Below are 144,179 nucleotides of genomic sequence, written 5' to 3'. Positions count from 1 at the left end.
CTAGTGACAAGCTCCCAAGTACATTTTCATGTAGTACCTTGATCTCAGCATCCATGGCTTCGCTCCAATTTGAACTCCTAATCAAGGTTCAAAATATCGATATGATACACCCCGTATCGGGCATATCGTGTTGTATCTTTTGGGGTCTGAAACGCTTGTTTACAAGTATTTCGTGACTCCACTATTTTTTAATAAAAAATATGTTAAAATATCTTCCTAAAAACTAAATTTTGAAAAAAAAAACTAAAAAAAAGACCATTTCCGCTTGTATCTAAGTATTGATATGCCTTTACCGATACACAAAGGCGTATCGATACTCTGAACCATGCTCCTAATCGCTTGCTGGTAAGAACGAGGAATATTTGTTGAGGACAAAACAATAGAGAATGAACTATGGTTTGAATAAAAACCATAGCGGTAAGGAGGCCGAGAAAATATGAATAGAACGACGAAGAGGAATGAAAGAATTAGCATTGGAAGGAGTAGTATCTAAGGGAAAAGTACTTCTTATAGGAGGATTTAAAGAATGATGTTCTAGAATAAGTGATTTAAAAGGTGTGCCTAGGCGCACAGGCGAGGCACATTTTAGGGTAGGCGCCTCGCCCTGGTCCTAGGCACAGCCCATTCAAAAGGCACACGCCTAGTGTGCCTAGGCGTGCGCCTGGTGCGCCTTGTGCCTAAGCCCAGGCATGCACCTTTTGAAAATTTGACCCTTTTTCCTTTTGAGTCTAGCGGCTGGGCCAAGGGCTCCGCCCCCAGACTCCCGTTCGCTTGCTCATGGAAGCTTCAAGAACCCCCTATTTGGTAATGCTGTCCATTCATTCATCCTAATAAAATATCTTCTTAAAAGCAATTAAAACTATAATATCATTATTTTTTGTGTGAAAACTCAGAATTAAGACCCTAACATGGACTTGTTTGGGCTTGCCTCGAGGGGCATGGCACAAAGGCCGCTCGTAGAATTAGAAATGTAATATGCCACATTAGCTACTTGATTTAATTGAGAAAAAAGAGATCGTGGGTTTTATATGCTTGAAAATGTTTTGTATGTTTGATTTCATTTTTAAATTCTCATTTGAATATGCTTTAGATATTATGTTTATGTATTTTAATTTTAGATAATAGGTTTTTTAAAACATTTATTTCAAAATTTAAGTTTATATTTTTATTAATATTATGTTTTATAGTTTTTTTTTTATTTTTTTGGCATTTTTTTGACTTTTTGATTTTTAGCTTTTTTTTAATTGTGCGTCTTGCCTCAAAAAGGTGTGCGCCTCACCTTGCGCCTTGCACCTCGAGCACAAAATGGCTCTTTCGCCTTTCGCTTTTAAAACACTGTCTGAAATGGATAGAGGGGGGGCAGGCATAGGTTTTGGAGCATGTAGCCACTTACAAGTGAAGACAAGAGTTACTTTCACAGTAAATGAGGGAGGAACATCCTCTGGAACAAATTTCTTCAAAACAGAGACAAAGGGTGCAGACAATTGAGTAACTCCAACAAAAAAGGATATATGTTCAAAAATACAACATTTCATGAAATTCTAATACGATGAACAACAAGATTATAACACAAGAACCCTTTGTGGTTAGAACTATATATCCCACAAAGGCACATATGGCAAACTGAGCAGTTAGTTTAGAAAGTTCATGAGAAGGAAGATGTACGGAACATACATAACCAAAGACATGGATGTTAGATAAATCAAGAGAACAACCAAAAAGCTTCTCAAAGGGTGAGATATTAGCAAGAATAGAAGAAAAAAGGTAGTTGATAAAATACACAACTGTATGGGCTGCTTCTACCCAAAAGGAAGGTGGAGCATGGGATTCCTGTAGAAGTGTCCTTACAACACAGACATGCCCATTCTTGTGTTCTTCTGCACCATTTTGGTGAGGAGTATCTGGGCAACTATGTTGAGATTGAATTCCATAGCTCCTCAAATAGGCCTGAAAATCTCCATCTATATATTCTCCCCGTATGTCTGAGTGAAGAATGCTGATTTTTGCCTTGAAATAGCTTAAACATTGCAAAATCTTCTAATTTGTGTCACAAAAAGTAATCCATGTAATTTTGGTACAATTATCAATGAACAATACAAAGTATTTGTATCTTAATCTTGAGATAACAGAATCAAACCAAACATCACCATGTATAATATCAAATGGTGGTGTGGCATGCTCAGATTTGTGAGAGAAAGGAAAAATACAGCTTTTACTTAAACAACAAACAATACATGAAGCATCAAAAGCATGAATAGGAGGAATTTTGTTCATAACTAAACTAGAATCAAACAAAAACTTCAATTTGTCAAAACATGGATGACCCAATTGTTTATGCCACAAATCCCAAACATTATTTCTTTGACTCAAAAAAGCACTAGATGTAGAAGAACTAAGATAGGCTAAAGATGCTCCTATTTGAGATTCTCAAACTCCAACACAAACAGATAGCCCAGCCCATGCCCCTTCCCTTTCATTCTCCCAGTGTGTCACATAGTTGTCAAGGTGACGCCTAGGCGACAAGGCGCCCTTGGATGCCCACTTCGCCCAGTCGCCAAGTAATTTTGCGTACTATGTAATAAAATACTTTTATATTGTTATTTTTTTGAGATTATAATAATAAAATAGACATTATTAAAGAAAAATATTCATTTTTTGTGTTCATAAACTAATTTATTTTTATTATTTTCTTATTTTTTAGGGTTTAATCAACACAAACATTGCTAACTACTTATTGAACCCTCAATGACTTCAAAATCTGAACCAATAAGGGAAGAACTTAAAATTTTGTCTAATCAACACATTTCTTCTTCCACATCTTCTTCTTCTTTTCTTTTCTTCTTTTCTTATAACAAGAATAGAGGTTCAACCCCTATATTTTTTGAATTTTCTTTCCTTTCTTCTTTTTCTTCTCATAAATATGTTGATTTTCTAGACTTAAACATGAAGTTTATAATTTTCTTATGACAATTATGGATAGTTATTAAGGAAAGTTGGTTATGAAACCTAGGGAGTTACCCTAGGATATGTGATTTTTACTTAAAAATATCCATCGCCTAGGCAATTAGGTGACATGGCACCCCCTGTCGCCTAGCCTCGTCTTGGCACCTTGAAAACTATTGTGTGCCGATCCTAAATCAAGCAACCATCATGAGAAAATGTAAGAATATTTCCTTCATCAATTAGTTGGCCACAGAAATGAGATTGGTAGTCAAATTAGGATCAAAGAAATGAAAAAATGTTATAGGAAGAGAGAGGAACATGGTAGGTGAAAGTTTTAGGGATAGGTCACTATTACCCATGATACTTAGTTTTTTTCACCATTGGCAATAACAATGTGTTTGTCATGAGTTTTAGTGAGATGACTTGGTTTATTGGGGTAGGCTCCTGTCACGTGGTTTGTGGCACTAAAATCAATAATCCAAACATGTAAGGGGGAAGAAAAATAACTAGAGAACTTACCAGACGAGTCAATAGTAGAGAAGAGATAGCAGATGGTACCAATTGCCAAATCCTCTGCTCACCCACAGGAATTGTATTGTCACCTTTATCTGATAAATCCCCCTTAGTGGACAAAGTGTCAATTGCCTTCTCCTCTGTTGCTTGATAAGCACGGGGCTGAGTCTTCTTGTGAACACCCTTGATAGGATGAACAAGAAAGTAGAAGAGATAGCAGATAGTACCAATTGCCAAATCCTCTGCTCACCCATAGGAATTGTATTGTCACCTTTATCTGATAAATCCCCCTTTGTGAACAAAGTGTCAATTGCCTTCTCCTCTGTTGCTTGATAAGCATGGGGCTGAGTCTTCTTGTGAACACCCTTGATAGGATGAACAAGACAATCCAGAATGATGTAACCGTGCTGTTTGATTAGGGCCACACTTGCCAACATTCCAACCTACTTCCTTTTAGTGTTCAGGATTCCTGCAAGGGAGGCTAAGAAATTAGAGAAGGTAATGAAGGGCTTTCTGTGGCAATCAGGAGAGGTGAAAAAGGATCATCTGGTTAGATGGGAGATAGTTAATAAACCTAAGGAAGAAGAGGGTCTAGGGATAACGAACATAGTGCTGAAGAATGTAGCCCTCCTAGGGAAGTGGTTATGGAGATGGCTCCGAGAGAGAGAGAGAGAGAGAGAGAGAGGATTATGGCATGAGGTGGTGTCAAGCATTCATGGCTGCTCAGTAAATGGTTGGGATGCTGGGATATCTTCTCGAGCTACCCTTACAATACCTTGGAAGGCTATACATGGTATTCTCCCTTACTTCCTCAGGTTTATCAGGTATGACTCTAGTGATACTATTCAGTTCTGGGAGGATGTTTGGGTGGGCACTCAACCCCTCAAAGATTAATTCCCTTTGCTTTATTCTCTCTCCCTTCACAAAAATGATCCAATTGCAACTTTTCTCCCAAACCCATTATTTCCCATGTCTTTAAACTAAGATTTTGGATTTCGTAGGGGATTAAGGGGTGGTGAGTCAATTTGTGTCACTGAGCTATTTCAATTACTTGAGTCAGTTTGTTTGGACCCCACATCTTCTAATCAAAGAGTTTAGACTCCTCTTCCAAAATGTACCTTTACTTGTTCTTCTGTTCTAAAATCCCTCAGTTTCAACCACAATTCCCAAGGGTTCCCCTTCAAAGAAGTTTGGGCGTGACCTATTCCTCCAAATATTGTTGTATTTTGCTGGGAAGTCTACTATGGGAAAATTAATACTTTGGAAAACATACAGAAAAGGAAACTCTTTCTTTCTCTCCCCGAATTGGTGTTCTTTGTGTAAGGCCTAGAATGAGGATTGTTTCCATTTGTTGATCTCTTGTTCCTTTGCTACAGCCTTATGGAGTTGGAGCCTTAGTTTATTTGAAGGTAGGTGGTCTCTACCATCTGATTTGAGTTTGTTATTTAACCCATCTTTTTTTGTATGGCACACTAGAAGAGGCAAGTTCATGTGGAAATGTGTCAGGGCAGCCACCTTATGGACTCTTTAGGAGGAAATGAATGCAAGAGTCTTCTTAGAGAAGGAAAGAAGCTTAGATGAAGTGAAGGACTGTATCCTAACAAGAGCAATACATTGGCAGGAAACCTTGGATATATTTGCTGATTTCTCTTTTGATGACTTGTGGAGGAATTGGTTAATAATAGCTAATACTTCTACAAAGAAGAATAAAAGATTGTTAGATTGGGATCCACCTCCAGAAGGTGTCATCAAGTTAAATTTTGATGGAAGTAGCCAAGGTAACCCTAGGCCTTTAGGTATAGGGGGTGTCTTGAGGAATAAGGACAGCAACATCATCTCCTTATTCTTAGGACTGGTGGGAGTGGGAGACTCTACAAGGGTAGAAATACTAGTTGCAGTACAAGGAATTCAGATTGCTAACCAGCTTAGGGTGGAGCATCTCCTAGTTGAAAGGGATTCTTAGGTGGTAACAAGGTGGCTTCTAAACCAGATGCTACCATTTGGGGCTACAATGACCTCATCAAATAAGTAAAGTGGTTAACTAGTAATATGAGAGTTGAAGTAAAATGGGTAAGCAAATCAGCTAATTGTAACTTGTTATAGTATATTGGAAAGTTGTACTTAACTAGCTTGGAGAGGTTGCATCTCGTGCCTCTCCTCGGGGACATTGTACTATTTACCATTGCGATTAATAAATTTCTTTCAATTATCAAAAAAAAAAACATGTTGTTTGTAGTAGGTACAGATATTCTTCGTTTACAGTGAGAGGGCAATATGGCCAAAACCCTTACATCCAAAGCATTGGGTCTTGGAGAAGTCTTTGCAAGATGATTTCTTACTAGCATGAGCTATATAAACTATTTCAACCCTAGATTTTGCCAATTCCCCTTCAAGTCTGATTTCATTCAAGTGTCAAGAAGAGAAAAGAGGACAAGAAGAGAGGAGAAGAGAAGGAAGAGAAGAGAAGATGGAGATCGAATCAGCTGTTTTGGCGGCGCCAAACATTTTATTTTAAATTATAGGGAAACCACATAAGAGATAAAAATAACTAAAAAGACATAAATGCGCACCAAACATTTTATTTTAAATTATAGGGCAACCACATAAGAGATAAAAATAACTAAAAAGACATAAATGCCCTTAAGGCACATAACTAAGATTACATCACTCCCCCTCAAGTTGGGGCGTAGATATCAATCATCCCCAACTTGTCACAAAGATTATAGTGCCGCATGGAGTGTAATCCTTTGGTAAGAATGTATGCAAGTTGTTCCTCAAAGTTGATGTAGGGAGTGCAAACTTCTCATTTTTCCAATTTTTCCCCGATGAAGTGTTTATCAACCTATATATGTTTAGTTCTATCATGGAGAACAGGATTGGCTATAATGTTGATGGCTGCCTTATTGTCACAGTAGAGTGATGTAGGGTCACTGAAAGGAAAGCTCAATTCACCCAAGAGGTTCTTTATCCATAGGAGTTCTGCCAAACCATGAGACATGGCCCTGTATTCAGATTCTGCACTCAATTTGGCCACCACACTTTGTTTTTTATTCCCCCAAATAACAAAATTTCTCCAAACAAAAGCACAATAGCCACTAGTGGATTTTTTGTCATCCACAAAACCAGCCCAATCTGCCTCAGTGTAAATCTCAACTTTCATATATCCAAGTTTTTCAAATAGGAGTCCAGTTCCAGGGAATTTTTTTTAAATATCTAAGAACTCTGTATGCTGCCTCCAAGTGTGTGGTCCTAGGAGCATGCATAAACTTACTAAGGACACCCATTGCATACGCAGTGTCAGGTCTTGTCATAGATAGGTAGAGAAGTCTGCCCACCAATCTTTGATACTGCTTTGTGTTTGCTATGTGCTCATCACTGCAATCCCCAAGTCAGTGGTTAACATCTATAAAAGTGTCAGCAGGTTTTGCTCCAAGCTTCCCCGTATCTTTCAAGAGATCTAGAATATATTTCCTTTGGGAGATGAAGATACCCTGATTTGAGCGGGCAACTTCAATTCCAAGGAAATAACGTAAAGGCTCCAAATCCTTCACAGCTTCACTTCAAACTGAGTAGACAAGAATCTCTTCAATCTCTATATATCTGAGTCCCAGTCACCAGTAATAATATCGACATACACAATAAAAGCTGCCATTCTTCCTTGTTCTCTCTTCACAAAGAGTGTGTGATCAGACTGGCACTGCTTAAAGCCAATTTGTTGGATTGCCTTGTGGAACCTACTGAACCAGGCCCTTGGAGACTGTTCTAAGCCATATAGAGATTTCTTCAGTTTGCAGACTTTCTGCTCATATCCCTTAGCACAAAAACCTGGAGGTTGGGTCATGAGCACTTCTTCTTCTAAGTCACCATTCAAAAAGGCATTTTTAATGTCTAGTTGATGAAGCTCCCAATCTAGATTTGAAGCTAAAGAAAGGACTCGGATATAATTTATTTTTGCAACAGGTGCAAAGATTTCCGCATGATCAACTCCATATACTTGTGAAAAACCTTTTACAACTAGCCGGGCCTTATACCTTTCCACTATGCCATCTGCCTTATGTTTCATAGAGAATACCCATTTGCACCCCACAAGCTTCTTTCGCTCAGGAAGATCTACCAACTTCCACGTGCCATTTTTTTGAAGGGCATTGATCTCCTCCTTCATTGCATCTGTCCACTCAGGAATAAGTAAAGCTTCTACAACACTTTTGGGAATAGAAACATTGTCAATAGCAGAAAGAAAAGCATGGAAAGAGGGTGAAACATTCTCATAGAATAAGGAGTGAACAATTGGGTGGTGTGTGGTCCATGATCTTAAAGGGATGAGATCCATCATATGGATGGCCGAACCCTACATGAAGGTTGAGCGAAATTTCAACAATATCTCTCTCCCATCTGGGAATCGCATTCCCTATTTTAGAAAACTGCATTTTCAATGATCAATCTTGAACCAAATCAGACCAAATTTGAAATCAAAAGGGAGGAGAGGGATATACCTGATACGAAGTAGCAGTAACTCCCAATGAAGGTGTTCACGCACAAGGAGATAACCAAAACCCGCTTCCACTGAAGATGACACAATGTGTGGTGAAGTAGAATCAGCAGGACGACTCTTCAGCAAGAACCAAATTCTTCAGCAAGAATGGAGTAGAGGGCTGGTGAGCACGACTTCAGATTGCTTCTTTTACTAAGAAGCAATATCAAGAGCAATTCTTGATCACTCCCACAAGTGGAGATCGAACTGGGTAGGGGCGGCAAGAACAGGGAAGAACTCTGCAGTCTGTTGTGTCTTGTCTAGTATATTTTGCAAATCCGCCCTGCTCTCTTATTTATAGCCTTAAAGAGACAGCCTCCTAATCTAATTAGGAGTTTCTTGATCCAAATTATTATTTGGATCTAGATTCTTTAAGTGATAAGGATAATCCCTTATCTTATTTGCAGTTTAAGATCAGCTTAATCCTAATCAAATTAGGAGTTTCCTGATACAAATCTTTATTTGGATATGGACTCTTTAAGTGGATAAGACATATCCTCTTATCCTTATCTACTGATCCAAACCCAGATTTGCCCCTATTTAGTTAATCTATTTAACCCAGTTCGAATTGGGCTTTAGGCCCATTAAGTTTATGTGCTCACTTAACCTCCTAACCTGTTGCCCTGTTGGCTCTCTTTGTATGGCGTGGGACCCAAACATTGATCTACACATCAGCCACATGGGTTCAGCCCATCCTTTGTTACAAGGCCTAGCCGAATTCACTGTACGAGACAATGAACCCCTAAGTCCATCACCATGGGCTCTTAATGGACCCAACATTTACACTAAATGGTCATTGAGTCCAGCCACCTTATGAAAACCCAAGGACTGTGGGCAGATGCAAGATTAGCCCATCAGGTATTACCCTCAATGGTTTTACACTTAATCTCTCAGCCCATAACGATCAAACACTGCCCGACAAGAGATGACCTCTCCCTCGACTACAAGGAACAATGTTGCACTCTCTACTCACATGGATTCTGGGAATTAAAACTTTTTGCAAACATTTTGAATGTATGTATGTATGTATGTATGTATGTATGTATGTATGTATGTATGTATGTATGTATATCTTTATATAAATATATTTTGCAAAAACAAATTTCAACGGTTGAAATCAACTACAAGCAGTTTTAGGTTTCCATCAAAGAGAGTGCATCCCCAATCATTCACTTTGTCCGACAAAGGGGTTGATCCTGTCACTATTATCACCCACTCAGATGAATTGTCGGACTGTCCCAACATACCTAGGTTTTGACCCCCTTTAAGGATCTCACTGATTAGCATATCAAAGATAGCCCAACCTAACACCGGGTGCAGTACCATAGTCGAGTCTAGGGGTCAGGTGTAACATTCCAATTTTGCCCATTTATCTCCAAGGTCCAAGGAAATATTGGAATTTTGGTCCGCTTCAGGGCTTCAAGAAAACCCACACTGCATGTACCTCAAGTCTCACCCTGGCAGTTGAGATAAGCCACCCCAACCAACTTGGCGGTACATCAGTGTCAGCTTTGGCAGGATAAATCTCCCCAGATCTATCTAACGGCTGTGAAGATTCTAAACTAACACGAGTCTCATAAGTGTCCAGTTTAAGAGTATTACACAGAAACACACCACAATGACATGAATCAATTATGTACTTTATTCATTTACAATAAATGTTAAAAGGTACATCAATCTGATTAGAGCTAAGGGCATAACTGTCTAATAGCTTCCACTTACATTTAGGTCCAATTGGGTACAAGTCGGAGTTCCATACTTTCCACGTATTTCTCAAACACTTTTTGTGTTAATAGCTTAGTTAATGGGTCTGCTACATTTTCCGTTGATGCTACCTTTTGGATTAGGACATCCCCTCTTCCAACTATCTCCCGCAGTACATGGTACTTCCTTTCGATGTGCTTCGACTTCGAGTGGGTTCATGGCTCCTTAGCCTGAGCAATGGCTCCAGTGTTGTCACACAACAATGGAATATGTGATATGCTGGATGGAACTACTCTGAATTCCTGAATGAACTTCATCCAAACGGCTTCCTTGGCAGCTTCACTTGCGGCAATGTATTCGGCCTCGGTTGTGGAATCTGCGATGGACCCCTGTTTGCTGCTTTTCCAACTAATAGCACACGATCCTATCATGAAGATATAACCAAGTGTAGACTTTCTATCATCTGGATCTTATTGGAAATCGGCATCAGTATACCCCTGGATCTATAGTGAACTACCATGGAATACCAGACAAAACTCTTTTGTCCTTCGAATGTATTTTAGTATGTTTTTCACAGTGGTCCAATGCTCCTGCCCTGGGTTAGATTGATATCTGCTTACCACACTCACTGCTTGAGAAATGTCAGGACGAGGGCATAGCATGGCATACATTATGCTCTCTACGGCTGAGGCATAGAAAACCTCTTTCATGCCCTCAACCTCTTCGGGAGTCTTAGGAGACATACCCTTGGAGAGAGTAACTCCATGCCTGAAAGGAACATTTCCTTTCTTAGAGTTCTCCATGTTGTATCTCTTGACTATTTTGTCAATGTAAGCAGAATAGGACAATCCTATTATCCTTTAAGATCTATCTCTATAGAGTCGAAGACCCAGTATGTAGGAGGCTTCTCCAAGATCTTTCAAAGAGAATTGCTGTGAAAGCCACATGTTCACCGTAGTTAACATTCCTACATTCCAATGAGTAGAATGTCATCTACATACAAAACCAAGAACGTAACCTTATCCCCACTGGTCATCCTGTAAACACAGGGCTCATCTGGATTTTGCTCAAAGTCAAACTGTTTGACGGTAGAGTCAAATCGGATGTTCCAACTCCTAGAAGCTTGCTTAAGTCCATACATAGATCGGTTGAGTTTACATACCATGTGTTCCTGACCTGTAGCTATAAAACCTTGCGGTTGCTGCATATAAATATTTTCAGTAAGATCTCCATTCAGGAACGCGGTTTTGACATCCATTTGCCAAATCTCGTAGTCATGGTAAGCTACTACAGCTAGCAGGATCCTAATGGATTTAAGCATGGCCACAGGTGAAATGGTTTCCTCATAATCGATTCCCTCTTTCTGAGTGTACCCTTTCGCCACAAGACGAGCCTTGTAGGTCTCAAATTTACCATTGGGGCCCTTCTTTCTCTTATAGATCCATTTGCAACCAATTGCCTTTACCCCAAGGGGTGGATCTACTAGAGTCCAGACTCCATTGGTCTCCATTGACTCCATCTCAGCTCTCATGGTATCTATCCACTTCAAGTAATCTATATCCCACATAGCTTCCGAATAAGTCACGGGATCCTCCTCACTGGTCGTGGCTTCCACCAGGTAACTTTCTTGGTCATAGCCGTAACGAACTGGAGGTTTGGAAACCCAGGTAGATCTTCTAGGTTGGTTATTTTCTGGAGCTGGTGGGACATCTCCCACTACCCCTGGGCTCTCCTCATTAAGAATAACTTCCTAATGATGATTATTGAGGATGTAATCTTCTTGTAAGAAGTGGGCATTTCGATTGCAAAACACCTTTTGCTCTTTTGGATCATATAATAAGTAACCCACAAAGCCTTTGGGGTAGCCAATAAATAGGTAACGGCTGGTCTTGGATTCCAATTTGTCAGCACTAGTTCTTTTAACATGTGTCGAACAATCCCAAATTTTCAAGTGTCTCACACTTGGTTGGAACCCATTGGGGAGTCTTTGGAACGGATTTGGTTGGAACCCGTTTCAGCACGTATATCACAGTCTCTAATGCATTATCCCAAAAGGATGTGAATAGTTCCGAGTGTACAAGAAGTGATCGGACCATATCCAATAAAGTCCGGTTCCTCCTTTCTGACACACCATTTAACTGTGGTGTAGTAGGAGGAGCTAGTTGTGATACTATCCCATTTTCTTTTAAGTAGTCCCTGAATTCGTTGGAGATATATTCTCTTCCTCGATCTGATCGAAGGGCCCTAATGTGTCTCCCCAACTATTTCTCAACCTCTTGCCTGAACTCTTTGAACTTTTCAAATGATTCAGACTTGTGTCTCATTAGATACACGTAACCATACCGTGAGTGATCATCGGTAAATGTTATAAAATAAGCGTGCTGGTTACGAGTCCTAACATTCAGGGGACCACATACATCAGTATGTATAAGTTCAAGTGTGCCTGTAGATCTTTCAGGCTTACCGATAAATGGCCATTTTGTCATATTACTCTGAAGGCAAGGTTCATAGGTTGGAAGATCTTCTACAGTTAGAAAATTTAAAGGACCATCCTTTACCGACCTTGTGATACGATCTAGATTAATGTGGCCAAGTCGGTAGTGCCACAGGCACGTGGGATTAACTATATCATGAGTCCTCTTCTTGGGGATTATTTCCGACGTAGTTTCGGTAAGGTTTGTTTCCAGAGAAGGATGGAGAACATAGAGACTGCTCTCAAGTTCTCCGTATGTGAGGAATTTGTTATTCCATTCTCAAGTTCTCCATACCCAGGTTTTGACCCCATCTAAGGATCTCATTAATTGGCATATCAAAGACAGCATAATCCGACACCTAGTGCAGTACCATAATCGAGTTTAGGGGTTAGTTGTAACATTCCAATTTTGTCCATCTATCTCCAAGGTCTAGGGCAATACTAGAATTTCGGTCCGATTCAAGGCTTCAAAAAAACCCACACTGCATGTACCTCAGGTCTCACCCTGGCAGCTGAGACAAGCCACCCCAACCAACTTGGCGGTACATCAGTATTAGCCTTGGCAGGATAAATCTCCCCAGATCTATCCAACGACTGTGATGATTCTAAACTAACATGAGTATCATAAGTGTCCAGTTTAAGGGTATTACACATAAACACACCACAATGACATGAATCAATTATGTACTTTATTCATTTACAATAAATGTCAGGAGTTAAGGGCATAGTTGTCTAATAGATCGAACACCCTTCCTCTTAGCAATAGGAAGGTCCAGATCACAATTAGAAGTATCAATATCAATAGGTTCAGGGACATCAACTGGAACAATAGTACCTGGATGTGGTGATGGATTCAACCCCTGAGAGTCCGATGACATAGGTTGCATAGCTTCAGGATGCTCTATGTCTATAGAACTTTGTTGACCCTGGCCTTGACTTTTGTATCGTTGTCTATGAAAGACCCAGAATGGAGGAGGGTCAGGAGGAGAAGGTAACAAAACTTGTTTGGCTATCTCTGTTTCTCCTCACTTGGACTCTCCCCCTGGGGAGAAGCAAGGAAGAAAGAAACATCCATGGAAACAAAGTACTTTTTGGAAATAGGGTAAAAGCAACGATAACCCTTTTGGGAAAGGGGGTAGCCAAGGAAAACACAAACAATGGCTTTGGGATCTAGTTTTCCGCGAGTATGAGACAAATCATGGACGAAACATTTACACCCAAAGACACACATAGGGATAGGAAACAATGGAGCAATGGGGAAGATAAGTTGATGAGGGGACTTATATTCCAAGAGACGAGATGGCATCCGATTGATAAGATAAGTTGCAATCATAACAACATCCACCCAAAATTATGTAATTTTCATTTTCTTAGTTCTAGTAGCACTCGACTTGTGACCCTCTAATGTGCATATGAATATGTATAAATGTGCATGTGTATGACAATGGTGGCAAATGGGTTGGTTGGGTAAGGGTTGAATACCTACTCACCCATATTGACTCACCAACCCACCATGACCCATCATCAATCCTTGTTAAAGGTCATAACCCACCCTATCCCTAATCCACTCGGACCCACTTGACTCATCTATATTGACCCTTAATCACCCTCATCCATACTAATCCACCTATCCTCACCTATAAATATAAAAATGGGTCGGGACAACCCATATACCTGAAATAATAATTTTTGAGAAAATAATCTCTCTCAAGACTACCACGTGACAAAACCGAGTTAAGTCAACCCATATACTCAAAAGTGGAAAAATTGTAAAAAAATATAGAAAATAGTAGAAAAAATCACAAAAAATGCATAAAAAAAACAAAATTTGCAGAAAATTCAGAACTTTTTCAGAAAAATCAGAAAATATGCAAAAATATACTACAAAAAGGAAGGAAATGCATGAAAAACACCAGAAAATGCAAAAATTAAGCAGAAAAGCACCAAAAAATTGCAGAAAATGCAGAAAAACACCAAAATTTACAAAAAATAGAAGAAAAATTGTAGAAGATACAAATAAATGCATAACTTTTACAAAAGTGCTTTCGTAAAAGTACTTTCACAAAAGTACTTTTATAAAAGTGCTTTTGTAAGTGTTCACACAAAAGTACTTCTATAAAAGTACTACCATAAAAGTGCCTTCATAAAAGTACTTTCGTATTATGCTTTCATAAAAGTACTTTTATAAAAGTGCCTTTATGCTTTCATAAATCTTTTGTAAAAGTACTTTCATAAAAGTGCTTTTGTGTAAAAGTACTTTTGTAGAAGTGTTTTTATGCTTTCATAAAAGTATTTTCGTAAAAGCACTTTCATAAAGTGCTTTTGTAAAAGTACTTTCATAAAAGTGCTTTTATAAAATTCTTTTCGTGTAAAAATACTTTTGTAAAAGTGTTTTCTTGTAAAAGTACTTTTGTAATAGTGCTTTCATAAAAGTCCTTTTTATAAAATTTCTTTATAAAATTGCATGTGAACGCGAAAGTTAATAAAATCTATTTTATTTCACTTTTAATTCTAAAATAACATGAGACATGGTGGTTTGGAATTGTAATGAGATGTGAATGCGCTAAGAGGCTTAAGTTCGAGTCACTTCAACTATTGTTTTTTTTTATATTTAGCGAGTATAGATAGAGTTGACTTTGACTCAACCCATCCTGACCCGTGTGACCCAACCCATCCTGACCCTAATGGGTACCCTCGACCCATCCCACCCTGACCCTTGTCCATTGACCCTAATGGGTTACTCGACCAATATTGATGGGAATGAACCATATTGTGATGGGGCTATTTGTTGAGGCCTTGTGTGGCATTCGATTAGGTTAAAGTAAATCTATGAAATAAAGAAAAAAATATGACAATGGCAATATGGCATACGAATTAGTGAAAATGCACTTTACATTGCAATAATAATAAAGTAAGTATAGGTACAAGGTATGTATTAAGGAACCCATGCTTAATCATTACACCTCAATTCCCTTTTAATTACTTACCTCCCCATAAAGAAGATGCTTTGCTTTTAAGGATTTGATATAAGGATACATCAAAATATTGGGGAATCATATTGATGATTACATTATTGCCCTTGGCATTTCCCCCATATACAAAATGTATGTAATGCCCCATGCAAGACACAAGTGGTGAAACACTAACAGTTAATGAAATTGACTGTAACAGTCTCACCCGCTCAATTTAATCTACATCCTCAAAGATCTACTTCAACTTTGTTATTGGTTTCGCTAGTAAGAGAGGAAAATTCTCTAATTGCTCCACGAACATGTTCTTTTCCAAGGGTTGGGTAGAGCCTTGAGTGGTAGGTTGGAAGGTTCTAATGGCTATAGTTGGGTTACGTCCCTAGATAGTAACTTCAAGATAGGACATGCATGTCTTGGATTGGTTTGGTGTTACTGCTTTAGAAACAAACAACCAGTTTGAATTTGAGGGCTTTGGTTCTTGTTTAATAATCCCCAAGGGTGATTCCTCATAGGGCTACTATGAGTGTTGGGTCAAGGCCATGTAGGGGTGTGGTCTCTAATTGGTGTGGGTCTTCTCTTCGATCCACTAGTTCATGGAGGGTATGGTTTCCTCTATGGCATTAGTGGTGCTGGCTAGCAATGTCTTCTTCGTGATGACATCTTGCTCCCTTCTCGTCATGGTTGTTACTGCTACAATAGTAGTCCTCTCGACCAGTGTTTAGAAAATCGGACTGGATTGGCCAGTCATACCCCAATAACTGCACTTGATAAAAAATAAGTAAAAACTGAATGACTAGCTAGTTTAACCTGAAAACTAATGAACCGATCTTAAGAATAGAAATTTGAAAATGTATTCAGTAAGACTTGAACCCATCACTTCTAATTTCCATATATTGCTTAATTACCATTAGTCTACCTCTTTACTTGTATTAATTAATGACTATTTATTGTACATATTACTTTATTATACACCTATTTTAAGAAAATGTAAATTAAGAGGCTTGAACCCTAGTCATTTGCTTTAAAACTTAAGGAAATTGCCATCTAATAACCATATTTAAATATATTAGAAGTTATAAAATATAGGGTAAATTTCTTAAACTACCCTTATGGTTTAGCTAATTGACTAAGTGTACCCTTACTGTCTGAAAATTGACTAACACTACCCCTACTATTTCTGACAATTGACTAATTCTACCCTTACCATTAGGTTCTATTAATATTCTGTCAAAACTCATAGGCTCATGACATATACCCAATTTTACCCTCCAACTTCGACCTCTCCCTCTTTCATTTTACCCTCCACCTCCGACCTCCCCCTCTTTCTCTCTCCTTTCCCCATCGGCCTCCCCTCTTTCTCTCTCCCCCCCCCCTTTTCCCTCTTTCTCTCCTTTACCCTAAATAGGGGAGATCTGCTGCTATTCTTCGCTACTTGGTCTGGCTAAAACACAGGAAAAAAAGGAGAACAGGGGAGATCCATTGCTGCTCTCCACCGCTTAGTCCGGCTAAAACACACAGGAGAAAAGATGAGAGCAGGGGAGATCCGCTGCTACTCTCCGCCGCTTGGTCTAGCTAAAACACACAGGAAAAAAGGGAGAACAAGGGAGATCTGCCACTGCACTCTACCGGTGGTTTCCGTTATTACGGTTCCAACAGTTTTGGCGAAGAGAATGAGAGGGAGGGAGAGATCTGAGTAAGGAACCCAGATTTGAGTATCTCTCATATTCTCAAATCTACAAGGAACTTAGATTTGAGATTTGAGAGATACTCGGATCTGAGATCCGGTGATCATCCTTCGTTTTGGAAATTCCAGCGAAGAGAATGAGAAGGAGAGGGAGAGATCTAAGTAAGGAACCCAGATATGAGATCTAAGAGATACTCATATCTGAGATCCAATCATCATCTGCCGTTCCGGCAGTTCTGGCGAAGAGAATGAGAGGGAGAGGGAGAGATCCGAGTAAGGAACCCATATCTGAGTATCTCTTAGATTTGCAAGGAACCCAGATCTGGTCATCATTCGCCGTTTTGGCAATTTCGACGAAGAGAATGAGAGGGAGAGGAAGAGATCTGAGTAATCTATAGTGGAGGGTAAAATAGTCTTTTTCACACCTCCGTTGGCACACATTAATGATTAAGAAGGATTAGTCAATTGTCAAAAACAGTAGTGATAGTGTTAGTCAATTTTCAAATAGTAAGGGTACACTTAGTCAATTAGCTAAACCATAAGGGTAGTTTAAGAAATTTACCCTAAAATATATTATATATAGTATTTATATGACCCGTAACATATATGTATATGCCACATCATCATGGTTCGAACTCCAGTTTGACCCTAATTGAACCTTTGACCCGTGAACCTCTCCCTTTTCCAATTCTATGCTCGGTCTGGTTTTTTGAACATTGCTTCAACAACAATTCAATGTTGGGTTTCTTGTTATGATCATGGTAACCATGCAAAGTGATTGTTTATCTAGTATAAGTAAGGTGTTTAGGTATGGAGCCAATACTACCACCAATGCCATCCTAGGACAACATTAAAATCGTCCATATGAACAATAGAGAGATCAATCTCCTTATCCCAAGTGCCAATTTAGAGTCTTACTCTATGAGTCATGCCTTAAATGGGTTTGGAATAGATATGAAGTTGTGATGGCCCCTATGTCGACTAAAGCACATGTTGGCCTCCCGCTAAGGCATATGTCTATTACCTCAAAACTCATTTAACCTAGGTGAGTTGTTTAAATGTAACTCCTTTCATGAGCATGACATTGAATAGTTGAAGGGCGCCCACCCTTGGAGCTCGTGTACACCACTCCCCACATAGGCGTATATGATAGTGTAGGCAATTGCCTTTATTGAAATTTGAAAAAATTTTATATAGTAATGAAAATTTTTAAATTTTTTTCACATTTTTGCCCACATTCAAATAAAATAGTAACTAGAGGTTGATTTATTATTATATTTTTTTATAATTATTATTATTATTAGGAAAAATTTTTTAGACTACCCTTATGGTTTAGCTAATTGACTAATTCTACCCTTACTCTTTACATATTGTCTTAAAGTACCCTTAAGTTTCCTAATAATTGATATCACCATTAAATGCTAACAGAAAAATACAAAATATCAAATTTACCCTCTACTATTCTTCAAATTTTCAAAATAAAACCAACTGACAAAAAATTATAGAACTTTAATCTTTTCCCCCTTTGTCCTCTATGTAATTTGTCTCTCTCACTCCCTCTTCTTTTTTCTTCCCCCTCACTGCCACCTGTTTGGAAATGGGGTCATTGAGACTTGGAGGAGAAGATCTGAGCCACGTCTGAAGACACTGTCTTTAGAACGTTATTTTCCCCCACTCAGTTTCACTGAGTTTGTTGTTGGGTTACAAGAAAATCCATTTCCATGATACAACAGAGCCTTGGGCGAAAATCTACAACTAGCAAAGTTGAAGAGTCTTCGAAGAAACCTTCTGTGAGACAGTAGCAGACCGGACTGAGAGAGAGAGAAGACAAAGTGATTTTCGAAATTGTGTGTGCAAATGATTGATTCACACTCCTTAAAAAATTCAGAGGAAAGTGCCGGTTTAGAAAAAAACTCATTGAATAATCACAATTTCAAAAATTGTGACCGTTAAAAGGTAGTTAACAGTTAATGATTGTTAACTTTGAATGATGCCTCTTGATCACACCTAATCGAATTGTGACCGTTGATCACATCAACGGTCAGCCTCGCACCAAAAGCCAAAGCTGCCCTTCGCGAGCGAGCAAAGTGCGCCTCTAAAGCGCTTCATTGCACCGCACATATGCTTGCACACGTATGTGTGCACGTTCGTAGTAGAAAGCCTCATGTATTTTTTTCATGTAATTGACCAATCAAACCCTATTGGATTTAATCTCTAATGAGATTAAAATCCAACACCACCATTACCGGCGAAGGGGATGAAAACCTCAATAGAAAATGTGAGACGAGTTCGGAAGTGGTAGAGTTCTATCACTCCCTGATGTGAAGAGATTCAAGGAAGGAATCTACCGCCAATCTCTCCAATGTTTTGACGCCAACAAACGTGTTGAACGTGATCGGCGAAATCAAGAACCGATCTGCTACCGCCCTTTGTGAGCGAGCAAAGTGCGCCTCTAAAGCGCCTCATTGCACCACACACATGAATGCACACGTGTGCGTGCGCGTTCGCAGTAGCAAGCCTTGTGTATTTTTTTCATGTAATTGACCAATCAAACCCCATTGGATTTAATATCTACTTAGATTAAAATCCAATACCATCATTACCGACGAAGGGGATGAAAACCTCAACAGCAAATGTGAGACGAGGTCGGAAGTGGTAGAATTCTATCACTCCCTGATGTGAAGAGATTCAAGGAAGGAATCTGCTGCCGGCCTCTCCAATGTTCCGATGGCAACGAACGTGTTGAACGTGATCGGCGAAATCAAGAACCGATCTACTACCGCCCTTCGCAAGCGAGCAAAGTGCATCTCATTGCGCCGCACACATGCGTGCATTCGCATGCGTGCGCGTTCACAATAACAAGCATCGTACATTTTTTTCATGTAATTGATCAATCAAACCCCATGGAATTTAATCTCTGATGAGATTAAAATCCAACACCACCATTACCGGCGAAGGGGATGAAAACCTCAGCAGCAAATGTGAGACGGGTTCGGAAGTGGTAGAGTTATATCACTCCCAGATGTGAAGAGATTCAAGGAAGGAATCTGCCGCCGGCCTCTCCAATGTTCCGACGGCAACGAACGTGTTGAACGTGATCGGCGAAATCAAGAACCGATCTGCTTGCTTGCTCGCAGTAAGTTCTTGTACCATTCTGTTCCGTGTTGTCAGTTTCAAAATTAGGAAATTTTCACTGATGTATATGATAATAATCGAAATGACCATACTACCCTATGGTTTTGTGTTACGTTCCTGTGCGTAAAGGGGTGATAGTGTCATACATACATTGTTTGACTTCCTAGTCTCTATGCCTATTCACTTTTCAGCCTAGATTTTCTGGTCAAATTGCCCCCTTAGTGCTTTTTAGTGACGTCGGACCTGCTGTATGTTCAAGGATCTCGAGGGGAATTTAGCATTTTAGCCTCTGTTCAACTTTTTCCTTTTCTGAATTCTTTCTTCCTTTGAGGCAAACTGGTTCCAACTCTCTCTGGTCCCCCAATCCCATTTTATTTGAAAAAACAAAATCCCACACCAATTCCCAGAATGTGCTTTTACAATGTTGTAGCGTTTTTTCTCAAACAGGTGGATGAAAAAGGTAGTCCTGAAGCACTTCTATTGGCCGGAGCACAAGGCCGACGTATTGCAAGAGGCTGCGTTCGGCTACTGTGATCTCAAGAAGCTCGAAGACGAGTCAAAACCAGCAGCAACAGAAGCTCTCGTTTGCGTTTGCAAGTATACATCTTGCTAGCTTGCAGCAAACCAATCCTGTACACCAGTTTTTCCTGAAAAGATACGAACACCATGCTTGCTATATTCAGCATTTTTACCAAGAATACTGCAGAGCTAATGGCAATGGGGGTTTTCACTCAGAGTGGCCCCTCTGAAGCCTGTTCATGGCTAGCAAAATCACGTTTCGTCGCCAAATGCTCTCGACCTCAGTGCCCTGAGTTTTCTGTGACAAAAGGGTATTTTGGAGATTTTTAAAAAATATATCAGTCATGTGATGCCACATGTGAACAGTTTATAACGGAGAATTAACGGTAAAGGAGGTTTTAGACAATTGTCGGAAATAGTAGGGATACTTTAAGACAATATGTAAATAGTAAGGGTAGAGCTAGTCAAATAGCTAAACTATAAGGGTAGTTTAAGAAATTTACCCTTATTATTATTATTATTATTATTATTATTATTGTTGTTGTTGTTGTTGTTGTTGTTGTTGCTCGGATTGGTTGAGGTCAACACTATCAATTCACCCCAAGTCCAAGTAGACCCGAGGTACTGGAAGTCCGAAGACAGGCATGGCCGAGGAGTGGAGTCCGAGATGAGGGAGGTCCGTGGTCCGTGGTCCGATATCCGCTGTATCCGGTACCTGAGGTGGATGAGGATCCCGGTATCAGTTCTATAGGGAATGAGAATGTCAGAGGCCTCGGGTGAAAACCCGAGACAAGGAATCCAACGGTCAAGGTGCAAATAACCCGAGACGAGAATGTCACAGGAGAGCAAATAATCTCAAGAGTGAGGTAGAGAACTGGAGTATTCCTCCCTTTACCTGGAGGGGGTTGCCTCCTATTTATACTTGAGGTTGCCAGGGAGCAGGCGACCTCGGATGGCCTGGATGCAGTCCGTACTGAGGACGTGATCATCTGGGAGCGCTAGGTGAGGGCGCACGATTGGCTCCGCGAGGCCTGCCAAGCCCAGCCTAGTGTGCGCCCTGATTGGTCTAGCGTGAGGTGCTGACATCGGCTCTGCCCGCGACTCGATTAGTTCCGCTCTGTGCTTCGCCACCTAACGCGCGTAGGCTTGCCATTGGCCCAGCCGAATTATTATTATTATTATTATTATTATTATTATTATTATTATTATTATTATTATTATTATTATTATTATTATTATTATTATTATTATTATTATTATTATTATTATTATTATTATTATTAGTAAGGGCCTAAGGGGTCAAATAATGACACCCATATCATATGACCTACTTAAAATCTAAACTAAAATAATAAGAAGCGAAGTGGTCCTTATACCCTCGTATTTATCCTAATCTGATGACCGACAAACATTACCCCTGAAAAGCAAAACGGTCATTCAAATGACCAATTCTCTTTTAATGTTTAGAGTTGGAGGGTCATAGCATGTTGTTGGATAATAGGGGAGGAAATTGGGGAGATGAACCAAGGAAAGTCCTTTCCATCTCCATTCACTCTAATACTCTTGAAAAGAGTATGTCTCCCTTGGTGTTTTACAAATTATAGCCCCTAGTTTTTTATGCAAAATCATTCTAACTGTTGCTATGATAGGAATAATGTTTCCTTTCCTTTCTTTTTAGTTTTTAGATTCCTATATACTTAAGAATAATGTTTGTGAGATGTATCTATTTTTTCCTAAATTTTTAGTGAAAATATCTTAATCATATTTTTTTTTGTTTTAATTATTTAAACGTTATGACTAAGTTGATGTTATAATATACATGCCCCCATTGATCAAAGGTCATTGATTTACCATTAACTCTCCATCACTCTACTCAGTGATTTTCTTAGGTTTCTCATGCCTAATGGGATAATTTTCGAACCCGTTCATGCCGAGTAAAAATCTGACCTCTCAACAATAGAAAACATAAAATTAAAGTGGCCATAATGGACCTTATGTTAATTTCTAAGTTCAAGAAGGGTTATTTTGGGGTTTTTGGGTTCTTTTGGTCTATTTGGCTTGGCCTAATTAGTCTAATGGGTCAGTGGAGTTTAAGTGAAGGGATGACATCAGCCCCAACTCTCTTGAGGTCTTAGGTTGGGGCAGATGAAGGGGTGATTTAATTTGGCGTGTCAAAACAAAATCTTTCTAGTTTAATGGTCAAAATGATGAATTATGTCCTAAAATTTGTTGTACTGGAGTTTCTTAGGTCTTTGAACACAGTGGTGATGTTTGATTGGTCAAATAAGATTGGGTTGATTGAGATCTATGGTTGATAAGCTCTAATCAATGAGATTAATTGAAACAAGAATCTAGACTTGATGGTGGATCAAACAAAAGAATTTTGGAATGAAATTTGGTAGGTAGGAATTTCTAAACATCCTAAATTTAATGGAAAATTCGGATTGTTAATCTGAGGTGTGGATTGAAAGGTTTAATTCAGATCAAGATTTTAGTTTATAGTTTTCACTCAAATGGAAGAGTTTGGTCTTGAAATTTGAGATCTAGAGTTTGGGTTTCTGATCATGGTAGTGAGGTCTAATTGGTCAAATAAAACTTGGATGGTGGAGATCTACAACTCTAATCAATGGGATTTGCTGAAACTAAATCTAGGCTTATTGATGGGTCAAATAAGGGAATTTTGGATTGAAATATGACACGTGCGCATGGATTGGGATGAGGAGTCAGGTGGAAGGTTCAAATCTGAGAAGGAATTTGTTGATCTTGGTTGTTTAGTTCTATTCATCAAAGGCCGGTGAAATGGAATCTTAGTATTTTTATAGTTGATTGTCATATTGTGGTGGAATTTGTGGGTTGATCGTATCTTACTATCTCCAAGGCAATGGATGTGCTGGATTCAATTTCATGGAGTTATGGCTCTGACACTATGTAGATTGGAACTGTTGGAGGGAAAGTTGATGTGGTGAACAATGGATTTTTAAGGTTTGGACATGAAATTTAATGTATATCTAAGCCTATGGTTTCCTAAGTCTAAAGGTTGCGTATGACAGGAGTACTAAAGCCTATGTATTATCAAATGTTAATTTTGATGTTCTTCTTAATTTTTAAGCTTACTTGTGTGGTTTACACGTGATAGAGAATTTTTGGTTTCGACAAGCCTTAGATTGGTATGGTCTTGTTTTCAAATTTTGGAGTCTCAAAAGAGGGTATAAAGAGGTAAGGCGAAGGAACGAAGCAAAAAATTTGGTGCTAACAATAAATAATTAGGGGGCATTCTTTTTCTGGATTTTGAGAGGGGGAATGTTGGTCAATGGGATCTCGGTTCCCATTGACTAAGAATCTCATGTTCATTTTTCAGATTAATGTGGGGACCAGGGAAAGTTTCCCTAGTAAGTGATACCTAGGAAAATAAACTTTCCCTGGATATCACTTACCTGGGTAAGTGATACCCATTTCCTAGGTGGGTAAATAACTTTCCCACCTAGGAGGAAAGTTGTTAACACTTGAATGGGACAAAAATGCCCTTTTAATAATGGATTTTTATGACTAAAAAGGTTATTACCTTATTTACTTAAGAAATAAAAGAACATGGGTAAATGCACTTACCTGGGTAAGTGTTTCCTAGGAAAAACTTACCCAGGTAATTGCATTTACCCGGGTAAACAACTTACCAAAAAGCGAACGGGCCTTAATTCATAAGTACATATTTATATAATATTTATACATAAAAATATGAAGTTAAATCAGGTTCAGGTTTGGTTGGGTTAGTCAAGGATTTAACCTTAACCCAATCCAAAGTTAAGTTGGGTTCATACTTTTCAACCTTAACCCTAGCCCGACTTAACTTTGTTGGACAACCCAACCCTAACCCATCCCAAGTTGTAGTCTGAGTCAAAACCATCGATCTCTTTTTGTAGATGGTGTTGGAAGACAGAAGACAAATTCCATTCGACCTCATCTTTTTATTTTTATGGCGTTATTTTCTAGTAACTAATCACTGTGTTCTTTATTGTAGGAAGAAGCAAGGAGGCACATTTTGTGTTTGATTTAAGGTGAGGTACGCTCTCTAATTTGAAGTTGTTTTGATTTATTGTTGTTACACCTATTGCTATATATGCATGTTCTATGGTGTTTGATATCCATTTCAACAGTTTTTTTTTTTTTTATCAATGTTCAATAGAAGATGTACTAAATTTGGAGTCTACCAATGCAAGGATCCTTAAATGTTGTTTTTTAGGTTAAAGATGATAATCTGTTTGATCAGTGTTTGAACAATATTTGATGGAAGATGATACTTTATTTTCAATAGTGTTTTGTTTGATTTGGTATTAGATTAGAAATAATCTCTGATTGAAGATGAAATTCTGCTTTCACCATATAAATTGTATTGTAAAATGCTAGTATGAACTACCAACGTTATTTGAAACATAGGTTACCAAACAGATTTACTATATGGTGGTGTTTGGAACCAATGTCATTTTTTAAGAGGTGTTTTTTTTAGAAAACAGTGTTGTATTGGCATGTCGTTTTCTTAGAAAACTTTTTCTTTCTTTTTTCTATTTGATACCATTGCTGTTATTGCCACATAGGCCTTTTTCAATGCCATGTCAACATATTGTTGCTAGTAATAGTAAAAAAATAAGAAAACACCAAAAAGGACATTTTCTTAGACTACACCTTTGACCTTTCCCAATTTTCAAGGTGTGGTCTAAGAAACATTTTCGAAAAAAATGGATAACCAAACATCAACATATCGGTGCCGTTTTTTCAAAGAAACGATACTGGTTCCAAACAGTGGTTATAAAATGCTGGAAAATTTCTTAGCCAACTTATCAATTATAAACCAAACCAAACATAAAAAATGTAAAAATGAAGAAAAAAAATGATTTGCCATTGTGTAGTTGTTTCTGAAAGACATGCAAAACAAAATAAATGGCCATGGTACCAAATAGCATCTTAATCTTTCAAGAAGCAATTACAACCATCAACAACAATCAGTTCTTTACAAGATGCTCATTTAATCCTCAAAGGATTAGAACTGATCTAGGTCAGATTTCCTTTAATTTTCAATAGAACCGCCTAAAATTTTGCACCTTAGCTATTTTCATCTATTTTTGCCAAACCATTTCCAAGTCCTCCCATAACTTGGATGCCTCCCCTATATATCCTTACATCCTTTCGTCCTTCTAAACATCATCCTAACATTCCAACTAAAACCCTAGATTTCCTAGTTTTTGAGTTTTCTCCAAAAAGCTAAAGTTCTTTTGTCCCAAATGTACTCCAAACCTAACCATTCTTGGTCACTCTTTAAAGCTACCCAATATGGGTATGATTGTACCTATGAAATTTCACTAATAAAATTCTTATCCAAGACTTGTTTTCCAATTTCAAAGTTTTTTATAATTGTCAGATAATTTTACAACTTTTGTGCCAAGTCCCTAGACCTTTTCTATCCTAGTTCAATTTTTGTTTTTGTCCTAACTCACTGTTCACTTAAGGTTTTAATTATCAATACGTATCGGAGCATATGGTTAGGTATGCATCATTTTTTCAACCTAATGTTACTTTAAAAATTTTAAACTATTGATTTTATTTGTTTTATATGATAAAATAGGATTTGACATTTACACCGACAAAAAAATTATTCAAAAATGTAAAAAGTATTAAGGGTACATTTGGTTTATGAGAATAAGGGTTTGTAATTGGAATCATCAAACCCTTTGGTTAGTTGATTGGAATCAGAGTTCCTTTCCTATTCTCGGTGGAATCAGAATCCGATTTCATCTTTAACACTCAAGTTTTGACTTTTCTTATTACTTTTCCTTTTTTTTATTTATATATGTACTATTTATAAAAATGAGGATGATAATAATTGTTGCGTTAAAAAACCTGATTTTACTTTCCCTTTTTACCCTCTATATTTTTCATTTTTACAGTATTTAACTAGGAATTGGAAATGGTCTAAAACTCTGATATACAATTCCAATATTACCCTTGGAAATTGGAAATGAGAGTGGGGCTAAATAACAAATGCGTTTTTGTCCCATTCTCACCCTTGCAAAGTTGCAAATGTCGGGTTGTCCGATAGGGCGAACATCCTGATATTACCTAATATTAGCATTGGCGAACAGAAGTTCCTCTTCTTCATTGGACAATTTTTTTAATGCTGAAAATGAACAAGAGGAAAATAGCACTACTTTTCTATTCATCATAGTTGATGTGGTATGGACCTGGAAAAAAAACAAATAAGATAAAAATAACCTAAGAATTAGCACCTCAACTTTTCTATTTATCATAAAAGAGGAAAAGTTCTTTGAGCTACACTTAAAAGTATTCTATTTATCAGAGTTGAATAGATCAACTGCTTTGAGCTACACTTAAAAAAACACAAATATCTTGTTCACCACTCCAATGCAACATCTACTAACTCCAATTCAAGCAAACCGACCTTTTCTCAGAATTTAAAGGTAAACAAAATGAAGTGATTGAAACTGTTATGTAGAGATAACTGAAAGTTTTAGAAACATGAAGCATTTAGAGAACTATTTATTAAGATATGCAAGTAAGATTTAGAGGATTATTTCTACGATCCCCCAATAAAGATCCGATGCATCGCATGGGCCATTCTACTAGTATTATCAAAAGAACTGAAAAGAGATATAACATGCTCTTTCAAGTAGCTTGTCTCCCAGTGGTCTTCCATATTACTATTGATAGCTTCCACCAATCCTATATTGTCACAAAATACTTGTATAGATTTGATACTTAGGCTGACTGCTTTCTTCAATCCCTCGATCAACGCCCACCATTCAGACTGGGCTGGAGAAACGACGAGAATTCTTCTTCTTTCTGCAAAAATAGTTGTTAGATTCTTTGATAAAAGAACATATCCAATAGTAGCCTCCCCTGATGAGGCCATGAAGGCTCCATCAGTAAACATGATGTGAGTAGCTTGAAAGGAAGAGGCCCTTGGTTGGGCTTTAGCTACCAGAGATGGTTCTGGAACAGGAAGGATAAAATTATCTACCCTCTCAATTAGATGGACTGGATGAATTAATCGTTTCTCATGAATATTCTCATTTCCGGCATCCCAAATCAGCCTGAATCCTAGGGAAATTCATTGGGATAGCATAAAGATTGAATATACTCATGTAAACTCAATAACATAACAGGAACTAAAAATGACAAAACCCCAAATTCCTCAAAAACTTTAAATCCACTCGAATGATTGGTGAAGGCTGAATTCTTTGAACCGATTTTTTTTCCTAAAATGTAGTAAACTACTTTTACGACAATATGATTTTAGCCTGTCTTCAAAAGAAAAACTATTTGAAAAGAGAATTAATGGGCCAGAGGATCCATAATTCAGGTTGTATATTTTCAAACTATCACACATACATACATATATACATGTATACATATATTAAATTAGAAAAAAAAACCAATCAATTTTTAAAATACTAATTTTGTATTGATGCCAGAGAGATATTTTCTCTATTTTTCTTAGCCACAAAGTGGAATGACTATCACCACTAAATTTTTTTTTCCACTTGAAATGTAAATTTTGGACCTTTTAAGGTCAATGATCAATCCCATATATAATGTGATGTGACAACACATTTATAGTCTGTCAATTACATTTCAAAGACAACCTCATAGATAATCTGTCTATTACATTTCAATAATCTAACTATAATACCGAAAGATATGATACCTAATAAAAACTAACCGGTAGGTACAACATTAAGCACGTCAATGAATAATTAGAAAATTTTGTAAGCAAGTCCAATGAATACTTAAAAAAAGTTTACACCTGTCCCTTAAAATACCCCAACCTACCTGTATTAGATACATGTTTGGAATGTATTTCCAAATTCTAATCCATCCATCTGCCTAATTTCATAAATCAAAATGGTAAATCCCTTTGATCTACTTTTGAAGTTCTGCTCCTGCTACAGAATGAACCTATATTATGTTATATGGAAAATAACAAGTATATTATATATATATATGGAAAATAAAAATGACATGGAAGGAAGTGTCCCCAACTTCTGCATCCTATTTTGTTTAAAAGAGAGATGAAGGTAGTTGAAAGAGGTAGAGTCTCCAGCATTGTTGATTCTAGCATATAGAGAGCACCCCTCTTAATTTGAACCAACAATGGTGGATGTTCTACCACTAATTTTGCCTCTCTTAAACAAATAAAAAAGAGAAAAAAGGATATAGGAGAAGTTTAAAACTTGGATTTTAGAGATGCAATAGATGAGAGGACAAAATGGTCTTATAAAAGTTCAAAATCAAAGAAATGTCGACGACAAGAACAAGTATTAGAACCTAAAAGTACATGGTAGCTTTTTGTCACAAATGAAAGTTCAAGGACCTAAGTGCAAGGTTCAAAGTATATATCATTACAGTTCGATACGCTAGTAAGGTGTATCGGCCTGTATCGATGCTTTTTTTATTTTTATTTTTTTTAAATCTGGTTCAGAGGGGTTGTTTTAAGGCTGGCTACTCTCTGAACCATGGTTTAATCCAAAATATTCCATGTAGGAGCGTATTGGGAAGGCCACGATACGATACGTATTGGCCGATATGGTATGATACGTAACGATATTTTGAACCTTGCCTAAGTGTAACTACCCTTATAGGGTATGTCTATATATTTTACTCTTCCCCTCTAGAAAAATAAATAAATAAATAACATCATATTGGCATTATTCTACATTCCAATAAAAAGTTAATACATCTACATGATCTTGGGCCTATTTGGGCATGACTAGGTTAGTTGGATTCTGGGCATTTTGTGTGAAGAGTAAGAGAAGATGCAACATATTCAGGTCGAACTTAGGTTGGATTAAGTATTTAAGGCCTCAACCCAACCTAAGAATAAGATCATCCTATGTTATAGCCTTAAAATCTCAACCCATTAGCCCAACCCATTGTAATAGCTTTACATTAGGGGTGCAACTTGAACGCCTTGGGTCAGTTTGAAGATCAACCTAGGCCTACCCTAAAGGTATAAATTCTGGTTTGTGACTGACCCAACCCAAGGTTAAGCCCAAGGCTATCAACCCTAGGCCCAACCATAGCTTTAACCTGACACAACTTTGGCTAGGTTCGGGCTTAGGCTTGAGTTGAATCGAGATGAGTTTGGACAAGTTGGTTGGGTTTGAATGAATTTATGGCCCAAATTTAGAGTAAAGTTGATTATAAATAGGCAAAACCTATGGTGCATAAACTGCATTGTGAAGCAAAATGAAGAAAAAAAAAAGAACCAATGATAAAAACAACACTTGACAATTTAATCTATAACATTGTTAAAGTCTTTAATGGTAAATGCACCTCCTAGATGTGAAGGTACACCTTGTAAAACATGAATCAATGAGAAGGAAATAGGCCTTGCGGCTTTTTTAATGTGATTGATTGAAATTTCGATTTAGCATACAACAAATATTAAAAAATGCATGTAGTTGGACTCTTGAATATATATACCTTCTTTTTTTGCCTAGGCCCAAGCCACAGCCCAAAAACTTAGGCTCAATAATTGCAAAATCTCATGTTGGACTAGGTTGGAAGCACCCATGTTTCACTCCTACTTTACATGCTTTGGGTTGGGTCCTCTCCTAATTTAATACATCTATCCCTTTTTGTAGAGCCCGGATGTTTGACAAGCAAAAACGTTGCACACACATCATCTAACCCTACATCAGGAATATCTCCCACATGTATGCTAAATTCATGTGGAGATGTTCCCGATATTCAATTGCCATTCTTTAACTGTGTGCAGAGGTTTTACTTATAGGAGATCCAGGCTCATAATCCAGTTACAAATAGGTGATGGGATGTCCTCATGTTCATCGGCATCTAGCCATACATTAGAAATATCTCCTTTACATGTATGTATAATATATTTATATGGAAGTGTTTAGGGGTGCAAATAGATCAGATCATAATCTGATTTGATCTAATGTGATCCTATTTTGTCAGATTTGGATATCCCCATTTTGAATTTTCGGGTTGGATTGGATAATAGGATTCAATTAAAAAACCGGATTGATTAGGATCACCCCCATCCCATCCGATATATATGATATTTATATTGCATTTTTTGTAATTTTTTATATTATTTGTTTTTATAAAAAACATGTATATATATATGATGAAAACAGTTGAAAAACCTTATTTTTTTTCTTTATTTAAATAGTTATATTTTCTTATCCTTTTAATAATTTATTTTTTAAATTAAATCGGATTGGATCATATTTGGATATTTGATGTCCTTATCAAATTCGAATTCAAATATAAGATCAGATCAGATCTTCATATTGGATCAGATCAGATCTATAGTTTAATGGAGTGGATTTGAATATTCCCTACTTTGAATCTGATTGATCGATTTGCAACCCTAAAAGTGTTCCTAAAGGCTCATTTTGGAAGGAGTACAAATGCAAATATGTACAACGTAAATACATACAAAATAATACAAAATATAAGGTCTTTTACTCTACATATTTGTATTTGTACTCCTTCCAAATTAAGCCTATACATAATTTTGCACTCTATATATTTGTATTTGTACTCCTTCCAAACTGAGCCTAATGTTCATTTGAATGCCCATGGCTGCAAAATGTGCATAGAATTTTTTTTTGCAAGAGATCCTGTTGCATACACTCTTACCAAACAAACTCTTATTTTTGTCTTCAATAGAAAAGGGAAATTTGCTGAAGCCTCCCCCGAAGTTTGTGGTTGTTGTTGAAACTTGAAACATCTCCAAAAGTTTGGTAATTGCACTGACCTCCCTGATCTTCTTGACATAGTTTCAAGTAGACCCTCTTTATTAGAATCTTCTAAAAAGAGGCATGAAAATCTCCAAAATGCCCATGTAACTACTTTTGACCAAAATATTTATTTTCCAAACTTTCCTTTCATATGAATTGCACCATTCCAATTTCTTTTCTGATAGTGTTTTATTTTTCAAATTTGCCCTTCATATCAATCGCTTTAATATAAAATTGCAACTTTAAATTATTCTCTTTTTTATAAAATTTGTATAAACCATCATCAATAATTACTACATAGTTATTTTGAACATTTTTTACCTCTGGGGTGTGTCAACTGTCAACAAATTTATAGAAGAAGAGATCAAACTTCCAGGGGAGGTTTCAGGCTTTCAGCAACGGTTAAAAACTTAAAAGAAGGTTTGAACTATTTAATAAAAAAAAATCAGAATCAAATTTCATCCTTGCTCATAACAGAGCGCGTCTCATAACATCTTCGCGTTAAAAATTTACAAGTACGAGGCGTTACACGTGTACGGCTGATACGTTCTGTGGGGTCGGTGTGATGCGCGAAAAGTGAGGAGAAGATGAACTCTCAAATTCCATCTCTTGCTTAGCTTACAAGTAAGAAGATTCAAGACCCCGGAGTTTTACGATGACGTCTTCTTAAGATGACAACGTAGCTCCTCGCCTTACTACCGTTTGATTAGAACCTTTAGCACTCGGAAATTAATACTATGTATAGAGAATATGTAAGCAGGATTCTAACTGAGATAAAAGATTCCAATATAACGGTATAACCTACAATTCTACCCTACAAATCCTCCGCCTGATTAATTATAAACCGTTTGCTACGTTGACGGAAAAAAGTTCCGATACGATTGCTTTCTATGTCAAAAGTAGGAAAAACATTCATTTTTTTAATGATGAAAAAGCAATACGTGTGTAATACGCTGCGTAACGAACGATTACACTGCGACGAACGAAGAAATGATTTTCTCTTAAAAACCGAACGTTCGCTGAGACAGTTCTCTCTCTCTTTAACGTAGCTTAGGTTCTCCTCCCTCCCTCTCTTTCTCTCTCTCTGAGAAGGAAGAAAGATCGTAGGAGAAACGAGAAAGCTCTGTCTAGAATCCATACTGGCTTAATGCAGATAAATCTGAAGCAGATCCCTTAATTTTCTATGTTCTTGAATGATTTATAGGCTTATTTTGTCATCTTATCTGGATTAAAAATGGGGGATGATTGTTGTTCTACGCAACTAATCGACGGCGATGGCGAATTCAATGCCACTGGCCTCGAAAATTTTAGCAAAACTGTAAAGCTCGTTGAATGCGGACTCTCCTATGCGGTGGTGGCGATCATGGGCCCGCAGAGCAGCGGTATGTTTTCTAATAGGAAATTTCAATTTCTGTTTAACGGGCTTGATAGAGTCTGATCAATTGAGGTCATGGTGATTCGCAAAAACTTTAATTTGTAATTTGTCTACGTAAGTTTTGCTCTCTTTGGAACATTTCAATTATAATAATCATTTAGGGTCCCAGTAGAAACGAAGGTTATTAAAGTTAGCTGGATTTTATTTTACTTTCCTCGCATTTATATGCTTTAAGATGGAATTTTTAAGATATGAGTTGGAAATTAGTATTGACAATGCTAAGGTGGTGAAGTTTACTGTTGTAGTTAAAGCATTTCTTTGAATTTATGGGGGGAAATATATCCGGCCATTATCAGCATTTCTTATTGGTAATGCGATTATTATGTTTTGCATATACTGCATTTAATAATTTAAATCAGTAACAGTTCAAGAAGCCTTATATGTTATTTTGCTTTCTCAGGGCGGGTTTGAGGGGGAGGGGGGGGGGATGGATATGCTTAAATTCAAATCATTTCCTTACCTGAATAGGCAACTTCTTCCATATTTTAAAATCATCTCCCCTTGTGAAAGGGACATGGTAAAAACTAAACATTCACGTTTTATCGGAGGCTTCAAATGTTTTATTGGATAACCACAGGCATGGACATTAAAATTCAATGGGTGCAAAGGACGACTAACAGCATGACTGATTCTTTGGCTAAAGAAGGGGTTGGGAGGATTCAAATGTTTTGGGCTCGGTTTCAATGTTTTTGGCTTGGAGATAAGATGCTTTATCTCCATCTGCCCTCTGTTCACATTGTAACTTTCTTTTAATATTTTAATTGAATTTACAGTTATTGATAAAAAACAAGCTAAACATTCATGTATAGAGTCTGGGAATGCTTATATCTTGTTCCCCGTTACGAGTTATCTCATGTAGTAGGGGTCGTCGTTATCTTAGCAAAACTCTTTTGGTCGTTATTACTGGCAAAATATATGCAAAATCTACAACTTGCTTTCCATGATTAACCATGAAAAGAAAGCCTGGTAATATAAAATATGGGAATTCCAAGCCAAACAATATCCTTATTTTAGCTACCATGGGTAGACAAAAATACTAGCTGTTTATTTCATTCCCTAGGAGTAGTTAGACTCTGGTACCAACCAATTCAACCTCAACTCCATTAATCCTTAGCCCTATTTTCCTTTCTAATACATACATAATACAATCACAATCACTTTTACTAATAAAGAATTAATAGATTCAGCTAGTAAAACCTGCTTTACCATTCTCCTCTGGCTAGGACTGTCACCAGAGGCTGATTTCTGGTATCCTATTCATCCATGTATTGGCCTCAGCCAAAAAGGAAATTCGTACATGAGAATATTGTATGGGGTTCCCACAACACTCAGGTTGTTATGAATTTTCCTCTTTACCATCCTGTTTCACTGTGGGTGAAAGGACATGATATTTGAGACAAAATACCATGATTTTCCAAGTATTATTTGAGCCTCCTATCTACTTTTCTCCTTATTTTGACATTCTTTCTGTTTTTGATTCTAGTTAGTTTATGTTGCTGACTTTCCATTTGCTTAATTAGTTTTAGTCTTTATTAGACTGTTCGATTTAGTGGGCTTATGGGGCTTATTTTTATTTCTTATTTCTGGCTGCTTAATCAGGGCCATGATTGTAATTTCCCTTTACATTTAATCTTAGTTTACATAAAAAGTAGACAGCAACACAACAACCATGATTTGGAGTGGTTTCTTCTCCAATCTCTCTTCTCTTCTTCCTTTCTTCTTTATTCCCTTCTGCTATTTGTCCTCAATTTCATCATTTATTATAGTCAGACTTATATTAGTATACAAAACAAGTTGGTGATAGAGCAGCCAATCTTAGTAGTTTCTTTTCTCCTGGGAGAAACTCATACAATCTTAGGGATCAACTAGCTGCAATGCTGCATGAGGGGTTGAAGAAGTTGATCATTACAACATTAATGATTAATCTGAAGAATGGCCACCATCCAATGGTGCTGGGAGGGAGAATGCCAATTCAAAATTTTGTGACATGCTGAAAACAATTCCAGCACATTGGTTTAGGTTTTTCAAAACCAAAATTCACCCAAGATTGAAGAATTGACCTTCAGATTTTCAATAAGATTTTTCAGACCTAAAAAAGAGAATCTAAATTCCTAGACCTATGTTTTGATGCTCCACTAGTGCAGATTGGCTAAATGGTAGTTCACGTTGGAATACCCAATCACAATCCCACTGGTACAATGCTGGAGATGAAGATGGCACACCTCCAAGTTTGCTCCTTGATCTCTGATGTACTAGAAACGATTTTCTTCTCAAATAACTCTAAGAGATGGTCATGCCTTGATCCTCTCCAAGAACAGGTCTGAATGTTGTCCAAGATTGGGAGATAAAACCCTAATGGCGATCTTGGGTTTTCTCTATCTCTCACTAGTGCTGAATTATTTTCTCAAAATTTCTCTCAATAGAGTAGTAGCAAGAAGATGCAAGCTTGGTCAACCCAAGGGTTTATATAAGCCTTAGAGTCCAGAAAATCTTTCCCAAATCCTCTTTTAATCTGATTAGGAAAGTCCCAATCCCATTGGAGTTTCTATTTCAGCTAGGACTTTGACTAATCAAACTAGTTAGTTATGATTCAATCATAGTTTTCAAGGTGTCTAGGTGATTTTGGGTGACATTGGTGCGCCTAGTTGCCTAATTGCCTAGGTGGGTGCATAGGCATCGATGCCTAGGTGATAAGAATGTTATAATATAAAGAACTAACTTTTTGGCTAGTTCCCTAGTATTATATACCATTCAACACGTATATAAATTGAAAAAATAGAAAATTTCTTTATTAAGAAAATTAAATTTCCTCTAAAAATGTGGCAAGTCATCACATCTAAAAGATTAAAATCTTTTACATATACGAATTTCATTATTTTCAAAAATAATACTACTATAATAAGTATTTAATAGAGAAATTTCATATCAATTGGCAGCTAAAGAAGGTTATTAACTTTATATGATAAATATTCAAGATGGAAAGTAGAACAGAAAAAACAAAGATGGAATTTCTATTTTATTTAATCAGAGGGAGAATAGAGAAAAAAGAACCTCTTTATTCTTCTATTCTTCCTTTCCTCTTTCTTTCTTTTTCTCTTCTCAAAACCCTTTGGACAGGCTGAGGGAGGTTGTGGAAGGGGTTTTAGATCTTAGATATTAGGATTTGAGAGAGAGGGAGAGAGAGAGAGAGAGTCTCAATTGAGAAAGGAAGATCTGAAGCAGGAAAGGAAGTTCTCAATCTGGAGTAGTGATGTACATGTGGATCCTCTTAGGGAACCGTTATTTATAGATTTTTCTTACAAAGTTTCATTTTCTAGAAAATTTCCCTTTAGAGTTTGTTATAGCATTATCTGATTTGTGACACTTGGATAATTGGGGCCTTGCCACATGTCCATGCAGTTACCTCGGTGTTTGGGCTTCTCCCCTTGCATGTGAGGATGTGGGTAGCTATGACCCTTCCTAGGTCTTCAAGGAAATTTTGACGAGAGGTTGAGTGTGATGAGAGACAAAATGTGATGGGTTTTAATTATTCTCGGGTGTTTGTGTATGATATCTTGAACTCTTGAGAGCTTTAAAACATAAAATCATAAGCAGGAAAGAACTTACAATTTTGTCCAATCAACAAATTCTTCTTCTTCTCATTTTTCCGCCTTAAGATTAAAGCCATTGTTGATTGGCTAACACCTAAGAAAGCACATGAGTCCAATCTTTTCATGTTCTTGCTAGTTTCCATAGGTGTTTTGTATGGGATTTCAACACTATCATGGATCCTATTATAGATCTTCTCAAATGAAACACTTTTACTTGGATTTCACATGCCCAAAAAGCCTTTGAAACTATTAAGGTATGCCTTACTAGCGTTCCTTGTTTACTGCTTTCCGATTTTAATAAATTATTTGTACTTGAATGTGATGCTTCATTGCTTCTAAGGTAGGTATTGAGGCTGTCCTTAGCCAATCTAATGAATTTATGAGATTCTTCAACAAAAAATTGAGTGGTACAACCATCAATTGTCTCAAATATGACCTTGAACTTTATGCTCAGACTAATGGACAAATAGAGGTTGTTTGTTCAGTAGCTTCAACAGTTCAAACCAGAAGAGAGTGAAGAAGAAGAAGAAGAAGAAGAAGAAGAAGAAGAAGAAGAAGAAGAAATCAGTTGAACTTGGTAGCCTAAACCCTACCAGTCGACCATAATATGGATTAGGGGTTTTAATTAAGTACAATGACTAAATTGCCCCCACTTAAGTATGGGACATGAAGTCTAATTGGAATTGCCGCATAAGCACATAACTTAAACTGATTGAAAAGACTAATCTACCCCTCATTCAGCTAACTCTAACACTCCCCCTCAAGTTGGAGAATATATGTCATATAATCCCAGCTTGTTACATATATAGTTCACTCTTTCCGAGTTTAAACCTTTTGTAAACAAATCTGTCCACTGATCACCTGAGCCCACATGTTTCGTGCTTATCTCTCCAGTAAGGACCTTCTCTCTCACAAAGTGGCAATCAATCTCTATGTGCTTTGTTCTTTCATGAAAAAACATGATTAGATGAGATGTGAATTGCAGCTTGATTATCATAGTACAATCTCATAGGTCTATCCATTGAGAATTCAATTTCTTGTAGGAGGTTTCTCAACCATAGTAATTCAGATGTAGTGTGTTCCATGGCTTTGTATTCGACTTCAGCACTATTCCTTGCCACAATGGTCTGCTTCTTGCTCTTCCATGTCACTAGATTGCCTCCAAGGAATATGCAGTAACCTGTAGTAGATCTTCTATCCGACACTGAGCCTGCCCAATCTGCATCTATATACCCAACTACCTCAAGTCCTCCTCCTGGTTTGTACAATAATCCATGGCCTGGAGCTCCCTTCAGGTACCTTACAATTCTAAGAACTACATCTCAGTGAGGTATCTAAAGATTTTGCATAAATTGGCTCACCACACTGACTGCAAAGGAGATGTCTGGTCTTGTGATAGTCAGATAGTTTAGCTTCCCCACTAACCGTCTGTATCTTTCAGAATCATCAAATATTTCACCTGTATCACTGCTCAACTTAGCATTTGGTTCCATGGGAGTTTCGGCCGGTTTTGCACATAATAGTCCTGTTTCATCCAGCAGATCAAGGACATATTTTCTTTGGCATAGATTTACCTTGTTTTGATCTGGCAACTTCTATACCCAAGAAGTACTTCAACTTCCTAAGGTTTTTTGTTTGAAAATGTTCTTGTAGGAAGGCCTTTAGTTTATCAATCCCCAATTTGTCACTGTCAATTATAACAATGTCATCCACATAGACTACTAATAAAATCTTTTCGGCTTCTGAACCATAGTTGAACACTCAGTGGTCAACCCGACATTGTTTCATACCAAAATTCTTCACCACTTCACTAAATTTCCCAAACCAAGCACGAGGAGATTGTTTCAACCCATAAATTGCTTTTTTCAGTCTACACACTTTACCATCCTCCCCCTAAGCAACAAATCCAGGTGGTTGCTCCATATATACCTCCTCCATGAGGTCACCATGAAGGAAGGCATTTTTAATGTCAAGTTGAAACAAGGGCCAATCATATATAATTGCTAGGGAAATTAAGACAAGGACTGAGCCAATCTTTGCCACTGGAGAGAAGGTCTCCATATAGTCCACCCCATACAACTAAGAATAACCTTTAGCAATAAGTTGGGCCTTCAAACGCTTCACACTGCCATCTGGAAAGTATTTAACAGTATACACCCATTTACAATCCACAACATGCTTACCTGGAGGAAGAGTAGTGAGTTCTCATGTGTGAGTATGCTGAAGAGTGGAGAGTTCCTCCTCCATTGCTTGATGCCACCCGGGTGAAATAAGGGCCTCCTAGACCTCTTTAGGTAAAGAGATAAATGACAATAGAGAAACAAACTAGTAATGTGAAGCGGAAAGGTGAGAGTCTGAAACAAAATTAGAAATGGGATGTAGGGTACAACTATGTTTACCTTTCCACAAAGCAATGGGAAGATCAAGCTGGAAGATTTTGGGATAGGAGAAACAATAGGATCCATAGACAAGGTAGAAGCCGGAGGAGGTGTCGGTGTCTATCGATGAGTACACGTGCTAGATTGGTGGTTGTTCAGTAGGAATCTGCACTGGAATGGTGAAAGTTCAGCCCCAACTGGAACAACCGGAACAAGATCACGGACTGGAAGAGGGAGTGGAAGAAAGGTGGAGATAACGATACTTCAGGTCCCGAGAAGAATGGAACGGACTCAAAAAAAGTGACATCAGGACAGACATAGAACTTCCGAGTAATGGGATTGTAACACTTATACCCTTTCTGGGTCCAAGAGTAGCCAAGAAAGATACACTTAATAGAGAGTGTATCTAGCTTGTCTAACCCAGGACTTAGATTGTGAACAAAGCACACACAGCCAAAGATCCAAGGTGTTAATGGAAAGGGAGACAAGGTGGGGAAAAAAATAGAAAAGGGAGACTGACCATGAAGGACGAAGGAGGGCATCCGATTAATAAGGAAACAAGCAGTAAGCACAACGTCACTCCAAAATCGTTTAGGAACACTCATATGATGAAGAATAAACCGAGCAGTTTTAAGGAGATGACGGTTCTTTCGTTCAACCACCCCATTTTGCTGAGGGGTGGATGCACATGAAGTTTGATGAATGATGCCATGTTGTTCTAAATACTGTTGAAAAGAAGTGAGGAAGTATTCACGACCATTATCTGAACGAAGAACTTTGATTGGAACACCAAATTGCGTATGTATTTCAGCATGGAATTTTTGAAAAATGGAAAATAATTCACTCATTTCTTTCATTAAAAAATCTATGTCGTCCTTGAACAATCATTAATAAAAGTGACAAAACACTTGTAACCATTATAAGACTCTATTTTAATCGGACCCTAAACATCTGAATGAACTAAAGCAAAAGGATTCAACATATGACTATCAACTCTAGGACTGAATGAAACCCGATTGGTATTTCCCATATTGACACGACTCACACTGTAAAGACGACAAATGATTCAAAAACGGAACCAATTTCTTGAGTGCCTTAAGGGATGGATTTCCCAGCCGACAATGCCATTGTAGAGGAGTGAGGGAAGTCTGAAATGCAACTGACGATCCACCACTGTCAAGATAATACAATCCACTGGCTTCATGCCCTCTACCAATCTTCTTCCCAGTCTTGAGATCATGAAAAACACAAAATGAAAGGAAAAATGTAATAGAGCAATTAAGGGTCTTAGTTAATTTACTAACTGACATAAGATGGAATGAGAATTTAGGTACATATAGAATAAATGATAATGAAAGAGAAGTCGTGTCAACATTACCAACACCACAGATTGAGAAGAAGAACCATTGGCAAGGGAAATAGTTTGAGATGTGGAAGTTTCAGAGAGGGAAGAGAACACACCTGGAGTCTCGGTCATGTGATCAGAGGCTCCAGAGTCAATAATCCAGGGAGAGGGTTTGGATGCCAGACAAGCTATACCTGAGTGAGCAAGGGTGGCTGTAGTATGTTGTGAAGTAGCCTGAAGGAACCTCTCATATTCATCGCGTGGTACACTCATCATCTCCTTCCCGGAAATAGATGAAGATGTGGAAGGTGTGAGATTTGGTTGTTGGTTATCACTGACATCAACCCCACCAGCTACTGCATGATTAGCCCATGTAGAAGGTGGGCCATGGAGATCATAACAAAAATTCACCGAATGTCCTTCCCTGCCACAATGCGTACACTTCCTAGTAGAGTTACATTTTCCTTTACCATGGCCTCCCCCTGAGTCACGACCACCACCATGGCCAAATATAGAACCACCACGACCTCCTCGAGATCCATGTTCTCCCCCTCTAGTACCACGTCCACCTCCTCTGGCTGCCACAAATCCTGATCTGTTAGATGGTGTGGTACTCTTTGTAGAACCCAAAGAGATCCTGCGAAACCTTGCAAATACTTCCTCAAGTGTAGGAAGAGTAGAGCCTCCCAATATTTGGGCTCTAACTGGTTCGTACTCTGATTTCAGCCCCACTAAGAACCTAGTGACATCCAGTTGCTCCCTCTGTTGTTGTTGAACCTTAACATCCAGAGTTGGGGGATGATAGACATTTAGTTAATTTATGTGGTTTTTCATACTGGCATAGTACTCTTCTAGGGTTTTATTCCCTTGCTACAGATCAAAATACTCCTTGTGAATAAACCCTAGTTGATTCTAAGTCAAAGTAGAGAAGAAGAAAGAAGAAAGAAAAGAGAAAGAAGAGGAAAGAGAGGAGAAGAGTGTTCAGCCAGACTAGAAGAGAGAATGTTCTTAATTACTTTCCTAGCCGACCCACTTGACTTTTATTCATAAAACTTGAGTTACGAGAAAGACAATTTTGTCCCTCATATAAGATGGGACACATAACTTAAACTCAGATACAATAGACCTTTCACATTCAAGAAGATACACCGGAATGATCAAAATACCCCTGACTCGAACATTCTAACACTCCCCCTCAAGCTGGAGAGTATATATCATATAGTCTCAGCTTGTTACAAATGTAATCTATTCTTCCCCGAGACAATCCTTTTATGAAAAGATCTGCCCACTGATTTCCTGAGCTCACATGAGATGTAGTTATTACCGCACTTATCACTTTCTTTCTCACAAAGTGACAATCCACCTCAATATGTTTAGTTCTTTCATGGAAGACAGGATTGGATGAGATGTGAACAACAGCTTGGTTATCACAGTATAGTTTCATGGGTTTGTCAATTGAGAAACCCATCTCCTGTAGTAAGTTCTTCAGCCATACTAGTTCACATGTGGTATGGGCCATAGCTCTGTACTCTGCTTCCGCACTACTTCTTGCCACCACTGTTTGCTTCTTGCTCTTCCAAGTTACAAGATTGCCACCCAGGAAGGTACAATACCCTATGGTTGACCTCCTGTCTGATATAGAGGCAGCCCAATCAGCATCTGTGTACCCTACTATCTCAAGAGTTCCTCCCTTTTGGTATAACAAATCACGACCTGGAGCACCCTTTAGGTACCTAACAATTCTCAGAACAGCTTCCCAGTGAGGAACCTGGGGATGTTGCATAAACTGACTCACCACACTCACAGCAAATGATATATTTGGTCGGGTAATGGTCAGGTAATTCAACTTTCCCACCAACCTTCTGTATCTTCCAGGATCATCAAACTCTTCACCTGCATCCACACTTAACTTGGCATTGAGTTCCATAGGAGTCTCTGCTGGTTTAGCACCTAACAACCCTGTTTCTTCAAGTAGATCAAGGACATATTTTCTCTGACATAGGTTGATCCCTTGTTTTGACCTTGCAACTTCTATTCCTAGGAAATACTTTAGCTTCCCCAAATCTTTCGTATTAAAGTGGTCCTGTAAGAATTTTTTTAGCCTGTCAATTCCATTGCTGTCACTTGCAGTTATGACAATATCATCCACATACATGACTAGCAAGATTTTCCCATCTTTTGAGTTATAGCTGAACATAGAGTGATCAACCTGACACTGTTTCATCCCAAAGGCCTTCACCACTTCACTGAACCTGCCAAACCATGCACGTGGAGACTGTTTCAGTCTATAGATTGCCTTTTTGAGCTTGCACACCTTACCAGCCTCCCCCTGAGCAACGCAACAAACCCTGGTGGTTGCTCCATATACACCTCCTCAACAAGATCACAATGTAGGAAGGCATTTTTGATGTCAAGTTGTACGAGAGGCCAATTATACATAGCAGCTAATGAGATCAACACCCGAACTGAACCAATTTTAGCCACAGGAGAGAATGTCTCCATATAGTCCACACCATATAACTGAGAATAGCCCTTGGCCACTAACCGTGCCTTCAATCGTTCTACACTCCCATCAGGAAGATGCTTCACTGTATAGACCCATTTACACCCAACAGTGTGCTTACCAGGAGGAAGAGTGGTGAGTTCCCACGTGTGATTATGTTGTAGAGTAGAGAGTTCTTCTTCCATGGCTTGCCGCCACCTTGGGGAGGTAAGGGCTTCCTGTACAGTCTTGGGAATGGGAACCGATGAGAATAATGATATAAACTTGCAGTGAGAAGCATAAAAGTGAGCAGTGGAAACATAGTCGAAAATGGGATGAGAAGTACAAGTACGTTTACCTTTCCGCAAAGCAATAGGGAGATTAAGATCTGAGGAAGAAGGAGCAATAGTAGGATCTGTTGACAGGTGCTGAAGTGGAGGAGGGGCCGAAGCACTTCTGCGGGTATACACTTGAGTAATTGGCGGCCTCTCTGTAGTAACAGGCATATGATGTGCATCTGCAGTAGGAATGGGAGTTATGGGAAGGGGGTCCACAACCGGAACAGGAAGAGGAACCACAGAGGGAGAAGAAGAGACCCCGACATCTGAGAAAAAAGGAACTGATTCAAAGAAGGTGACATCAGGGCACACAAACGATTTATGAAACTTTGGGTTATAACACTTGTACCCTTTCTGAGTCCTTGAGTAGCCAAGAAAAATACACTTCGTAGCTCGAGCATCTAGCTTATTGCTGAAATGGTGAGGAGATGTATTCTTTGGCATTTTCGGAGTGAAGTATTTTCATATGAACACCAAATTGAGTGCGTATTTCAGCATGAAATTTTTGAAAAATAGAGAGAACAATTCACTACGGTCTTTCATAAGATAGATCCATGTCATCCTTGAAATCATATGAACACCAAATTGAGTGCGTATTTCAGCATGAAATTTTTGAAAAATAGAGAGAACAATTCACTACGGTCTTTCATAAGATAGATCCATGTCATCCTTGAAAAGTCATCAACAAAGATTACAAAATACTTAAACCCATTGTATGGCACCACTTTAACTGGACCCCATACATCAGAATGAACTAAAGCAAAAGGACTTGAGACACGACTATCAATTCTTGGACTAAATGAGACTCGATGATGTTTTCCCAACTGACATGACTCACAATCTAATGATGAAAGATGACTCAAGGAAGGAACTAGCAGCTTCAAAGCCTTGAGAGAGGGATGACCAAGTCTGCAGTGCCATTGGAGAGGAGTAAGAGATGACTGAAAAGCCACTGGGGGGCCACCACCATCAAGGTAATACAAACCACCTGCTTCATGCCCTCCACCAATCTTCTTCCCCGTCTTGAGATCTTGAAACACACAAGAAGAAGGATAGAAGGTTACAGAACAATCAAGGGACTTGGTTAATATGCTAACAGACATAAGGTTAAAAGGGAACTTAGGAACATATAAAACAGATGCTAAAGACAATGAGGAGAGATCAACATCACCAACACCACAAATAGGAGATGTAGAACCATTAGCAAGTGTAACTGTCTGAGATGTGGAGGAGTGAGAAAGGGAAGAAAATACATCAAGAGTCCCAGACATATGGTTCGAGGCTCCAGAATCAATGATCCAGGGTGAGGTTTTGGAAGCTAAACAAGTCATACCTGAATGGGCAAGTGTAGCTGTGTTCTGCTGAGATGTTTGAAGGAACTGCTCATATGTTGCCCGTGGTGCACTCACCATTTCCTGCTTGGAAGCACAAGTGGGTGTGGAGGGGGTTGGTGCAGTTTGCTGGCTTTCAGTAATTGTGCTACTACTCTTAGATGTAACATGGTTAGCCCAAGTGTTGGGTGGACCACGCAAATCATAGTAGAAATTAACTATGTGCCCCTCGAAGCCACAATGTGTACATTTTCTCTGAGCATTACCCCTTCCTTTTCCACGGCCTCCCCCTGACTCTCGGCCTCCAGTCCGGCCACTAGCCCGGGTAAACATGTGTCCACTACGGTTGCTTGGAGGGCCACTGCTGCCACCACCACTTCTACTTCCACGACCACTCCCTTTAGTCACTACCAAACCAGATCTATCAGAGAAGGAAGAATGTTCCACCAGCTCAATGGATGTCTTCTTAAGATGGATAAAAACTTCTTCAAGTGAGGGGAGAGCTGATCCCCCCAATGTCTGTGCTCTGACAGGCTCCTACTCAGCCTTCAAGCCCACAAGAAACCTAGTCACATCAAGCTGTTCACGTTGCTGTTGTTGGATCTGGACATCTGATGTTAGAGGGTGATACACATTTAGCTCATTGCGGATGTTCCTCAAACCTGCATAATACTCTTCTAAGCTTTGACTTCCTTGCTTCAAATTGAAGTACTCTTGGTATAACTGATATACCCTAGTTGTGTTATCTTGTCCAGAGTACAACTTTTTAGCATGATCCCAGATCTCTTTGGCTATATCTAGGAACATGAAGTTCACACTAATCTTTGGTTCCATGTTGTTCCAAAGCCATGTCATTATCTGTGCATCATCTTGTTCCCAATCACTGAACCCAGGAGAATCAGAGGAAGGTTTCTCCTCCCTCACATGTTTTACTTTCCTCTCGGCCTTCAAGAACACCTCCACAGATTTTGCCCATGGTACATAGTTTTCACCATTCAACTTGATGGATGTCATTTGAACACTTAGATAATCTGAAGAAAGCATGATGTCGATTTTGTTGTCATTCCCAACTACAGTTGAAGCCATCTCAATTATTTCACCTTTGAATATACACCACAATCTCACACTCGTCACAAGACTTATCTCACTTATGATACCACCAACCCCACTTTCTTCAACTGCACATTACAGACTACACTCTAAAGCTGAAATCATTCAGTCAACACATCAAACACTTGGACTGCACACTGCAGAACCATTTACCATCAACATACCACTGCTGAAATTACTCAGTCATTTCATCGAAAACTTGTTCTTCATACTGCAGAACTGATTACACACAAGGTCTAGGGGTTCACTTTTAAGCATTTAGAATCATGGATATGTCAGTCACCACAACACAACCAACACCACACCATTGCTGTCGTGGACCTCAGCAGTCTACTACTCTTCTTTCAGCACACATGCGAGCAAGAAAACAAAAGAATATGACTGATATGTGTATCAGTTTCACCCACCATTCGGTCACTGTAAACACAGCCTGTCCTTGGACTTTTTGCCAAGAACCAAGGCTACAAACAACCTAGTTCTTTAGATTCTGATCAGTCCGAGCAGATTTTGAAGGTTTTCAACCTAGAAATACCAACAGCACAGAAAAAAAAATAACCAACCTCGATGGAGAGCTTCAGTCGACCATCATCTTAATTCTGAAGTTATTTTCTTGAAAAACAATCAAGTTCTGAGCAGAGGAAGAAGGACCGAAGTGTTCTCAGACCTAGGTCGAGTCTGTGTTCTCCATTTTCAATCCAGAAAAAAAATAGAAGAGTCAGATCAGAGAGGAGCAGACTTAGAGAGCAACGTCCTGCTCTGATACCATGTTTGTTCAGTAGCTTCAACAGTTCGAACCAGAAGAGACTGAAGGAGAAAGAGCAGAACAAGAAGAAGAAGAAGAAATCAGTCAAACTTGGTAGCCTAAACCTTACCAGTCGACCATAATATGGATTAGGGGTTTTAATTAAGTACAATGACTAAACTGCCCCCACTTAAGTATGGGATAGGAAGTCTAATTAGAACTGCCACATAAGCACATAACTTAAACTGACTGAAAAGACTAATCTACCCCTCACCCGGCTAATTCTAACAGAGGTGATAACATTGGGACATATCTACAAGAAACTGGGATCTGGTGTTGCCTATGATAGAGTTTGAATTTAATAGTTCTACAAATAGAACAATTGGATTTTCTCCCTTCCAAGTGCTACATTGTTGAAATCCTCTACAAGCACTTGATATTGTTCTTATTCCAGTTGTTGGAAAAAGATAAGAAGACAAAAGAATTGAGCATTCAAAAGCAGGTTCGTGTCAATATTGAAGCTAGTTTTTCAAAATATGAGGCACAAGTTGATTGACATTGTCACTAGCTTGTCTATGAAGCTGGTGGTGAAGTGTGGGTATATCTTCCAAATGAAAGATACCCAAGTGGCGAGTATCATAAGATAAGTCTAAAGAAGATTGGACCTTGCAAGATTATTGCTTAGATTAATGATAATACTTACAAAGTGTAGCTGGCCTCTAACATGAACTGATTGAAAAATAGCAACACTTTTAATGCACATTATCTTTCACCCTATTATGGCAAGCATGGTTCATTGAACTCAAGAACGAGTTCTTTTCAAGAGGGGGTGACTGATGCAGAGCATCAACCTGTGACACCCAAAATAACCAGTTGCAGCCCATCCACCTCCATCAGACCCCAAATAGGCCACAAGTCTGTTCTTTAAACAACAGGACCATCCCTAAGGCATCCCTGTTAGTTAAACCAAGTGGGTCCCATGATATCTTTGTTTTTTTTTATTTTATTTTTTATTTTTGAACAATCCCTTTTGGGTGCCAATTTAGGATTCTTGTTATAAGATTTATTTGTCAGTATAGGTTTCTTCTTATTGGATTTATTTGTCAGTTTAGGGTTCTTATCATTAGAGTTTTTTTTCAGCAATTTATGAGTCTTCCTAATATTGATTTCGTAGTAGTTTTCCAAGTCAAAATATGTAAGGTCTATCTAAGATAGCTAGAAAAGATTGTAAGGCAGAATTTTTTTTTTTGGAAGGAATAAAGATAGTTTAGTTATTTTCCTGCTCTTCTCTTCTCTGTTTTCTTGCACAAGAACCAGAAGATATCAGCTCTGGTTTCTGTCAGATTCTTCAGATCCTAGTGGTTTTGATACTGCTAGAACTCAACCCCCTCTTCCATGAACAAGTAGTTTAGGGACTGCTTGGTGGACTGTACAGTAGGGCTACTCATCAACTTTGTTTGTTACACCTTAACAGTAGCTACATCTTAGTAACTGCATTAGACAAGGTAAAGAACTAGGTTCTAATTGAATTAATTTGAATTACATGAATCAGGCAAGTTGTATTCAAAAAGGAACAGTAGGATTTCTTTTTATTAGAAAAGGATTCAGTCATAATTTTTGAATTGGAACACCTTGCATTCATGATTTGAATTGTGAATCTTATTGTAATGTAAATTGTAAGATTTTAACAACTATGAGTGGGAGACTAACAGGTAATTGTAGGCTGGTTTACAGATGTGGTGGATGGACTGTGGACATTCAGTCATCACATTAGAGAGGCTTTAGATCTTATATTTACAGTGAACTCATTCCATTAGGTTAAGAGATCAGTGAACACTGGTTAATACACTGGAATGGGGTGGTGTTGGACGATCTGAGATGTATTGAGGGCCCAGCTTCCCTACTTAGCTGTTCTTTATACCTTTGGTGTATTAGCATGTTACTATATTTTTGGGTTGCCCTGCTAAATAGGATCAGGCACCACTTACTTGGATCTTGATGATTGTACTACCTTTATATTTTTTTCTTGGTATCAATGAATGCATTATTTATTACCTATCTAATAAAATGAAAAAAAAGGAAGGAGAAAAACTATACAATATTCCAAGACTAAGGGTATGTTTGGCAAATAAGTAGTTTGAGAAATAAGTACTTATTAGTTTTTGGGAGGACCTTTCCCAAACCACTTACACTTATTTTAAGTACTTATTTGGATACAGTGTTTGGTGAGCCACTTAGTCAATAAGTACTTATTTTGCAGAAATGACAATTATAACCCTAAATTAACATACATATGTTATTTTATGAGTATTATATTGAACCATTTCGATGAAAATGACAATTCTAACCCTCCCAACACACATGGGCCCATGTGTCACACATGTTGCACTATTAAATAATTGATTTTATATAAGAAAGTACAATAAATAACTGAAAAACTGATTTCTTGTAATAATAATAATCATAATAGTAATAGAAATAACAACTGAATTTTAACATTTTTGTCCAAAATCATTGCTGGGAATAGCATAGAGTCAATTTTATATATATATATATATATATATATATATATATATATATATATATATAAACAAAAAGGAAAAAATAAGAAAAAAATAGCATAGAACTCACCACCGAAGAACCACCGCTGGCTAACTGAGTAACTGTATTTGCCTCTTTCCCAAACTCAAGTCTAGGAGAAAATGGCAGAAAAATGGGTAAGAACCCACCACACCAGAGTTTCATCCCCAAAACGGTGAGAAATTAAAGAAGTGGGGGATTTCACTTACAAGAACTGTGAAATTCTCCCTGGTTGCTCGTAGCCTCCGCCTGGGTTCACCGCTGCCACCTTTGGTTCGCAGGAATGGAGAAGACAATATAGAGGGGGTAATGTGGGTATTTCAAATTTTTTGGGGGACAGTTTTGTCCCACCAAAAAAGAAGCACTCATTCTATATGCAATTAAAATAACCTGGCCTAGGGCTGCTTTTTTTTAAGCATTTATTTTCAAACTAAGTACTTATTCTGGGATTTTCTATGGATAAGTACTTATTTTCTACTTATTGTGGGGTCCCACCACTTATTTTAAGTACTAATTTTAATAAGTGCTTATTTTGAGTGATACCAAACAGGGACTAAAACCTATTATCCATGTAAAAAGTCTGCCACTGTTACTAAGACATTTATTTTTCTTGGTTCCACCACTACTAAGACTTATTTGAACATTAAATAACAGCCAAATATTAATGCATCCACCAGTGATCAGGTTACACCAAGTAGACATGTCAATGATCACATGTTGATGTGCACATTGTGGCATGTCTCCAGAAGGTCTATCATTGGTGTAGCACCTGAGGTGATTAAAACTGAGTCATTTTTCATTGGTGGTAGTTTGGCTTTTCCTTAGGTTGATTGGGTCAGTTTGGGGCTGACGTTAGTTGATACTGGTTAGGCTAGGTTGATTATACTATGTGAGGTTTAAGGTCTGAACTTTGCAATATCAAGGTGCATTGTGCTTCCCTAAATCAGTTGTTAAAATGGGTAAACTAGGGTTGTAGAAAGTTCTGTTTGATGAATTTTATGGAAGGAAGAAAGGGCCCTACTAGTTGTTGGCTAATTGCTGATGGTCAGTTAGGATTTGAAGTGAACTCTTTTACTCTCGAAGATATAAAAAGACAACAGCTGGAAATTCTAAACCAAAGATGATACAATAAAAGGTAGAAAAGAGAAAATAGAGTAGACAGCCTGCTGGAATCATCACTGATGAATAGCTATATAGCATTGGCTTGAATTCATCAACCCCCTGCCACAATGATGTCAACCCCAGCAGATTCATAGGAGACAATGGGAGAAAAGAACTTGGATTTTACTAACTTCAAAGCTGGTGAATACACATATAAAGCATGGGACATTTATCCCTACTGAACAGTCCTAATCTTATTAAATTGAGATTAAAGAATTTCCTACTTTGATCAAATCTAGGACCCATACAATCATATATATTCTCTTCTTTTTCTGTTTCTGATCATATGGACATTATGAACAATGTCAAATACAAAAGTATCCAGTTTCAATGGCCCAACTACCTCAAACAATCTGAAAATTAACATAAATCATAGAAAAATAGAAACTTTCTGTTCAAGAAAATGCAGCGTAGGTCTGGGATGATGGTATTAGTGGTTTCCACTGGTTTCATGTGGGAGCCACCATGGTTTTCCCTATGGTATTTTCTTGTTCAACCTGTCTTTAAAACTGCAGCTCTGATCCCTGTCAAACATTAGGAACATTGTTTCTTTATAAGCAGGGTATCATTGTTTTTTGTCATTTTTGTCTTGATGCTACTTTTTCACCCGTTTTCTCAGGTAAAAGCACTCTAATGAACCATCTTTTCCATACCAATTTCAGGGAGATGGACGCTTTCAAGGGAAGGTAGGACTTGTACTTTTTCAGTGTTTGAAAATGTAGATCTACTTTTTGATTTCAATGGCCATTGACTGGAAACATGAGACATGCAATATAATGTCATTTTCTTGCAGGAGTCAGACTACTAAGGGCATATGGATGGCAAAGTGTATCGGTATTGAACCTTGCACAATTGCCATGGATTTGGAGGGTACTGATGGTAGAGAAAGAGGGGAGGTGATGTATCTCATTACTTGTCGAAGTGGTGGTTGTTTAGTTTTACCTTAAATATGATGTCAGCTCTATTACTGCTGTATCTTCTGACAGGTAAAATGCTGTTTATATGCTTCATCCTTGAAATGAAAACATTAAACCAAGTATCTATTATTGACACCATTTCATTCAAATTCCATAAAAACAGTAACTGTTAAAGAGAAACTTCATAATGTAGATCTTGTTCACTGCATGTTTGTGGTACATGAGGTAGGATCAATGATGATCAAAAGAGTGTTATTTGTTCTAAAATCCCTGCTGCAAAAGTGTCGTTTACTGAGGACAAAGCAGAAATAATATGATGTCAATACAAAACAGCAATAGCTGACATCTCTTAAATAAACTAATGGTCTAGGCCCTAATGAAGTACCTCTCATTCTGGTGCTTCCCTGGGAAGTAAATTCTTCCTACAACAGCTTTAGTGCGGGAGTCTGGTCAAGCGTTTCCTCACCTTATGGTCAACCTAAGCAAGCAGTTCAAGAGAGTAGCCAAAACGTTGACCTTCTGTAGTAGAAATTTGAGGTTCCAAGGGCCTCCCTCAATTGAAGATGAGGTAGGCTGATGTGGCTTGTTTTTATCAGAAGTATGGTTGCTTGATATTTTTATGGGAGAAGGCAACATGTAGGTATAATATATTGAAAACCAGAGAGTACATGAGGGGATAAACACTGATGCACAAGATATGGATGATCAGCTCTCCCCAAAACAACAACTATGTCAGAGTGTAGTTGACGCTATACGAAAAAAATCCCTAGTCCAGAATTTCAAGACCATCTGCTACAGTCTTTCTCTCCTTTCAAACAAATCTGAAGTGCCAAGAGTACCACGGTTTCTTGAGTCTTGTTTAGTAAGTTTTCTGATCTAAAGTATGAATTTTCAATGGAAAAAAGGAAGAGAGGTAAATAGGGAGCTTCCTTGCAAACTCCACCTGTTTTTGCTATGTGGAGGGATCTTGTGGCTGATCCAAACCATCTACCAAATGGGGGATCCACTGGTAGATGGTTTGGACCAGCCACAAGATCAACATGTCAAAATTCATTTGTCTTGGTAACTGTATTAAACTTCCCATTGAATACCTCCTAACAAAAAGCGCTAACTTTAGGGGGGATAGGTTTCTACCAAGTTTCCTTGGAATGAGAACTGGTAGAAAGGAGAATAGCACAAAGAAGAGAAAAAGGAAGCGCAAGTGAAATGGAAGGGTCCAACCACTATTTATCAAGGATTTTCAAGAGACTGGTCAATAAGTCAAATTCATTCTCTCTTAAATCTCTTTTGCCAATATACAGTAGATTAGACTTAATTTATAGTGGTCCCATATTATTTAATTGTTGTTTTCCTATTATTACTGTTGTTTTCTTTATTCTTTAGGCAGCAGGTATTGTGGTCATTGTATCTTGTTTTATTTAGTTGTAAGATGTAAAAGTGAGGGAGGAAGAAGGGAGAGAAGAAGAGAAGAAGAGGAAGAGGGTTTTAAGAGAAAGGGTGAGTTACTATTCACACCCCACAAAAACCTTTTATATAAAGATGAAATTTACATAAAAGCCCTTGAATGGGTGCCCAAATACAAATAATATAGAATAACTGAAATAACCTTGCCCACAATATATATTCTCAACACTCACCCACAAGCTGAGCATAGATTTCTATGATGCCTAGCTTACCTAGGTGAAGCAATCAACAAGTTGATCTTATGACTTAACAAAAGAGACATATTTCTCCATTGGCTATTCTCTCTCTCTGATGAAGTGTCTGTCAACCTCAATATGCTTTGTGTGGTTGTTAATGGTTTGATTACACTAGTTCAGTGCTAGGTTTGACGTAAGAAATAAAAAGAGAAGAAGAAGAAGAAGAGAAAGAAAGGATTTGGCCAGAGAGTAGAATCTCACACTCTTAGCCGACCCACCTTTTATTTATAGTCTATGCATTAGAACGCAAAAGACAACTTTGTCTCTCATTAAGTATGGAACACACAACTTAAACAAAGACAAAATAGACAACTCACCTTTAATTAAATGAAAAATGACTAAACTACCCTTATATTGTCAACTCTAACATTCCCCCTCAAGTTGGAGAGTATATATCATATAATCCTAGCCTGGTACATATGTAATACACTCTCCCCTGACTCAACCCTTTTGTAAACAAATCTGTCCACTGGTTTCCTGACCTTACAAGTGTTGTACTTATCACTCCATTGATCACCTTTTCTCTTACAAAGTGGTAATCAACTTCAATATGTTTTGTTCTCTCATGAAAAACTGGGTTAGAAGAGATGTGGACTGTGTCTTGGTTATAATAGTACAACTTCATAGGCTTGTCAATTGAAAACCCCATCTCCTGCAAAAGGTTTTTCAGCCACACTAGTTCACATGTAGTATGTGCCATGGCCCCTGTATTCAGCTTCAGCACTACTTCTTGCTACTATAGTTTGTTTCTTGCTCTTCCAAGTCACCAGATTTCTCCCAAGGAAGGTACAATACCCTGTAGTGGATCTCCTATTAGAAACAGATCCAGCCCAATCAGCATTTGTATACCCCTCTATCTCAAGTGTTCCCCTATTCTTGTATAACAGTCCACGACCTGGAACTCCATTCAAGTATCTAATAATCCTTAAAACTGCATCCCAATGTGGAACCTGAGGATGCTACATAAATTGACTCACCATATTACAAATGATAAATCTAGCCGAGTAATAGTCAGGTAGTTCAACTTACCCACCAATCTCCTGTACCTCCTAGGATCTTCAAACTTTTCACTTGCATTAGTACTCAACTTGACATTTGATTCCATAGGTGTTTCAGCCGCTGTAGCACCTAACAACCCTGTTTCTTCGAGCAAATCAAGGACATACTTTCTTTGGCACAAGTTAATACCATGTCTTGATCTTGCAACTTCTATTTCCAAAAAATATTTCAGCTTACCCGTGTCTATTGTTTGAAAGTGATCATGCAGAAAAGTCTTCAACCTATCAATCCCATTTTTAGAACTACTAGTTAATGACAATGTCATCTACATACACCACTAACAAAATCTTTCTAGCCTTCGATTCATAGCAGAACACAGAATGGTCTACCTTGCACTATTTCATGCTAAACTCCCTTACTACACTAAATTTGCCAAACCACATGTGGAGACTGTTTCAACCCAAAGATTTCCTTCTTAAGTTTGCAAACCTTACCATCCTCCCCCTAAGCAACAAACCCTGGTGGTTTCTCCATATATACCTCCTCAAGGATATCACCATGAAAGAAGGCATTTTTAATGTCAAGCTGAAAGAGGGGCCAATCATACATTGTTGCTAGAGAGATCAACATCCGATCTAAACCAATCTTAGCCATGGGAGAAAAAGTTTCCGTGTAATCAACACCATACAACTGAGAGTAGCCTTTTTACTAACCAAACCTTCAATTGTTCCACACTACTGTCTAGGAGATATTTCATTGTATACACCCACTTACATCCTACAACATGTTTACTAGGAGGGAGAGTGGTAAGCTCCCACGTGTGATTGTGTGCCAGTGTAGACAATTCGTTTTCCATTGCTTGGCGCCACCCTGGAGAGGTAATGGCTTCTTGGACATTCTTAGGAATGGAAACAAAAGATAATAGAGATATAAACTATTGATGGGAAGTGGAAAGGTAAGCAATAAAAACATAATGGGAAATAGGATGAGAAGTACAACTACGTTTATCTTTTCACAATGCAATGGGAAGATCAAGATCAAAAGGAGGGGTCACAACTACTAATTCTGTTGATGAGGAATGAATTGGAGGACCTAGTGCCATTCTATGAGTATACACTTGCGTGATTGGTGGCCTTTTTGTATTAACTTGCATTGGAGAAGACGACAATTGAGACACAACATGAACTGTAGGAATGGGGTCTTCAATTGGAACCGGAAGAGGAAGCACAGGAGGAGGAGGAGGAACATCAGAATTGGTAAGGAATGGGAAAGATTCAAAGAACGATGGGAGCTAGGGTTGTAACATTTATACCTTTTTTGGGTTCTGGAATAGCCAAGAAAGATGCATTTTGTAGCACGTGTGTCTAACTTATCTAGTCCAAGTCCTAAATTATCAACAAAATAGACACAACTAAAAACTCTGGGAGTAAGAAGGAATGGAGATAAGAGTAGGAAACAAGACTGAGAAAGGTAACTGACTTCCAAGGATAGACATGGGCATGTTGTAGGACGTAAGTGGGTGTACATTGTGAAGTACTTACCAGATGGCAGAATAGAAAGGTTGAAGGCCCGATTGGTTTCTAATGGTTACTCACAGTTGTTTACAGTCGACTATACAAAAACTTTCTCTCCAGTTGCCAAGATTGATCTAGTTGGGTTCTGATATCTTTAGCAATAATGTATAATTGGTCCCTATTTTGTCTTGACATAAAAAACACCTTCTTACATGGTGATCTTCTTGAGGAGGTGTATATGGAGCAACCACCAGGGTTTGTTGCTCCAGGGGGGATGGTAAGGTGTGTAAGAAGGCAATCTACGGGCTGGAACAATCTCAATGTGCTTGGTTTTGTAGGTTCGGTGAAGTAGTAAAAGACTTTGGTATGAAGTAGTGTCAAGTTGACCACTCAATATTCAACTATGAGTCTGAAGCTAGGAAGATTTTGTTGGTGGTTTATATTGATGATATTGCCATAATTGGTAGTGATAGTATGGGGATTGACAAACTGAAGGCTTTTTTACATTATCATTTTCAAACAAAAGATCTTGGTAAGCTAAAGTATTTCTTGGGATTAGAAATTGCAAGGTCGAAGCATGGTATTAACTTGTGCCAAAGAAAGCATGTTCTTGAGTTGCTAGAGGAGATAGGACTGTTGGGTGCCAAACTAGTTGAAACACCCATGGAACCAAATGTCAAATTAGGTATTGATGTAGGTGAAGAGTTTGAAGATCCTGGGAGGTGCAAAAGGTTAGTAGGTAAGTAAATGTACCTGGCGATTACTCAGCCAAGTATATAATTTGTGGTTAGCGTGGTAAGCCGATTTGTGGAGAATCCTCATATCCCACACTGGGGTGTAGTTCTAAAGTTTGTGCAATATTTGAAGGGAACCCTAGGTCGTGGTTTGTTATACAAGACTGGAGGTGGTCTTGAGATAGAAGGTTACATAGATGCTGATTGGCTGGCTCAGTCTCTAATAGAAAGAGTGATTTGTTTACAAAAGGATTGAATCGAGAAAGAGTGGATTATATATGTAACAAGTTAGGATTATATGATATATACTCACCAGCTTGAGGGGGAGTGTTAGAGTCAGCAGCCAAGAGAATATTTTAGGCTTTCTACTCTGTTATTAGAAGTTGCATTGTTCTTCTATCTTAGTTTAAGTTATGTGTCCCATACTTAATTAGGGACATAAGAGTCTTTCTACATCAAAGTCCCAAACATATAAGTACTTGTCTTTGCTAACAATCTCAGGGTTGTCAAGATTGCTTCCAATCTAGTTTGCCATGAGTGCACAAATCATATTGATGTGGATTACCACTTTATAAGAGATTTATCTCGTATGGGTCATATTACACTTCCTCGTGTGTTTTCAGGAATTTAGGTAGCAGACTTGTTCACCAAAGCTATGACAAGATCCAGACATACTTTTCTCCTAAAAAAACTGATGCTTGTTCCTTGGCATTAGTTTGAGGGGGAGTGTCAAGAATATACTAGAGATGAGGGAAACTACTGTTTTTTACTTTTATTTGTAACTTGGAAACACCATTGTATCATACTTTGTATAGATCATCTGTATAATATTTGTGCTTAATTCTTTTATGAGTGGACAGAATGGCCTGTTCATTCACTTAATATAAATATTCTTTTTCTGGTTTATGTCATTCATTCTAGAGAAACCTGTATAGGTGATCCTCCCTTCCTCTCCTTTCTCTATCTCTCTCTTGCTGCTTCTGACAGTACTTTCTTATATTTTGTAAATATATACCAACATAATTGTTTTTTCCTATCAAATACATGTCATCCCATCTTGAGTGAAGGATGATTCTAGTTGTTTCTTTTGAATTATGTTTTGCTTTTTATTTGTTCTAGTTACGTAATTCATTTAAAATGTTTTTCTTGATAACCCAATCATTTAAAAGGATTTATATGCTTTTGCAAACTTTTGAGTGAACAATATATTATTCTTTTCAATTTCAGGATGATACTGCCTTTGAAAAACAGAGTTCCCTATTTGCTTTGGCAATTTCAGATATTGTACTGATAAACATGTAAGTTCACATCCCCCACATGTTTTTCTATTTATTCTTCTGAACTGGTTTTTCAGTCGGTTTACATAAGTTATACTCTTCTAGGTGGTGTCATGATATTGGTCGGGAGCAGGCTGCCAATAAACCACTTCTTAAAACAGTTTTTCAGGTGCTCATATATTGTTTCTCTGTTATGGATCAATAGTCCATTATGCGCTGGTTATCTATAACAATCTTGCTTTCTTTTTATTCCTTTTCTTGTATTATAGGTCATGATGCGCTTATTTAGTCCTCGCAAAACAACACTGCTGTTCATTATTCGTGATAAAACAAGGGTCTGTAACCCAATAGAGTAGCCTCTCTTCCAGCTTGTATTTTAAGTATGAAATGAAGATTATGGTCTCCATTTCAATGTTTAACCTGTTCATTTTTATCCTGTAGACTCCACTTGAGAATTTAGAGCCAGTCCTAAGAGAAGATATTCAGAAGGTGGTTTTTGTAATATTTCCTTATGTTAATATTTGTTTATCTGCAACTTTTATAACTTATTTCACGTTGTTGTGGTAATCATGTATGCAGATATGGGATAATGTCTCTAAGCCTCAATCTCACAAGGATACTCCTCTCAGTGAATTTTTTAATGTGAGTCATTAGTAGAATCTGTATTGTGAAAGTCCTTTTTTGTGGATGTGTGTTTATTCTTATGATGAGTAATCAAATTATTTATTCAATGGTATGTGGAGCACATAAAGCCACCAGCATCAAAGGCCAAGATAGGATAACACCTCAGACCAAGGAGGGATAAGATTAATGAGAGTATAAAAGAGAGAGGAAAAAACTTAACAGGGATTGAAGTCTGTTGGCAAAAAGAAATAATTTTTCTGACTGCTTTGAACTTAAACATTTGTTCCAGCTTTCAGTACTATAAAATTTAATTGATTAACCATATGGACCTTGTCATTGGAAAATAAACCACATGAATTCCTTAATATTAAAATGGTCTTAATAATAGATTGGAAATCTATTCCAAATGCAATCATTTTTTATGTCAATTATTCTTCTAGCAAGAACACAGAAAAGATCTTTTCTTTCGTTTTTTATGATTCTTAACTGTTTAATTTTATTAAATATGCGTAAAAGAATGAATATAATTACAAAGAGGAAGTATTTAGGACAGCATTGCCACCTAATCCTTCCTGTTTTACACTCAAGAAATCCTGCTTTCTAGGTTGACAAGTCCCAATACAACTGATTTCTGCTCAACCCTTGCCTAGGGATCCAAGGATGCATTGAGTCCCCTAGCTAGACTTCTCACTTCCCTTATGACATGTCTTAATTGCCAAGGATCTGAATGAATATTTTCTGTTTAAGCTAATTCACCCCTTTCTTCCAGAAAAATAGGAATAGGAATATTGCCAAGCTTTTGGAGAAGTCATTCATTAATCTCCTGATGTCCCAGAAATGTGACACGCAGTTCACAGACTCACAGCAGAATCCAAACCACTAGTACTTCAGCAGGGAACTGATATTCATTCAGAGGAAAAGAGGATCACTTACAGTAGGTCGGTTCTTCGAGAGACCGCCGGCTCTCCCAAGCACTCTCAGAGTTCTGTACTCAGCAAAAGTCTCTCTTCTCCCCCTCCCAAAGCCCCTTCTTATACACATCTTATAGCAAAACTGCCTTCCATAATAAATGCCTAGCTGGCCGAAATATAAATGCCCCACTCTTCTTATTCCCACTAACAAGCTATAAACGCTAAATGCCCTATACTCTTCCTATTCTCAACTGACAAGCTATAAATGCCATAAAAACTCTCCTTATTCCCTCCAGCCATAAATTCCCCCATGTTCAGTTATTTCCCCCCCTGGCCGCCAACTGACCTTTCCCCTTCCTAGTGTATGTAAAATTAATTGGGGGCCTATCATTACCCGCCGCCCAAAGTCTAACCTTGTCCTCAAGGTTGAAATGAGGAAATTGGTCACGAAGTAAGTCAAAAGGCTCCCATGAATCTTCAAAATCAGGCAGGTCCTGCCAATGGATAAGCACTTCTGAACCAGTAACTCTAGGCAAAGTGGATGGGCGCACCCCCCGAATGGCTGCAGGTTCCACCAGCATTTCCATATCAGCTGACAGAGTGGAAGGAATCACGGGAGAAGAGATATGATTGCCAATTGCCTTCTTGAGTTGCGGGACATGAAAAACAAGGTGAATCCTTGCCTCTGGAGGAAGTTGAAGTTTATAAGCGACAGCACCAATTCTTTCCACAATAGAAAATGGTCCATAAAATCGAGGGGCAAGCTTTTCATTGGCTCGGCGAGCTAGAGACTGCTGGCGATAAGGTCGCACTCGTACATACACCGAATCCCCAACCTCAAAATTAACATCACAGCGGTTCACATCAGTCGAGTCTTTCATCTTTTGTTGTGCCCGGTGTAGATGAGCACACAACTCCCTAAGTATAGCATCTCGCTGAAGGAGAACAATTTCAACATCAGCATTAGCCGTAGAGCCAAGCTCATAGCGGATTAATGGAGGAGGATCATGCCCATAGACCACCTTGAAAGGTGTCATGCCCGCAGCAGTGTGAAAAGAGGTATTATAGCTGTTTTTTGCCCACGATATCCAAGAAGACCAGCGGGAGGGGGAATCAGCCGCAAAGCACCTCAAATAAGTCTCCAAACAGCGATTAACCACCTCCGACTGTCCATCTGTCTGAGGATGGTATGTTGAGCTATGACGCAATTCTGAACTCTGCAGGGTAAAAAGCTCGCGCCAGAAGAAGCTCATAAAGACCTTATCATGATCAGATACAATCGAGTGGGGAATGCCATGTAAACGGACTATGTTGTGCAGGAAGGCCTGAGCAACCGTGAGAGCTGAGAAGGGATGACTGAGAGGGATAAAATGGGCATACTTGGAGAGACGATCGACCACCACCATAATTGTATCAAACCCCTTTGATTTAGGAAGAGCCTCAATAAAGTCCATGACAATATCTTCCCAGATCTGTTCAGGTACGGGTAAAGGTTGTAAAAGGCTAGTAGGGGACATGGCTTCATATTTACTGTGTTGACACACATCGCAGGCCTGCACAAACTCTTGGACAGAACGCCTTATCCCCCGCCAATAAAATTCAGCTGCTATGCGCCTATATGTCCGGCGGATACCCGCGTGCCCTCCTACAACTCCCGAATGAAACTCCTTAAGCAAGAGGGGGATAAATGGGGAAGAAGTTGGCAGAACCAATTTACCATGATAACGTAGGTGTTCTCCAACTAAAGAATAGGTGGGATAGGCAACTGGATTCTGCTGTATGGTATGCTTGATGTTGGCCAGAAAAGGATCATCATCAACTTGCTCCTTAAGGTCATCAAAATCAAGAAAAACAGGTATTGTAAGTGAGTTTAAGTGCATTTCGGCAGGAACTCTGGATAGGGCGTCAGCCACGGTATTATCGGCACCCGGTTTGTACTGAATCTCGAAATCATAATTCATAAGCTTAAGAAGCCACTTATGATGCTCACCTTCGACAATCCGCTGCTCCAATAGATACTCGAGACTTCGCTGGTCGGTCCGAACAATAAAGCGTCTTCCAAGAAGATAGGGACGCCACTTTTTAATAGCGAAGACAATGGCCATCAATTCCCTCTCGTAGATAGATTTTGACTGTGCCTTCGGGCTAAGCTTGTGGCTATAAAAAGCTATAGGCTGATTATTCTGCATTAATACCACCCCAAGTCCTACCCCGGATGCATCTGTCTCGATCAAGAAGGCTGGGAAAAATCTGGAAGGGCCAACACTGGTATGGTCGTCATAGCCCGTTTCAACTCCTGAAATACATTCTCAGCCTCTGCATTCCATGAGAAAGCATCCTTTTTAAGTTGTTGCGTCAATGGCCATGCTTTTTTACTATAGTTACGCACAAAACGGCGATAATAGCCTGTAAGTCCCAAAAAACCGCGAAGAGCTTTAAGTGAAGATGGTTGAGGCCAGTCAACCATGGTTTGGATTTTAGAAGGATTGGCAGAAACACCAGCCACGCTAATAATATGACCCAGGTACTCAATGCTAGGCTGAGCAAAGATACATTTCTTTGAGTTGGCAAAGAGACGGTGGGCGCACAACATAGAGAAGACCTGTCGGAGGTGATCCGAATGGGCAGCTTCGGAAGTATTGTAAACCAAAATATCATAAAAAAATACTAGCACAAAGCGACGGAGGAAATCATGGAATACAGTATTCATTAATGACTGGAAGGTCGAGGGTGCATTGGTGAGACCGAAGGGCATGACAAGGAATTCGTAATGGCCCTCGTGGGTGCGAAATGCAGTCTTGGGAATGTCCTCACTGCGGACTTGAATTTGGTGGTAGCCCGAATTAAGATCAATTTTGCTGAAAATAGAAGCACCATGGAGCTCATCGAGAAGTTCTTCGGTGACTGGAATGGGGAACTTATCCGGAACCGTAGCACGGTTAAGGGCTCTGTAATCCACACAAAAATGCCAACTTCCGTCTTTCTTTTTGACTAAAAGGACCGGGCTCAAGTAGGGGCTTGTACTTGGCTGAATAATACCTGCAGCCAGCATCTCAGAGACAAGACGTTCAATCTCATCTTTTTGGAATTGAGGATATCTATAAGGACGAACAGAGATAGGAGAAGTGCCTTCCTGTAAGACAATAGCATGTTCCGTAGCCCGTGTAGGGGGTAAGCCCATAGGTATGCCAAAAATATCTTTGAACTCATCTAATAAGGCGGAGGTTGGCGGGGATGTAGGCAAAACAGAGTTCAGCGGAGGATCCACTATCTGCAATTGTTTTAATTCTATCAAAACCCCTTGTCCCTCATGTTGTAAGTTGTGCATCATGGCATGCAAGGATACCTGAGATGAACAGAGAGAAGGGTCGCCCTGCAACTTTACCCGGACACTTCCCAAATTGAGCTTCATAGACATGTTGCCCCAATTCATCACTGAGTCCCCGAGGGATGCTAACCAAGGAAAACCGAGAATGACATCCGTAGAACCCAACTTTAAGGGAAAGAAATCAGCAATGACATCCAATTCGGGTAAGTTGAGGCAAACTTGACGGTAGACTCCGGAAGTTCTCACCTCATCACCATTTCCCATATGAACTCCAAATTCGTGTGTAGGGGTGCGGGGTAATTTTAATTCTTCCACTAAAGTTGCGGAGATAAAGTTGTGGGATGCACCCGAGTCTACCAATATGACCACCTCACGTGACAAAATGCGTCCACGCACCTTAAGGGAATTTGCCGCACACAACCCAACAAGAGACGAGACACAAAGTGCGGCTGATTCTGGAGCCGGAGCAATTTCAGTGTCCTTGGAAGTGCAGTCCAAATCAGAATCAAGTTCCTCCACGTCATCTTGAACCCATAAAACCTGAAGTGATTTCTGAGCACAACGATGTCCTGGGCTGTATTTCTCGTTGCAACAGAAGCATAGACCCTTCGCTCGTTTCTGCTGCATCTCTTTGTCGGTCATCTTTTTGAAAGCAGGAGGTGGGGCCTTAACAATAGGGGCTGGTGCAGGAGAAGGAGGGATTGCGGCTCGTGTAGGTCGGGTGACAGCAGAAGTAGTCACTTGTGAAACCTATGAGTTAAAGTGGGTTCCAGAGAGGGACGTCGCGGGCCCACGAGGATATGAACTGGATTGATAGGCCCATAAGGCCTGATTCTTTTCCTCAATTTTCTGGGCTGCAACCATTTTTCTAATCAGCCCAACGGGTTCCATCTGTTGGAGTTTGGCCTGGATATCTGGGTGCAACCCATTCACAAAGGCTGCTTCAAGGACTGATTCTAGTAGGTCACGTAAGGGGGCAGAAAGCACCTCGAAATGGCGACGATATTCCTTGAAAGTAGTGGATTGACGTAATGATAGAAGCTGCTCCTGCAAGTTTCCCTCCTGAGTTGATCGGAAATGTTCAAGGAGGAGTTCCTTGAATTCTGCCCAGCTATGAAAGGGTTGCCGACCATCCTCCCAATAATACCACGCCAGTGCATCACCCTCTAAATAGACCACCGCTGCTCGCAGACGTTCCGCCGGAAGCAAGCCATTAATCTCAAAATAGCGCTCTGCGCGAAAAAGCCAGCCGTCTGGATTTTCCCCATAAAAAATAGGCAGCTCCAACTTCCGAGGAAGTGAATCAGAAGTATGTTCCGGGACTGTCGAAAGCTGCACCCTTCCCTTTGTCAGCCGCACGACTTGATGCGGATATAGGAGGAACATTGTCAATTGTAGACAAAGGAGCTGACAAGGACTGTTGCTGCAGCAACAGATCAAAACGCCTTACCAAGTTTTGAACACCTCCTTCCAGGGATGTGATCTTCGACAGTCCAGCTGTCATCTCATCACGCAAGCCATCCACTTCAGAATGCAGAGAAGTCAAGCGTTCTTCGAAACCCTCCACCTGCGATGCCACTTCCTTAGCTGTCACCATGGCCGAGGAAAGACGTGCTCTGATACCAGTGATATGTCCCAGAAATGTGACACGCAGTTCACAGACTCACAGTAGAATCCAAACCACTAGTACTTCAGCAGGGAACTGATATTCATTCAGAGGAAAAGAGGATCACTTACAGTAGGTCAGTTCTACGAGAGACCGCCGGTTCTCCCAAGCACTCTCAGAGTTCTGTACTCAGCAAAAGTCTCTCTTCTCCCCCTCCCAAAGCCCCTTCTTATACACATCTTATAGCAAAACTGCCTTCCATAATAAATGCCTTGCTGGCCGAAATATAAATGCCCCACTCTTCTTATTCCCACTAACAAGCTATAAATGCTAAATGCTCTATACTCTTCCTATTCTCAACTGACAAGCTATAAATGCCATAAAAACTCTCCTTATTCCCTCCAGCCATAAATTCCCCCATGTTCAATTATTTCCCCCCCTGGCCGCCAGCTGACCTTTCCCCTTCCTGGTGTATGTAAAATTAATTGGGGGTCTATCATCTCCATACTCAAGTACAACCAACAAAAACATGGGTTCCAAACCACCAAATAATCATGTATGATGTAGTCATTTTGGGTGAGAGACAATGAAGAATATGCTTGATACATATTTATATCTTGGTAGGGTAAATCTATGATGCTGGAAAGGCATGATACCGGAAGAGCTTTGACTAATCAAAACCCCTGATTGTTTACTACTTTTATGATGCCGGTTGATTGGTTATAAGCTTTCTGGTATCATAGTCAAATTGGAAATTGTTCGGTTCTCATGTTTAAATCTTGACTTACAGGTGGAAGTGACAGCTTTAGCCAGTTTTGAAGAGAAGGAAGAGCTATTCAAAGAGCAGGTAGCTCTTTAAATACAATGATTGATTTACATACTTTGCAGTTTTTTTCACCATTTGTGCCTTTTGTGTATGGGATTTGCATTGTAGATGATAATTTTGCTCACGTAACTCAACTTTTATGCATATATGGTCTTTGTATACATTAATATCAGTGTTATTAATCCAGTGCCTCACTGACTAGTTTTTAGGCATGTCTAGTTGATTTGATAACTAAACCCAAAAATGATATGTCCTATACAAAATCAAATAAAAATTAATTATGTTGTTGACTATGTCGACTAGTTTCTTATGAACTGATCAGTCTAGCTGTTAGTAAACCCTAGAAGATTCTAGGTTAAAGTAGAGAAGAAGAAAGAAAAGAGAAAAGAAGAAGAAGAAGAAGAAGAAGAAGAAGAAGAAGAGAGAAAGGTTCGGCAAGACTAGAAGTGAGTCAAAATTACACTCCCCTAGCTGACCCACTTGTATTTATTCAAAAACATAGAGTTATAGGAAAGACCATTTTGTCCCTCATAGAAGATGGGACACAACTTAAACTCAGATACAATAGACCTTTCACTCTCAAGCAGATAATCCAGAATGACCAAAATACCTCTGACTCGAGCATTCTAACACTCCCCCTCAAGCTGGAGAGTATATATCATATAGTCCCAGCTTGTTACAAATGTAATTTATTCTTCCCCGAGACAATCCCTTTGTGAAGAGATCTGCCCACTGATTTCCTGAGCTCACATGAGATGTGGTTGTCACCCCACTTATCACTTTCTCTCTTACAAAGTGACAATCAACCTCAATATGCTTTGTTCTCTCATGAAAGACGGGATTGGAAGAGATGTGTACAGCAGCTTGGTTATCACAGTATAATTTCATGGGTTTGTCAATTGAGAATCCCATCTCTTGAAGCAAGTTCTTCAGCCATATACTAGCTCACATGTGGTATGGGCCATTGCCCTGTACTCTGCTTTTGTACTACTTCTTGCCACCACTGTTTGTTTCTTGCTCTTCCAAGTTACAAGATTGCCACCGAGGAAGGTACAATACCTTGTAGTTGATCTCCTGTCTGATATAGAACCAGCCCAGTCAGCATCTGTGTACCCTACTATCTCAAGAGTTCCTCTACTTTGGTATAACAAACCATGACCTGGAGCACCTTTTAGGTACCTAACAATTCTCAGAACAGCTTCCCAGTGAGGAACCCGAGGATGTTGCATAAACTGGCTCACCACACTCACAGCAAATGATATATCTGGTCGGGTAATGGTCAGGTAGGTCAATTTGCCCACCAACCTTCTGTAGTCCCATGTTCATCTCTACTCTAAACAGTCAAGGGTGCCAAACCTCCAAGAAATAGAAAGATATAAAAGAAGAAATGAGAGGGAAGAAATTGGAAACATACTTTACCCTAAGTTAAAGCATCCTTACCTTGTATAGGCTTACATCAAGGTGAATCACACCCTCCCAGCAATTTTAACTAACTTCTCGCTTGCCATATGCCACTTGACATCATGGTCCCTGGTTGTAGAACTTTCTGAAGTGCAGGAACCAAAATGTCTTGGAAGATGGGCCTGGGCTGCGACTGTGGCCTTAACAATAGCCTCTTGCCTGCAGATCAACTGTCCTCACATCCTCCAGCAGCAAATTGGACCACAAAACTAGTGCAGGTCAATGATTTTATGGATCAGTACTTGCAACTTTTGTCCTCTATGATGTCTAGAAGGGTGGAACTGCACATCATGTCCCTCAGAACTAACTTCTTGAGCACTAAGACATGATTCAATTTTGAGGATGAAGAGAGCTCTAGTTTGTAGGCCACTGTTCTGCTCTGCCAAGGATGCAAATAGGGCCTAACTATCATGGTTCAATTTATGCCAAGCCTGTCTTACCACTGTTTATTGCCTCTAAGGCTGGAGGCAGAGAAAAACAAGATCCTCAACTTGAAAACTTTCCCTTGTGGAATGCAATGGGAAGATCAAGATCAGCTGTTACATGAGTGTTAGGTAAGGAAACATCATCAATGGGATCAGACATCAAAGGCAATAATAGGCTCAAGAGAAATACCTGGAACTGTATTTGTCGAACCTTGGATCAAGTTCTTCCGTTGGAGCATGTGTGGAGTCAAACCTTTTGTGATGACACTAAAAGAACTGTGAGGCAGGCTATAGTGGATCAGGTAGTGGGATAGGAGCTGATGGTGGAGCAACAGGTGGAACTGATGGAGCTAATGGACCAGATGAAGGAACAAGAAGAGGAATAGACTGTGAGCTCTCCTCCCCAAAGAACTCCCCCTAAGGAGAGCCACCAAAGAAAAAGAACGTAGACTCATAAAAGGTAACATCCATATTGACAAACTTGTTCCCTGATGTTAGTGTTGACTAAATAAGGGTAGAGTGGTCATTTAATTTTTATCAGTATGGTGATATGTCTTTGAGTTAGATGATGTGTCCCATACTTAAGTAGGGGCATAAGAGTCATTTGCATGTAAATTAGAAAGGCTAATACACCCTGGCCGAATGTAGAGAACAGATTTTTCTCTTCAGTTCGAACCAGGTTCTCTCCTCACTCTTCTTTCTTTCCTCTCTTTTCTTTTCTTCCTTCTTTTTCTTTTTCTTCCCTGATTAATCTGGAGGCGACAGGTTTACAGATCTGAACTTTATCATGGTATCAGAGCTTTATTAGATTGGTTCGGATCTGTACAGTCTCTGTGCGCCCTAGTTGAGGTTTTTGCTGATTTCTCTTAGGGTTTTTGGAGTTTGTCAAAAAGGCTGAAAAGGAGTGGTTGTTTTCTCCTTCTAGAGGTTCTAATGCCTCTAGCTGAGTGTGGTGTGGTCGTTTCAGGTGGCTGGTAGGGCACCCTCTGATGGACTGACGAGGGTTGCTACAGTAAACTCGTGATCTATGTTCAGGCATGTGGTTCAGACAGGTGGCCGGAGGTATATGGAGTGCTGTGTGATGTTCTTGTGTGTGGTGGTCTCTTGTGAGGTGCTGAAAGAGGAGACTGTTTAGCTACCATTGCTGAAATCTGTAACAGTGGATGTTTCAGCAATGGTCAGCCGCAAGTGTTGTGGGATAATGGTGATTGCTCAACTATAGGAGTGTAGTGTGGTGGGTGTTGGTGAGTTTGGGTAACATATTAGTGTGAATAAAAGAAAAATTAATATTTTTTTCGGCAGCCATGGGAGACAGCAGTGAATACAAATCTGTTATGGTCCCTCCTGACTACTTGAATGTGCAAATGACCTCCATCAAACTGAATGGAGAAAATTATGTCCCTTGGGCCAAATCTGTTGAAGTGTTTCTTAGAGCTAAGAAGAAAGCGAAACATGTGAGAGAAGAAAAACCTCTAGTTGAATTCGAAGAATACAATGATTGGGAACAAGCAGATGTACAAATTATGACTTGGTTATGGAACAGCGTGGAACCCAAGATTAGTGTGAACTTTATGTTCTTAGACAGCCAAGGAGATTTGGGATCATGCAAAGAAACTTTACTCAGGGCTGGACAATTCCACTAGGGTATACCAACTCTATCAAGAGTACTTTAATCTGCAGCAGGGTAATCAGAGTCTTGAGGATATGCTAGTCTGAGGAATCTTAGGAATGAGCTAAATGTGTATCACCCTCTTACATCAGATGTCAAAGTTCAGAAACAGCAGAGAGAACAGCTTGATGTTACTAGATTTTGGTGGGTTTGAAATCTGAATATGAACCGGTGAGAGCTCAAATTCTGGGTGGGTCTTCCCTCCCCTCTCTTGAAGAGGTGTTTGCCCGTCTCCGGAGGATTTCCATTGGACATCCGGAAAACCCTACCATATCGGACAGGTCTGCTTTTGTAGTGACAAGGGAGGGAGGTTGTGATGGTAGAGGTGTTGCTCATCAGAGTCGGTCAGGTCCATAGTTTTCAAGGCGTCAAGGCGAGGCTAGGTGGCTGGGGGGCGCCTAGTCGCCTAGTCGCCTAGGCGATGGATTTTTTATGTTAAAAACTTAGATCCTAGGGTAGTTCCTAGGTACCATAACCATATTTCTTTAATAATTATTCATGATTTTCATAAGAAAAGTATAAATTTCTTATTGAAGTATAGAAAATCAACATATTCATGAGAAGAAAATGAAGAAGGAAAATAGTATTAGAAAAATATAGGGGCTGAACCCTTAGTTTTGTTATAGGAAAAGAAGAAAATAAAAAGTATTGGTAGCAGTAGTAGAAGAAGAATATATGGAAGAGGAAAATGTGCTGATTTGATAAAATTTTTAGTTCTTCCTTACTTATTGGTTCAGGTTTTTAAGTCTTTGAGGGTTCAATACAGCATTTAGCAATGTTCGTGTTGATTAAACCCTAATAAATAAGAAAATAATAAAAAGAAATTAGTATATAAACACACAAAATGATTATTTTAGTTTAATGTTTATTTTATAATTATAATCCTAAAAAAGAGTGGCTAAAAAAGTATTTTATAGTTGGAAGTAGAAAACTGTTAGGTGATTAGGCGAGGCGAGCCTCAAAGGGTGCCTTGTCACCTAGGTGTCACCTTGACAACTATGGCCAGGCTGTAGTAGTAGAGGTGGACACATGTACATTCATGGTGGTGGGCGTGTTGGAGGCCGAGATTTAGGGGGAGCTCGTGGTAGAGGATGTAATAATGGTCGGAGGAGGTGTACGCATTGTGGTATGGATGGACACACTGTTAATTTTTGCTATGATCTGCATGGTCCAACTTCATCTTGGGCAAATCATGCAGTGGCTAGTGGTGGTATGGAACAAGGGAATCAATAGACTAGTCAGACACCTACATCTATAGATGCCTCTGGACAAGAGATGATGAGTATTTCACGTACTGAATATGAGCGATTAATCTAGACAACTTCTCAGTCGAGTACAACTATGCTTGCCCACTCAGGTATGGCTTGTTTGGCATCCAAACCCTCCCATTGGATCATTGATTTTGGAGCTTCCGATCATATGAGTGGGACTCCAGGTGTGTTTTCTTCACTTTCTTCATCTTCTACTACCCATACTGTCACCCTTGCTAATGATTCGACTTCCCCCATAAGTGGTATTGGTGATGTTAACATTGGTTCACTATCTTTGTCTTCAGTTCTATATGTTCCCAAATTTCCTTTTAACCTTATGTCTTCTAGTAAATTAACCAAGTCTTTTAATTGCTCTATCACTTTTTATCCTTCATCTTGTGTATTTTAGGATCTCAAGATGGGGATGAAGATTGGTGGAGGGCATGAAGCCGATGGACTGCATTACCTTGATGGTGGTGGTGGTTCATCAACTGCTCTCCAGTCATCCGTCTCCAGTGGTGGTGGTTCATCTCTCTCCCCTCTCCAGTGGCATTGCAAACTTGGTCATCTGTCTCTTAAAGCTCTGAAGCAACTTGTTCCATCATTGAGTTGTCTTTTTACTTTAGATTGTGAGTCGTGTCAGTATGGGAAACATCACCAGGTTTCCTTTAGTCCTGGAGTTGAGAGTCGTTTGTCAAGTCATTTTTCTTTGGTCCATTCGGACATTTGGGGTTCAAATAAAATAGTGTCACACAATGGATACAAATACTTTGCTATTTTTGTTGATGATTATTCAAGGATGACATGGCTTTATCTTATGAAAGAAAGAAGTAAATTTATTCTATTTTCCAAAAGTTTCATGCTGAAATCTGCACTCAATTTGGTGTCCATCTTAAAATTCTACGTTCAGATAATGGCTGAGAATATTTTTATACACCATTATTTATCAAAAAAAAATATTTTTATACACCATTTCAGTAATATTTAGAACAACACGGTATTATTCATCAAACCTCTTGCACTTATACCCCTCAACAAAACGGGGTAGCTGAAAGGAAAAATTGCCATCTCTTAGAAACCACTCGGTCCCTGTTGCACCAAATGAATGTTCCCAAACGGTTTTGGAGTGATGTTGTGCTTATATCCTGCTTTCTTATAAACCGAATGCCTACGTCCATCCTTAATGGTCAGTCTCCCTTCTTGGTTTTGTTTCCTACATTATCCCATTTTCCTCTTACCCCTCGGTTTTTTGGATGTGTTTGCTTTGTTCATAACCTTGGCCCTGGACTAGACAAGTTGGATGCACGATCTACAAAGTGTCTTGCTTGGCTACTCTAGGACCCAGAAAGGGTACGAATGTTATAGTCCTAGTTCTCGACGTTGTTTTGTGTCTCGATATAACCCTCTTTGAATTGGTTCCTTTCTTTTCTGGGTTGGATGTCTCTTCTCCTTCCACTCTCCTTTCGCTTCTAGTTCCTATTTCGGACCCCATTCCTCTTGTTCCAACTGCAACTAAGTCTTCGCCTCTGGTGCCACTTCCTCTTGCACGACTACCTATCCATCAAGTGTATACGCATTGACATGCATTGGCCCTTCCAGCTTCTTCACCATCGACGAATTCAACAGTAGTTTCCGCAACACCCTCACACCCAGTGTCTAATCTTGACCTTCCCATTGCCCTACGAAAAGGTAAGCGCAGTTGTATCCTTCATCCTATCTCCAATTATGTTTCTGTTTCTCACCTCTTTCCTTCCCATCGACAGTTCATTTTGGTGTTATGTTCTAGCTCTGTTCCTAAGGATGTCCAGGAAGCCCTTATCTCTCTGGGGTGGCATCAGGCAATGAAAGAAGAACTCTCTGCTTTGGCTCATAATCGTACGTGGGATCTCACCACTCTTCTCCCTGGTAAGCATGTTGTAGGATGTAAGTGGGTTTACACAATCAAGTATTTTCCTAATGGTAGTGTTGAGAGGTTGAAAACTCGGTTGGCTGCCAAGGGTTATTCACAGTTATGTGGTATTGACTACACAGAGACCTTCTCTCCTGTTGCCAAGATTGGTTCTGTTTGCGTTTTGATCTCCCTTTCTGCTATGTATGACTAGCCGTTGTTTCAGTTTGATATCAAGAATGCTTTCTTGCATGGTGATCTTCTTGAGGAGGTATATATGGAGCAACCACCTGGGTTTGTTGCTCAGGGGGAGGATGGTAAAGTGTGTAAGCTCAAGAAAGCTATTTATGGACTTAAACAGTCTCCTCGTGCATGGTTTGGAAGGTTCAGTGAAGTACTGAAAAAGTTTGGCATGAAGCAGTGTCATATTGACCATTCTGTATTTAATTATGATTCTGATGATGGGAAGATTTTGTTGGTGGTATATGTGGATGATATTGTTATTAATGGTAGTGACAGGTTCGAGATTGATAGGTTGAAGATCCTTTTGCATGATCACTTTCAGACAGAGGATCTTGGAAAACTAAAATATTTCTTAGGGATAGAGGTAGCAAGGTCCAAACATGGTATTAATTTGTGCTAGAGGAATTATGTCCTTGATCTACTGGAGGAAATAGGGTTGTTGGGTGTCAAACCAGCTGAAAAACCTATGGAAATGAATGTTAAGTTGAGTAGTGATACGGGTGGGGAGTTTGAAGATCCAGGACGGTACAAAAGGTTAGTGGGTAAGCTAAACTACTTAACTATCACTCGACCATATATTTCATTTGTAGTTGGTGTGGTGAGTCAGTTTATGCAGAATCTTCGGATCCCTCATTGGGATGCAATTCTAAGGATGGTAAGGTACTTGAAAGGTGTTCTGTGTCATGGTTTGCTATACAAGAGTGGAGGAAAACTTGAGATAGAAGGGTACCCCGATACGGGTGAGGAGTTTGAAGATCCAGGATGGTACAAAAGGTTAGTGGGTAAGCTAAACTACCTAACTATCACTCGACCAAATATTTCATTTGTAGTTGGTGTGGTGAGTCAGTTTATGCAGAATCTTCGGATCCCTCATTGGGGTGCAATTCTAAAGATTGTAAGGTACTTGAAAGGTGTTCTATGTCATGGTTTGCTATACAAGAGTGGAGGAAAACTTGAGATAGAAGGGTACATCGATGCTGATTGGGCTGGTTCTGTATCTGACAGGAGGTCGACTACAGGTTATTGTACTTTTCTTGGGGGTAACTTGGTGACATGGAAGAGTAAGAAACAAACAATGGTGGCAAGAAGCAATGCAGAAGCTGGATACAAAACCATGGCACATACAACCTATGAACTGGTATGGTTAAAGAACTTTCTACAGGAGATGGGGGTACTCAATTGGCACACTGATGAAGCTTTATTGTGACAATCAAGCTGCTGTCCACATTTCCTCCAATCTAGTCTTTCATGAGAGAACAAAACATATAGAAGTTGATTATCACTTTGTGAGAGAGAAGGTTTTTAGTGGAGTAATATGTATAGCTTGTGTTAACACAGGAAGCCAATGGGCAGATTTGTTCACCAAAGGGTTGAGTCGGGCAAGAGTGGATTACATATGTAACAAGCTGGGACTATATGATATATACTCTCCAACTTGAGGGGGAGTGTTAGTGTCGACTAAGTAAGGGTAGAATGGTCATTTAAGTTTTATTAGTATGTTGATATATGCCTTTGAGTTAGATGATGTGTCCCATACTTAAGTAGGGGCACAAGAGTCATTTGTATGTAAATTAGAAAGGCTAATACACCTTGGCCGAATGTAGAGAACTGATTTTTCTCTTCAGTTCAAACCAGGTTTTCTCTCCTCACTCTTCTTTCTTTCCTCTCTTTCCTCTTCTTCCTTCTTTTTATTTTTCTTTCCTGATTAATCTGAAGACAACAGATTTACAAATCTGAACTTTATCACCCGACAGTAGATCATAACAACAATACCCCATCTGCTTTGAGGATACTCAAGAAAAACACATTTCTTGGCCTTAGGATCCAACTTCCTACAATGACGACCAAGAATGTGAACAAAACAAACACACCCAAAGACTCTCAAAGGTATATGAAATATTTCCCCATCTGGAAAAAGAAGATTGAATGACACCTTAAACCCTAAGATTGGTGAGGGTACACGGTTAATCAAGTACATAGCCGTGAGAATTGCATCCCCCCAAAAACAAATAGAAACTCAAGCGCACACCATAAGACTTGTTGACACCTCCACAATGTGTCTATTTTTCCTCTATACTACCTCATGCTCCAAAAAATATATGGCCAAATCCTTCTTAAAATATTCTCTGGCATTGCCTGATATAAAAATCTTAGTCCTCACCCCCAACTATGTGAGAACCATCTAGTAGAACTGTCGCACCAAAATAGGTACCTCATGACATGACCTCATCAAATATATCTAAGAATACCGAGTGTAATCATCTATAGAAAAAAGAAAATAATGGTATCCACCCATGGAAGAAATATGATAAAGTCCCCATACATCAGTGTAAACAATATCAAAAGCAAAAGAACCTCTTTTATTACTTGGTTTAGAAACATCTCTACAATTTTTTCCCAATAGACAACTTTCACACTCTAGACTAGATAAATGAACAAGCTCAATCAACTTTGGAAACAAACATCTCAATGAACTAAAAAAAAGATGACGCAACTGATTATGCTAGAGCACAATTTGAATCACCAACTCTGACCCACTACTACTGCTACTAACACGGTGGCTCTGATGTCTCAGAATCTGATCTAGAATGTAGATTCCATTCACCATAGGACCACTCCCAATTGTCTCTTTAACTCTAGATCCTAGAAAACCCAATTACCAAGAAGGAAAGTCATTGAATAGTTCAAATTTTTTGTCAGACTACTCACAAAAAAAGATTAGTATGAGTCTGGGAACATGTAAGACAAAGGACAAAGTAATGTCATCAGTCACCCTAACTGTCCCTTTCCTAGGAACAAAAATGAGAACCATCTGTTGTAGAGACTCTATCATTACTAGATCACAACTGGTAAGAACTAAAAAGGGTAGACATTATTGGTCATGTGCTCAGATGCTCTTGAGTCTATAATACAAGGAGGTCCCTCCTTACTTGAGGTGGATGCATAATTTGCAACGGTATATCATATATGAACTACCTATATGAGCAAAGGATGTAGTGTGACTGGCGCCTGTGGCTAGACGAATCCTTCTTACTCATAATCTGTCCTTATTTTTCCAATTAAATTTTGACTGTTGCCATTGCAATGGGCTCCAAGTTGGCTTGGGTAAGAGGTCCTGAAGAGTCTCCAATGGTTGCCACACTTGCATTTCCCTTATTGTTCTTGACCCAAACTGGTATGAAATTTGGATGGAGCTTCCAACAAGTTTCTCTTGTATGCTTAGGCTTCTTGCAGTAGTCACACACCAAGTTTTTCTTATCCTCCCTCCTGATCTCACTACTCCCCCTATATCCATTTGGCTTAGGTCTGACTATACTAACCACAACCGACTAGTCAACCCTTGTCTGTCTCAACATGACATTCCTCCTACTCACCTCTCCAAACATAAAGGCATAAGCTTGAGAAAGAGTTACACTTTCTCTAGAAAGGATGTGTTGCCTAGCAATATCGAATTCAAGGTTTAGTCCAAACAAGAACTCAAAGACCCTATACTTTTCCGCCAACTTCTAATAGGTTGATGCATCCTTCATACTCTCCCAAACCATAGTCTCTAAGTGATTTATTTCCTGCCAAAGTGTTTTCAGCATGGAGAAATACATAGCAAGTGGTTTATCTCTCTGTTTTGTATTAATCACCTAATTCCTTAATTGGTAGGCTCTAGCTAAATTTTGTTTCTGGGAATTGGTCTCAATCAATTATTCCAAATCTCCTTTGTAGTGTTAGCCCACAAAAAATTACATAGCTAAGACATCACCATGTAATTCTCCTGTACCCACTACGAGGAATCTTTATCAAGTTTCTTCTCCTCCCCAGTGATGTACCCCAATTTCCCACAAGCACCAATAGCCATCTTAGCTGATTGTTCCCATTCTAAATAATTTGTACCATCCAAATTTACTGTGGTAATAATCCCTAACTGAAAAGAGTCATCGTACTTCTTCTACCCAGACCGAGGTCATCGGTGGACTTCTACTCAATACTCCAACCCTCCATTTCGACTTCAATCAGGTCAAAAACAAGAAATAATAAGGTAGAAAGCTTCTAAAAATAGATCAATCTCACACACAAGGGTATAAGGACTTTCTAAAGGAAGAAAAACCTACCCACCCAAAGAGAAATCTCTCTCCTCCCACCTTCTCCCACTAGAAAGAAAAGTGAGTTGATCTCTCTAGAGGGCTCTAAAATTGCCAGAAACTGAACCTCCCCCTATAGAAAACCTAGAGGAGTCTAGAAGAGTCTGATCGCCCAATATCAGGTCAAGAATGAATAGTCTAACTTCACTAGGACTCTTCCCCACAGTTCAGTTCTTCTTGGTTTGATGCCAAAACACAGATCACCCTCTTGATGACTGAAACCCACCAAAAACTCCATGAACTGGGAAATCTGAAATAGATCGATCAGCCCTTTATCTCCTCATGCAATCAATTGATCTAGAACTGTATGGACGAACTCCAAGAAACCCTAGTCTTGCTCTAATACCAAGTAGAAATCTGCTGAATTAAAAACTGCAAAGAAAATAATAGTTCCTTGTGGAAGAAGAGAAAGAGAATAGAAGAAGTTGAGAAAGAAAGAGAGAGCAATCCGATCTGGCCACCCTCTCCCAGTGGTATTTATACTTTAAATAAAAAAATAAGTACAATGACTAATATGCCCTTATAGGGCGGCTAACACATAAAACTGCATAATAGAGCCACATATTCTCAAATGTAAAAGGGGTAGAACCTCCATCACTAAGCGTTTCCTTGGCAATGGAAATAGGCCAATGGTCTGAAATCACCCTAGGCAAGGCTCTTGAGACAAAACCTCCCCAATGTGGTTTAGTTCGGAGATTGGACCGAGAGAACTTATAGTATAAAGATGGAAATTCCTTTAGCTCGAAGTCATTAATAAATTGATTGAACTTCCTCATACTTGTGTTGCTTGTCTGTCTTATAACATTGTCGCTTCAGCAAATCAGATGACAATAAAATCACCCCCAAGAACCAAGGTCCATCCCAAAGCCCTCTAATATCACCCAGTTCCTCTCACAGTTCATTTCTCTCTATATATCCATTTGGGCCATAAATATTTGTTAGAATCCATTCAAGCCCATCATTTACTTATCGAAACTTAATGGAGACTATAAACTTACCCACCAATTCTTCCACTCCTATCACAGTCCCCATTCCATAGGGTAACAATGCCACCTGAAGATCTCCAAGATGGAGCAAAAGCCCAGCTAATTCCCCTCCAAATACTTCTGGCCCACTTCCTATCAAATCCCATCAATTTAGATTCTTGAAGCAACACAATATCCAGCTTTTCCTTAGTATTTCCTTAATAGTAGCTCTTTTACTCGGTTTTCCCAAACTAATGTTCCAACTTATAATTTTCATCTCCATTCAACAAATTACTTTCCCCCATCACAGGATCCTTCCTATTTGCACACTCTCTCTCTCTCTCTCTCTACCTTTTCTCCCACTGAGATCCTTGTCCCCTTCAACATCCATTTTTAATCTGAGCACTTCATTCTTTTCCTCTCTTTCCCATTAATCTTATTCTTACTCAAGAAAACTGTCATTAGGATTCTTAACCTTACACCCCAGTTTCTCAACAAGTTCAGACACTGGCTCATCAATCTTGCATCCCCTGTCTTCTTTGCCCCCTCACCCCCCCACTAATAATACCATTAATTGCCACCATACCATTTCCATCACTCCCATCCTTTCTGGCTTCATATAAGTTTTCCTTCGCACTATCCATTTTCAGAATGGTTCTCAATTGACCACCCACTTCTTATGCCTTCAATACCTTCATCTGTTCTCCCTTCCTTTTCCTTCCCTTCCCTTTTTTCACTGTTATCCCTACCTATTACATTCATGGCTTGCAGATTCGTGGGAAATGTAGGACCTAGAAAAGCATAAACCACAACAGGACAACTATCAGTACCCAAAATCGAAATGACAGTCACACCTGGAGGTCCTGGACCAGTAGGAGGGATGGTTGGAGACAGTGTTTTAGACGGAACATCTAACTTGTCCAGTTCTTAAGGCTGGGACTCATACCTCCTCCCCTCTGGTGTTATTGGGAAGCACACCGATACTTGAACCAACATTCTGACTGCTTCCATTATTCTGTTGCCTTCCCTTAATTAGAGCTTTCCCGTTTGGCCTCTGATATCCTCCTCTACTACATTATGAACTTCCTGCCCAGTCAGGTTGTTTGGTTCTGATTCTCTTTCATTCAGACATGGATTCCCCACCCCAACATCCTTCTGCACTTCGGCCTTGTCATGATTACTAGCCTCTGTAACTGGATTTGAAGAATGGAAATACTTTGTTGACGTATTCTCTTCAGTGAAGAGCCTATCAATATTAAGATCGTCATCCATCTCCCCATCCCTACCACCCTCCTTACCAATATTATTGAAGGACTCGACCTCTGAGTCCTTATCCAGTAAACTTCATTCAGCCCATCCATCATTGCCTTCTTCGTTTTCCTCCATGTGGAATCTTTCATACCTCGGATTACATCAATCATCTTCAGATTTTCATATGTTCTCTGTCACTGTCGCTGTCCTGTGACCCACTGTAGCTTCACCTTCGATCCCTTATCAGAATCAATGGTATCCATTGTATCAGCTTGGAAAGATGACAGACCTTTTTTATTGTGCCCTATCAAAGATGTAGGAACTCGACTCACATGACATTTTGAAAATTTAAGCCAAAACCGATGGACCCCAATAAACTAAGTAGAATGTAATTTTCCCTTGTCATTTTTATCTACTTCTCCAATACCAGAAACACCTTGGTTGCCTAAGCTGTATCCATGATAATTTTGAGTTCTTGTTCTGCTACACTCCATTCTATTGTTCTTTGTTATTTTAACAAAGTGTCTTGCAACATTGTTCCACCATTCTGTTTTACTCAAGGCTTAAATTATCTATAATCATTGATACAACATTAGTATTTATAAAAGCACATATAAAGATATGTTATTAGAAATTAAAAGCAGTGTTATTCTTAGATGCTTTATCATGCAGGTTGCACAGTTACGGCAGCGCTTTTTCCATTCTATTGCTCCAGGAGGGCTTGCTGGGGACAGACGTGGTGTTGTCCCTGCTTCAGGGTTTGCTTTCAGTGCACAGCAAATATGGAAAATTATAAAGGAGAACAAGGACCTTGATCTTCCTGCACATAAGGTATTTATTTGTACTTGGTACATGGGAATTTCTATGTTTTTTATACATAATTATACCATTTTATTCTGTGTTTTAGGTAATGGTTGCAACAGTTCGATGTGAAGAGATTGCCAGTGAAAGTCTCAGCCATTTGACTTTAGATGAGGTAGTGAAAGCATCTATGCACTATTTTCCTGCTACTTGAGCTCTGGAAAATTTTTTCTGAGGCACTTGTGCTGATGTTCTTTAGGGTTGGATAGAGCTAGAAGCAGCTGTTCAGGCTGGGCCAGTGCCAGGCTTTGGGAAAAATCTCAGTTCAATTTTAGAAAAATATCTATCAGAGTAAGAGAATTTCTGTTCTGGGTCACATAAATTCAATTACTTCTACTTTCACATTAGTTCTATGCTTCTCAGTTTCTTTTGATAGCTAATAAAAAATTGTTAAGAGAAAAAGAAAATGTATATAAGTCTCAACTCCAATCAATTCAATCCTACTTCCAACTATTTTGGCATACCTGATCAACATGATAAGTTTGTTCATTTGGCATACCTCAGCAAGCTGAACCTTCTTGACCCACCATCCTTCTTTGTAGCCATCCCTTCATCTACCAACCTGTCTGCCTCATTAAAACCTTCACTCTTCTAAACCGCATATTACCATTCATTTTCTTATCTGAACTTGGAGAGGCAATCCTTCTGGTTCCTTTGTTAACTTAGATATACCCTAATATGACTAAGAAAAGCCAGCCTCTCCTCTAAATACTTAATTAATTCAGAAGGATCCACATCCATGCGTTGGTGGGCCCATTCGTGTGTTTGATGTAACCAAGGGATTGTCCCCATGCTGGGCGACCTCCTCTCTCTTTTTCAATAGATCTTCCTTGACCTATATAATGGTCTTATTTCTATCTGTTGACATTCATGGAAGATATGGATTTTGGAGCTTTAGTTCTCTGGTTAAATGTGCAAATAATGAGGGTTTTTACATTTTGGAGGTTTAATTTCATTCTTGTGCGTTTATTTCAGATACAACTGGACACAAAACAAAATCATGGTTTTCAATCAAAAATAAATATCTAATTTAGTTTCCTATGTCAAGTAAAAAATCCACCCAAAGGCTTTTTAGACTTTCCAGGATAGTAGGTCCTTAATTTAGTTTCCTTCTCTCTTCTTCTTTTGTTATTTCTTTTTGTTTTTCCTGCTGAAGCTACATCAGAATTCTGATCTACTGAGAACAGCACCTGCCATCTGTTTTTAAAGGTGGGCATTGAGCACGAGGAGGATGACCTTCATTCCTACTGAAGAGGGGTTTTTGTGACAAATTGAGTCCTGTCAAAATGTGAAATTAAGTCTTTTGAAAATGTGGAACTTTCACATCGGCCATTTGTCTTTTGGATCAATAAAACTTTTGTTTCCTAACTTTTTTTATTCAGTTTCAAATTTGAGTCCTCAATATGAAGTCCGTCACTTGTCAAAGTAATGTAGAACCACATCTTTTGCCAATAATAGAAGAATTAATATTGCTTTTTATTTGATACATACTATGTTTGGGGCCCATATACTACTGCTTACATAAGATGGAATAATGTGAAATAGTACTTTAAAAAGCATCTAAAGTTTTTTCTTGAAAAGAAAGGAGTAATTCATTAAAGCTCATGTACTTATGCTCCACAATAAAATGGAGTTTCTAAGAGGAAGAACAGACATGTCATAGAAGCTTCTAGAGGGTTATTGTTCTAGATGCATGTTCCCACTCGTTTCTAGGGAGATACTATTGAAACAATTGTTTATCTCATTAATAGGCTTCAATCTAGAACTCTTAGTCTTCTTCAGTCCCCTCATCAGCTCCTTTTCCCTGATGAACCAATTTTTAATTTAACTCTTGGGGTCTTTGGTTGTATTTATTTTGTTCTTGATATGAGTCCTTCAAGGCATAAGTTTGATCATAAGTCTATAAAGTGTTTCTTTCTTGGTTTATTCCCCTATCTAGAAGGGATACAAATGCTTTAATCCTCATTCTAGAAGGAGAAATGTATCTAAAGATGTCACCTTTCTTAAGTTCTCTTCTTTCTTTCAGTCATTCGTCCTCTTCAAGAGGAATGTGTCAATGAAGATCAGACTCCCTTGTCTTCCTTTTCTTATACCTGTAAGTCCTAGTCCATCTTCTTCTTATCCTATTTGTAATATTCCTTCACATCCTTTTCCTCCTTCAATTGGCCCTGGTCTTAGTAGCAATTCTTCATTAGGACAAGTAAAAGGGTGACTCCTAAAGTTGAACATTCAACAATTTGATTATCCGGTGGACTAATATCGAACTTGCAATCCTTGTTCATTCTAAGCTTGTAGGTACCTCTGTTACAAAACCTAATCCCTTAAATTCTGACCTTGATTTCCCCTCTACTATCTAGAAGGGAAAAAGGAGATGCACCAACTATCCCATTACTAACTATGTATCTTATGGTGCTCTCTGACCATCCTATTGTGCCTATATTTATGTTATTTCTTCCATTTCCATTTGTCATAATGTTGCAGAATCAGTGCAGTCACCTCAATAGGAGGCTACAAACTAGAATCAGTGCAGCCCTCATAAAGAACCAGACTCGGGAAATTGTTCCTCTTCCTAAGGATAAGGTTCTAGTTGGATGCGAGTGGGTGTACACTATTAAACACAAGGCCGATTGATTCAATAAAGAGATACAAGGCTCATTTAGTGGCCAAAGGGTATACTCAGACCTATGGCATTCATTGGTTACCATGAGACATTTTCTCTTGTGGCTAAAATGAATTTTATCCAGTTGATTATGTCCTTTGCTGCCCACTGTTGTTGGCCTCGATATTAGATGAATGTGAAGAATGCTTTCCTTAATAGGGACCTACCTCGAACAAGAATTATACATGCACTTACCTCCAAGAGTGAGCTTTCCTAATAGTAAAAAATCACCTAGAGCTTGATTTGATAAACTCAAAAAGGCAGTGTTAAAAATTGGATTTTCTCAATCTTAGGATGATCACACTCAGAAGGATGGCTGATAACTGAGTGATTATGTTGATAATGTATGTTGATGAGATTTTGTCATTTTGAATGACCCTTCAAGAATTATCCAATTGAAGTCCTTTCTTGCTTTTCAGTTTGAGATTAAGGACCTAGGTTATCTTAAATACTTCCTATGAATTGAATTTGCAAGATCAAAGAAAGGAATTTCTATTTCATAGAGAAAATATGTTCTTGACTTTCTCCAAGAAGTTGGGAAATTGGGGTACAAGCCAGCAGAGAGCCAAAGACCCCAATTGACCTCAATCAGAGATTGGTTGATTTCTTTCTTTACAAGTGCTATAGATGGAGATTTTCTTCTAGACAGAGGGATTCATCAGAGATTGGTTGATTTCTTTCTTTACTTGTGCTTGACTAGGCTAAGCCAATTATATCCTATGTGACTATGTCTTCGTAAGGGAATGCTATACTCCAATCAAAAGGGATGAACTAGGCCAATTATATCCTGTCTTTCAGTCCAAGTTGGGAAATTGGTCTTCTCACATTGCAAGCAATCAACAAGATTCTTGCCTATCAAAAGGGATGTCTTGGTAAGGGAATGGTATACTCCAATCATGGGCATCTGAACTTACACAGATGCAAACTAGGTAGGATCTATTGTTGATAGGAGATCTACATTTGACTATTGTGCTCTAGTAGGGGGCAAGGTGGTATCCTGGAGAAGAAAAAACAATAAATTGTTGCTCATTCTAGTGAAAAGGAAAATATCGAGCAATGGACCATGGAGTATCTAAATTGTTATGGTTAAAAACCTTATTAACAAAGATGTCTATTCATACTTAATACTGATGAGACTCTATTGTAACAACCAAGCATCTATAAACATTGCCCATAATGCTGTCCAACATGACCCTTAAAACACATTGAAGTGGACAGTCACTTTATCAGAGAATAGATAGATAGTGGAGAAATATGCTTACCTTTTGTGAGATCAAAAGACCAAATTTCTTATTGTCTTACTAGGGGAGTTCCAAAGTCAAAATTTGACAGTAATTTGGGCAAGCTGAGCATGATAGAAATCTATGCTCCGCTTGAGGGGGAGTATTGTAAATTTTTATTTGAATGGGTATTATTGTCTTTTACATATTTTTGTATTGGAGTGCCCAAGTACGGACATATTTGTAAATTTTCAATAAGATAAATTTAAAGATTTGTGGATGTGAACAGTAACACACCACTTTTGACACTCTCTCTTCCCACCTTCCCACCTTTTCTACTTATTTTTGACTACTTAACCCTTTTTCTTTTTGGCCTGCAAGCCTGCTTTTTTCTTCATTTTATTCTTGGTTTACATCCCGAACAGTGTTATTTGGATGGCCAAAATTTGTGCTATTATTAGGCCCTAAAATTTGTGTTAATTTGATTTTGAACAAGTTTTCCATTGTTTCTCAAGTGATCATGTACATATAAACAACTACTTGTATAGAAGTTCAGAAGTTCCTTAGATTTAGTTTTCTTTGAATTCAGATAATATTCCTTAATTTGTTTGATTTGGAAGTTACTTTCTTGCTAATGTTTTCTATCCTTCTCTACAGGTATGACATGGAAGCAATTTTCTTTGACGAAGGTGTTAGAAATGCAAAACGAAAAGAGTTGGAGTCGAAGGCATTACATGTGAGGCTGTTCACTCTTTTATGATTGAAATTATATTGTTCTTTACATCCTTATCCTGTTGGTTAATGACACTTATTTGTTTAGTTGGAAACTTTCTATATGCTTTCTACTTGAACATAGGCATCTCCAAGGCTATGGATTTTTTAAAATAGAAAACCTAAATCCCGGGGCAGTTGCCTAGGTTCATAGCAACCAGCAATCATCTTTCACTAATAATTACTAATAACCTTCATCACGTAAGTATAAAATTCATATCAAAATATTGAAAATCAACATATTACTGATATTATTATTAGTAGTGGTTATTGCTATTTGTGAGCTGAATGCTGTATTCGAAGTAGAGAAGTGAAGAAGAAAACCACTGGTATGCTGGAAAATGTCGAACTGAACTGCCCAGTCGACCAGCTATTATTTATATTTGAATGTAGTACAATGATACAAGAATTTACTGGAATGCCCCTGATTAGTGATGGGACACCCAGTTAACTTAAAAACATTAAACAGGCTTAGGCCCATTAACCCAGGCCCAGTTACAGGATAACTTAACTTAAGTATGGGCTAATAAGACTCTTATCAGCCGAACACTCATACAAAGAGACCTAGTTCTAACATTCTAACACTCTAACACTATTGTTATAACAATAACAACAACAACAACAATAATAATACCTGCTCATCCACGGATGAAGATAGTGATTTGGATGAGAGTTCCATAGGAAGCATCGATGTTGATTGCAGGAGAGAGGAGACCAATGAGTCACTCAATATGGAAAGGACTTTTCAGGAAGAAGGGATAGAAAGTGTTAATTTGATGAGTCATTCCCTGTTTGAACAATTACAGAACCTCAATCAATGTTACAAATAGCTGGAAGATCATCAAAACTCAACCCTAGACGAGAAGGATTCACTTTTAAATCAAGAACAGATGCAGACTTTACGTACCATGGTTGAAGAATCAGAATTGATGCTAAGCAAGGAAAACTAGCTATGGATAGACAGAAGGGAAACCATTCGCAGAACAGTATTGAGCCTAAGAAGGATATCCTTTGCACAATTGCCCCAGAAACTAGAAAACGTTAAGTTCCCTTAGGTTCATATGGAGGTTTTTAGTCTTAGTTCTACTTCAGCTCCTTTCCTGGCCTCAAACCAAGGTATGGCATATGCAAATTCTCTTTTGGATACTGACACTATTTTAGTGTCTTTCACAAAAAAAGAAAGGCTCAGCCTCTTGTCATTTGGTAGATTAGTGTAGAGGCAATAGTGGATGGAGAAAGGGGAAAGAAGTAAATATGAATCATGAGTACAGAAATAATGGAGAGGAGGTATGGAGGTAGTTGAGTAACCTATTTGAGAATATGAGGATTGAAGACACAAATGTTAAAATGAATAGAAGTGGGGGGAATAATTGAGAAAATGCAATCATCAAAGTATTATCAAAGGTTATGGAGATTGAAAATAATGAAACAAAAAGTGGGGTAGAAATGGAAAAAAAATACATTTCAATAGTTGATTTGGGGGAAAGTAAAAAATTACATAATAAGTAGAAGATGAAAGAAGTAGGGTAGTGATGCAGTACGTCAATGTAGAGGAGGAAGAGAATACCAAAGAGAGGCAACCTCAGGAGAGAGGAGAAGATGGGTGAAAGAAAGAAAACCTCAAGTAATAGGTACATAAGAAAACCCGGGACAGACAAATAGAGGGGAAAAAGGAAGGAATCATGGAGTGCAGATGGAGAGTAATGAAGGGAAAACGAAGCAGAAGAGGAAGAAAGGATGGGGAGAGGAGAGATGAAGACAATTTGAACCATTTTGTAGAAAAGATCGGAATTAAGGTAGAGTGTCAAAAAAGGTTAAAGGTTATGATAGGAGAGTAGGGAAGGGAAAGAAGAGGAAGAGAAAGATGAATGAAGTAGGAAGGATGAAGGTGGATGTGGGTGGTGACTAGGAAAATAAGGAGAAGTGAGGATGAAAAAAGAGTATAAGAGAGAGGAGATGAAGATAATGAGTTGAATAGTAAGACCATTGGGTAGTTCTAGGAAGGGGAAGGTGATAAATGAGGTACTAAGAAAATTATTGAAATGTATGCCCTCAAGGGGCATTTTAGCCTATTATGGATGCATTCGTGGGAAGGACATACCGCCACCGGCAGCAGCAGTGAGGGGGGCCCACACGGCAGCTTATCTTGCCGCATCAGCTCATCTGCTCGCCAATAGTTTATCTTGCCAGCTCGCCAATAGTTTACTTATTCCAGTTCTGTTCTTACTTATCTATTAGAGATAGGAGCTAAGTTCTATTAGAAGTCTGTTAGAAGTAGGAGTTTGATTTAAAGTTGGATTGTCCTAGCTTAGTTGAATGGAATAAGGAGTCTCCTCTTGTAATCTCCTATTTAAGGAGCTGTGATTTGGGAATAAAGCATTTAGTTTTCCAGTTAAGAGAAGAGTGAGGAGAGTTCGGGTGGTCTCTTGGACAAATCACCCATTCGGTTGCCACAATAGGGTCTGCACGCAAGGGAAGGCGCAAGGGGAAGCAAGAGGTTCTCCCCGTGGACCGACTTGTGACGAGATCCTATGCCCGGGCCCATAACATTCTGGTATCAGACCCTTGTCCATGCGATCTCCCAGCATTGGATCAGCAAACTACTGGGTTTCGATTTTCGGGTAGACTACAAGGCGGGAACCTTGAACCGTGCAGCAAATGCCTTGTCTCGCCGAGCAGAAGAAGACAATATGCTCCTCCATGCGATCTCCCAGCCTTGATCCACCCTGTTGGAAGACATCCGAAACACGTTGCCACAATCACCAGAGTGGAATGATCTAGTCCAGAAGATACAGTCCGGCATGACCAACCCAAACTGGTCCATGCACGACGGGCTAGAACTCTACAAGGGACGAGTATATCTTCCAGTCGACTGTCCCTTAATCCCCTTCGTCATCTCCAGCATACACAACTCCACGCATGAAGCTGTCTAGAAAACATTGCACCGCATCCACGCCAATTTCCACTGGCAGGGCATGAGGGCTTCGGTCTGGGACTTCATTCAAAGTTGCTCTATGTGCCAACAACAAAAGTGGGAAAACTTGCAACCAACAGGCCTTCTCCAACCACTTTAACTCCCAACTCAGATCTGGGCCGATATTTCCATGGATTTCATTGAGGGCCTACCCAAGGTTGGTGGGAAATCGGTCTTATTCGTGGTGGTGGACCGTTTTTCCAAGTATGCTCATTTCCTTCCCTTATCTCACCCATATAACGCAGTCTCAGTCGCCCACGCCTTCTTCACCCATATTTTCCGATTGCATGGGCTACCCGAATCCATCATCAGTGACAGGGACCCGATTTTTACTAGCGCTTTCTGGAAGGAGCTATTTCGACTGAAGGGAACAGCCCTAGCCTTCTCCTTCGCCTACCATCCGCAGACTGACCGCCAAACGGAGGTGGTAAACCGAACAATAGAGATGTACCTCCATTGTTTTGTGGGAGCCACGGCATTGGGTGGAGTACCTTCCGTGGGCCAAATACTGTTACAACACATCTTATCACTCCTCTCTTGGCATGACTCCCTTCCGGGTTGTTTATGGTCGGGACCCTCCCCGTCTATTTTCTTACGAACCAGGTTCAACACGGTTGGAAGAAGTGGATCGAGGCCTGCAGGACCGCGATGCCCTCCTCGCCGAAGTCTCCCTACGCTTACAGCAGGCTCAGGCACGCATGAAGAACGCCTACGATCAGCACCACAGGGAATTAACCTTTGAACCCGGACAGTTCGTATGGCTGAAGCTCCAACCCTATCGACAGCACTCCCTCAGGCGCAGAGCTTTCCCTAAACTGGCCCCCAAATTCTACGGGCCCTTCAAGATTTTACGGCGAATCGGGAAGGTTGCATATCAACTCGAGCTACCAGACCACAACAGACTCCATGATACCTTCCATGTTTCCTTACTCAAGCCATTTACAGGGACTCCTCCGGAGAAGATACCTCCCCTGCCACCCTTAAAGGACGGCAGACCCATTCTCCAACCTCGGGCTCTTGTCCGGTCCCGCGTCAATCGGGGGACCTTAGAAGTGCTAGTGGAGTGGGACGAACTACCATCAACTGAGGCCACCTAGATTCCCTGGTCTGATCTTCACAACGCCTATCCAGATCTCGAGCTTGAGGACAAGCTCGTTGCCCAGGAGGGGTGATGTTATGGATGCATTCGTGGGAAGGACATACCGCCGCCGGCAGCAGCAGTGAGGGGGGCCCACACAGCAGCTTATCTTGCCACATCAGCTCATCTGCTCGCCAATAGTTTATCTTGCCAGCTCGCCAATAGTTTACTTATTCCAGTTCTGTTCTTACTTATCTATTAGAGATAGGAGCTAAGTTCTGTTAGAAGTCTGTTAGAAGTAGGAGTTTGATTTAAAGTTGGATTGTCCTAGCTTAGTCGAATGGAATAAGGAGTCTCCTCTTGTAATCTCCTATTTAAGGAGAGTTCGGGTGGTCTCTTGGACAAATCACCCATTCGGTTGCCACAATAGGGTCTGCACGCAAGGGAAGGCGCAAGGGGAAGCAAGAGGTTCTCCCCGTGGACCGACCCGTGACGAGATCCTACGCTCGGGCCCATAACATAGCCTCTTGATATAGCACTGTATTTACCCTATTAAGAATCACTTAACATGGGCATTTTTGTACTTTTGCATACTCTAAGTGAATAACAGTGCATGTCAAAAGGAGAAGAGAAAAGTTTGTATCTTCTTCCTTTTGACCCTTTTTCTCTCTCATTTAGCTTTCTTCCTGTTTAAAATTTGGGAATAGTATGGAAAACATGAGATTGACATCAGACTATGACTGCCTTATGGAACAATATGGAAAACAACATCGGTGCTAATCTTATGTTTTTGAACACTACCAAGGAAATTTGGTAACATACAAAACAGTTGTAATCATGGTAGCACAGTGTGATAAGAGTGTAGTGGAGTATTATGCTACTTTAAAAAGTCTATGGAATGAGTTGAATGTTTAACAACCTCTCTCCCTGATTTGAAGGTACAACAAGCTCAAAGGGAACATTTAGATGTTACCAGATTCGTGTTAGGATTGAGGTCTAAATTTGAGCCTGTAATAGATCAGATTTTGATAAGTAGTGATCTTCTTTCCCTTTCTGAGGTGCTTTCTCATATCCATAGGACATGTCAACCCCAAAATGACCATCCTATCACTTTAGAGAAGTCTGCCTTAATAGCAACCAGAGGTGGTAGCGGTAGAGGTGTTAGAGGTGCTAGCCACAAGATTAGAGGTGGTCGTGGTGGAAGTAGGGAAGGAAACGGTGGTGGAAGAAATAGTGATGGTCATGGTACTATCAGAAAGTTAACGCATTGTGGTCATACCGTCATAAGGGATATGCAGTTGTTTTCTGTTATGACTTGCATGGTCCACCATCATCCTAGGACAATCATGTTGTAGCTGAGGATGACATTAGTATTAATGATCTTACTGATGAGTTGCCTGCAATAGGAGTTGGTAACAGTAATGAGTTGACCTCCATCACTTGTGATGAATATGAGAGGTCCGTCAAGTTTCTTCCTTGCCTTCTAAGTACACTGTTACCCTTGCTAACTCAGGTGCAAATTGTTTAGTTTCCAATTCTAAATTTCTAACCATCCACCATGGTATTTAATTCTAAAGCTTCAGATCATATGACTAGATCTTCAGATCTTTTTGAGTCCTCTCCACCCTCCACTATACGAATAGTTACCTTAACTGATGCCACTTCTCCTCCCATTAATGATACTCGTAATGTTTCCCTTGATTCAGATATTAGTCTTCATTTGTTACATTCCAAAGTTTCCCTTTAGTCTCTTATCTTTAAGTAAATTCACTAAGTCATTAAACTGTCGATTCCTTTCTTTCCTTCCTATTGTGTTTTTTAAGATCTTACAACGGGGAACATGATTGGTGGAAGTCGTGAAGTTGGAGGGTTGTGCTACTTAGATGTCAATGATCCTTCGAGAGCACTTCACTCATCCCTTAATCCTCATCGATGGAATTTCCATTTGGGTCATCCTTCACTCCATATTTTCCCGACCCTTCTCCATTTCGGCTCTTTCTTTGCTGCCATAAGAGCCAGCAAAGTTCAAGAGCCGTGGAACTTGAAACTATGCAACTAATATCATCAGACTGTCCAGAGGTAGATCAGTGATTTAAAAGGCGCACTTAAGTGCTCAGGCGAGGCGCATTTTAGGGTAGGCGCCTCACCCAGGTCCTGGACGCAGCCCATTCAAAAGGTGCACGCCTGGTGCGCCTTATTTGGTAATGTTGTCCATTCATTCATCTTAATAAAACATCTTCTTAAAAGCAATTTAAACTATAAAATTATTATTTTGTGTGAAATCTAAGAATTTAAGACCCTAACATGGACTTGTTTGGGCTGATTGGGCAGGGGCAATCGATGACAGAAAATCTACCAGTGGGCATTGTACCTTTGTGGAAGGAAGCCTAGTCACCTAGAGAAGTAAGAAGCAAAGTGTGGTGGCTTGATCTAGTGTTGAGGCAGAATACAGAGCCATGTCTCATGGAGTCGCTGAAATGATGTGGATAAAAAATTTGTTAAGAGAGTTGGGTTTTGCAGTTAACAAACCTATGTCACTCTACTGTGACAACAAGACTGCTATCAACATTGTTGCTAACCCAGTCCTCCATTATAGAACAAAACATATTGAAGTGGACAAGCATTTTATTAAAGAAAAACTTGTGAGTGGAAAAGTGTGCACTCCTTATGTTAGTTCAGAGGAACAACTTGTAGACATCTTCACCAAGGGCCTTCAACACGTGCAACATAATAATTTGTGTGGCAAGTTGGGCATGATTGACATCCATGTCCCAACTTGAGGGGGAGTGTTGGAATGTTAGCTTTATTTATTATGTTTGTATTCTGTTGAGTTAGGGTCTGTTTGGACAAATTAAAGAAGTTTTTTCTTTTGTTTTTTATGTTGTAACTTAAGTAGGGGCATAAGGGTCCTTTCCCTTCTATTTATGGTCACCCTATATATATTAATATAAGCTGGCGCCGCCAGACTATAGCAACACTGTAGCAGACTCCAAATCTCTCTTCTCTTCTCTCCTCTCTCCTCTCTTCTCTTCCTCTTCTCTTCTCCTACCTCTCTTCTCCTCTGTTCGGCTGTTAATAGTCTCTAGTTTGGCATCGGTGTCTCAATTGGATTGTATCAACTCAGCAAGCATCATAGAGACACTCTTGTTCCCAAGGAAAATAATAGTCCTGAATGCTTTTGATCTCATCCATTCAAATGTTTAGGGACCAAGTTGTGTGTCATCTTATAATGGATTTCAATATTTTGTAACTGTGAAAACCTTATTTAGTCCTAGGTTACAATAGAGAAGAAGGAGGAGAAGAAGAAGAAGAAGAAGAAGAAGAAGAAGAAGAAGGGTTCGGCCAGTAGAGGAAAATCAGTCATCTCTCTAGTCGACCCACTTGTATTTATCTCCAATAACATAGTTACAAGAAAGACCATATTGTCCCTCATAAGTTATGGGACACATAATTTAAACTTAAACAAAACAGACCTTTCACTCTCAAATAGATAAACCCAAATGACCAAAATACCCCTCAAGCTGGAGAGATATGTCATATAGTCTCAGCTTGTCACAAATATAATCTACTCTGCCCCGAGACAATCCCTTTGTAAAGAGATCTGCCCACTGATTACCTGGGCTCACTTGAGATGTGATTATCACTCCACTTATCACTTTCTCTCTCACAAAGTGACAATCGACCTGAATATGCTTGGTTCTCTCATGGAAGACTAGGTTAGAAGAGATGTGAACAGCAGTTTGATTATCACAGTATAGTCTCATGGGTTTGTCAACCGAGAACCCCATCTCTTGTAGCAAGTTCTTCAACCATACTAGTTCACATGTAGTATGAGCCATAGCTCTGTACTTAGCTTCTGCACTACTCCTTGCCACCACTATTTGTTTTTTGCTCTTCCAAGTTACAAGATTGACACGAAGGAAGGTACAATACCCTGTAGTTGATCTCCTGTCTGATATAGAACTAGCCCAATCAGCATCTGTATACCCTACTATTTCAAGAGTCCCTCCACTTTGGTATAGAAAACAACGACTTGGAGCACCCTTCAGGTACCTAACAATCCTTAGAACTGCTTCCCAATGAGGAATCCGAGGATGTTGCATAAACATTCAACCTGACATTAAGTTCTATAGGAGTCTCTGCTGGTTTATCACCTAACAGTCCTGTTTCTTCAAGTAGGTCAAGAACATATTTTCTTTGACATCAGTTAATTCCATGCCTTGACCTTGCAACTTCTATTCCCAGGAAGTACTTCAGCTTACCCAAATCCTTCGTATTGAAGTGGTCCTGTAGGAATTTCTTCAACCTGTCAATCCCATTACTGTCACTCCCAGTTATGACAATATCATCCACATACACCACTAGCAAGATTTTCCCATCTTTTGAGTCATGGCTGAACACAGAATGGTCTACTTTACACTGTTTCATCCCAAAGTCTTTCACTACTTCACTGAACCTGCCAAACCATGCGCGTGGAGATTGTTTCAGTCCATAAGTTGCCTTTTTGAGTCTACAAACATTATCGTCCTCCCCCTGAGCAACAAACCCTGGCGGTTGTTCCATATACACTTCCTCCATGAGATCACCATGTAAGAAAGCATTTTTTATGTCAAGTTGCACAAGAGGCCAATCATACATAGCAGCTAATGAAATCAACACCCGAACTGAACCAATTTTCGCCACAGGAGAAAATGTCTCCATATACTCCACGCCATACAGTTGATAATAGCCCTTGGCCACTAACCTGGCCTTCAATCGCTCCACACTGCCATCTAGAAAATACTTCACTGTGTAGACCCACTTACACCCAACAACATGCTTACCAGGAAGAAGAGCAGTGAGTTCCCACGTGTGATTGTGTTGTAGAGCAAAGAGTTCCTCTTCCATGGCTTGTCACCACCCTGGGGAGGTAAGGGCTTCCTGGACAGTCTTAGGAATGGAAACAGATGATAGCAATGATATAAAGTTGCGATGAGAAGCAGAAAGGTGAGTAGCTGAAACATAGTGTGAAATAGGATGAGAAGTACAAGTGTGTTTACTTTTCCATTGGGCAATATGAAGATCAAGGTCCAAGGGAGAAGAAGCAGTGACAGGATCTATCGACAAGGGCTGAATTGGAGAAGGGGCCGGTGCTCTTCTGTGATTATACACTTGTCTGATTGGTGGCCTCTCAGTAGTAACTGGCACGAGAGGTGAATCTGCAATTGGAATGGGAACCACGGGAAGGGGATCTGCAACAGGGACGGGAAGAGGAACTACGGGGGAAGGAGTACTTATACCCTTTCTGAGTCCTTGAGTAGCCAAGGAAGATGCACTTAGTAGCTCGTGCATCTAACTTGTCTAAACCAGGCACCAAGTTTTGAAAAAAACAAACACATCCAAGGAACTTGTCACATCAAGTTGCTCACGTTGTTGTTGCTGAATCTGTACATCCTGTGTCAGAGGATGATACACATTGAGCTCATTTCGGATATTCCTCAGACTTGCCTAGTATTCCTCCTAGTTTTGACTACCTTGCTTCAGATTAAAGTACTCTTGGTACAACTGGTACACCCTAATTGTATTGTCTTTCCCGGAATACAGTTTGTTAGCATGATCCCAGATTTCTTTAGTTGTATCTAGGAACATAAAGTTCATGCTAACTTTTGGTTCCATGCTATTCCACAGCCATGTCATTATTTGTGCATCTTCCTGTTCCTAGTCACTAAACCCTAGAGAATCAGAGGGTTTGTCCTCTCACACATGTTTTACTTTTTTCTTGGCTTTTGAAAACACCTCCACAGATTTTGCCCATGGCACATAATTCTCACCATTCAACTTAATAGATATCATTTAAACATTTAGGTAATCTGGAGAAATCATAACGCCTGTTTTATTGTCATTCCCATCTCGAATCGATGCCATCTTAACTAATTCACCTTACCTCACAAAGAAATTACTGCTATATGTAGAGTATTCACCTTCAAATATTCAGCACAACCTCACACACTTCCACAAAACTTATCTCACTTTCAGCACCACCAACTTCTTCAAATACACATTACACATCAAATACAAAAGCTGAAATCACTCAGTCATTAAATCAAACACCTGTACTGCACACTGCAGAACCACTCACACCCCAAATACAAGAGCTGAAATCGCTCAATCATTAAATCAAACACCTATACTGCACACTGCAGAACCATTCACACACAAAATACAAGGGCTGAAATCACTCAGCCATTAAACCAAACACTTACACTGCACTCTGCGGAACCAACTTGTACTCAGCTGAACACTGTTCACCCGAACCTGCTCTCTTCATACCATCGAATAGAGAGCTTCCTACCAATCACCACAAACAGCCACTGCACCACAAACCAGAGGCATGAAGGCCTCCTACGGAGAAAAACGACCACGCTTTTTCAACCTTTCCCTTAATCTCCCAGTGGTTCTTGAGAAATCTGCAAAACCCTAGAGAGGAGGGTGATAAAAAAAACTGGGTAAACCAGAAATCTGCAAAACCCTTGAGAAATCTTGTTTAACTTGTTGTTATAGCAAAAGTCATGTTTTGCCTTTTCCATCTTCTACCGAACATGCTTGTACAACTTTTTACCTTATTCACAGTGATGTGTGGGCGTCTCCAGTTATTTCACGTTTGGGTTATAAATATTTTGTATTGTTTATTGATGATTGTATTCGATATACATGGGTTTACTTCCTTCGAAAGAAATCAAAGGGGTCTTTCCCTTTTTAAGAACTTTCATGCTGTGATTATGACCCAATTTAAAAGCATTGTAAACATTTTGAGGTCAGATTTAGGGGAAGAGTACTTTGATGATGAGAATGGTGAGTTTCATACATACCTCAAACACCATGGTATTCAGTCCTAGAGATCTTGCCCAGGTACACCTCAACAGAATGGGGTATCTGAGTGCAAGAATCATCATATTGCTAGTATGCTGAGATCCTTGTTACAAGACTCCCATGTACCCATTACCTTCTAGGTGGAGGCAACCTGCATTGTTTTTCATCTCATCAACATTCTTCCTACTACTATCCTTGAAAATCCTTCTCCCCATCAATCCTTGTTTCATCATCCACCTAATCTATCCATGTTTTGTGTCTTTGGTTGTGTCTGTTTTGTCCATTTCCTCATAAATGCACTAAGCTAACAATTCAATCAGCTATGTGCACCTTCATGGGATATAGTATGGAACACAGGGGATTTCTCTGTTGTGATCCCAAAATCTGAAGACTGTGCATTTCTTCTAATGTCATTTTTCTTGAGAACCTTTCATTCTTTGAACATATTAGTAAATTGTCTGCACCATCCTTTTTTGTTTTGCAATATTTTGGCTCTGTAGGTGATCCTCCTCCCACATCTCTGCCACCTCAAGTTTATTTTAGGAAGCATCCAGCTCACCCATTGCCTATGCCTCCACCTCCAGCACTAGTGACTAGTCATTCCTCTCCATCCATCACTATTGTAAGTTCCTATTCCTATCCTATTGATTTGCCTTCATTTGTTCCTTTGCGTTGGTCTTCTCATGTTTCTCGTCCACCGGACCACTATGGCTTCTTTTCTAGCCATAGCTCCTTCTCAATTGTTCTGTCGTCCACAGATTTTCCTAAGTCTTATAACCAGGCTATAGCAGTTAAGCATTGGAGAGATGCTATAGACTTAGAGGTTCAGGCTTTATTAGAAAATGATACTTAGGAGCTTGTCACTCCTCCCCTAGATGCCTCCATCATTGGTAGCCGATCAATTTAAATAGTTAAACTTAAATCAAACGACACTCTAGACAGATATAAGGCCCGGTTGGTTGCTCAAGGATACAAGCAAGAATATGGAATTGACTATGATGAGACCTTTGCTCCATTGACTAAAATGACAATAGTCCATTTACTCTCGGCCATTACAGCTCTTAGACAATGGACAGTTCATTAGATGGATGTCAAGAATGCCTTTCTCCATGGGCATTTATAAGAAATAGTTTACATGAAACCACCTCCTGGCTACTATGACGATCCCCTTATGGTGTGTAAACTAAAGAAATATGTATATGGTTTTAAACAAGCTCCATGAGCTTGGTTTAACTGCTTCCATACAATGGTATTGGAGGTTGGCTTTCATCAAAGTGCTTCAGATTACTCTCTTTTCATTCTCAAGCGAGCACAGGGGTTGACTTTTCTCTTGGTATATGTTGATGATAACTTATCACCGGAGATGATGTGAATGGTATTAACAATTTAAAGCTCCTTCTCAGTAACTCCTTCAAAATGAAAGATCTTGGGCCTGTCACCTTTTTTCTTGGGCTTGAATACAACGATGTCCTCAAGGTTATTTTGTCAACCAACAAAAATATGCCTCTAATTTGGTAACACTTGCTCGCTTGGCTGATTCTAAACAAATGGATACACCTCTGGAGCTTAACCTTAAGCTAAGCAAGGATGAGGGTGATCTTCTCCCTGATGCTACTTTATATCAGCAGCTTGTAGGTAGTCTTATCTACCTAACTATGACTAGATCGGACATTTCCTATGCAATCCAGTTTGTGAGTCAATTTGTATATTCTCCACGTCAACCCCACTACTCTACAGTTCTTTGAATCATCCATTATGTCAAGGGCACTCTATCTCATGGCTTGTTTTTCTCATCTTCATCATCCACCCAGCTTTGAGCTTATGTAGATGCCAGATTGGGCAGCTTGTCCTGATACTCGTTGTTCCACTACTGGCTGGTGTATATTTCTTAGTGATTCTTTGATTTCTTGGAAATGCAAGAAATAACAAACCATTTCCAAGTCATCTACAGAAGCATAGTATAGAGCAATGCCCTCAGTGTGCAGTGAAATAGTCTGGTTCAAGGCTCTACTTCATGACTTGGACATTGATCACTCATCTGCCATCCCCCTATTTGCAGACAACATGAGTGCAATCAAGATTGCATCCAACCCAGTATTTCATGAGCGCACTAAACATATTGAGGTGGATTTCCACTTCATTCGTGATCTTCTCCTTACGGGCATCTCTCTCCCACATATCTCCTTGGGCCTACAACCTACAGACCTCTTCAAAGCCTAACATAATTTTCTTATGGACAAACTGATGCTTATCCCCCAACATCAATTTGAGGGGAAGTGTAGAGAAGATGGAGGGTAGTTATGTAATTTTATCTTTCTTGTACTTTAGTAGGCGTGTACATTAGTGTACAGCTTCTTTAATTCTTTTGTAAGGACAAACTTGTCCATTCATATTTCTTTAATATAAATACTCTCTTTTTGGGTTGGTTCGATTAGAGTGGTCAACCCTAACAGATCTGGACTATTGGCTTTGCTCTTGTCTCTTCACTTTCTCACGAACTAACAACAATTCAGCAGAGCAGATGTGATACTGGGCATCCCTCCCATTTAGCTAGGCCTCTTTATATAGCTTTTTTATAACTGAGAAAATTGCAAAATTACCCCCTGTTTATGAAATTATTGTGATACCTAAACTACACCTACATTCTCAAGGATCTTTTAAGCTTAATTATATTAAGCTTTAATTTGATCATTGCTCACTTGAGGACCTGCGGCTTTTTGGGATTGATGGAGCATTTCAAGATCAAGGCTGAAGCATTATCATGGTATATTTGGGCCCTATAGGGAATGGAGACTGTTCTTGAGCAGAGACCTAGATCTCTCATTGGCCTCAGGCTCCTATTCCATTTAAGATCTGAAAAACTTGAAGTTGAGGGTGATTCTTAGGTGATTGTCAAGTGGATGCTTGGCATATCCTTGGTCTCTGTTGTCATCACATTACTGATTTACTAGGCTACAGCCTACAGCCTTGGTGTCCATAGCGAACACCTTGCTCAGATGGATTGCAATGGTGTCTAGGGGTGATCATGGTTTGGTTAACTGAACCATTGGCACATGTTTGAAATCGAACCCTATCAATCGGTTAACCTGTTGACCTGTTCACTTCTTTGGTTTTTGGTTTTTTATATTTATAATATATATCATAAATAAATATATAAATATATAATATAAATACAACAAATCTATAATATAATATTATAAATATATAGATATTTATATATAATGCATATATATACCATCAGTTCGGTTAACCGCCAGTTTTTCATATTGATTAACCAAAACCAAACCAGTACCTTCAGTTTTTCAAAAATACCTAACTGATCGGTTCAATTAACCAGATTTTTCAGTTCAGTTTTTCAATTTTTTGTGAGCATCCCTAATGGCCAATTCATTGGCTGAAAGTTTGGATAGGAGTGGTGTTGAAAGAAGCAAGTTGTACCAAACTTCCTCTATTTAGCATAGCTTGATTGTGTCAAGTGCTTTTTCTCGTAAGTAAATGTTTAATTATTGTTAAATGGGACTTATTCCAGACTAAGGCTTCTTGAAGACTCTGGACTTTTCTGATGATAAACATTATTAATAGAAAGGCATTGGTTGTATATATTTTATATCTGAGAAGGTACAAATGTACTGTTGAAGTTATAATACCAAAATTGTTTCCTTCTGACTCTTCAGATTAATTCCCTAAAACTGAAGCTTTGTTTATTCATTATGTTTCTTTTATTTCCTGTGTATGTTGGAACTTTATCTAATGAGATTTCTCTTATAATATCACAGTTAATGAATCCTGCTTACCAAACAATGCTAGGACATCTGCGTTCTCTGTCCCTTGATAATTTCAAGAACAGATTGGAAGGATTAATAAATAGAGGAGAAGGATTTGCCACATCTGTTCGTACCTGTACTCAGTCTTCCTTACTTGACTTTGATCATGGTTGTGAAGGTATGTATGAATTATCTTTTTCCCCTTTTCTTTACTTAAATTCCTTCGCTCATTTTTAGTGGACATGGTATTTTGTAAAGCCATACATGTTTCCTGAATTCATTCTGGTTATTTAGATTGGTGGTAAGTTTATTCCAAAATATTAATGTTAGTTTTTATGTTTCATCTCTTGTGAATTTTATTACGAGGTTTATAGGAAAATCTTACTCAGAAAATCCGGCTTAAAAACTATTGTTCTTGCAAGAATTTGTTGAGCACTATTGTGTATGTCATAAGCATTGCAGGATGTTTTAGAGGTAGTTTTTGAAAGAAACATTGATGGTACTTATCAAAATTTCCATCTTTGCTTGTTGCCAAGAGGAACAGAACAATGTTGTATGGAACATTTTACTCTAAGATTGTCATGGACTTGATTATGCATTTGTGATCCATGTGGTAGTAGGGATGAGATCAGTAATCTGTAGGTTATATTGCACCAAGGTGAGAGCAGTGTTGCATGAACTCCCTCATAGAATCAACATATCTGTGTTGAACACATGTCAGAGTTTGACACTCCATGGGTTCTTGAAGACATATTTATAACATTTCCTTTTTATTTCCTACCTTGACATAAACGAAAGTTAATATTGCAAGACTATTAACATTTTTCATATCAAATGTTACTCAATACATGTCTGTCTGCACCCAATGATCCACCTTTTCCATCTATAACAAAACTACATCCAATAGTATCTCTTCCAAGACAGACAAGTCCACCCTGTCATAGATGTTGGGAAATTGATATCATTATCTTCTATTTCTTGTTAGGCCTTTTTATTCTGTTGGGATGTAGCTTGTTTTGCTTGGGTCATGGCCCTGATTCTTTCTTTTATTTTTGTTTATATCTATCCTATACAACTTATAAAGAGCAGAATTTTCTTTGTATCTTATCAACTATTGGCCTTAATATAAAAGTTAGTGGGTTATCACATTAGGATCCACGATTGAGTGCTTCCTCTCTTCTTCTATTCTTCTCTTCTTCCTATCATTGCCTCATTCCTCTCTTTCACTCACCTTTTCCAGTTGATTTATTTATTTATTTATTTATTTGTTGCTGAAATCACAAGTTGGTATTTCTCCCATCTCTGCATGGTAGACCCATGTATGTAACCCTAGGATCAACAGAGTACATGGGTGTTTGAGGTAGAACTCGGGATGGCCCAAGTTAGCATTTTACACTGCTTCAGTCTCAGGCCTTGGGGCTAGGCCCATTAAAAATTTGACAAAAGACCAACCCGAGTCCACCCAAGTTGCACCCCTAGTTTGAGGTTCTAATCATCTTTCTTTCATGTCTGCTGCCTTCTAGAGATTTTTGGAGAAAATCGAACTGCTGCCTAGAAGGTGTTCCTAGTGTGCAGCCCAAAAATCAGAAAAATGTCAGAGATATCATACCTGAGGTGAGTTAAGGTCATTTAGGAACTATTAGGACTGGCGTTTGGTGTTTGCTTAGTCTCTTTTTCATCTTAGAAGAGATCAATCTCTATTTGGAAAGGTTCTGGAGTCCCTAGAAAGATTAATCCTTGTTTTGCCTTTGCCCCAATTGTGCCAAGGTTAGATAATGCTGAGAAGTATAATGTTCCTGCAACCCTGAGTAGGAGATTGTGTTTTGTGTAATCCTCCATCTATGGAAATGTTTTTTATGTGCTTGAAATGGAAGAAGCTATTGGAAGTGGTTAAAATAATCATTGGAGTTTGGGACTTTGTTGGAGGCACTAGGAAGCCCAAAACACTAGGATTATCATTATAGTTAAGCGGGATGGTTCCAAGCACTTTGAATGAGCCCAATCGATGAGAACTGGCATTGCTAGAAGAGGAACATTGTATTATAGGGGAGGTAGCTGAACTTGATTCCTCAAATCCTCAACATGCTCAATGGCTTCAGGGAAACTACATGATAATGTCATGGATATTACTTGCAAGAAAAATTGAAGAGATTAAGTCGAAAACAAGGAAGAAGAATGTCCGTGCATTCTTCAATATATGCAAACAATGTCAATGCATTCAAGGTAGCCTCTTATCTACTAATATTTCATAAATGCACCAAACACATCAAGGTTGATTGCCACTTTATCAAGGATTAGTACCTTGTGGGCAATATTACTCTTCCATATATCTCTTCTGGACTTCAGCTGGTTGATTTCTTCACTGAGGCTATAACTCATGTTTGACACCAATTTTTAGTTGACAAGCTGATGCTTGTACCACCGTGTTTAGGATTAAAAATATATAATATATATGATGTAAATATATATATATATAAGGCTTTAGGGACCAGATTTGACAGCTGCCAACTTCACATAAACTTAAATTTTAAATTATTCCGGTTATGGTGGGAGTTAAGCAACCACCCCACGTATGGAGAGTGGGGAGGTTGCCCTAACCTTCCTACCCATAACTGCCTCCTCTATATAAGGAAGAGAGGAGAGGAAAAAGGGGCGGCAGATAGAGAAAAGAGAGAAGAGAAGGAGATAAAAGAGAGAAAAAAAGGAGAGAAGAGAGAAAATAGAGGAGGGAACTCGTAGTTCTGCTAATTGAAGTGGTTAAGGATAAGTATACTCAGGTACATATCTTACTTTTTTTCTCTTGTCTTCTTTCCCTTTAAATTTTATCTACTTTCAATCCTTATCTTTCTTCTTTCTCTCTCTCTAGAGTTCTGTTAGAACTCAAAATCTTATTTCAATTTATATATATATATATAGCGGATTCTATCCACCACAAAAGAATGTGATAAAACAGATAAAAAAAGAGACTAGTACTTGGGAACCATTGTTCGTTCGGTGGATCCTATCTGTAGAGAAAGTTAATAGTGTTTGTGGTTCCAACCCCACACTTATTTGTCTTATTATGTTTTTATTTTCTTTTATAATTTGGCCGGCTAGGCCTTTTTTGTTTATCTCTTTTAATTTGTGTTTTAGTCTAAGTAGGGGTATTAGAGTAACTCCTACTCTTGTAAGGAGATTAGTGTTTATAAATAGCAAATAATGGGGCGGCAGTAATTTACACAACCAAACCCCTTCTTTCTTTCTCTCTTCTTTTTTCTCTCTTTCTTCTCTATCAAACCTGTGTTTCTTTTCTTAAATTACATCAACCACTGCAGCATTCTTTTTGTTTTGTTCAAGTTGGTATCAGAGCACGATCTAGGGCTTCTCATGCGAGTCTAACCCAGCCAACCACATGAAAATTACCTAGGGCTGGAAGATTAGAAAGGAGCTTTTTTTGGCCTGATTCTTGGAGGTTACCTGAGATCTTTAGCAGCTGTCCGAAGATTGGAGAGTGTCTTTTGGTAATCAGGAAGAGTCAGAGAAGGTTGAAGGAATCAAGATTGAAGGTGGCAATCAGAGTTTTATAAAGAATCAGAGTTCTCTGGGTAAGTTTTTCATCTATTCTTGAGGCCAGCAGCAGTAAGAGATAAGTTAGATTTATCTAGAAGGTGCGGCTGAAAAAAAAAACTAAATTTTCTAGGGTTTATTTTCAACCCTACGAACTATTTTTGGACTAAGATCTTTTCTTGTGAGAAAAAAACTGAGTTTTCTAGGGTTTATTCTTAACCCTAAGAACTGTTTTTGGCCTGAGAGCTTTTCTTGGAGGGTGCGGCTGGAAAAGATCTGCCTTGAACCTTTCTTTTGGAGGGTGCGGCTAAAAAACCTGATTGTGATTATTGGACTGATTATAGTCCAGGTTTGTCTACTAGGGAGTTGACTTTTTTTACTGTGTTTGCTCTCTTGGAAGGGATCTATTTGCTAAGATTAAATTCTGGGTTGTCTTCTCTAATTTTAGTGTTGCAGAAAAAAAATATATATCCTTTTTAGGTCTTCTTCTTGGATTTTTTAGCTTATTAGTGCTCTCTTGGAATGGAGAAGTTTGGAAGTGAGTTAAAAACACAAGGGGAAGGACTTTTTGGGACTGGTAACATGACTGAAAACTCTTTTCAGATTACCATTGTTAGATTTGATGGAACCAATTACTTGGAGTTGGCCCAATCAGCAATGATGACTATTGGAGGAAGAGGTAAATTAGGTTATGTGACTGGGGATACAAAGAGCCAGCAGAGGAAGATAAATCACATCCGAAATGGGTTCAAGAGAATTACTTAGTAATGACTTGGCTATGTAATTCTATGCAGCCCCACATCAGCCAAAACTCTCTGGGTAAAAACAGCCAAGGAGATTTGGGACAATATGAAGGAGACTTATTCCCCACCACTCAATGTTGCTAGGGCTTATGAGCTGAAGTGTGAAGTGAATAACCTCAAGCAAGGGGAGAAGCCAATTTCAATGTATTTTGCAACTCTGAAATCCCTTTGGCATGAAATTGATCACTTGGAAACTATTGAATGGGAAAGCCAGAGGGATGCAGCAACATATGGAAAACTGATTGAAACAAATAGAGTTTTTGAGTTCTTAGCCGGTCTAAACTCAGAATTTGATATTATAAGGCAGCAACTTCTCACTAGGGAGAGTGTGACTTTATCTCAGGCCTACTCATTAGTCTACAGTGAACAGAGTAGGAGGAAGGTTATGCTATTTTTTCAGCCCACAAAAGTAGCCTTGGCAGCAACAAAATCTAAGGTTGGAGGGGAAAAGGAAAGGGAAATTAAGAAGGAAGACAAAAGAGATTTTTTTTGTGATCATTGCAAGAAGCCCAAACACAGTAAGGACACCTGTTGGAAGTTGCATCCTCACCTAATGCCAGCTAGACTTAGAAACAAGAAGGGGAGTGCTAATGTAGCAACTACTACTGACAGTACATCTTCTTCCAGCACAAGGACCACATCCTTGGATGCTTTAGCAGCTGTCCAGGCTGCACTGACACAGCTAGAGAATGAAGCTGGTATTTCTAGATCTACATCTCAATCTTTAGCTTCCACACCTGCTCATCCTACTTCAGCCCTTGCTCATATAGGTAGAAGAGCTACCACATGTCATGCTTCTGTTCCAGGTAACACTAGACCTTTCTGGGTAATAGATTCAAGTGCTTCAGACCATATGACTAGCTTATCTACTTTGTTTACCACCTATCGTTTATCCTCTAGGAGAGACAGAGTTTCTATTGCTGATGGCTCCCTTGTGCCAATTTCTGGCAAGGGAGACATCAGATTGTTTGATGCCATCACCCTATCCTCACTTTTGCATGTTCCCAAGCCTAGTGCTAACTTGCTTTCAGTTAGTAGTATTACTAAAAATCAAAACTGTTCAGTAACCTTTTATCTTGATCGGTGTGTTTTTCAGGATCTAGATGCAAAGAAGGTGATTAGGATTGGCTGTGAGATGAATGGAGTTTACCTGTGATGATGATATCATCCACATACACTATCAATACAACAACCTGTTCCTGACATCTTTCCACAAAGAGTGTGTGATCGAACTGACATTGCTTGAACCCTAAATGCTGAACTGCCATATGAAATGTACTGAACCAAGCCCTAGGAGATTGTTTCAAACCATAGAGAGACTTTCTTGGCTTAAACACCTTATTCAAACTTCCCTTGGCACAAAATCTCGGGGGTTGAACCATGTACACCTCCTCCACTAGGTCACCATTTAAAAAGGCATTCTTAATGTCTAGTTGATGCAATTCCCAATCAAGATTAGTAGCTAATGATAGAAGAACTCGAATTGAGTTCATCTTAGCTACTGGAGCAAATGTCTCATCATAGTCAACTTCGTACACTTGAGTGTACCCTTTGGCTACTAATCTTGCTTTATACCGTTCAACTGTCCCATCCACCTTGTGCTTAACTGTAAACACCCACTTACACCCCACTGGGTCTTTCCCCCTTGGAAGATCCACTAATTCCCAAGTTTGATTTTTATGGAGGGCATTAATCTCCTCCTTCATAGCATCTATCCATTCAGGGTATTTTAAGGCTTCTGCAACATTTTTGGGTACAGGGATACAATCAATTGTAGATAGGAAGGCTTGATATGAGGGGGAAATGTGATCATAGGAGACATACTAGGTGATGGGCTGTTTGGAAGTGCATGACCTGACTCCCTTTCTTTGAGCAATAGGAATGTCAAGGTCATCCACAGTAGGAGCAAGGGTGTTAATAGGTATAGCAGGGTTTGGACTTACCACCTGGGAGTTTAACGGTGTCAGATGTTCAATGTTTGGTAGTTCCACATCTCTGTCACATTGTTGATCCCTACGGCGTGTATGTTGGAAGACACGAAAGGGGGCCAGGTCTGGAATAGAAGGAAGAGAGACTTGGCGGACTTGAACCTGCTTCTCCTCTTCCACACTACTCTCCCGCTTAGGAGAAGCAAGGATGAACAGTTCAGACTCAAAGAAGGATACATCCATAGAGACAAAAAATTTATGACTAATGGGATCAAAGCACCGATACCTCTTTTGAGAGGAGGGATACCCCAGAAAGATACAAGGAATGGACCGAGGTCTAACTTTCACCAAAATGGAGACAAATCATAGACAAAAGCACGACAACCAAAGACTCTCATGGGAATAGAAAATAGAGGGGACTGAGGGAACAACAACTGATGAGGGGCCATGTAGTTCAGCACTCTGGAGGGCATGCGATTGATGACATAAGCGGCTGCAAGTATAGCATTCATCCAAAACCTCTTTGGAACATTCATGTGTAACATCACCCCTCGAGCTACCTCAAGAAGGTGTTTGTTTTTTCTTTTGGCAACACCATTTTGTTGCGGTGTTCTTGCGCATGAGCTCCTATGAATAGATCCATGGGAGGCAAAGAACTCATTATGCTCACCATGGAAGTATTCCTTGGCATTATCTGATTGAAAGATTTGTATTTCAACATGGAACTGTGTAAACACCCTCCGTTGGAAGTCTTGCACGATCTTTGGAACTTCATCTCTGCTACGCATCGAGAATACCCATGTATAGCGAGAAAAATCATCGGTCATGGTGATAAAGTACTTATACCCGCCCTCAGAGATTATGGTAGTAGGCCCCATACATCAGAATACACAACATGAAAAGGAAAACTGGATCTTTTATTAATTGAATGAAAGGTTATTCTACATTGTTTGCTCAACTGACATGTTTGACTCTAGAAATCGGACACTGAACATGACTTAAATAAAAATGGAAACAAAGACTTCACTATTTCAAAAGAAGCACGACCCAACCGACTATGCCACAAAAAAAATTGACTCTTATTTGACTGACTATATGACTCCGAGGACGACACCGAGAGACCAGCTTTGTTGTCGAGAATATAGAGACCATCCACTAGGCTTCCTCTACCAATCGTCCTCCCAGAAGTTAGATCCTGAAAAACACATGAACCAGGAAAAAAGGTTACACTACAGTTTAAAGAGTTTGTGATGCTACTGATTGAAAGCAAATTTATAGGAAGTTGGGGAACATGCAACACACTATTTAGGTTAAGGCCATGGGGAAGGGATATTGATCCTTGGCCTGCAATGGAGGAGAATGATCCATCTGCAAGCCTCACTTTATCCCTTCCTGACAAAAGGCTATAAGTCTGAAATAAATTTGGCTTACCGGTCATATGGTTAGAGGTCCCTGAGTCAATGATCTAAGGGGAATCAATAGTAGTGGTGACATGGAATGCAAAAGCCACATTACCTGATGTAAATGCAAATGAAGTAGGAGTACCGGTAACTGAACTATCCATCTGTCGCAAAGCCCTACCATATGACTCCAAGTGATCTCTAAAGGAATTCATGATATCTTCCTTGGCGTCAAAACTAGTAAAGTGGTCCCAGGTAGTACCAGCAACTTGAGTATCTTAGGTTGCCACATGTGCTACATTATGTGTTGTATTCGGCTTCTTCTGATCTTGCACTTTACCCTGTTCTTGGTTCTTCACTGCCTACTTGGGCTTCCCGTGAATTTCCCAACACGTGTCATGTGTATGTCGTGAACGCGGACAGTGGGTACAAAACAACTTGTCTTTATCATCAGCCTTCTTGGAGTCACTTTTCTTCCCCATATTGTTATTACCCATTGCAGCCAAAGCTACCTGTTGCTCCCCCCTACTTTCTTCAGATTGAACAAGGGCATATACCTCTTGAACCGAAGGCAACTCTTTGCTTCCTAAGATCTGAACTCTCAAGGGTTCATAAGTAGGGTTCAGTCCCAACAAGAAAGCAAACACCCGCTACTAAGAAACCAGCTTCTTATAGGCCTTAGCATCATCATCATGTTTCCACTCTATAGCCTGATAGTGATGAAATTCTTTCCATACGGAAGTAAGGGCCGAATAATAGGCAGACAAACTACGATTTCCCTGTTTATAGGTTGAGGATTCAGCTTGCAACTGGTAAATTTTGGCATAATGCCTTTGCTCAGAATAGGTGGTTTTGGCCTGTTCCCAAATCTCACTAACGGTGTCTGCCCACATAAAATTCCTCTTCACCTTGGGTTCCATGGCTGCAAGGAGCCAAGACATCACCATACTGTTTTCTTGGTCTCACCTATCATGTTCAGTTGTCTCACATTTGGGTTCTTTCACTCTGCCATTTCTGTAACCAACTTTTCCCCTTGCTGTTATATAAAGTTTCACACTTTTAGCTCACTCCAGGTAGCTCAGGCCATTTAAAGGGGTAATTGGCATGGGAAACATCATGTTTTCACCCCCCATACCAGCTGTACTACGAGTTGGTGTAACTCCAGAAACTCCAGAAGATGCTGAATCATAATTTTCCATTGAGAAGAAAAAGAAAAGGGTCACAATATACCAGAAGATCCCACGCAAACAGAATGCTGAACTCCCAAGAATTTTCCGGAAAGAGAAAAAAGTACTGCTGAAACAGTCCAGCAATAGGTCGGCCCTTAGAATATAGCCCAGTAATCAGTCCAACAACTAGTCTACCAACAGGCTACTGAAAACAGTCCATTAACAGCAATAGTTCGGCCACAAGGAGTCATTAACAAGGCCTACCAACAGTTCAACAACATCACATGATAAAAAAAGGAAACACATACCCCTGTCCAGCATGGAGATGTAAACCTCAAAACCACGGCATTCACAGCTCTTCACAGCATAGACCAGAGATAAAAGGGGGCACATACCCCTGCCCAGCACTTGTACGAAGGTGCAAAAGATCAAGATAAAGAACCCAGAAAAAATTTTCACAGCATCGGAAAATCCAGACAATGCTTTCCACAGCAGCAAACTAAGAGAGGAGGGTCATTCCAGCATCGCCCCCCTTCTATTAAGGTTTCCTTGGTGTTACGACCAAGGAGGAACCCAAAGAACAGCAGCCGCAAGAACTTTGATCAATCTGATTAGAGTTCTTGGTCTTCCACGTCCAAGAGATCAAGAGAAAGAGAGGAAAAAAAGAGGACTGAGATTTTGATGTGAAAAAAATATTTCGAGCCCCAGAATTATTGCTCTGGTACCATGTGTTCGATTGAGAAGAGAAGAAGAGAGAGAGAGAGAGAAGAGAGGTTCGATTGAGAACCAAAGACTTAAGGGCTGCCCGGCTACCAGCTTCTTATTTATATTCTCTTAACATAATAAGGCCAGTAATTACAAGAATGCCCTTGGTGGCAAATCATAATAATGAACAAATAACAAAAAATAAAAAAGGAACTAGCTGACAGCTCCTAGGTTTACTAGGCTGACAGCATACTAACAGCAAACCAAAATAAGTTTCACAACATCTTTCACGTAAAATCAAAATCAAAGGGTATTTCTTCTAGGGAATATAATTAAGGGGTTAGCAAACATAGTGCATACTTATACACCCTGAATAGGGAAACCCTAATTCTACTCAAGTTCTTTTTTTTTGTGAATGATGATCAAAACACACCGCTTAGTTTGATTGAGTGTAGAAAATCCTAGTACTAATTCCCCTTGGGAGCATTGTTATTTTATGTACCTTATATAGTGTATCATACTTGTATATACATCTGTTTTTTTCTTTGTAAGAGAAGGGCACAGTTCTCCTTTCTCATTTTGGTACCTCATTAATATAAAGTTATTCTTTGGCCGTGTACAACACTTAAAACACCATTCAACTGTCTTTGTCTTCTTCGAATTGCTTCTGACAATAGTGGGGAACTCAAAGCTAGTCATCTCTTGGATGAGCTGTAACAATTTAAGTGCTTGGGTCTATAGACAAACTCTAAGGAAGATTGTGATGTAGGACCAGCTCAATTCCAGTCCTATGAGAATGTTGAATGATCAACCTTTGATTAGAAATTTGTGACTGCTGATAACTGTAAAGGTTTCTTGAAGGAATAAGAAAGGAAACAGAGAGAGAATACCCAAAATCACTCATGTGGGGAATCACTCTAGGGTATGGGAATCACTAACTATAAATAGCATTAGCTCCAAAAAATTAAATAAACTTCATTTATCCTTGGTAAAACAGCCATACATATTTACAGACAGTAGTAGGCTCATAAGAATCCTAGTAGGACTAAAAAAAGAATTGCCATATTCCTATTTTATTTCAAAGAAGACTTAATAACTCTTAAACTACTTATTCAATGACTAAAACTTTAAACATGAACAAACTATACTAGACAAATCAAACCCTCATGCACATCTCTTGAAAAAGAAAAGAAGAAAAGAAAAGAAAAGAAAAGAGAAAGAAAAGAGAAAGAAAGAAAAAGAAAGGGAAAAAAGGAAAGAGAAAGGAAAGGAAGAAAGAAAGAAAGACAAAGATAAGAAAAAGAAAAGAGAAGGGAAGGGAAGGGAAAGGAAGAGAAGTGTTTCACTTCAATGCTGGCCTGAATGTAACTTACCAAACCTTTGAAATCCTTGTTATTTCAACCTGAATAATAAGAGTACTCCCATTTAGGGTGTCAATGGACAAGTTTGGGTTGAACACCGTCCAAATCAAAATCAGTTTGATGGATTGGACGGACCAATAAGACATATTCAATTGGATCAGTCCAGACTTAATGATCCAAAGTATTTATTTTTTCGGTTTGGACCTGGTCCATTCGTAGTGGATTTATATTGGATTGGGTAAGGCTTAACCAATATTCAGTCCATTAATAGAAAATAAGAATACAGGTGTCAATAGACTAGGTTTGGATTGGAACAAATTTAAACTAAAACCAATTTGAACATATTGGATGGCCCAGATATTGAATTGGACCGGTCCAAAATGGTCCTAAGTATTCATTGGTTTGGATTGGACCTGGTCCATTTGTAATGGATTCATATTGGACCACATCGGACTGGACCAAATCTGACCCAATTGACACCCCTACTTCCAGTTGACCTCTTCTGCTCAAAGATCCTTTCACTCCTCTCCTTCCTAGCATACCAGCCTAGTAGGGATGCAAATGAATCAGATTAGATTCAGTAAAGGGTATATCCGATCTGATTTGATAAGAAATCCAACTGATCCAAATCCAATAAGAACCCATTGGATTTTCAAGATTATGATTTGAATCCAAATCCAAATACAGTCATCTGATTTGAATCCAATTCCATTTGAATTGTAATAAAAATACTTGATCATACAACTTGATCATACATATAGATAATATATTATATAAATAATATAATAATATATAATATTTCATAACAAACGGATCTGATCAGGTCATGGTGGACCAGATTGGGGTATATTTGAATTCAATCCATTAACTAAATAGATCGACTTTTCCGATTTGATCCAATTTGTTAGGATCAAGGGAGGTAATCTGAATCCAGCACTCACCAGATCAAATTCGGATTCAAATTAGATCTGATCCAACTTATTTGCAGCCCTACAGCCTAGTGAAAAAGAGAGGAAATGATTTTTTCCCTTTCTTTATTTTGGTTGGATATAGGGGTCTTTTTATATTGCAGCATTTATGTAGTTTAGTAAGGGCAGGGTTGGTTCTTTTTGTGTGCTGTTTATTGCTTCTTTTCATCTAGTTTCAAGTTGCATACCTGTTATATATATATATATATATTTTTTTTTTGTTTTCCTTTAATGAAAGCATGCTACTATTCATTTAGATATTTCATCTCTGCTCATATTTACAAGCGTTTCAAATCAACGTAAATTCACGTTCCATGCAAGGATATGCAGTCTTCCAAAAAGCCCCTCATAAAGCATTCAATTAGTCAACCTTGCAAAAAAAATTGCTTATATTGATTTTTAATCTCTACATAGCTTCAACTGTGTGCTTATGTAGAGTATACACTTAATATGTGTCATTTATTCTTGCCTTAATTGAAGCCCATAAAAAAAATGTCACTATCTAACAGAAATGAAGATATTTATTGGACCATATCCCACATCAAAGCCTTCATGAAGCACCTGAATTGGACTTGGAGGTTAGTTTGGTAACACAAAGAAGAGTGGAGAAAGGGTTTCTCCTGTTGTTGACTTCTTAAACTTCTAAAAGGTCAGTAAGTTTCACTAATTAAGATGAAGTTGGGATGGTATGTCTTGATACAGTAGTGTCGTTCTCTCAAAATTCCTCACAATTAAACTATATCCAATAGATATGGAACGAGCCTTTTTCATATCATGGGTCGTTAAACTGCCCGGCCTGTTCTGAGTTTGATAGTCAATAAGCTTATTTTCTGTGAGCAGCATCTAGAATCTGTCTTGAAGTTGAAGATAGCTCCCCTGAACCTTTTTTTTTTTTCATTTTTGAGGTAAGTAACTTTTCTGTTAGTTTATAAATATTTCCAACCCGACTGATAGATTGTAGTCTTATTTGTGCAATCATAATAATAGTATATATGCCTTTTCTTTTAATTAATTTTGTTTTTACTATAAAAATGGTAGCATTTATGTGTTTTTTCTGAGGATGTGGTACTGAGTAGAGTGGAATGACAGAACAGGATTCATCCACCAGCTGATGAATATAGTTGTGACAGGGCTCTTCAGAATTAAGAACTAGAAAGCATATTACTTGAATTTCTGTCAGCACCTGTGTTACATCTTCTCAGATAATGCCTGTATAGATCTTTAAATATGCATTACAAGGCCATTTCAAACTGGCACGTTCTACCTGTCCATTCACTGGAATTTGATTTTTCACTCCTGAATGGGTTCTCCGCTTTCTAATCAGGTAGTTGTTTTCTTATTTTTGCAGATGCTGCTATTCAGCAGGCAAATTGGGATGTTTCAAAAGTCAGGGAAAAGTTTTGTCGAGACATTGAAGCACACGTTGAATCTATTCGTAATGCAAAGCTGTCGGAAATGATAACTAAGTATGAGGTAATGTATTTATAACATTGTTGTTCAATAATGCTCCACTGTAATATTATAATTTGTTTGTTGGTCTCTTTTGTACAAATATGAGGATCTTTCTGTCAGCTAGTGACACTAATTGGAAATACATTTGACATGCAGAAGCAACTCACTGAAACACTTACTGAACCTGTCGAATCCTTATTTGAAGCTGCTGGAAAGGACACTTGGACACTGATAAGAAGACTTGTTGGACGTGAGACTGAAGCTGCTATATCAGAATTTTCAACGGTCCTTACTGGTTTTGAGTTCGATCAAGCAGAATTTGATAAACTGGTACAGAATCTGCGTGTCTTTGCAAGAAGTATCGTGGAGAAAAAAGCAAAAGAAGAAGCTGGAAAAGTCTTGATTCGCATGAAGGATAGGTTGCCATTTGGGTTCTTTCATTTAGTACTTCATAAGCTTAATTATCCTTCCTTTCTAATCACCTTCATATTATCTTCAGGTTCTTAACAATCTTCAGTCATGATAAGGATTCAATGCCAAGAGTTTGGACTGGAAAAGAAGATATTCGGGCAATTACAAAAGAAGCCCGTGCTTCGGTAATTTGTATTTCAAGGATATTGTACCAAAAATATGTTTGAAAGGATTTCACCTAGTATCTAATATCTGAATTCTCTTTTTTTCTTGAGAAACATTGCACTAAGATTCTTTCATCATGTTGCAGGCGCTGAAGCTTTTATCAGTTATGGCAGCCATTCGCTTGGAGGACAAACCAGATAAGATTGAAAATGTTATTTTTTCTTGTCTTAAGGATTCAACTGTTGGTTTTCCTGTATCCAATGATAGGAGCATGGGAACTTCTGTGGATCCACTTGCTTCAAGCACATGGGAAGAGGTATCAGTTACTCAGTTAGTGTCTTTCAGTGGTTAAACTTAATTTGTGTCATATTTTGCTCATAATTAATGTGCATGTGGATCAGGTTCCTCCAAATAGAACACTGATTACTCCAGTGCAATGTAAGTCCTTGTGGAGACAGTTCACAGTAGAGACTGAGTATACTGTTACTCAAGCCATCTCTGCACAGGTAAGCTATTTCTTAATATATGTTCTCCAAAATTTTTCTTTTCTTTATATTTGCATTTTTTAATCAACTTGGAATACAGCTGTAGCAGTCATAGGTTTAGTTCAAAAACTGTTCAAGAGAAGAAGAAGAAAAGAAGAAATGAAAGAAAGAGAGTGCAGAGTCAAATGAGTTCTGCCGCCCCCCTCATTGGCTTTTATATGACTTAACAAAAGATGGTACAGTGACAAAAATACCCCTGTTGACTGTGACAGAGAGAAAAAACACAAAACAGTAGCTTGAAACAATGTTAAATAAAGATGGGGAAACAACTAAGTGTGCTGGTCAACATCTTTACACTCCCCCTCAAGATGGGAATAGATATTGAGAATTCCCAACTTGCATAAATTCATCTCCATCCTGACTTTAGTAATTGCCTTGGTAAAGTGATCAGCAAGCTGCATATCAGAGGCAATGTATGGAAAGCACACTTCTTGAGAGGCAACTCTCTCCCTTATAAAGTGTCGATTCGCCTTAATGTGTTTCGTCCTGTCATGCTGTATTGGGTTATGGGCAGCATTAGTAGCAGCTTGATTGTCACCAGTGTTTTAAAAGGCATGGGAGGCTTACACCTAGAGGCGCGCCTCCAGGCGAGGCGCTCCCAAAACGCCCTGAGGTGTATGCTAGGGGCACTAACACCTCTGAGGCGTATGCCTCAGGTGCAAGAGGCTTATGCCCTGGACATCTCTTGAGGTATGCTAGGATCTTCTTTTCTTTCCTTTTCTCTTTATTTCTTCTCTTTCTTTTTTTTTACTCTCCCTTTCTTTTCCTTTCCTTTTTTTTCCTTTTTCTAACCCTTCCCTGAGGCATATTCCACGACCTGGACATCTCTTGAGGTATGCTAGGATCTTCTCAACAACCAACAAATGAGTGGCTCTTGGAGAATGCATGTACTGACTAACAACACTGATAGAATCAGAAATGTCAGACCGAGTTAGACAAAGATACAAAAGTTTCCCAACTAGCCGTTGATACATGGTCTTGTCATCAAGAGGTTTAACTTCTGCACTGATCTTATGATTTAGAAGAAAAACAGTCCTTGAGAGTGTGGGACTGTTAGAATAGATGCAGAAATCAAAAGAAATCGAAAAACAGCAGAAAATACTTATTCTATGGAGTAGAAGGTGAAGAAGGAGATGGTGGCAATAAGGGTTTAGAGTATGAGAGTTTCAAACCTTACTCTCTCTCTAACACCCTAACACTATTTTATTAAGTTAAATTTGAATAATTACGAGGAGACCCTTAGTTGGGCAAGAAATTACAAAGAACATAACATAGAAAGGATGGGCCCAGAATAAGGCCCATTACAGAAAGGAACATAAACAGTAAGAAAGGATAAACAGCCTGTGGGCCATTCGGCCCATCTTCTCTACACTCCCCCTCAAGCTGAGCATAAATGTCAATCATGCCAAGCTTGCCAGGATCATGCTGAAGTTTTGCCTTGGGAATGCCCTTGGTGAGAAAATCTGCTAACTGTCCTTCAAATGTGATGAAAGGAAGACATACTTCACCCGAAGAGACCCTTTCTCGAATAAAGTGTCTATCGACTTCAATATGCTTAGTTCTATCATGTTGCACTGGGTTGTGAGCAATGTTGATGGCGCCTGATTATCACAGTACAACATCATTGGCTTGTCATGCTCAACCCCTAGTTCCTCCAATGATTTTAGCCACAATAGTTCAGAAACTCCATGTGCCATGGCCCTGTATTCTGCTTCTGCTGAAAATCGAGCAACAACCGATTGTTTCTTGCTTCTCCAAGAAACAACATTACCAGCCACCAAGCTGCAATACCTAGAAGCAATAACTCGCAGCACTGAATCCAAAGATGTTTCGGCAGTTTGACAATCCAGAAAATGAATGAAAACAACCTAGAAATCTCCTGGTTAAACCAGATTAAAAACAGCCGAATAGCTGTACAGTTTTCAAAGAAACTTTGGACACTTCAACAGTCCAAAAACAGAAAAGTAACCCAGAAATAATTGAGCACAACTTACAATCTCTGATTTAAGCTCCAAATCAGAAACCGAACTGTTCTTTTTCTCTGATTCTTCCTAGTCACCGAACCACTCTCCAAGAGATTTGAGTCTTGGGCACCCTCCAATGACCTCCAAGAATCAGGCGACACAAGTTGAAGCTTCCAGCCCTAGAACACTCTCATGTAATCGGCTGGACTACACCCACATGAGAGCCCAAGCCAAGTTCAGGCCTGCTCTGATACCAAGAAGAAAAACAGTCCTTGAGAGTGTGGAACTGTTAGAATAGATGCAGAAATCAAAAGAAATCGAAAAACAATAGAAAATACTTCTTCTATGGAGTAGAAGGTGAAGGAGATTGTGGCAATAAGGGTTTAGAGTATGAAAGTTTCGAACCTTACTCTCTCTTTAACACCCTAACACTATTTTATTAAGTTAAATTTGAATAATTACAAGGAGACCCTTAGTTGGGCAAGAAATTACAAAGAACATAACATAAAAAGGATGGGCCCAGAATAAGGCCCATTACAGAAAGGAACATAAACAGTAAGAAAGGATAAACAGCCTATGGGCCATTCGGCCCATCTTCTCTACAGATTCAATTCAATGGGAGTATCTATAGGTTTAACTCCCAATTTTCCTGTTTCCTCCAAGAGGTCAAGGACATATTTCCTCTGAGAAATGAAAATACCATGTTTAGATCTATCCACCTCAATTCCTAGAAAGTATTGGAGATGGCCCAAATCTTTCACCTCAAACTCTTTTGTGAAGTAATTGTTTAAGGGAATTAATCTCATCAACATCATTGCCTGTTACCACAATATCATCTACATATATAGCGAGGAGTGTCAAGGAGGGACCACCCCTCTTGATGAAAGTGTGTGGTTTAAGTGAGCCTGCATATACCCAAATTTTCCAAAGCCAATCTAAACCTATCAAACCAAGCCCTTGGAGATTGCTTTAAACCATACAATGCCTTCTTGAATTTGCAAACCTTCTTGCCTGCATCTGTATTTACAAAAACTAGGAGGCAACTCCATATACACTTCCTCCTACAAATCACCATTGAGGAAAGCGTTATTGACATCCATTTGGAACATGGGCCAAGAACATTTGCAGCCAAAGATAACAGAACAAAGATAGTATTCATCTTAGCAACTGGTGCAAAAGTGTCAGAATAATCAATGCCATAGGTATGTGTGTAACCCTTTGCAACGAGATGAGCCTTATATCTTTCAATTGATCCATCTACATTATGCTTCACAATGAAAACCCATATGCACCCAACTAGTTTCTTTCCTTTAGGTTGATCCACCAACTCCCATGCCTCATTTTTAGTGAGTGCATTCATCTCCTTCATCGCATCCTTTCACTCAGGCACAATGAGAGCTTCCTACACAGTTTTAGGGATGGATATAGCAGAAATCGATGCCAAATAGGTTTATAGGATGGGGAAAGGTGGTTGTATGAGAGAAACTGAGATATGCAATGAGTAGTGGATGTGGTACATCTCTGTTTCCCTTTACGAACTGCAATGGGAAGGTCAAGATCATTCGTAGAAGGCAATGGCTCCATGATGGTAGTCTTAGGAGTGGAAGGTGAAGCTGTAGTATCTAGATCAGGTGCCGCAGAGGAAACTGGAACTAGCCTAAGCTGATCATTAGCACCAAAATCAACTCGTCTCCACCTCCTATGAAAAACCTTCAACTCCTTACATTTCTGACAATGATCCTCCTGACACAATTCCTTTTCAAGAACAGGGGTAGGAAGGGGAACTTCAAGAACAGACACATCCCCTCTATTCTCTCTCCCCTTGAGATGAAACTCCTGGATAATAAGGAACATCCCGAAAAAAGGTAACGTCCATAGACACAAATCAAGAGCCAGAAATTGGGTCATAACAGCAATATCCCTTTTGATTTTGTGCATAACGGAGAAAAATGCATGTGGAAGCTTTATGATCAAATTTAAAATGATTAGGCCTCAAAATCTGAACAAAACATGTGCACCCAAAGACCTTAAGAAGAATAGTAAACAAGTCTTTCTCTTGATACAATAAGGTGAAAAGAGCTTTCATACCCAGGACACGAGAAGGAACTCGGTTAATAAGATACATAGCCGTGTGAATTGCATCCCCCCTCCCCAAAATGTATAGAGATATTTGAATTTAGCATAATGCTTCTTGCAACCTCAAGGATGTGTCTGTTCTTTTTCTCAGCTACCTTATTCTGTTGAGGGGTATATGAGGACAGGTGCTCTAGTGAATAGCCTCATATTCAAGGAAGTATGAGTTCAATGGTTTAGTGAAGTACTCCTTAGCATTATTAGATCTAAAAGCTTTGATTCTAACCCCAAATTGAGTGAGAACCATTTGGTGAAAGGCACATGTTAAAATAGGGACCTCATCACGGGAACGCATAAGATAAACCCAAGAGAAACGAGAATAATCACCAACAAATAACAAGAATACTTGTATCCTCCCATAGCAGTGATATGATATGGTCCCTGTTAGAATGTTAGAATGAAGTCTCTTTGTATGAGTGTTCAGCTGATAAGAGTCTTATTAGCCCATACTTAAGTTAAATTATCCTGTAATTGGGCCTGGGTTAATGGGCCTAAGCCTGTTTAATGTTTTTAAGTTAACTGGGTGTCCGATCACTAATCAGGGGCATTCCAGTAAATTCTTGTACCATTGTACTTCATTCAAATATAAATCATTGCTGGTCGACTGAGCAGTACAGTTCGACATTTTCCAGCATACCAGTGGTTTTCTTCTTCACTTCTCTACTTTCAATACAGCATTCAGCACACATGGTATCAGAGCTGATTTGAACCTAGGGTTTCAGCCGGCACACCAGCTTCTACTCTCTCTTCTTTTGCTGCTCTTTTCTCATTTCTTCTTCTTCTCTGGGTTGCTGAAAAAAAACAGGGTTGTAAGAGAACAAGGTAGATTCGAACCTAGGGTTTCCCTTGGTTGTAGGGCTCAAGGGAGGTAACGCCCAGAAGTGGATGTCCTACTAGCTTCTTCTTCAGCAAGATAGTAGCTATTTGGCTACTAAGTGAGGTTTGTATAGGACAGACCTAGTTGAGGACTGATTTCTGCAGTCCTAGCCCTAGCCGAAAGGGGGAGAGCTTCCCTACAACAGCAGCTTCAAAGCCCCAGCAAAACCAGCACAGCAAAGTGGTAAACAGCTCCAAGTTCAGGTTGGTTATCAGTCCGAAACCCCTCACGACTGCTGTACCCGAGCTCCTTCAACTTAAGTGAAGTAACCTAGGGGGCTGTCAGCTCTAGATTGCCCAGCACTGAACTCTTTGGCCAGTTAAGACTGAAGTCAGCATGTCTTCACTATGAAGTTTCCTCCAGGGATATCAATGAAGGGATGAGAGATTCATCCCATGGACTTCCAAAGATTGCGGAATAAGGGGCGAATTTCAAAAATTTTCTCTCCCTTCAACTCGGAATCATATTCCCTATTTAGAAAATCATATTTTCAAGGATCATTCTTGAACCTTAAACTGAACCAGATCTGAACCAAAAGGAGTAGGTGAGAATTATACTCGATACGGAGAAGTAGAATCTCCCAACGAAGGTGTTCACGCCCAAGGAAGGATCCAAAGACTGCTCCCACTGAAGATGGTGCAGTGCAAGTGGAGCAGAATCAGCAGTGTTCTTCTCCAAGAACTCTGTCCTTCGCAAGAATCAGCAAGATGGTACGTGAGCACAGCTTCCTTTCAATCCTTTCTCAAAGAACTGATGTCAAGATCCATTCTTGACTTCTCCCACAACTGGAGATCGAACTGGCAAACAGGGCAGCAAGAACAGGGAGGCGGCAAGAGAGTATTCGCAGGGAGCAGAGTTCTCTCTTCTTGATTTCAGCACTAGAGAAAATCTGTTGTGTGTATTTAAAGGCTGCCGCCCCCTTCTTCTTTTATAATCTTAAAGGGATCAGCTCCTAATCAGATTAGGAGTTGCTAATCCAAATCATATTTGGGTTAGAAGTCCCTTTAAGTGATAAGGGATAATCCTTATCTTATCTGCAGATCAGATCAGCCATCTCCTAATCTAATTAGGAGGTTTCCAGATCTAAATCTCATTTAGATCTTGGACTCTCTAAGTGGATAGGGTCTAAGCCCAATCCTATTAGCTGATCCACTTCAGAATTCGCCCATTTATTAACTAAATAAACAGCCCAGTTCGAAATGGGCTTTAGGCCCATTAAGCTTATGTGCTCACTTAACCTTCCTAACTGCTACTCAATTGGGCTTCCTTGTATGGCATGGGACCCAAGCATTGATCTACACATCAGCCACATGGGTTCGGCCCAGCCTTTGTTACAAGGCCTGGCCGAATACACTGTTAAAGACAGTGCACCCCCTGAAACCCATCAAGTGGGCTCTATGGGCCCAACATTTACCCTAAGTGGTCCCTGGGCCAAGCCACCTTGTAACACCCAGGGACTGTGGGCAGATGCAAGATTAGCCCATCAGGTATTATCCTCAATGGTCTTACACTTAACCTCTCAGCCCATAATGATCATACATTGCCCGACAAGAAAGGACCTATCCCTTGGCTGCAAGGAACAGTGTTGCACTTTCCACTTATATGGATCCCGGGAATTAAAACCTTTTGCAAACATTTTAGAAACCATAATATATATACTTTTATATCTCATATAAAATATACTTTGCAAAACAAATCTCAACGGTTGAAATCGGCTGCCGGCAGTCTTGGTATCCATCAATGAGAGTGCATCCCCGATCATTACCTTTGTCCAACAAAGGGGCTGATCCTTTCACTATGATCACCCACTCAGATGAATTTTCGGATTGTCCCAACATACCCAGGTTTGACCCTTGCTAAGGATCTCACTGATTGGTATATCAAAGACAGCCCAATCCGACACCTAGTGCAGTATCATAATCGAGTCTAGGGGTCGGGTGTAACTTTCCAGTTTTGCCCATCAATCTCCAAGGTCCAGGGCAATACTGGAAATCTGGTCCAGTTCATAGATTCAATTAATCCTACACTATATGTGCCTAGGGTCTCACCCTGGCAGCTGAGACAGGCCACCCCAACCGACTTGGTGGCACCACAGTGTCAGCCTTGTCAGGATAGGTCTCCCCAGACCGACCCACTGGCTATGAACATTCTAAACTAACACGAGTCTCATTAAGTGTCCAGTTTAAGGGTATTACACAGAAACACACCAAGGGGACATGAATCAAATATGCACCTTTATTCATTTACAATAAACTCATAAAGTACATCATTCTGATTGAAGCTAAGGGCATACAAAATTGTCTAACTATCAGACCTGCCGCAAGGTCACCCAACCTGGAAAACCCTAATCTGCACAGTTTGCAAATCACTAACGTATTGTTGGATGAATATAACTTCAGAGAGTGGTCCGTCTCAGCAAGGTTGTTCATTACCTCTCGTGACCTCACAGGCTATTTGGATGGAGACAAGAAAGAACCAGATGTTGGCAGTCCTGAATACACCGTGTGGTGCAAGGAAAATGCCACAGTCATGTCTTGGTTGCTGGCCTCCATGACTCCTCAGGTGGCCAGAACTGTTCATCATTTCCCTACAGCTGCTAAGATTTGGGAGAAAGTATAGAAGACATATGGCCAGTAAAAGAACAATGCTAGAATCTACAGGCTGAACCAGGACATTGCAGCCCTAAGGCAAGGAGATATGTCCGTAGCAACATACTTTGCAACACTGGAAGGCCTCTGGGAAGAGCTTGACCATCACTTGATTTTGGACTGGGAAAATGCCAGGGATAAGGAGAGGCATGACAAGCAGATTGAGGAGAGCAGGGCCTTCAAGTTTCTGGCTGGACTAGATCCAGTATATGAAGGTATAAGGTCACAGATTCAAGGGAGAGATGAATTACCCGAGATTCACCATGTCTACTACCTAGTGAGGAATGAAGAAGTAAGGAGAAAGGAGATGCAAGTTGACTCCCAGACACAGTCAACAGAACTATCTGGAGAACATTCAGCCCTAGTCTCCACTAAGGGAAATAGACTTCCAGACAAGAAGTCCCTCAAGTGTACTCATTGTGGTAGTGAGAAACACACAGGAAAAATGTTGGGTCATGTATCCTCATCTGAAGCCAGCTGCTTTGAAAAAGGACAAAAGACAACATAGGGGGCATACAGCAAGTGGGAATCTTGCCACCAACAACAACAGTGACAAGTCACAGAATACTCCAATAGTGTCCTCTTCCATCACAGGGCAGGTCACCAACTCCTCTGGACCAAGTACCTTGGGCTTCTCGGCTAGTGAGGTAGAGATTGTCAGCCGGGCATTAGCCCGTCTGAAGAATAACCCTTTAGCTTCCACCTCTCTTGCCAAATCAGGTACAATCTCTGCCTTCAGTACAACTAGTTCCATTGATTCCTCCTCATGGGTGATTGATTCTGGAGCAACTGACCATATGACACATATGTCCTTATTCTCTTCATACCATTTGTTGTCTGGGCAGGATAAGTTGAGAGTGGCTGATGGGTCTCTCTCCACCATCTCTGGAAAGGGGGTGGTTGACCTAAGCAAGGGCCTCTCTCTTAAATCTGTCCTACATGTTCCTACTCTTACCTCAAATCTTTTGTCTGTTTCAAAACTTACAAAAGGTTTGAACTATAGTATAACCTTTTTTCCTTCTCATTGTGTCTTTCAGGACAGATTGACGAGGAGAACGATTGGGAGTGGTCGTGAGTATGGGGGCCTCTACTATTTTGATGCAAACATCAGCTCAGCCTTACAAGCTTCTGCTACTACTAGTCCAGAAAGTGTGGAGTCAATAGCTAGGCTGCACCTGTGGCATGCTAGGCTAGGTCATGTGTCCTTTTCTTCTTTAGCAATGTTGTTAATCGAATTGTTTAAGGGAATTCCAAGTCAGAGTCTAATTTGTGATGTGTGTCAAATGTCAAAACAATGTAGAAGTGTGTATCCAACTTCTAGTAATTAAATTCGAGCTCCTTTTTATTTAGTGCATTTTGATGTTTGGGGTCCTTCACCCATTGTCTCCATTGATGGCTTCCGTTACTTTATCAATTTTATTGATCATTATTCTCAGTGTACATGGATTTATCTGTTAAAAGGACGAGATGAAGTGCCACAGATAACTATGGCCTTTTGCAAGATGATTGAAACACAATTTGACAAGAAGATCAAGCAATTCCGGTCAGACAATGCGGCTGAATACTTTGAAAGATCTTTGAACTCATTCATGGAAGATGTAGGCATGTTACACCAATCTTCTTGTGCTAACACCCCTTAGAAAAATGGGGTTGTTGAGCGCAAAAACAGGCACCTCTTGGAGACAGCTCGAGCTCTACTCTTCCAACACAAAGTGCCCAAGCAATATTGGTCTCAAGTTATACTCACTGCATCATACCTGATAAATCGGATGCCATCTAAGGTATTGGGTATGAAGACCCCTTTCTGTGTTTTGTGTCCCACTCTTCCAGAATTTCCTCTCCCCCCACGGGTTTTTGGTTGTACATGCTTCATACATGTGAAGGATCCAAAGAAAACTAAGCTGGATCCCAAGGCTACAAAGGGAATATTTCTGGGGTACTCTCCTACACAAAAGGGGTACAAGTGTTATGATCCTGTCTCCAAGAGAAAGTATGTCACTAGAGATGTAGTTTTTTTTGAGTCTCAACCCTATTTCCAGTCTTCTCAGAATCCTCTTCAGGGGGGGACAAATGGGGTGGAAGAGGATTCTCATCCTCCTTTCTTTTTTGTTCCCCTTTCATCACCTTCCACTATTCCTAACTGTGACATTTCGGGTCAATCTAGTGAGGCTCCCACTGTGCCAGTTACATCTCTTGATACAGCAGATGCTCCTGAAGGCTCCAGCAAGCAAGAGAAAAAAATACTTATGTACAACAGAAGAAAGAAGAGCCCTCAATCTCATGATTACAACCAATTGAACTCAGATCAATCCGTCTCTGCAATCCAAGGAAATTTTGACCCTCACACTTCAGATTTGGATCTTCCTTTGCTCTCCGTAAGCCTGTTCGTTCTTGTACTACCCGGCATCCCATAGCTGATTTTGTTTCTTACTCACACTTATCTCCTACCTATCACTCCTTTGTGTCTGCTCTTTCCTCTGTTCGTGTCCATTCCAGGTATTCATAGGCAGCATCTGATCCAAGGTGGAAAGAAGCCATGAATGAAGAGATGAAAGCCCTAGTGAAAGCAAGAACGTGGGAATTGGTTGACCTGCTAGATGGGAAAGGCACTGTTGGGTGCAAGTGGGTATTCACAGTAAAGCACAGGGGAGATGGGTCAATCGAAAGGTATAAGGCTAGACTTGTGGCAAAGGGATTTACACAAAATGAAGGAATTGACTACAAAGAAACCTTTGCCCCAGTAGCAAAGCTCAACACCATCCGGGTCCTACTATCACTAGCAGCAAATTTATCTTGGGAACTTCATCAGCTAGATGTGAAGAATGCCTTCCTAAATGGTGATCTTCGTGAAGAGGTATTCATGGAACCCCCACCAGGCTATGATGTTGGAAAGAAGGTATGTAAACTAAGTAAAGCATTATATGGTTTGAAGCAGTCTCCCCGGGCATGGTTCGAGAGACTTTGTATGGCTATGAAGAAAGTGGAGTACACTCAAAGTAGTGCAGACCACACATTGTTTACAAGGAGACAGGATGACAAACTTACAACACTCATTGTTTATGTGGATGACATGGTGATCACCGGAAATGACTTGGAAGAGATGAAGAGGCTGAAAGAGTTCTTAGCTTCAGAATTTGAGATCTGTTAGCGTAGGGGTATTTCTGTCTTTATACCTTGATTGATGTTGCTGATCTGTAACGTTGTGTTGAAACATGTGCTCTTAACTTAAGTAAGGGCACATAGGTCTTTTCAGTTATGTTTTAATGATAATATAAATACTTACTGGCCGACTGGGAGAAGTAAAGTTGACTCTTTCAGTTCGAACTAGAATTCTCTTTTCTCTCTTTCTCTCTTTCTCTCTTTCTTTATCACTTTTTCTTCTTCTACATAACTGAACTCAGTCAGGCCGAACTCTAAGGCAGACCTGAATTATAACATGGTATCAGAGCCAGGTTAAATCTGCCTAGATTTCTGCTTGCCTAGGGTTCATTCTCTGCGCACCCTATCTAGGGTTTTCTTCTTTTTTTTCTGTGTTCGATTGGAGATAAGGGAAAGGGCTGAAAATGAGTGATCGCCCTCTTCCCTTGGGGGTCTCTATACCTCCAGTCAGGTCGTATGTGGTCGGTTGCTGTGATTTCTGAGATCGCCCTCTCCTAGTAGAGGAAGAATAAAGGGCCGAACTGTGTGTGGCTGTTGTGTGTGAAGCGGCTGTTGTGTGTGGACTGCTCTCCTACTCGCATGGGTGTTACTTCAGCGATAAGGAAGAGATATGATCATATAGTGGTGAGATTTCAGGTAGTTGTAGGAGTAGGGTTTGTGGTGTAAAGAGCACACATTCCAGCAACAATTAGTGCTGCAATCAGTGTGACAGGTGTGACCTAGTGGTGTGTAGTGTGCAGATCTCAGTGATAATAGAATTCAGCAAGTGTGCAGAATTGGTGATAACATAATGGGAGACAATAAGGATTATAAACCTAGTGTGATGGTGCCTACAGACTACCTGAATGTTCAGATGACCTCCATTAAGTTAAATGGAGAGAATTATGTGCCTTGGGCTAAATCCGTTGAAGTCTTTCTGAAGGCAAAGAAGAAGGTAAAACACATCAGAGAGGAGAAACCCTCCTCTGACTCTCACGAGTATGAAGACTGGGAGCAAGAGGATGCTCAGATCATCACATGGTTGTGGAACAGTATGGAACCCAGGATTAGTGTGAACTTCATGTTCCTTGATACTGCCAAAGATGTGTGGGACCATGCGAAGAAATTGCATTCGGGGCAGGACAATACAACCAGAGTTTATCAGCTTTATCAAGAGTACTTTAATCTGCAACAGGGCAATCAGAGTCTTGAGGAGTACTATGCCAACATGAGGAACATACGTAATGAGTTGAATGTCCATCATCCTCTCACTTCTGATGTCAAGATTCAGCAACAACAGAGAGAGCAGCTTGATGTGACTAGATTTTTGGTGGGACTAAAGTCTGAATATGAACCAGTACGGGCTCAGATATTAGGGGGATCAGCTCTTCCGTCCCTAAAAGAGGTATTTGCTCGACTTCGGAGGATTTCTATCGGGTCTACTGAGAACTCTAATATCTCAGATAGATCTGCCTTTGCTGCATCGAGAGGCCGTGGTCGTAGAGGTGGAGCTCGGGGAGCTCAGTTTGGCCGTAGTGTTGGTAGTGGTTCTGCATATGGCTGAAGTGGCAATGGTGGGTCTACTTATAATCGTGGTGGTGGTTGTACAGAGATTCAGGGGGAGCCCGTGGTAGAAGACGTAGCTCAGGCCCGAGGAATTGCACTCATTGTGGTATGGATGGACATACCATCAACTATTGTTATGATTTACATGGTCCTCCCTCAACCTGGGCCAATCATTGCCGCGACCGGTGACTCAAGTTCCAGCTTTAGACAGGAGAATCATTCATCTGACCAGTTGCCTCCTACATCCACAGATGGTCCCATGAAGGAGACGATGAGTGTTCCCCGTGATGAATATGAGAGGTTTATCCAATCACAGCAAAACACGGCGACTTTTGCTCACTCAGGTATGGCTTGTCTGGCATCTACACCCAATCCTTGGATCATTGACTCTGGAGCCTCCGATCACATGACTGGAACTCCAGGTGTGTTTTCCTCCTTATCTCATTGCTCAACATCACAATCTGTTACCCTTGCTAATGGTTCCACATCCTCAATTTGTGGTGTTGGTAATGTTGACCTAGATCCTGTATCCCTCTCATCAGTTCTGTATGTTCCTAAATTGCCTTTTAACCTTATATCTGTTAGTAAGCTGACCAAATCACTTAACTGCTCCATTACCTTTTATCCTTCTATGTGTGTCTTTCAGGATCTCAAGACGGGGATGAAGATTGGTGGAGGGCATGAAGCAGGTGGACTGTATTATCTTGACGGTGGTGGTGGTAGAACTTCAACAGCTCTCCAGTCATCTCTTTCACCTCTCCAGTGGCACTGCCGATTTGGTCATCCGTCGCTCAAAGTCTTGAAGTCCTTAGTTTCGTCCTTGAGTCAGCTTTCTGTTTTGGATTGTGAGTCGTGTCAGTTTGGGAAACACCATCGTGTTCCCTTTAGTTCTAGGGTTGATAACTGTGTGTCGAGTCCTTTTTCTTTAGTTCATTCAGATGTTTGGGGTCCTTATAAAGTAATGTCATATAATGGATACAGATATTTTGTCATTTTTGTGGATGATTTTTTAAAGATGACGTGGCTCTATTTAATGAAAGAAAGAAGTGAATTGTTTACCATTTTTCAAAAATTTTATGCTGAAATTCGTAACCAATTTGGTACCCACATCAAAGTTTTTCGTTCTGATAATGGCCGCGAATATTTATCCTCATCATTTCAGGAATACCTGGACCAACACAGCATTATACATCAGACCTTGTGTACCTACACCCCACAACAAAACGGGGTGGCTGAGAGAAAGAATCGCCATCTCCTTGAAACAGCAAGATCCCTAATGCATCACATGCATGTTCCCAAACCTTTTTGGAGTGATGCAGTGCTTACCTCTTGTTTTCTGATTAATCGGATGCCCACGTTCATCCTTTATGGTCAGTCTCCGTTTCAAGTCTTGTTTCCCACTTTGTCTCCGTTTCCTCTTAAGCCGAGAGTTTTTGGGTGTCTGTTTTGTCCATAATCTAGGTCCTGGGAACGACAAGTTTGATGCCCGTTCTCTCAAGTGCATCTTCCTTGGCTATTCTCGGACCCAGAAAGGGTATAGGTGTTACCATCCTGGTTCTCGACGGTCCTTTGTGTGTGCTGATGTCAGTTTCTTTGAGTCTACTTCGTTCTTTTTGGGGTCTGGTGATGCTTCTTCCTCCTCTTCCACTTCCCGTTGTCGATCCTCCTCCCTTTGTTCCAGTCGTGACCAAATCCTTGCCTCCGGTGCCACCACCTGTTGAACGCCCACCTATCCGTCATGTGTATACACATCGCCCACGTGCACCAGCTACTACTCCTCCGGCTACATCTCCATCGACGGATCCGGCACTAGACCCCCACTTAGCATCTAAGATTGATCTACCCATTGCTTTGCGGAAAGGTAAACGTACTTGCACCCTTCATCCCATTTCCAATTATGTTTCTCTTACTCACCTTTCCGCTTCCCATCGCCAGTTTGTTACCTTGTTTTCATCAGTTATTGTTCCTAAAGATGTCCAGGAAGCCCTTGCCTCTCTAGGGTGGTGCCGTGCTATGGAAGAAGAACTCTCAGCCCTTCATCATAATCATACTTGGGACCTCACTGCTCTTCCTCCTGGGAAGCAAGCCGTTGGTTGTAAGTGGGTTTATACGATTAAGTATCTGCCTGATGGTAGTGTTGAACGTCTGAAAGCACGATTAGTTGCAAAAGGGTACTCCCAAACCTATGGCATTGACTACACAGAGACCTTCTCACCGGTTGCTAAGATAGGGTCAGTTCGTGTTGTGATCTCTCTTGCAGCCATGTATGAGTGGCCATTATATCAGCTTGATATCAAGAATGCCTTTTTGCATGGTGACTTACTCGAGGAGGTCTACATGGAGCAACCTCCAGGGTTTGTTGCTCAGGGGGAGGATGGTAAGGTGTGCAGACTAAGGAAGGCTATATATGGGCTTAAACAGTCTCCTCGAGCATGGTTTGGTAGGTTTAGTGAGGTGGTAAAGAAGTTTGGCATGAAACAGTGCAAAGTTGACCATTCTGTATTTAGTCATGACTCTCCGGGAGGAAAAATACTGTTGGTGGTGTATGTAGATGATATTGTTATTACTGGGAATGATAACATTGGTATTGACAGGCTGAAGACTTGTCTGCAGGATCACTTTCAAACAAAGGATCTGGGTAAACTGAAATACTTTTTGGGGATAGAGGTAGCAAGATCCAAGTATGGGATTAACCTGTGCCAGAGGAAGTATGTGCTTGATTTGCTGGAAGAAACAGGCTTGTTGGGTGCCAAACCAATTGAAACACCCATGGACACAAATACCAAGCTAAGCAGTGATATGGGTGAATTGTTTGAAGACCCTGGCAGATACCGACGACTTGTGGGCAAACTGAACTACCTAACCATTACTAGACCAGACATCTCATTTGTAGTTAGTGTGGTAAGCCAGTTCATGCAAAAACCTCTGATTCCTCATTGGAATGCGGTTCTGAGAATTGTGAAGTATCTAAAAGGGGCCCCGGGTCGCGGTTTGATATACAAGAGTGGGGGAAAACTTGAAATAGAAGGGTATTCTGATGCTGATTGGGCCGGTTCTATGTCTGATAGGCGGTCTACTACAGGCTATTGCACGTTTCTGGGAGGTAACCTGGTGACATGGAAAAGTAAGAAGCAGACGGTTGTGGCAAGAAGCAGTGCAAAAGCAGAATATAGGGCTATGGCGCATACCACTTGTGAATTAGTGTGGCTAAGGAACCTTCTACAGGAAGTAGGGTACAACATTAACACTCCAATGAAGCTCTATTGTGATAATCAAGCTGCAGTTCATATCTCCTCTAATCCAGTGTTTCATGAAAGAACCAAGCACATTGAGGTTGACTGTCACTTTGTGAGGGAGATGGTGCTGAATGGAGAACTAGACACTACACATGTTAATACAAGAAATCAGTGGGCTAACTTATTTACAAAAGGCTTGAGTCGGGGAAGAGTGGACTACATATGTAACAAGCTGGGAGTATATGATATATACTCACCAGCTTGAGGGGGAGTGTTAGCGTAGGGGTATTTCTGTCTTTATACCTTGATTGATGTTGCTGATCTGTAATGTTGTGTTGAAACATGTGCTCTTAACTCAAGTAAGGGCACATACGTCTTTTCAGTTATGTTTTAATAATAATATAAATACTTACTGGCCGACTGGGAGAAGTAAAGTTGACTCTTTCAGTTCGAACTAGAATTCTCTCTTCTCTCTTTCTCTCTTTCTCTCTTTCTCTCTTTCTCTCTTTCTTTATCACTTTTTCTTCTTCTACATAACTGAACTCAGTCAGGCCGAACTCTAAGGCAGACCTGAATTATAACAAGATCAAAGACCTGGGAAATCTGAGATATTTTCTTGGGATTGAAGTTGCTAGATCAAGAGAAGGAATCTACATATGTCAGCGGAAATATGTGTTAGATCTCCTATAGGAAACAGGCATGATGGGATGCAAGCCAGCAAACACCCCAATAGAACCGAACCATGGACTACAAGAATCAATGGGTGAGGAATACTGTGATAAAGAGAGAGAGCAAAAATTGGTAGAAAAGCTGATATACTTATCCCTTACTCGGCCAGACATTGCCTATGCAGTGCATGTTGTCAGTCAATTCATGCACTCACCAAAGACCCCCCCTCTCATATGATAGCAGTGGAAAGAATTCTCAGGTACTTAAAGACTTGCCTAGGGAAAGGAATCCTATTCAGGAAAAGCAACAAACTTGAAATTGAAGCCTACATTGATGCAGATTGGGCTAGTTCTATTGGAGACAGGAAATCAACCTCAGGTTACTGTACATTCTTATGAGGGAACCTGGTCACATGGCGCAATAAGAAGCAGAATGTGGTGGCTAGATCAAGTGCAGAAGCAGAATACCGGGCTATGGCACACGGGGTTGTTGAACTCTTATTGGCTCAGAACTCTTCTTAACGAGCTTGGTATTAAGGCTGAGGGCCCTCTCAGGCTGTATTGTGATAATAAAGCAGCTATCAACATTGCCAACAATCCCGTGCAACATGATCGGACAAAACATAATGAAATTGACCGGCACTTTGTCGGAGAGAAAATTGTTTCAGGAGAACTCTGTGTACCTTATACACCATCATTGACCGACACTTTGTCAGAGAGAGAATTGTTTCAGGAGAACTCTGTGTACCTTATACACCATCTGAGATGCAAATTGCAGATGTATTGACTAAAGGACTGACAGCAACAAAGTTCAGAGACCTACATGGCAAGCTAAACATGATTGATATCCATGCTTAGCTTGAGGGGGAGTGTTAGAATGTTAGAATGAAGTCTCTTTGTATGAGTTTTCGGTTGATAAGAGTTTTATTAGCTCATACTTAAGTTAAATTATCCTGTAACTGGGCCTGGGTTAATGGGCCTAAGCCTGTTTAATGTTTTTAAGTTAACTGGGTGTCCCATCACTAATCAGGGGCATTCCAGTAAATTCTTGTACCATTGTACTTCATTCAAATATAAATCATTGCTGGTCAACTGAGCAGTACAATTCGACATTTTCCAGCATACCAGTGGTTTTCTTCTTCACTTCTCTACTTTCAATACAGCATTCAGCACACAGTCCCCAAACATTAATGTGCACAATTTCGAAAGGAGCAATGCTTCTTTTATTACTCAAAATATAGATTGATCTACAATGTTTTACCAACTCACAACTTTCACACTTTAAGTTGGACACTTGGACTGATTCAAACAAAGTAGGAAAAAGACTCCTTAAAGACCCAAAAGACAAATGACCTAATCGATTATGCTAGAGCATAATCTAACTCAAAGTTTGAAACAAAAGACTTTCCAACTCCTTTATTTCTTCCAGGTGGATGCTCAAGCAAGTAGATCCCATTCACCTCATGGCCAGTCCTAATCACCTACTCTGTCACCAGATCCTAGAAAACACAATGATCAGGAAAAAAGGTCACTGAACAATTCTGATTTTCAGTAATGCTACTAACAAAAAGTGGGTTAGTACTAAGTTTGGTCACATGCAAAGCTGATAATAAGGAAAGTGCAGCAGATACTCTAATGTCACCCTTTCCAAAAATGGAAGCAAGAGAGCCATCAACAATAGAGACCTTATCTATACTAGAGGACAAATGACAAGAAGAAAACGGTGAGGCTAAACTGGTCATATGGTCAGAGGCACCCGAATCTACTATCCAAATAAGATCAATGTTACTTGGACTTAAGGCATGATAAGCAGTAGCTCTTGTACCTGAGTGAACAAAAGTTGAAGTAGAGGTAGAAGGGCTCGAGGTAGACTGGGATGATCTAGTAATGCCAACTTCATTCTCCAACTATGTCAAGACTGACCTGAAAGCAGCCAAGGCATCCAAGGAGGTAGATCTTAAACCAGTAAAGGGTGAAACATCTGTAGCAGTGGAAACATTTGCATTTCCCTTCTTATTCTTAATTCTTGAAGGTGCCAACTGAGGATGAAGTTTCCAACAGGTCTCTTTAGTGTGTCTAGGCTTCTTGCAATAGTCACAAATGATCTCCCTTTTTTCTTCTTTCCTTACCTCTCTCTCTCCTTGTCACAATAATGCTTCAAATTCATTGCTGCTAAAGATGTTTCGATTTGGGAGTTGTTGTCTCACTATATCATATTCAGAATTCAGCCCTAAAAGAAATCCAAAAATCCTATTTTTTCCCACTAATTTGTTATATGTTTCTGCATCCTTCTAACTTTCCCATTCAATTGTCTCCAAGTGATCAATTTCATGCCATAGAAACTTCAAGGTTGAGAAGTAAATCGAAACAAGTTTCTCTCCTTGTTTCAGATTTGTCGCTTCAACTGTGAAAATAGATAAGTCGAACCAATTTCAGAGATAGAGAAAAGAGAAAGAAGAAGAGAGGAGAAAGAAGTGTCGAACTGAGGTGTCTCAAAGACTCTCCTAGCCAACTATATATATATATATATAACAAGGTACAAAAACAAATATGCCCCTACTTAAGTATGGGACATGTAACTAACATAATACTTAAGCAGATGATGAAAACACTGAAATACCCTTCCTAGTCAACTCTAACACTCCCCCTTAAGCTGGAGAATGTATATCATATAGTCCCAGCTTATTACATATATAGCTCACTCTTCCCGAACTCAACCCTTTTGTGAACAGGTCTACCCACTGATTACCTGTTCTCACATGCTCTGTACTTATGACACCATTAATGACTTTTTCCCTTACAAAATGGCAATCTTCCTCTATGTGCTGCTTAGTCCTCTTTGAAAAACTGGATTGGATGAGATGTGAACTGCAGCTTGGTCGTCACAGTATAGCTTCATGGGTTTGCTTATTGAGAACCTGACTTCCTGCAAAAGATCTTTCAACCACACTAGTTCACATGTAGTGTGTGCCATGGCCTTGCATTCTACTTCTGCACTACTCATTGCTACAACAGTTTGCTTGCTCTTCCATGTCACTAGATTTCCTCCAAGAAAGGTGCAATAGCATGTAGTGGATCTCCTATCAGATACTGAGCCTGCCCAATCTGCATCTGTATGGCGAATTATTTCGAGACTACCTCCTGGATTGTATAGTAACCCACGACCTGGAGCCCACTTCAAATACCGCACAATTCTAAGAACTACATCCCAGTGAAGAACTAGAGGGTTTTGCATAAATTGGCTTACCACACTGATAGCAAATGAGATATTTGGTCTAGTAAAAATTAAGTAATTCAGTTTTCCCATAGCCTTCTATACCTTCCAGGATCATCAAATAATTCACCTATATCACTACCCAACTTCACATTTGGTTCCATGGGAGTTTCAGCTGGCTTAGCACCTAATAGTCATATTTCTTCCAATAGGTCAAGAACATATTTCCTCTGACATAGGTTTATGCCTTGCTTCAATCTAGCGACTTTTATACCCAAGAAATACTTAACTTCCCAAAATCTTTTGTCTGAAAGTGATCTTGTAGAACTTTGAGTCTACCAATCCCAAGTCTATCACTGCCAATGATGACTTCGTCCACGTAAACTACTAGAAAGATCTTCCCGGCTTCCAAATCATAGCTAAACACTAAATGTCAACTTGACATTGTCTCATCCCGAAATACTTAACTTCGTCCTAGCGACTTCTATACCCAAGAAATACTTAACTTCTCAAGATCTTTTGTCTGAAAGTGATCTTGTAGAACCTTCAATGATGACTTTGTCCACTTTAACCACTAGCAAGATCTTCCTAGTTTCAAAGTCATAGCTAAACATTGAATGTCAACTTGACATTGTCTTATCCCGAACTCTTTCACTACTTCACTAAATTTGCCAAACCAAGCACGGGGAGATTGTTTGAGCCCATAGGTTTCCTTCTTGAGTTTACACACCTTACCATCCTCCCCCTGAGCAACAAACCCTGGTGGTTGCTCCTTGTATACTTCCTCTAGAAGATCACCACGGAGGAAGGAATTTTTAATATCGAGCTGAAACAAAGGCCAATCATTCATGATTGCTAAGGAAATCAACACGCATACTAAGCCAATCTTAGCAATAGGGGAAAAGGTTTCCACATAATCTATACCATAAATTTGAGGATATCCTTTGGCAACTAAATGGGCTTTCAGTTGTTTCACTCTCCCATTTGGTAGATATTTAGCAGTATACACCCATTTACAACCAACAACATGTTTACCTAGGGGAAGATTGGTGAGTTCCCACATATGATTGTGATTAAGGGCAAAGAGTTCCTCTTCCATAGCTTTACGCCACCTTGGTGAGGTAAGAGCCTCCTAGACATCCTTAGGTGTAGAAAAAGAAGATTGGCGATGGGAAACAGAAAGGTGAGGAATAGAAACATAATTGGATATGGGGTGCAGAGTGGAAGTATACATGGAGGTGGAGACTTGGGTGTGGAAGAAACTAGATCTGTAGACAGAGTAGAAGCTGGAGGAGGTGTTGGTCTTTGTTGGTGAGTATACACTTAACTGATTGGTGGCCTTTCAATATGATCCTTCATTGGAGTAGGTGGAGACTCAAATCACAATGGGAACAACAGGAATAGGATTATCAACTGGAAGAGGAAGAGGAACCTCTTTGGGAGAAAGAAATATCAGGACCTGAGAAGTACGACATAGTCTCAAAGAATGTAACATCAGGACAGACAAATGACTTCCGAGTAATGGGATTGTAGCATTTATACCCTTTCTAAGTCCTAGAGTAGCCAAGAAAGATACATTTAATGGAGCGTGCATACAACTTGTGTAGACCAAGACCAAGATTTTGAACAAAGCATACACACCCGAAGATCCTGGGAGTCAAGGGATATGGAGACAAAGTTGGAAAAACCAAGCCCGAGCCCAACCTATGAACAAGTCTACTTCTAATATCATGTCTTCCTAGCATCATAGATTTTCCTATACTTAATATATATACATAAGTTTATAATCAAGTAATGGGAGATATTAAATATAATTGAGTTACTAATAAATTTCTTTCATATTTTATTATCAAAAAAAAGAAAAACTTCAAGCTTCTGGGATTGGACGAGTGATAAGAAATCTTGAATGTATTGTTCTGCATATTTCATTGGACCTGCCACAGATAACATCTCTCTAAAACCTCTTGTAAGGAATGGGGTTCCAAAGGAATCTTTAGTTTGGGGTGTTCTTGGTGTAAGGAAACCCCTGTAGTACTTTTGCCCTGTTTTATTTTCCAGTTGGCTGTGGTCAGGTTTCTGCTGTAGATCACCACCTCTTTCAGTTCCTGTGTATATATTTCCTTATGTTTTCTTTCTACTTCAATTGAACCCTATTTTCTATTGCTTAAAGAAAAAAATGTAAGTAGTTCTGCAGTTCACCTCAATTTCTCAGAGAAGCAGTTCTTTTTATAGCATAAAGCATTTGCAGAATAGATCTATCATCTAAAACATTGAATACAGTTAAATATCTGCATGGAATTATTTATTGTCTTTTTAATGCTGATTTACTTCCCATTTTTTAATAATCAAAACAGAACACAAGTAAAATCTCATTACACATTTTTTCTGCCCTATGATCTTTATGTCTATAGAAATGGTTTTTGTAATGTTGTATGCATTATGTCATTTTTATTCTTCTCTCTTGTTGGAAAACCTGTAAAAGAATTTAAATTGAGTAAATATCTCCATGCAGTACCTTGAATACTTTTATTTGGCCACCTAATATGCATAAACATTTCTTTTCTTCAGGAAGCGCTCAAGGAAAGTAATAAGTGGTTACCTCCTCCATGGGCAATTGTTGCACTACTGATTCTTGGTTTTAATGAATTCATAATGATTTTGAAGTAATTACCATAACCAAATAGTCGTCTTTTATTTTCAATCTAACACAAGACAATTCTATTTTTTAACTTTCTTTGATGATTCGCTCTTCTGCTGATTAAACAGGAATCCTTTTTATCTCATGGCATTCTTTGTCATTGGCTTACTGGCCAAGGCTCTCTGGGTACAACTTGACATTGCAGGGGAATTCCGCAATGGTGCTGTAAGTATAGAAATAGCATTTTTATTTTAATTTATACTAATTTCAACATGGAAACTCTTGCTTTGTTGGACCAATCACTTGGACTCTCTTTGACAATCACATACTGCATGCTGATGCTTAATAATGCTTTTAGCTGTTCCACGAAGAACCAGTGTAAATTTGAATTTATTAGCTCTGTCCCACAATAACCATTCTCTTTGTTGTTTTTCCGAGTCTCATAATGTTTATGGGGCTACAAATGTATAGGATCAAATTGTATATAGGTAGATCCAAATTTGATTCGTACAAATTGAATTTTATCCATTGGATTGTATCTTATTTGTAACAAATTCAGATAACAATCAAATATTGAATAGCATTAATAAATTAAACTCAAAAACTAAAAATAACCTAGAAATTGTATAACATGAACAAAATGAATTGAAAATAACTTATTTGAAACTTGAACCTATAACCATTTAGTGAACCAAACCAATTTAACTAATAAATACAATATAAATTTTAAGTATATAAAAGCATATATATTTAAATCAAATTGAATTGATTTATGCAATAAACTGATAAACAATTATGGGATGGAGGAGATGTTCTATTTTCTGGCATCAATTAGAAGGCAACATTGGAAATACATGTAAAGCAAAGTGAAGGAAAAGATTTAATACCTATTTCACTACAAATGTTTTTTTTTTTTCATATTAGTTAGTCATTGTGGCACTGGAGTATTTTTTTAGAGTAAACCTTCTTTTTTCCATTGAAACCGCAAGATTGTTGTGTTCTTGAAGTTAAAACTTATTATCCTTTTTGCCGTTTTTTCCCACAAGCAGACAGATTGGGTTCTCAACACCATTTTGTTGTACTTGCAGCTACCAGGTCTACTTTCTATTTCATCAAGGTTCTTCCCTACTGTTATGAACCTTCTGAGAGCACTAGCTGAAGCAGGCCAAGGGGGTCCAACCCCTGAACCACCCAGACAATACCCAGCTCCGGTTTCTCAGAGTTTCCGGAATCAAACACAGACTCAAACTCTTTTGACAGAAACAGTACCTGACTCATCTGTATCATCTAATGTCTCATCAACTGAGAGTGGTTTTGAATACTCAAGTTCACAAGTGACACATAGGCGAGTTGGTAACACTGAAGAAACAACAAATTCATGATCAGTGCTATGAAAAAGCTAGATCTGCAGACTGCAGCCAAGGGAGGGAGATGGTAAACGCTCCATTTTAGGAGTCCGTGGGATAGGATCGGAATGTAAACCTTTAATGTGAAATCTGAAAGGGGTTCTTTTTTGGGAGACTGCATGCCTTTGCATGTATGTCTTAGGTGATATATCTTTCCTTACGAATTTGCATACAGTTATGTTAATTATATAAGAAAAGAGGCTTTGTTTTAATGTTAGTTTACCTCTTAGGCTCTTAACAAGAGTGCTGAGACATTGCATCATTCATGGGCTTGTATGCTCGAGAACATGCACTCCAGAAAACAACAGTTTATATCATGACTCATGAGCATACTAACTTCACCAGAATAACGTGTGGTTCAACTAGGGATTGCCAAGAAGTTGGATCCAACTTCCAAGAGTACAAATATGTGAGTCCGGATCACTTGCTCACACAAACTCTGTCCACGTCTACCCACATAACATCGCAGATGGAGAACATTTCATCTTCCTACATGGTATTATATAGGGGGAGATGTTCCCAATTCACGGGGATAACATGTGAGTAGACGTTTCCAATTCACGGGGATAAAATCTTCGTGGGCAGGTAATCCGGAAAATTTAAGTCATTAAATAAATCACATTCTCTCTCATTGAATCCAATATTTATGTTTTTGTTTATCATCATTAAATTTTACTAATAAATCCATATACAATAAGTATTAATAGAATAAAATTTTATATTTTTAAAATAAACAGAAATAAAATCACATTTTTCATGTAGGTGGTGGGTAAGTAGTTCAACCATTTGAGTCAAATGGATAATTTCATGATATTATAAATAAACAATACAAATTTAAAAATATAAAAAATAGTTTTGTTTATCATGATTAAATTCCACTAATAAATCCATAAACAATAATTATTAATAGAATAAAATTTTATATTTTTAAAATAAAGCTAGAAAAGAAATCATATTTTCCATCTAGTTGGTAGATAAGTACTTCAACCATTTGGGTCAAATGGATAATTTCATGATGTCATAAATAAATAATACAAATTTATAAATTCAAAAAAGACAAAATATATATAAAAATTTGAAAAAAAAAATGGAAACGCTTCTACTATTATATATTTGTCATATTAAAAAATAAGTATGATACAATATACATAACTTTATTAATAGACATATTAAAAATTTTTATTAATAAACTGATAAACAAGACTTTCCAATTCCTTTATTTCTTCTAGGTGGATGCTCAAGCAAGTAGATTCCATTCACCTCATGGCCAGTCCCAATAACCTGCTTTGTCATCAGATCCTATAAAATACAATGATCAAAGAAAATGGTCATTGAACAATTCTGATTTTCAATAATGCTACTAACAGAAAATGGGTTAGTACTAAGTTTGGTCACACGTAAAGCAGATAATAAGTGCAGCAGATACTTTAGTGTCACCCTTTCCAAAAATGGGAACAAGAGAGCCATCAACAATAGAGACCTTATCTCTACTAGAGGACAAATGATAAAAAGAAAATGGTGAGGCTAAACTGGTCATATGGTCAGAGGCACCCAAATCTACTATCCAAACAAGATCAGTATTACTTGGACTTGAGGCATGATAAGCAGTAGCTCTTGTACCTGAGTGAGCAAAAGTTGAAGTAGAGGTAGAAGGGCCCAAGGTAGACTGGGATGATCTAGTAATGCCAACTTCATTCTCCAACTATGTCAAGACTAACCTGATAGTAGCCAAGGCATCCAAGGAGGTAGATATTGCTCCAATAGAGGGTGAAACATCTATAGCAGTGGAAACATTTGCATTTCCCTTCTTATTCTTAATTCTTGAAGGTGTCAACTGAGGATGAAATTTCCAACAGGCCTCTTTAGTGTGTCTAGGCTTCTTGCAATAGTCACAAATGATCTCCCTTTTTTCTTCTTTCCTTACCTCTCTCTCTCCTTGTCACCATAATGATTTGATTTCATAGCTGCTAAAGATGTTTCAATTTGGGAGTTTTGCAACATAACTTTCCTTCTTTCCACACTATGCACTAAAGAATATGCTTGAGACAAGGAAATACTCTCCCTAGTAAGAAGTTGTTGTCTCACTATACCATATTCAGAATTCAGCCCTAAAAGAAATCCAAAAACCCGATTTTTTTGACCAATTTGTTATATGTTTCTGCATCCATCTGACTTTTCCATTCAATTGTCTCCAAGTGATCAGTTTCATGCCATAGAAACTTCAAGGTTGAGAAGTAAATTGACACAAGTTTCTCTCCTTGTTTCAGATTTGTCACTTCAATTGTGAAAACAGATCAGTCGAACCAATTTCAGCGATAGAGAAGAGAGAAAGAAAGAATGAGAAAAGATGAAGAGAGGAGAAAGAAGTGTCAAACTGAGAAGTCTCAAAGACTCTCCTAGCCAACTATATATATAGTCATGAAACGAGTCATTGTGATTTAAGTTCTTCATTTTCCTTCATGCAAGGTACTCTACATTCTCAGGGTAGAATTATCGCTTGATCTCTCGCTTGAAATCGGCCTAGGTGTTGAGGGTACGTGTGTTGCATTTCATGTCCTAACAACACCTGCGCTACCATAGCATTGCAATATCATTTAATTACATTGTTGTCGTACGTACCTGAATTTCATTATCATGGATGCCAGTAGTGGAGAAATATTGTTCAAGTTGCCACAATAAGTTGTTAAGTTCCTAAGCATCATGGGCCCCCGAGTAGGAGTCATAGTAGATGAGGCAGTGGAGTTGGCCATTGCCCTTTTTACGAGTGTTAGCTTGTCCCTCATTTCATCCAGTTGCACTTGGAATCGGTCCATCATGCCCTAAATGATGCATTAGGAAGGCCTCGCATCCGAGCATTGTAAGGTGGAATGGATCTCTTTGAAGGCGCCATTGAATCGTCCTTATAGCTCCACCACTGCAATCTCAACGGTCTCCATGTTGAGGTGGAGTTCCTCGACCTAGCCTTAGGTCTCACCTACTATCACCTCATAATATAGGATACACATGTCCATGCTTGCTAGTTGGCCAAGTGATTTGTCACGCTTTCTAGTTTTAGTTTTGTGGCCCTTTGGGGCTTGTGTTTTGGAGGGTTCATCAATTGGTGCCCCATTGGTGTTGTGGGCTTGGGACAACCCATGTGAGATCTCGTCGGTGATGTCATGGTGGCTCTTCATTGTGTGCAATAAGGGTTGGTTGACAAGGTCCAGTATGTATAGGAGCTCTTGGATCTAATACCAAATGTGCGTTAAGTAAGCCTATGAGACAAGCAACAATACAAGAAAAGGCAACAAGATGGCATACAAATTAGTCAAGAGGCACTTTATTTTGTATTAAATGATGGCAAGCGCAAGCACACTAGTTTGTATTGAGGGGACCTCGTGCTTAAGCTTTACATGGTATTGGCAACACTCAACTACCTACCTCCCCTCAAAGAGTAAGTTTAGCTTTTGGGGGAGTGACAGAAGGATACATCAAAGTATTGAACATTCGTACTAGTAATTATAATTACGCCATTGGCATTCCCCCCATACAAAATACATGTATAGCCCCACCCAAGACACTGTACACTTGTTAGCACTCAAAAGGCATGTCGTGGAAATAGTGATGGCACTTGATAGCTGGTGTGCCCAAGATGCGTCATCAAACACCTAGGACACCAGTTTAATAATTTATATTTTTCCAATCCTCAAAACTAAATAAAGAACGTAGCTTAGTGGTGAGAAAGGGGTCGAATCCTCAAGGAAGCAAGGTTAAAAATTATTATTTTGTTACGGACAAATAAGAAAAAGAAAACAGAATTAGGATTTGTAGAAAATAAGAAAATAAAATTTATTAAAGCTGAAATTAAATACTCAGAATTGAAAAAGACAAGAAATAAAATTCAAAAATTAAATAAAATTGAAATTAATAAGAAAATAAATAAAAATATGTTGAAATTCGGATCCAGTGGCGGTAGCTTTACTAGAAGACAAACTGCAAGCCGTTCCTCCTCCGTTCAACCCTCGAACCCCTTGAGACACCATAGCCTTGAATTGGGTGAATTCAGATCTACAAAAGACAAAGAAAAATAGAAATTAAATCAAACCAAAATCGAAAATTGCAAAAATTAAATTACTAGAAAAACTGAATAACAAAAAGAAAGAAAATAAAACAAAATAAAAATAGTGGATCAGCTCTAGTGGCGACAATTGCAGGTTGGACGAACTGCTTGCAGGAGCCCCTCTTGACAAGAACTGGGTGTCCTTCTTCTTGTAACCCTTGAACCCCTTAAGAAGCCTTGGCCTTGTGAGCAGGGCTAACCAACCCCTTCTCCAGGGCCCTTGGGGTCCTTTTTATAGAGAAGGGTGAACAAAACTAGGATTAGAGAGAAAGAGAGGGGCGACTAGTGGATTTATGCAGAAAATGGGCGCCCCTAGGGTTTAGGAATGGAGGGTTAGGATTAAACTAGAGCGATCCTATGGCTCGAGTGAAAAGGAGAGGATGCCTATAAGTATGGAGGGCTGGGAATTAAGCTCCTAGGATTGAATGGTGGAGATTTGGGCGCCTAGGGCTGAAAGGTGGAGATTAAAAGGAGTGGGTGGCACCCTAGTGTTAGAATGCTAAAGAGATGGCACCCTAGAATGGAGGGTGGAGATTGCAAGGTGAAGATCTAAGGGTATGAGAGGTTGCTAAGACTTCGATGGTTGAGATTAGATGTTAGGGAGGAGTGGAAGGTGAAGATTTAGTAGTTAGGAGCGGCTAGGGTTTGTTAGTGGTGAAAAAAATGAGTGGGGAGGCGCCCTATGGTTTGTTAAGGAAAGGGGAGTATGCTAATATAGTAGGAGGGGTGCCTTTCTGGGTTTAGCAGATAAGAGGCGCCCTCCTGTGCTCAATTTTTCATAGAAACATCCCTTCTCTCAGTTAGAATTCTCACAAGCTTCCCAAAATCTGCAGAAATCTCTATAAACTTCTCAATTTTTACCCAGAATTTACATAAGGACCCTCAGAGGTCACAACATTGAATTTAATTGGAAAGTGGTACAAATTAGTCAATCTAAGGTCTAAAAGACCCCTAAAATGATGCCCTTAAGGCATCAAAATACAAAGTCATCACACCCCCCAATTTAACCATTACTAGTCCCTTAGCAATGCAGCCTTAAAATTACACTGACTAAAGAGACCATTCCCATTGCAAGATCATCCCTGACAAAACTAGCCAAGTATCATGATTCCAAAATTCTTAAACTTTGTATAGATCAGTATTAGGTCTAAGGGGTAAAACCATCCTGCTTTGAACATTACATAAACTTGGCTTAAAAATCTTATACACCCTTCCATTTACAAACTATCTCGATAAGCTAGGATTGATTTTTAAAACCAAACGAGTATTCTTCTTATCATTTCTGCCAGTGGATTTCTACCTCTGAACTTGATATGCACACACATTTTTATTGCTACCTTCCACCATTTGACGCGAATCTCAACACTTGACTTAGGTGAAGAGACCCGGTTACTAAGTGTTAGGTAAGTGTCTTTGGCATTCCCTTTCCCGGTTGATGCGAATCTCGACACTTAACTCAAGTGAAGAGACCCAGTTACTAAGTCTAGGGTGTCCATTGACCTTTTATTCTCTTTTTTTTTTTTTGCTATGTGTAAAATTCAGCACTGTTCGGGATAGTCCACTATCTCTATTAATTTGAAGAATTTTTCTTCTGATTTCTCAATATTTCTCTTCTTATCTTTACAAGGGCAAACTTGGGAATATTTTCAATTTCTAAATAATTTCGACAACATTCAAACAAGACCAATTTAACTCCTGTGACTTGCTACCGATCTCTACAAAATTCAATATTCTTTTATTAGTTTCCTCAACTTTTTCTGTTTGGGAATCTCTTTTAATGGAAAAAAATTAAAATTTTCAGTAAAATTTTAATTCTACATATTTAAAGGCTTAGCTTCTCAAATTTTTTTGTTTAAATTTTTCTCTCAATTTTTTAAAATTTTTTCTCTTTCCTTACCCCCCAACTTAAATGCCATTGCCCCCAATGGCATGACTAGAATGATGCAAAAGGGACTTGGGCCAAAGGGAACAATCAAGAGGTAAGGATTCAACAAGGGTTCAGAATTTGCCAATTGAATTCTGAAACTTATTCAAAAGAAAAGACAAACTCTGACAAGACAAGTAAAATAAAACTCCGTTGGGTTGCCTCCCAACCAACGCTAAGTTTAACGCCTTCAGCTAGACGCATTCACTCACTTCTCATATCTACACTTCCAAACTAACTTTCTTCTAAACACAGACAGAGGTCAGATTGGGCTAACCAAAGGATAAACAAGGCATCTACAAGGTCGTCCACTACATCTACCTTGAACTCATCTTCCCCTAGGTTTGGATACTTAGTGGCACTAAATACATTTAATCGGACTTTCTACTCCCCAAATGAAATGTCCATTTCTCCCAATTTACAGTTGATGTTTGCAATGGCAGTTGCTAAAAATGGGCGTCCTAAGATTATCGAGTTATGGTTCAATTCCTCGGTTGGGGTCATGTCTAGGATGATAAAATCCACTGGGAAGTAACAATCATCTACTCTGACAATGACGTCATCAATAACACCTCGAAGAGTCTTGACTGACCGATCAACGAGTTGCAGAATTACCGGGGTAGGTTTTAACTCGTCGATTCTGAACCTTTCATAAATAATAGAGGATAACAGATTTACATTGGCCCCAAAGTCCAATAGGGGCTGATTAAAAATGATTCCAGAGATGACACAACTTATTAGAGGAGCACTAGGGTCTCATTTTTTGGGGGAGTTGGTTTAGGAGAACCACACTAACATCTGCTGAGAGCATCACTTTTGTGGGGCCGATCGTGGCTCCCTCTTTTGAGTACACAACTCTTTCAAGAACTTGGCATAGGTCGCGACATGTTGGATCGCGCCGAGGAGAGGGAAGTTAATATGGACTTGATTGAATAACTCCCTGATCTCCTCCTTGTGAGTCTCTTTCATCTTTCACAATGGCCCGACTGTGAGTGCGGTTGGAAAGGGAACTATAGGTCGTTTGACTATAGGTTCTTCTTCTAAATTTTCCTTTCCTTTTTCTCCCCCCAAACTTATGGTCTTCTTACTCCTTTTCTTCTTCATTGATGTTTTCAAATTTCTTTTTCTCATGAGTCCTTTAAAATCCTCCCACTCCTTAAGGTCATAATAGCCTTGGCATTTTCAAACTGAGGGTTCTTTGGAGGTGGTTGAACCTGCTGTAGAGAAAAATCCGGAGGCTGATTTCTAGGATTCGCAATCAGTTGACTCGGTAGTTGTCCTACTTCTCTCCTCCATTGGCTTCAGCTAGCTGTCCTACTTGGCTCTCTAATCTAGCGTTGAACAACTGTTGAGTTAGAATCAACTGTTGAAGTTGCATGAATTTGTCATCAACTATACTGGTCTAAGAAGGTTCTGGGTAAACCTGATAAGGTCGGATTGGCTGGTTCCTAGGGTAAGTCTACTGGAATTGGCTTTGCACTTGTGGCCTCTAAAAATGCTAGGTCATGGAGTTAGATGGATGGTACTGCTGGATTGTGTGTTAGGTTGATGTGCCTTCCAAGAAAAGTTAAGGGTGATTTCTCCACCTAGGGTTGTAAGTATTTGATAATGGGTCATTATTAGGCCTCGAGAAACTCTAGGCTACTTGAACTTGTTCTTGGATAAATGACGGAAACTGGGCCACCGTTGGACAATCATCAACTTGGTGGGTCGGGCTTGCACAGATGGAACATGTTGGGTAGGATGACAAGGTTGGGTATGGGCCAATTTGTTGACGAAATGCAAGGACTTGATCAAGTCTTTGGGCCATCACATTAATCTTATCCAATTGTTGAGACACATGGCACCAATCTATCCGTGGCTTAGGTTGGAAGTAGTTTCTCATTCCACAAACTCCGGCCATTGAATTCATCTTATTTTGTTTTAATTTTTTTTTTGATTATGCACAAACAAGTAAAACACATGACCTAGGGGCTAAACTAAAGTTTCCTAAACTAGTGGTTCAACCAATGTGAATCCTTGTAAGTTCACTTAGAATTACACCACTTCCTTTGATTAGCCAGGTAAGAGGTGGGGATGTGAGAGGCTCCCCTTGCTTTCACAAGGACGTAATTAAGTAACCACAAAATCCACTTAGGCTTAGTCGGTTAACCTCTTTCCTTAAACACCAACCACCGGTTATGGAAAGTAATTACAAGCTTCCCTAAAATTCAGCACACTTTTGAACCAAATGTGTGGAGCCTCCTAAAGGATCTTGCTATCCAAATTTTAAATTAAGGTTTAGGGTGAACCACACATGAAAGGGTGGTGGTTTTTGGGCCAAGGAAGGGTGATGAAATTCCCACCTTATCTTATTTAAATTGGATTGCCCTTAAATGGATTAACGGAAAAACACATCTATTAATCCTAAATATGAAATCGCACCTGCTGAAATCAAAAATAAAAGACAACAGAAATCACTATTCTTAAAACTAAAATTGCACCAAGCAAGAAAAATTAAAGACATGAAAAAAATACAAGAATAATTAATTTTGAAATGAACAAAAAAAAACTCATGCAAATACAGAAATAAACAGA

The 144,179-nt window shown here is 39.4% G+C and overlaps 1 protein-coding gene across 3 annotated transcripts; it reads left to right on the top strand.

The window, feature by feature from the left end:
* Positions 1-32,196: 32,196 nt before the first annotated feature.
* Positions 32,197-138,258, top strand: LOC104608098 (protein ROOT HAIR DEFECTIVE 3 homolog 2). Of its 3 annotated transcripts, none has more exons than XM_088891200.1 (22): positions 32,197-32,631; positions 50,361-50,427; positions 50,535-50,637; positions 56,833-56,903; positions 56,988-57,051; positions 57,152-57,217; positions 57,324-57,371; positions 57,462-57,524; positions 64,142-64,198; positions 78,135-78,293; positions 78,370-78,438; positions 78,523-78,614; positions 82,860-82,938; positions 97,651-97,816; positions 110,867-110,991; positions 111,127-111,389; positions 111,470-111,566; positions 111,692-111,862; positions 111,948-112,052; positions 134,104-134,198; positions 134,302-134,398; positions 137,847-138,258. In XM_088891200.1, exons 1-22 carry the CDS (start codon positions 32,484-32,486, stop codon positions 137,928-137,930), a joined length of 2,289 nt encoding a protein of 762 aa, XP_088747326.1. In that variant the 5' UTR covers positions 32,197-32,483; the 3' UTR covers positions 137,931-138,258. The 3 variants fall into 3 exon arrangements, with proteins under 3 accessions (XP_088747326.1, XP_010272279.1, XP_088747327.1); XM_010273977.3 differs by lacking the exon at positions 137,847-138,258 and adding an exon at positions 135,262-135,796; XM_088891201.1 differs by lacking the exon at positions 137,847-138,258 and adding an exon at positions 135,262-135,796 and having other exon boundaries at positions 32,292-32,631; positions 50,535-50,727.
* Positions 138,259-144,179: the final 5,921 nt, after the last annotated feature.

This window comes from Nelumbo nucifera, chromosome 7 (assembly GCF_055504915.1).
Source record: "Nelumbo nucifera cultivar China Antique chromosome 7, China Antique-T2T, whole genome shotgun sequence".
NCBI lineage: Eukaryota > Viridiplantae > Streptophyta > Magnoliopsida > Proteales > Nelumbonaceae > Nelumbo > Nelumbo nucifera.
The sequence above is the reverse complement of the archived record's forward strand: the minus strand, read 5'-3'. Positions and strand labels throughout refer to the sequence as shown.

What these genes read in the sequence shown, in the direction of transcription:
- LOC104608098 (XM_010273977.3), top strand. Translation starts at nt 32,484, where the DNA reads ATGGGGGATGATTGTTGTTCTACGCAACTAATCGACGGCGATGGCGAA. An exon ending in TTGATCTTCCTGCACATAAG is followed by an intron (nt 78,294 to 78,369) that starts GTATTTATTTGT and finishes TCTGTGTTTTAG; the next exon opens with GTAATGGTTGCAACAGTTCG. An exon ending in CTTCAAGCACATGGGAAGAG is followed by an intron (nt 111,863 to 111,947) that starts GTATCAGTTACT and finishes CATGTGGATCAG; the next exon opens with GTTCCTCCAAATAGAACACT.